At 41.6% G+C, this 144,179-nt stretch overlaps 4 long non-coding RNA genes across 5 annotated transcripts; 2 read left to right on the top strand and 2 right to left on the bottom strand.

The window, feature by feature from the left end:
- The first annotated feature begins 79,429 nt into the window (after positions 1 to 79,429).
- Positions 79,430 to 120,642, top strand: LOC138755711 (uncharacterized). The gene is made up of 2 exons (XR_011352482.1): positions 79,430 to 79,759; positions 120,384 to 120,642. It is a non-coding gene; the product is annotated as an uncharacterized lncRNA (long non-coding RNA).
- Positions 86,282 to 88,456, bottom strand: LOC138752785 (uncharacterized). Its single transcript, XR_011350929.1, has 2 exons — positions 88,282 to 88,456; positions 86,282 to 87,021 (listed from the first exon to the last, which is right to left on the bottom strand). It is a non-coding gene; the product is annotated as an uncharacterized lncRNA (long non-coding RNA).
- On the bottom strand, positions 105,003 to 121,924 carry LOC138755710 (uncharacterized). Of its 2 annotated transcripts, XR_011352481.1 has the most exons (3): positions 121,623 to 121,780; positions 120,292 to 120,545; positions 105,003 to 107,745 (listed from the first exon to the last, which is right to left on the bottom strand). It is a non-coding gene; the product is annotated as an uncharacterized lncRNA (long non-coding RNA). The 2 variants fall into 2 exon arrangements; XR_011352480.1 differs by lacking the exon at positions 105,003 to 107,745 and having other exon boundaries at positions 120,164 to 120,545; positions 121,623 to 121,924.
- Positions 121,925 to 129,360: 7,436 nt separating this feature from the next.
- On the top strand, positions 129,361 to 140,426 carry LOC138755712 (uncharacterized). Its single transcript, XR_011352483.1, has 4 exons — positions 129,361 to 130,788; positions 134,662 to 134,747; positions 136,760 to 136,866; positions 138,937 to 140,426. It is a non-coding gene; the product is annotated as an uncharacterized lncRNA (long non-coding RNA).
- Positions 140,427 to 144,179: the final 3,753 nt, after the last annotated feature.

The raw sequence follows: 144,179 nt of genomic DNA, 5'->3' as shown, positions 1-144,179 counted from the left end.
CAAATCTACTCTTATCTAAGGAAGGACCTGGACCCACTCTCCCCTGACAAGCACTGTATCAGTCCCCATACTGATTCCACTATCCTACTCTCCACCGACAGTGCTGTATCAGTCCCTGCAAACTTTCCGACTGAACTAAAATAAGTGATTGAACAAGGAGGCTACAAGGGATTCACCTTAGAGGAATTATCAATGTTTATTGGTAAAATCAATGATAGTTTCAATGACTTTAACGTATTACATGAAAGTAAGTAACAGTCATGCTATGGTACCATCATAACTTTGAAACCCGTGAGGACCAATTGGCTGGAGATTTTGCAGACAAGTTGGAACATCATAAGTAGGAGAGCACCTGCTAGGTGCTACTCATGACTGCGTAGCCACGTTTGACTCCACCGCAATCTACAAATTCACTGATGGCCATTGTTGGCCAAATAACTGGAAATGACAAGTCAGTATACAGGATGGAGATTGAGAATCTTGTTGAGTGGTACCAGGACAACAATTTTGCTCTCAACATAATCAAGAAGCTTATTGTTGATTTTAAAAAGGAGAGGCTGAAGTACCACACTCCTGTCTGCATAGATAGCAAAGATTAGTGCTTTCCGGTTCCTAGCAGTCTATATATCAAAAGGCATCTCCTGGGGCCGCACATTGAGACAACCGTAAAGAAGGCACACTGACATTTCAACTTTTTACCAAGTCTGAGGAGATGGTGAAGAAATTTAATGTAATGCTGGCATTCTTATCTAGAGGAATAGGATATATGATCAGGGATGTGATGTTTAGGCTTTATAAGGCACTGGTGAATCCTCACTGAGTACAGGGTACAGTTCTGGGCTTCTTATTTAAGAAAGGATGTGCTGGCATTGGAGAGGGTTCAGAGAAGGTTAACAAGAATGCTTCCTGGAATGAAGGGATTAGCATATAAGGAATTTTGGATGGCACTTGGATTGTACAGCTTGGAGTTCAGAAGAATGAAGAGGGACCTCATAGAAACATTTCAAAATCTGAAAGGCTTAAACAGAGTAGATGTGTTATGGTGAGGGAGATCAAGGAGCACAACTTCAGCATTGAAGGGCACTCATTCAAAATAGAGATGCAAAGGAATTTCTTTGGCCAGAAAGTGGTGAACCTCTGGAATTTCCTGCCAGGTCGTTAGGTGCATTTAAAGCAGAGATTCACATCTATCTGAATAGTCAGGTTATCAAAGGTTATGGAAAGAAGGTAGGAGAGTGGGGATGAATGGGAGAATGGATCATTTAATGATAAAACAGCAGAGCAGATTCGACGGGCTAAATAGTTTACTTCTTCTCCTATATTTTATGGACCTGTGGAGATTTGGCATAGCACTGAATATTTTATCAAACTTCTGCAGGCACACTGTAGAAAGTACACTGACTGGTTGCATCACAGTCTGATTTGATAAGTCGAATGCCCAGGGATGCAAAAGGCTGCATAAAGTAGAAAACTTATCCAGGTGCTTCAAAGGACCTGAACTCCCATCCATTGAAGACACCTATGTGAGGCTTTGCCTCAAGAAGACAGCTAACATCATAAATGAGCCCCACCACCCTGGTCACAATGTCTTCTCACTGCTACCTTAGATAAGGTACAAAAGCCTCAAGATCAGTGCCTCAAGTTTCAAGTACAGTTTCTCTCCAATGACTATCAGACTGTGGAGCCTCCCCTTGTTACACTAATTGTGGACTGCTCTAACAGCACAACAGGACTGTAAAACAATTTTTTTTCTTGTACTATCGTAACTGAAAATGTATTATATTTTTTAATTTAATCCATATTATTGTAATTTCCTCTTGTTCATCTGTAATAAGACAAACTTTTGGTGGGTGGGTGGGTGTGTGTGTGTGTGTGTGTGTGTGTGTGTGTGTGTGTGTGTGTGTGTGTGTGTGTGTGTGTGTGTGTGTGTGTGTGTGTGTGTGTGTGTGTTTGTGTGTGTGTGTGTGTGTGTGTGTTTGTGTGTGTGTGTGTGTGTGTGTGTGAGGGTACTACAGTAAACATGATAATAACTGCATTATCATTATCAACCTATCTTGTAACATTCTCATGTATAAAAATGAATAAAAACTGCATAACTGCTCTCTGAGCCGGGCTCATTGTGTTTGGAACTGAAATGCAGCACTTCTAAGGAATTGAATTACTAGTGGAAGGACGCTCCTGTGGAGTGCAGCGTAATCGTTTTAACATGGCTAGGTATGAGGGGAAGGAAGGACGGGATCATTTTACTCTTTGAATGAAAACAGGCAGAAAATGATGGCCCTACTCACCTATGGGAAAGTTCAGATTCCTAACCACCATAACTTGAACTTGTCTGAAGATGCTAAGCTAGCAGTCAATAACACTTAGGTCCTGACCATCCACAACTTTGATGGTGACATTTTGTACCCTTGAAGCTGCTTCCACTATAAGTGTCAAATGTCAAGGCTGATTTTCATGGTGAATGGGCCAGGCTCAAGACATTGAGCGCCGATAACTTCCTTTGATTGCGACGTGGCCTGCTGAATTTCTCCAGTACTTTTGTTTATTGCATGAAGCTGACACATGTTATCAGTTAAACAAAGAAGAGCTGGAGGGATGCAACAGGATGGCCAGCATCTTTGGAGAGAAATGGAGAGTCAAAGTTCTCTCAAAAGATGCTGTTTGATCTGGTACGTCCTTCCATCTCTTCATGTTTGCTTAAGAATTTAGCTCCTACTCGTCTTGTGTTTTGTCACATGATAATTGATTTCATGGGGAGCTCAAGAACAGATGAAGTTCTCAGATGGAATTTTGGTGGTTATTGGTGAAAGAGGTCCAATGGGAGGAGGGAACATCTTCCTCCCTTCACTCACCTATTCCACTTACCTGACGTTCTGCCCAACCAAATCCAGATGGTACCCTATGCAAGGTTTTCATGACTAAATAATCCCGTTTCCCCAGTAGATTTAATCTACCAAATTTCAGCTCCATAGCTTGCACACCATTCCATGATGGCATCTAAAACATACAGTCTGTGCACATAGAGAACATAGAACATATGTTACATCAAACACTGATCTGAGAGAGGAATGAATCATACCAATCAATGTGGGCTTGGTTCAATCCTAACATCGAAGAGAGCAGCACCTTTATACCCATGATGTCTGCCTTGAACACAAAGCCCAAATTAAACTAAAACTCAGCTACCTGAACATAATACACATCCCTCTTTTCCTTGCATATTCATATGTCTGTCTGAAAGCCTCTTAAATGCTACTATCATATCTGAAAGCCTTTTTTGATCAGGTCTTGAAAAAAGGCTTCCAACTCAAAATGCCGACCTTTCTTGTTCTTCCACTGATGCTACTTGATCCAGTGAATGCCTCCAGTAGAGTTTGGCTTTAAATTCCAGCATCTACAGGGTCCTGTGTGTCTCCAACATCCATGTATATGTACTATATATTCTGGACCCTTTCCAAAGCCTCCACATCCTTCCTGAAACTGAGCAACCAGAATTGCAGACAAAATCAAGCCTAACCAAAGTTTTGTGGAGCTGCAACATGACTTCCTACTTTTAATTCAATGCCCTACCAAATGAAGGCAAGCAAGCCATATGCCTTCTTTACCATCCTAGCTGCTGTATTTGTGAGGCCAATTTCAAGGAGCTAATAACCTGAACCATCAGATACCTCTTCACATCAATGCTTTAAGAATCCTATCATTAACTGTACATTCGACCTCCCAAATTGCCACACCTTAAAAATGTCTGGATTAAACTCCATCTGCCATTCCTCTACCTTTATCTATCACTGATCTATATCCTTTTGTATTCCTTGATGACCCGTTACACTGACCACAGCGCCACCAATCTTTGTGATATCTGAAAATGTACTAACCCACCAACCAACTTCCTGGGGTTAAGAATCAGAATGAAATCTAGCGTAATAGTTCTGGTGTCTTCCTATTTTGCATAATGCTTACAGGGAATAATGCATCAGGTGTTGAAAAATTTTTGACTTAACTTTGAGACTTTTGGACAAACTCCTAGTCCTACCAGACATGTGCATTCTAAGCATTCTCCTTGGACTGTTTCATGATAGAGAGAATAGGTGGAAGATACGTACGTCAGCGTGGGCTCATAGAAATGAAGAAAGAGCTCTCAGAAGGTGGCCAGATGATGCAAGGTTTGCAGTGAACAATGCTCAGCAAGGAACACGTGAGAAGCCTATAGTTCAATCAGGTTGTCCTCAATGAAATCTATTGATTGCTCCAGCCATAACAGCAACCTCAGAGCAAGATGAATCGCCAGTGTAAAAGATAGCACGAATATGAATGTTTATCCACCTGGATCTGCAATGATTAACTATAATTTTTGGCATCAATTATACTTAACACCTGAAAAATTTAAAAAGTATGGTTTTCATGAATCAGATTTGTGTTTTAGATGTGGTAATACAGTTGGAACTTTTTTTTATGCTGTTTGGTCATGTATACATATACAATTTTTTTGGAAGAAAATTCAATAGTTTTTAGAATACCTGTATAAGATTAAAATACTTTTAGATCCGACAGTATTTTTATTGGGTAGTTTGCAATCTCTGAAAGGCTTGGGATTAGATAAGTTTCAGCTTGCTTTTGTATATTTAGCTTTATCTGTAGCGAGAAAATGTATTGCTGTACGTGGAAAGATACAAATATGATTGATATTAATAGATGGCATAATGAGATGAGATATTGTTTGATAATGGAAAAAATTACATATATTTTGCATGATAATTATTTTTTTAAATTAATAAGTGGTTGTAATATTCAGAATATTTACATTTCAATTTACATTGATTAGATGAAGGAATTTGACCTGAAACATTGGCCATCCTTTTTCTCCCACTGATGCTTCTTGAATCATTGATTTCCTCTAGCCAGGTGGATCTCAACCTTTTTCTTTCCACTCACATACCACTTTAAATACTCCCTATGCCAAACTCTTCATGTCAAACTGCATGAGTTTTTCAAGCTTTGTTGGGACCAAGGAAAACTGCCTCAGGACCTTCGTGATGCCATCATCATCACCCTGTACAAAAACAAAGGAGAGAAATTAGACTGCTCAAACTACAGGGGAATCACGCTGCTCTCCATTGCAGGCAAAATCTTCGCTAGGGTTCTCCTAAATAGAATAATACCTAGTGTCGCCGAGAATATTTTCTTTAATATTTTTTCTTTTTTCTTTCTTTATGGCTCTCCTTAGGAGAGTTGGCTGAATGGGGGGGGGGTTCTTTTCTTTTCGTTTTTTTCCTATATATAAAAAATAACATTCATGTTTATGGTTAATTGTTGTATATGTCATATTCTATTTGTTTTTTAAACGAATAAATAAAGTTTAAAAAAAAACACCTGGATCTTTGTGAACTGAAGCTGAAGACACTAGCAACATCAAACAGTTAGGCATCACTGCTGCATGCGTGAAGTAACCAACATTACCCCACTCAAGAGTTTACTACATATCATTCTCCGTTGGGCCTATGTGGCTTTCTGAGGATTTCAGATGCCCCATGAGATAGATAACCACATCACCTCTAAGAGATATTCCATTTCCTTAAGATTGATTGTGCTCAGTGCAAGTTCCTGCTAGAAAACCTGTGGCAACCTCTGCTATCCGCAGGCATGATGGTAGCCACCACTACAGTAGACATTGACACAGCAGCCATCATTTGCTGCACTATTGTGCCCCAATGCAAATTTCTGTGACTTGATGAAGGGATTTGACCTGAAACATTGGCCATCCTTTTTCTCCCACTGATGCTTCTTGAATCATTGATTTCCTCTAGCCAGGTGGATCTCAACCTTTTTCTTTCCACTCACATACCACTTTAAATACTCCCTATGCCAAACTCTTCATGTCAAACTGCATGAGTTTTTCAAGCTTTGTTGGGACCAAGGAAAACTGCATCAGGACCTTCGTGATGCCATCATCATCACCCTGTACAAAAACAAAGGAGAGAAATTAGACTGCTCAAACTACAGGGGAATCACGCTGCTCTCCATTGCAGGCAAAATCTTCGCTAGGATTCTCCTAAATAGAATAATACCTAGTGTCGCCGAGAATATTTTCCCAGAATCACAGTGCGGCTTTCGCGCAAACAGAGGAACTACTGACATGGTCTTTGCCCTCAGACAGCTCCAAGAAAAGTGCAGAGAACAAAACAAAGGACTCTACATCACCTTTGTTGACCTCACCAAAGCCTTCGACACCGTGAGCAGGAAAGGGCTTTGGCAAATACTAGAGCGCATTGGATGCCCCCCAAAGTTCCTCAACATGGTTTTCCAACTGCACGAAAACCAACAAGGTTGGGTCAGATACACCAATGAGCTCTCTGAACCCTTCTCCATTAACAATGGCGTGAAGCAAGGCTGTGTTCTCGCACCAACCCTCTTTTCAATTTTCTTCAGCATGATGCTGAACCAAGCCATGAAAGACCTAAACAATGAAGACGCTGTTTACATCTGGTACCGCACGGATGGCAGTCTCTTCAATCTAAGGCACCTGCAAGCTCACACCAAGACACAAGAGAAACTTGTCCGTGAACTACTCTTTGCAGACGATGCCGCTTTAGTTGCCCAGTCAGAGCCAGCTCTTCAGCTGTTTTGCAGAAACTGCCAAAATGTTTGGCCTGGAAGTCAGCCTGAAGAAAACTGAGGTCCTCCATCAGCCAGCTCCCCACCATGACTACCAGCCCCCCCACATCTCCATCGGGCACACAAAACTCAAAACGGTCAACCAGTTTACCTATCTCGGCTGCACCATTTCATCAGATGCAAGGATCGACAACGAGATAGACAACAGACTCGCCAAGGCAAATAGCGCCTTTGGAAGACTACACAAAAGAGTCTGGAAAAACAACCAACTGAAAAACCTCACAAAGATAAGCGTATACAGAGCCGTTGTCGTACCCACACGCCTGTTCGACTCCGAATCATGGGTCCTCTACCGGCATCACCTACGGCTCCTAGAACGCTTCCACCAGCATTGTCTCCGCTCCATCCTCAACATTCATTGGAGCGACTTCATCCCTAACGTCGAAGTACTCGAGATGGCAGAGGCCGACAGCATCGAGTCCACGCTGCTGAAGATCCAGCTGCGCTGGGTGGGTCACGTCTCCAGAATGGAGGACCATCGCCTTCCCAAGATCATGTTATATGGCGAGCTCTCCACTGGCCACCATGACAGAGGTGCACCAAAGAAGAGGTACAAGGACTGCCTAAAGAAATCTCTTGGTGCCTGCCACATTGACCACCGCCAGTGGGCTGATATCACCTCAAACCGCGCCTCACAGTTCGGCAGGCAGCAACCTCCTTTGAAGAAGACCGCAGAGCCCACCTCACTGACAAAAGACAAAGGCGTAAAAACCCAACACCCAACCCCAACCAACCAATTTTCCCCTGCAACCGCTGCAACCGTGTCTGCCTGTCCCGCATCGGACTTGTCAGGCACAAACGAGCCTGCAGCTGTCGTGGACATTTACCCCCTCCATAAATCTTCGTCCGTGAAGCCAAGCCAAAGAAATGCCATTGGTGCTCTGTGATGAGTAAGGGATTGCTAAAGGTGGGAGGTGGGTGGAAAGAAAAACTTTGAAAACCACTGTTTTAATCATACCTCATTGACTCGCTATGTGCACGGTTGCATAACCCCAAAGGAAAAGAGCCAAAGGCAATTTTCTCATGCAAAATATTTCAGTAACAGTTGGGTCTAGAGCAGTGATTCTCAGCCTTCCCTTCCCACTCGCAATCCCTTACTCATCACAGATGGCATAGAGATTATTTTAAATGGTATGTGAATGGAAAGAAAAAATTTGAGAACAGATGCTCAACAGATAGTTTTATGCTTGGTTTTTCGGTCTCCTGCCCAGTATCTCAAAGCTTTGTCTAAACTAATCACCAATTCATGAGCTCTGGACGCACACCAAGAAATATTGCAGAGTATGACAGAGGTCTTGATTATCAGTGTCCCCTTGCTCTATCATCAAGCTTAATGATCCTAGGATACCAGGAGAAAGAGAAAGGCTGAAATGTGGGAAAGGGTGAATGGAAAATAAGAGGTACACGCTGTTCCTCCACTGTTTGATACTTTGTCAGGCATCTTTTTATACTTTGTCATTGACCATTCATGAACCACACAAGATTGTAGGGAGTGATAGAAAATTAGTACAGACGCACAATCCTTTATCCAGACCTCTAAAATCCGGAAAGCTCCAAAAACAGGCATTTTTTTTTTCCTGAGGGAGGGAGGGAGAGAGAGAGAGAGAGACAGCAGCGCTGTCAGTAGAGGTCTCCTTCAGTGCAATACCGAAGTATTAGTCCAAATTACCTACAAAAATGTCTGGAATAAGAACTGAACCAAGAGACTTGTGATTCAAAGGCACTGCCCATTGAGCTATGGCTGATAACTCAATAGACAAATTGGGTGGCAAAGCACCATATCCATTACAGACTCGTTCTCCTACTTCACCTTAATCTCACGAGTACTGATCATGGCAATAAACCAACTGAACTCTACTCCAAAGGAACTGCTCTGCTTCTGCTTCTGGCTCCTATTGCTGTGCAATTACAAGCAGGAAACTATTGTTTTCTGCAAAAGAAAAACAATGTGCGAGTTACTACCTTTCTTAGAGCTCTGAGGCTTCTATTGTTCTAAAGTAATCTCCCTTTTTTTCAACTTTTCCCTAGTTTCCTCTGTGAGGTTCCTGTTGGGAAGGAAAGGTAAGGCTGGTTAATTTATAACACATTACTCTTCAAATTACGCCAGGCAAAGGTTAACATGCAACTGCATATGGATTAAACCTGACTCTCATTAATTTGTTCATTTCATGATTCTACTGGAGTGGTGAGCAGAGAATTAATCTTTCCACAGATTTTCATGCATGTTTAATTTGTACTACCATGAGGAAGCAATGATTTGGATCATTTTTTGCAGAAATAAAGGTATTACTTGTATCATTATTTGAAAAGAGGCTGGAACTGGTTCCTTTCCAATTTACTCTGAAACCTATTCCTTTTCCTGGTCTATCATGGCAAGCCAACAAAAGGCAACTTTATGAGGTGAAGAAAGAACTGATCAAAGGTTGCTAAAGATGGTGGAGAAGCCGTAATGATGACAGATAATGGAACAACAGTGGGAAGTGAGTGCTCATGTCAGTAGTGTTGTTGTGAGACTTAGTGCTAAGCATAGAATTGGACAGATCCCAAAGCTGGGTGAATAATCAGAACGAGATGCAATCAGAAAAGGTCCTGGCAGAAACGAAACAAAGCAGCTCAAAACGAAACAAATAGTCTCACTATTTAAAGCTGAAGGTATCTCTCATGCCAACTAAATGCTTTAAGAAGATAGATGATAACTTCACCTTGCATATAAGTGGACCCAATGTTTTGCCAGGTCATGCCATCTAATTTAAAAAGTCAGATTCTGGCACAGAGCCAAAGGGAAAAGCTGGGCTGGTTAACTTCACACACTTGCTGCTTCACTTCATTATAAATCGGATCAATTCTGTCCAGGTTGAACAGCCCATATAGCTGAGCAGCAACAATAGAAACATATTCCATCACAATGCGTAATCTCACAGCAAGACATATTCCTCACTCCACATTTGCCATTAAGTTAGCAAACAAATCCTGGTTTAAGAAATAATGCAGAAGTGCAATATCAAACATAAATAAAACATGTTGGAAAAGTAGTCAAATTAAGTGTCCCTGCAGCTAAGTGATGAAATCAAATTCCTGCACTCACAAACAATGATGGACACCAAAGCAAGCAGTGAGCTGCTGGGGGAACTGAACAGGTCCATGGGTTGGAGTGGTCAGTTAATGTTTCATAAGAACTTAAGAAGTATGCCATCTGACCCTTCAAGCCTGTTCTATTCCATGGCAGATCTGATGATAGGTTCATCTCCACCTGCCTGCCTTTTCCCCATATCCTTTAATTTCCTTACTATGTAAAAATCTATCCAACATCTTAAATATATTTATTGAGGTAGCCTTCACTGCTTCAATGGGCAATGAATTTGACAGATTCACCACACTTTGTGAAAAACAGCTCGTCCTCATCTCTGTTCTAAAACTGCTACCTTGAACCTTGAGGCTACGTTCTGGTCTCCCCATCTATGTTTATCTTATCTATGTCTTCATCATTTCTTTATGTTTCTATAAGATCCCCTCTCATTCTTCTAAATTCCAGTGAGTATAGTCACAGACAACTCAATTTCTCCTCATAGGCTCACCCCTTCAACTCTGGAATCAACCTGGTGAACCTCCTCTGCATCGTCTCCAAAGACAGTACAGTACATTTCTGATCAACCGAAATATCTCGGTTAAGCGGATTTTTTTGATATTCGGGAATTTTCTCTAAAGCAGCCCAGTAGCATCAGGAGAATACTTGTATTGGCTGTCGCTGATCCCTGAAACCTCCTCATTTAGTCACTGATCCCCGACACCTCCCACCACCATCGTCAATCCTGCCTGGGAGTCAAAGGTCCCCACTCCTGCCCGGGAGCCTGAGGTCTCACCTCACCTGTAAGTGGTAAGAGATTGCACAGGGATTATCCTCCAGCAGAATTTCAGTGACCCCAGTGAAGGGGAATTTGATAGAGGGAGTGGCTTGGGTGAGCAGGGAGAGAGTGTGTCTCTGGTGGGAGAGTGGGAAGAGAATGTGGTATTCATTTCAAATTGAGTATGCCACAATGCAATTTATCACAAAATTGCTGCAACTCATCATTAAAAAAATGATAATCTATAAATAAATAATCTGTGCTATCCTTTCCTTCAATGTGTCACCTGTGGACAAATGTCTCCTTATAGTCCCATTTGAGCATGGTGAGTAATTTTTTTTTCAATTTTTTTTGGAGGTTTAGCTTCACCAAACTTTAGGTTTTATTATTATGTGGTCAATATATATGAAACCTTACTTTTTGGTTATATTATAATAACTGTGAAGACTGTCCAATGTGGATATCTCTAGAATCTATTTCTGTTACAAAACTTTCTCTCATTTCTCTTCTTGGATCCTCTCTTCCTATATCTCCAAGTAAATTAACTAATAATCCAGTGGTTGAACATACTTTGAGGATTTGGATACAAGTTAGAAACATTTTGGTTTCATGGGATTTTCTCTTTCTAGTCCTATTTTTCCTAATTATTTCTTTAAACCTTCCATGATGTAACTTTTAAAGAATGGTACAGATTGGGCATTAAATGTTTTAAAGATTTATTTTTGAGGGGAGTCCCATTTTCGTTGAACAATTTTCAGTTAAATACGGTCTACCAAATATTCATTTTATTTGTTATCTACAGATTAGAGATTTTTTTATGATCTCAATTACATACATTTCCTAAGAGGGCCGATAAGAATTTAATTGATGTAATTTTTAATTTATAACCTTTCTATAATGGGTCAATATCTAGCATTTATGATATATTGTTGGGAATAAGAGAGGCTCCCTCAGATAAATTTTTAAAAGCCTGGGAACAGAACTTACAGCTTTTAATTCCTGAAGGGACTCAGAATGTAATTTTCAAATTGGTTAATACCTCTTCTTTATGTACCCGTCACTCTCTCCTACAATTTAAATTAGTCCATAGAGCTCACATGTCCAGAGTCAAACTATGTCATTTTTATGTGGATGTATCTCCTCATTATGATAAATGCAACAATGGAGATGCTTCATTAATTCATTGTTCTGGACATGCCAGAATCTTGAGAAATATTGGATTGAAGTATTTCAAACTTTCTCTGCACTTTTACAGGTTTATTTTAAACCAACTCCTTTAGCTGTTTTATTTGGTATTGTTGGAGAGAGTGACATAATGTTAACAATCTCTGAGCTGCATGTATTAGCTTTTATTTCTCTTATGGCTAGGCGGATGGTGTTGCTCAGATGGAGGGACGATACCTCATCCAATCATATTCAATGGCTATGTGATGTCATGTCATGTTTAAACTTGGAGAAGATTAGATGCTCAATTTCCATTTTGAATGTAAATTTTCAAACATTGATAGGACCCTTTTTGAATTACTTTTACAATCTTTGATTTGTTATGAAGGCAGAAATGTTGACTAATAAGGTAATTTATCAATCTGACAAGAATTTTGTCTTCCTTTTTTTTGGCAAGTGGGTTTAGATTTTCCTATTTTATAATAAAATATTATAATATCAATATAGTACCTTGGATGAAATGATATGATTTAAGTGTAATGTATCTTTATGAATTTTAACATATCCATATGTACTCTGTATTTTTGGATGTGAAATTTCAATATTAATAAAAATATTGAAAAAAAAGAAAGAACTTTTTTTTTCAAATTGTGACATCATGTCTCACCTGGAAAAAAAACTTTTGTATATTCTGAATTTTGGTTGATCAGTTTCAATTTAATCAGAAATGTGCTGGGCATCATTCCTCAAGTCAGGAGCCCAGAAGGACTCAGGCCAGAAATATGCTGCATATTTACATCCTATGGACGCTGAAAGACCTGCTGAGTGCCTCCAGCATTTTTATGTTTTCCTATTGTGTAAGTCCTGCCCTGGTTTAACTTATCCAAATCCCATAACTCACACTCGTCTTAGTTAATTTCCTGGGGTCACTTTCTGAATTGATCTAGATCCTTAATATTTGTATTTTAAAATCAAGTCCATAATTATGGGGAAAAAAGTTCATGGTCTATTGTCTAGGTATCATATTTGCTTATGAGGCATGGACCACCTACAACAGGCATCAAAAGGCGCTGGAAATATATCATCAATGCTACCTCTGCAAAATCCTACAAGCTGTCCTTAAGGATTAGTGACCCTTTTGGCTAGGATCAGTGTTCTGACCTTGCCCAACATCCACAACCAATGAAGGCCTGAGAACAAATCAGTTAAATGGGTCATTGATGAACCCATCTCCCCAAGTCAATCAGCCAGTAACTTAACCACAAATCTAACAGGCGAGTGAGCAGGAACACATAGGCTTCACTTAATTAAGTGACAATTATGGTTCTAGAATTTATTTTGCTTGTCATAAGTTTGCCTGCAAAATGGTGACCTTTATCTGAAATCTAATTATTAAATGAATGTTTATGCAGTTGTGGTCTGCTCCCTTGATATGTTTAATCCTGGTACACATAGATGGAGGCCCATATATGCGGAATAGTTCCAAAAGACACTCAAAATTTCTGTGCCCATCTGAACCCCAGGAGAAGCACTATTAACTGCAGGAAAGGTAGCCTTAACTGGCTAGTTAATCCTTTCTCTTTAATTTAAAAAAACCTCGACGTTAGGGGTGTGAGCACTCCAATGGATGTTGAGGATGGAGCGGAGACAACGCTGGTGGAAGCGTTCTAGGAGCCGTAGGTGGTGCCGGTAGAGGACCCATGATTCGGAGCCGAACAGGAGTGTGGGTATGACAACGGCTCTGTATACGCTTATCTTTGTGAGGTTTTTCAGTTGGTTGTTTTTCCAGACTCTTTTGTGTAGTCTTCCAAAGGCGCTATTTGCCTTGGCGAGTCTGTTGTCTATCTCATTGTCGATCCTTGCATCTGATGAAATGGTGCAGCCGAGATAGGTAAACTGGTTGACCGTTTTGAGTTTTGTGTGCCCGATGGAGATGTGGGGGGGCTGGTAGTCATACTCGAGATGGCAGAGGTCGACAGCATCGAGTCCACGCTGCTGAAGATCCAGCTGCGCTGGATGGGTCACGTCTCCAGAATGGAGGACCATCGCCTTCCCAAGATCGTATTATATGGCGAGCTCTCCACTGGCCACCGTGACAGAGGTGCACCAAAGAAAAGGTACAAGGACTGCCTAAAGAAATCTCTTGGTGCCTGCCACATTGACCACCGCCAGTGGGCTGATAACGCCTCAAACCGTGCATCTTGGCGCCTCACAGTTTGGCGGGCAGCAGCCTCCTTTGAAGAAGACCGCAGAGCCCACCTCACTGACAAAAGGCAAAGGAGGAAAAACCCAACACCCAACCCCAACCAACCAATTTTCCCTTGCAACCGCTGCAATCGTGTCTGCCTGTCCCGCATCGGACTGGTCAGCCACAAACGAGCCTGCAGCTGACGTGGACTTTTTACCCCCTCCATAAATCTTCGTCCGCGAAGCCAAGCCAAAGAAGAAAGAATTTAAAAAAACATACTTGATTCATTATATAGATCAGTGGTTCTCAACCTTTTTCTTTCCACTCACACACCACTTTAAGTAATCCCTATGCTATCGGTGCTCTGTGATTAGTAAGGGATGGCTTAAGATGGTATGTGAGTGGGAAGGGAAGGTTGAGAACCACTGGTCATGACTCAATTGTTACTGAAATATTTTGCTTGAGAAAAAATTGCCATTGGCCCATTTCCTCTGGAGTTATGAAACCGTGCATATATCGAGTCAATAAAGTACAATTAAAACAGAGGTTTTCAACCTTTTTCTTTCCACCCACATACCACCTTAAGCAATCCCTTTCCAATCACAGACCACCCATGGCATGAGAGGAAAGTAAAAGGTTGAGAACCACTGATATAGATCTTATGAATGATAAATAGAAAAAATACATCTTTCTCCATGTTCATTTTGGCATTAATTCTGTATATTTTCTCACAACACATCATGCCACTCATGTTTCCTCCCTAAACAATGCAGCCATGAAGTATTTGAAAGACTGTTGCACAGGGTTCTCCCTGCTCTGTCTCCACATTCTGTGGTTACATGTCAGGAATTCTTCACACTTTGTTAGATGCTGCACTCTATCAAGGCAGTTTGGAGCACATTCTTGAACCTTTTTGTCTATCCTGGGTAATGTGTCTCTAGGACGATGCCGCTTTAGTTGCCCATTCAGAGCCAGATCTTCAGCGCTTGACGTCCTGCTTTGCGGAAACTGCCAAAGTGTTTGGCCTGGAAGTCAGCCTGAAGAAAACTGAGGTCCTCCATCAGCCAGCTCCCCACCATGACTACCAGCCCCACCACATCTCCATCGGGCACACAAAACTCAAAACGGTCAACCAGTTTACCTATCTCGGCTGCACCATATCATCAGATGCAAGGATCGACAATGAGATAGACAACAGACTCGCCAAGGCAAATAGCGCCTTTGGAAGACTACACAAAAGAGTCTGGAAAAACAACCAACTGAAAAACCTCAAAAAGATAAGCGTATACAGAGCCGTTGTCATACCCACACTCCTGTTCGGCTCCGAATCATGGGTCCTCTACCGGCATCACCTACGGCTCCTAGAACGCTTCCACCAGCGTTGTCTCCGCTCCATCCTCAACATCCATTGGAGCGCTTTCATCCGTAACGTCGAAGTACTCGAGATGGCAGAGGTCGACAGCATCGAGTCCACGCTGCTGAAGATCCAGCTGCGCTGGGTGGGTCATGTCTCCAGAATGGAGGACCATCGCCTTCCCAAGATCGTGTTATATGGCGAGCTCTCCACTGGCCACCGTGACAGAGGTGCACCAAAGAAAAGGTACAAGGACTGCCTAAAGAAATCTCTTGGTGCCTGCCACATTGACCACCGCCAGTGGGCTGATATCGGCTCAAACCGTGCATCTTGGCGCCTCACAGTTTGGCGGGCATCAACCTCCTTTGAAGAAGACCGCAGAGCCCACCTCACTGACAAAAGGCAAAGGAGGAAAAACCCAACACCCAACCCCAACCAACCATTTTTCCCCTGCAGCCGCTGCAACCGTGTCTGCCTGTCCCGCATCGGACTTGTCAGCCACAAACGAGCCTGCAGCTGACGTGGACTTTTACCCCCTCCATAAATCTTCGTCCGCGAAGCCAAGCCAAAGAAGAAGAGGACAGAATAAAAGAACTATTTTGAGAATCTAGGAATAATATTCCCTGCCTCAGGAAGCTGGCTGCAAATAATTAGGACCTCAATATTGGGATGTTGCCTGGGGAAGGCTGTTGATAATTGGTTTACCTTGCACTCCAGTGGATTTAGAAGATTTTGTGCCAAGACTGCCGGTGGAAATATTGCAGCCTGTACAAATTGACATGTTTTTAATGGCTTTTATCGCCAGAGGGCAGTAGCACAATTCCTCTGAAGGATATTGTACCTTTCACGCCTCTCACTGGTTCAATACATCGTACTCATGATGAATTCCTTGGAGCTGACACTGTTTGGGCAAACACAGGAGATCCAATTCAAGAGTAATCAATTTGAAAGCAGCACAAGAGCTGCATTGCAAGAACTTGCCTTAAAGACTCCATTGTTATTAACATTAAGAAAAATATTCTGAAAGTGGTTTGATGTGAATACACCATCATATTTTGCACTGCTCAAAATTAAACAACAACATTTAAAAAATCAAAAGCGTCCAGCCAAAGTCCAGCATTTTCTCATAGTGCAAATCCTCGGCATCAAATTATAAAAGTGAAAATTGTTGGAAAAATTCAGGAAGTCAGGTAACATTGGTGGGAGAGAGAAACGGATTTAGTATTCAGGCTGCTAGTTTGTCATCAGAACTAAGAGTTGTCAGAGATAAAGCAAGATGGAAAATCTAGGGAGGAGAAAGCAAACAAAAGGGAACACCTGGAATAAAATAGGAAGTGAAAGAGATTAGTGGCAAAGATTTTATAAGTGCAAGGTGACAGAAGTTGACAGGAGCCACTTTTAAGGAGCTCCTCCATCTCTCTGCTCCTTGAGACCCTGCCATTTTTACACTTACTCTCTTTTTACATTCAATCTCCAAAGTGCAAGACCTCACTCTTGTCCAGTGGGTTCCATCCTCTGATTGCGTAAACTTTGACACACTCACTGATGGAGAATGACAATAATGAATTTATTGTCATACACATCGTGCAGTGTGCATCTTGATTGAAATACTTATTTGCAGCTGAATAGGTACTTTGCAAAAAAGGCTACAATAGTAAACTAATTTAATTAAATTAAATGGGACAATAAACACATAATAGAGATTTGCAGTTATCCTCGTGCTCAAAAAGAGACTCGCAATGGTGCAGACAGTCCCTTTGAGCTATTGGGGTCGTCTGTGGTCAGTGTGCTAAGGAGAGGTCCAACGGCCTGACAACTGTTGGAAAGAAATGGTTCCTGAGCAGGGTTTTCAAGTTTCTGGACCTTCTTTGAAATAGTTCAGCAAAGTGTGTGTGTAAGCCCAGTGTAGGATCATATTCCCATGGACATTTGGGATCAGAAAGCGTTGGGAAGGTGAATGATAACACAACCCTTCACTGGAGCAGAGATAAAGAAATATTTTCTTATGGAATGTGCATTATTATCTTAAAATTAAAGCTTGGCTGAAATCATGCATTTTTCCATGCGAAGAATAGTGGTGACATGGAAATTATTATGTTGATTCAGTCAATGATAAAGGCCTCGTTTTAATGGTGTGTAAAAGGAGTTGAATTACAATTGGCTATATATTGTGAAGCAAATTTATTGGGCAGGTCAAACTCTGCTGGCACCATTAAATCTGAATAGATGGTGTGGATCAACTTCAACTTCAGAGAGTTGAACACAATGTTTCAGACAGAGCTGAGAGAGCATTCTACTGTCTGATGGACCATCATTTGAAAGTATTCTCAGGCTGTCCATGTTAACTGAAAAAATGACAAGTGAGTCCTCTCTAAATCCCAGCCAATACTTATTTCTCAACCAATGTCATGAAAAATAGATGGCTTGATTATCATTCGACTGTGAATTTATGAGATCTAGATGTACATTCGTTGATTTTTTTAGACATTCAGCATGGTAACAGGCCATTTCTGCCCAATTGACCCTAGTACATTTTAAATGGGAGGAAACCGGAGCCCCTGGAGAAAACCCACAGAGACAAAGGGAGAACATACAAACTCCTTGCAGACAGCGCAGGATTCGAACCCCCGTCCCAACCCCTGGCGCTGTAATGGTGTTGTGCTAACCGCTACACCAACCGTGCTACCCATGTGTCTACTACATTGCCTGACATTGCAATAATAATTACACTTCTGAAGTATTTCAAACCCATATTAATGCACCTGAGATTATGTGCTTCCCCAAAGGAAAGCAAGGCCTTTATTTCCTCTTTACTCATAGTTCTGTGTTTACTGTGGAACCCTGAGAAGAGGGTCTATCTTGCATAATGGTTATAAACTCTGAACATGCAAGCTAATGTTGCAATCTGTGGGCTGAATCAGTCAGGATATGGGCAGGTGGTGGGCGAGGAACCCATGTAGGCTGTGGGGTGTTAGTGACTGCGGTCAAAGGACTTGCATCAGGCTGTAGATTGCTGGAGACTGGCTAGAGACTGGTTAAAGGGGGAGGGTACCAGATATTAGAACCAGTTTGTGAGAGGGTGCTGAGGTCACTGAAGATTTCCTAATCATATTGGATGTTTGGATTTGGAGATTGGGTTGTCAATGGTTTGAGACCAATCAATTGACACTCAGTGATTCTGGGGGAACCCTTTATTTGCTTCTCTTTCTCTGACTGTAAGGGGCACTGAGCAATTTTTGTAATGGCAAATCTTTGGCTGCCTTACAGTAGATCAGTCAGTCCCAAAAAGGGCAATGCCACCCCCCGCCCCCCCCGGGGGGGCAGTGGAAAGATCCAAGTCGGTGGGAAAGAAAAAGGGGGCATGCCATGTCACAGCTCTTAGCCGCCAGCACCTTCTTGAGGGTGGCCAGCGAGAGGTCATGCCACCCCTTGGCGGCGGTCACCACCAACATGACATGCTTAGTCACCGTAGGGCCCTTTATACCCGGGATAATGACGGAAAGAAGAAATCCTTCCACCACCCCATCCTCATGCCATTTTGTGTTTCTCACCTCTGGTGAATCCCTGGATTTCCAGGAATCTTGCCCTTCCCTACTCACCAAGCCTGCTGCATGCTGACTCATCGACTGCAGAACATCAGAATCCCTTGGCATCTCCACCTGCATTTGCCCGAACTCGCCCCAATCTCCGTCCAGTTCCAAAAGCTCTTTGGGCGCCTTATAGTTTTACCCATTCCTCAGCAGAAATTGGGATTGCAGTTGACACTTGTGAAATACATACCTTTGTTCATAGTGTTAGATTAGTTATTGTTTTAAATTTGCAGTAGACCTAAAACCAGGAAAGCGGTGTGTGTGGTGGTTGTATATGTGTGAGGGGGGGAGGGGGGAGTGGTGCTAGAGTTGTGGCCTGGCAGCCTGAACCACTGATGGAGACTAAAGGAAATTTCATGTAAAGACACATTTTATGTTTTATTACATGGCAATAAAAGAATCTTGACTCTTAAATCTTGAAATTCTCTGTTGTTCTTGAAATGCTTTAAGACCTATCAGGTATCCCTCCCTCTCTACTCCACATAATTCACAGAACTGGTTTGGAATCATTAGTGATGGATGGCAGCATAAAGTTCAGTATGGGAATAGATTCTTCTTCCTGTGCGGAAAGTTGAGATGCTAGAGGGAGCGAGTACTTGAAGATATTTTCTAAATGTTGTGAATAGTTAAGTGGGATATTGTGGTCTCAACTAATCCTTTGAACCCCTGTATTGTTGCTTGACTATATTCCAGTTTGCTGGACAGACATGAGGAGTGGGGGTTGACAAAGGTTGGGATTGGGTGCTGGGAGTGTTGCTCTTCCATCACCAGTGCTTAATAAGCAGTGGGAGTTGGCTGTCCATAATAGAAACTACCAAGTTTTCACTTCCACTGAGGGGGAAGAAAATGGACAGAAAATGATGCGTGTGAATTATATGTTTCCAAATTCAAATTAAACACACTCCTTCCAAGTAACATTTCTCTCCTGGATCAGAACCCATCCTTTCAACAGATGTAGTGTGGCCAAGCTCTTATGCTTTCAAGTAAAATGAACTTATCTGCACAGTTGGTGGTACACTGGGGTGACTTCTTAGCTCGACTGAAAATTACATCATCGTTGGAATGTCTTTTAGCCAACTCACACAAAATATAAACTGAAATATGGTAGCTGGGAAACAGGACAATACTTCATGGGACAAAAACATGAAATAGGCTTTCATTGCTAACATGTGTGTTGAATGAGACAGCAGGGAGCTAGCTCTTCCAGCTGAGACAGCCCCCATTTCAATTTTCCAGTTTGTGCTTTCAACAGATCGAGACAGGGCAAAAGAGAACAAGAAACCCGAACCTGTGATCAAACGATGGAACATTCATACTCAAAGTCTGCAAGGAGGTGATTTGTCACTGAGGAGGATTGCCTACCCTCCATCAAAGACAGTTTTTATAGGTCATTGTTGCAGGCTGCAGTGTGCCCAGTGGGATGGAGAAAACTTAAGGCACCGCAGATCAGTACACCCACTGGTTATCTTGCTCTGTAGCCAGGTTTACAGGATTCTGTTCAACAGATCATTGAGCACTGTATCAGCGTACAAATTTAAAATGAATAAAGTAATTTATTGTTAATTTCAAAATGATCGCGTCTCCAACATTCTCGTTTTTTTTTCCTGTCCCTTCTCCATCTCCTTCCAGTTTCATCATTCAGCACTCCATCACAAAATCAGAATCATAGTGTTTTACAGAATGGAAACAGGGTGATCAACCTAACTTGGCCTTGCTGACCAAGTTGTTCTCTTAAGCTAGTCCTATTTGTCTCCATTTCCCTCTAAACCTTACCTATCTATGTTTGAGGGGGAGGACGTGGTCCCGTCCTCGGGCCTGCACAAAGGAGCTTTTAGGTGGAGTGCAGTGTGCGCAGTACTGGCCCCACCCTTTACACCCATGGTTCGTGTGCCGTGGCCAAGCAAGCTGGGACGTGGCAGCGAGGTCCTTGGGTCGTAGGTTTTATATCGGAGTGACCTTCTCCTATGCAGGTTGCTTAACCGGGCTGAAGCGGCCTGCCTCCCCTTTTAGGTCGAACCATATCTAGAGATCTACGACCGCTGTCCACAGTTATGGAGTGGTGCGCCCTGGAATCGGCCTGCGGGCGCTTACTCCTGCCGCGGCCGAGTAAAGGGGATGCAGCATTGGTTGAGGATCAGAAAGAAAAGTTCTAGTAGAAAATTTTTTTAGACTGGAGAGAACTCTGCAATGGAGTTCACAGTTGTTAGTGTTTAGACTAGAGTGGAAAGAGACTGGTCGTGTTATGTAGACGTAGTATTGTGCTTGTTCTCATTGATGGCTGTTGCTGCAGCCGCCGGAGGCCCGAGGTCCTGTTGCTGCCGCCGCCGGAGGCCAGGCAAACCCTGGCATCCCGCACAGCCCGACCGTTGGCAGCCAAGCCACGGGTCGGGAGCCATCAATGTACCCATCTATTAAATGCTACAACTGGCCCAGCCACTCTCACTTTCCATGTATATACCAACCTCTGCTTGAAAAAGGTACCCTTCAGGTTTCTTTTAAATCTTTCCCCTATCACCTTAACTCAATGTCCTCTATAAGACCATGAGACCATAAGATATAGAAACAGAATTGAACACATTGAGTCTGTTCCGCGATTCGTATCATGCATTGTATTTCTTTCCTCAACCCCGTTCTCCTGAGTTCTCCGATAACATTGGACACTCTTACTATTCATGAACCTATCAAACTCCACTTTAAATAGACCCAGTTAACTCTAGTTTTAGATTCTCCCACCCCTTGAAAAAGACTGACTAATTAGTCATATGTGGTTTACTTCATCACTGTATTGTTCAGCCTCTTCATCTTCTCTATCACTTAAAAGATGTCTAAATTTTTCTCATTCTGATTAAAGGTCATGGACATGAAACATTAACTTTCTTTTGACATTTGTATTTCCACAGATGCTGCTGTTTCTCCTGCTGAGCTTTACTTCATTTTCTGTCTTTATTTTAGATTTTTATCAGCTCAGGTTTTTGATTTAATATGTTTAGCAGTGCCTAGGGCCATACAAAATTAGGTTTGATTATTAAATAGAGTTACTATCAAAGTAACTTAGTGGGTTAATTATGGAGCATCTGCAAATCATGTTGAAGGCAGAATGGAATGGACGGAAATAAGTCTTGGACCAGGAACGGCAATCACATCTTTACCAATATAAATACAGGAGCAGTGCCAATAGAGTCTGAAAATCACAGGAGATGATGATTGACATTAGGAGAGGGGACAGAGTCCACATCCCTGCCCATATGAATGGTGCTGAAGTTGAAAGATGAGATAGCTTAGGAACAAATATATCCAATGACCTGACCCTGCAATGTAACTATTCAAAGCCATTTTATACAGTGGGCAGCATCCCCTACAAAGGTGGAAAATGGACTATAATTGCAGAGATGATACCTTTATACTGAGAAGCTCAAGAAAGATGCATCAATAGAATCTGGACGCTTATTTTGAAAGTCTTTTACTGGTTAATAAACACCCTTAGACATGCTTTACAGCTAGCTAAATACTGGTGATTCCTTTTTTAGTATAAGAAACATACATGTAAATTATATACAACATGATGCCAAAAATCAAAATGGAACAATGATGAAATGATAATGAAATAAACTATTTTACTGATATTGTTTGAGTTCAAGTTCAAGTTTATTTATCATCCGATTGCACAAGTACAATCTGATGAAACAGCGTTCTCCGGTCCTCAGAGCAAAACAAGCAAACACACAACTAGAAATATCACAAATTCAGACAATCAATACATATGTAGAACAAATATACTGTACATATATAAAAATAAATAAATATTGCTTAATAAATAGAAGAGTCTCAGCTGGTTAGTTGTTCAGCATTTTCACTGCTCGTGGGAGGAAGTTGTTTCTCAGCCTGGTGGTGCTGGCTCCAATACTCCTATTCCTTTTTCCCGATGGAAGTAGCTGAAAGTTATTGTGTGCAGCGTGGCAGGAGAACCATCACGGTGGGGTGAGGGGGGATGGAAATGAGACCTCAGTGATCCTCTCTGCCACTCTTATAGTCCTGTCCATTAAACTCTGGTCCAATGCTCTACAGCAACTGTACCACACTGTGAAACAGCCACCCAGGATGCTCTTGATAGAGCTCCAGTGGATGGTTGACATGATGGTGGTAGTAGCTTTGCTGCTTCAATGGTAAATGAATAGTAAATATCAGCCACGAATTCAAGCTTTGATCTCATCTGAACTTCTTAAAGTGCCATGGGAATTTTTTTTGCATCAACCTGAGTATAAAGTGGGGAATTTATCACCTTATCCAGAAGTTATGTTTTAGACAGTGTTGCAAATCTTCAGTTGTGCCATGAATTTTCAGCTACTTTTTGTCCTAAGTTGTAAGGGAGCCTTGTTCATTTGAGATCAAAGGGTAAAAATCCTGGTGCATAACTGGCAACTCTCTCAAATGTTTCATATTTTTCATCAATCGTATGTCTGTGTGAGCATCCCATGGCAATACTGCCTTTTATAAAATCTACCCTTTGAAATCTATTTTATGTTTGAGATCAACCCTTTTATAGATGGTCATTCTGGGTTTTATATCTGACAATAGCACGGCTGGATCATCAGGCTATCAGAAGAGACTGTTCAGTAAGACCAATTAAGACTACAGTGTTAGGCTAAGTTGTTTAAACTGGTTTGAGCTGCATATTCTAAATGTTTTGTAAAGCATGTCACATATTGTCATTTACCCATTTGGTGTAAAGTAGGCAGTGCAGATGATGCATCTGTTAAAGTGTCTGATTTTCATTTCAATCCACGAGCAATTAAATGAAATGTATCCATGAGTTTTAATTTGCTGCAGTCTGAAAAAACTAGTAGGAAAGAAAGGATACACTGGAATGAAAAAGGGGTGGAATGTTTTGCGTAGCAGTTAGGGCAACACAATTACAGTGCCAGCAGCCTGGGTTTGAATTCTGTGCTGTCTGTAAGAAGTTTGTTTATTCTCCCTGTGTCTGCATGGGTTTCCTCCAGGTGCTCCGGTTTTCTCCCACCCTCCAAAAGTGCATGGTGTTTAAAGGTTAATTGGTGCATTTGGTGGGCCAGAAGGGCCTGGGACAATGCTGTATCTCTAAACATAAAAAAAAGAATTAAAATTAAATGAATTGTTCCATTAAGTAAGATCTAACATCGAGATGATCTCCGGTTCATGGCCAACATCCTTCAGTCTTGCTAAATATCTCATTCCGATACACTTCCCCTTGTGTGAATGTGTTCCTTACAGGGCACCGTTTTAAACACTGGCACTCTGGATTTTTCAGTCTGGATTAGAGAAGGGATTGTTGAGCAATTTGTTGAAGGCCAGATGACATTGTAGGTGGAGAACCACTCCCAGATTGCATCAGTAGATGCAATGAACTTTCGTTCAATATCTCAATGCAAGCACACATACAGATGAGATCAAGTGGAAGAACCTGACTGAAAATCAAAATACGTTGTATTTTTATATTTTTGATTAAAATGTCAATTAGAAAGGTATAGCCTAGAAACAGGTTCTGTTGCCCACCTCATCAACACCAACCATGATGTCTCTATGTCCTAATTCCATTTTCCTGCATTAAGATAGTATCTGTCCACCTCTATGAAAGTGAAGCAAAAGAGCATTGAGGTTACAGGCCCTATACAGATTACAGAGGAGGAGGTGCTTGCTGTCTTGTGGCAAATAAGGCTGGATAAATCCTCAGGACCTGACACGATAGTCCCTCGGACTTTGAGGAAGGAAAGTACAAATATTGCCGGGGCCTTAGCCATGGGTGAGGAGCCAGAGGAATGAAGGATAGTTAACATTGGATGGTCTTTAAGGAAGCTCTAAGAATAACCCAGAAAATTAAAGGCTGGTGAGTATGACATCAGCAGTGGGTAAGTTTTTGGAAGGTATCTCATGAGACTAGATATAAGTTACTTGGATAGACAGATTCAGACTAGGGATAGTCAACATGGTTTAGTGCATGGAAAGTTATGTCAAACCAGTCTCAGAGAGATTTTCAAGGAGGTTACCAGGAAAGTTGATGAAGGTAAGGATGTTGGCTAAATGGACTTTAGTAAAACCTTTGACAAGGTCCCACATGCGAGATTGGTCAAGAAGGTTCAGTCACTTGGTATTCAGGGTGAGGCGGTAAATTGGATTAGACTGGCTTTATGAGAGAAACCTGGGAGTGGTCGTAGATGATTTCCTCCCTCACTGGAGGCCTATGACTACTCGTGTCCCTCAGGGATCAGTGCTGGGTTTAATGATGTTTTTCATCTATATCAGTGATCTGGATGATTATGTGGTAAATTGGATCAGCAAATTTGTAGATGACACAAAGATTGGAGATGTAGTGAACAGTGAAGAAGGCACTTAAAGCTTGCAGGAAGATTTGGATTAGCTGGAAAAATGGGCTGAAAAATAGCAGATGGAATGTAAGGCAGACAAATGAGAGGATGAGCCAGGGAAGGACATTGTAATAGATCTGCGTTAATATTAATATTTAGATTAATTTTATGCTATATTTCTTAAAAATATGTCTTAGGTTAGTTGAGGGTTGGTTATAGGATTACACACACAAGTCACGGTACATTTACAGAGAAACATTGTACTCAGAGAAAAGAGTTCATTCTTGGAGTCACAGCATCTAGAAAGACAGAGCTAATGGATCTGAAGTGGGTCTTAATTATTCAAGAACAATAGGGTGTTTCCTTTATTAAAAATTGAAGTACCTAAGTACTCAACAAGATCTACTAAAGGAAGCCATCTGCTTTTAAACCAAACCACTAAAGCCTCTTGAAAAGAGATGATGTCATAGGTTGTTATGGATATGGAATGGTTCTGAAAAAGGCAAGAAGTTAGTAGAAATAAAACTAATAGTCATGTGGTTTCCAAGAATTGGGACTGATCTTGTTGATGATATAATTGTAACATGATTTGGAGAAATATATTATCGAATTCAGATATTTTTGGATCAGCTTCAGAAGTCAAAGCTCGTGACACACAAAGGAGTTGGAATCTTGTGGAAGGCAGATAAGAAAAGGGGGACACAGAATAAGTAGATTTCAAAAGAGAATCTTACTTCTGACTGTCTCTTTAAGATAAAGAGCAGTTTTGTTTTGAAAACTGATTCCAAAGTCTTTATTCAAAAGAAGATTTGATCCTGGGAAGACAGGATTTGTATTCTTCTTTTCAGAGGAGATATATGTGTGCCAGAAGTTGGTCACCTGCTTAAAGAATATATCTCAAGACATCCTGGAAAGATAGGAAGTTTATCATCCTTTTCTCAGGGAGATACATTGGAGACTCAGAAGATGGTCACTTCTGAGTGAAGAGTATGTATCAAGGACAACTCACTGAAAGAAAAGATGCCTGAAGATATAATGTTTAAAACTGCTTTATAATTATTTTTGAACTGAAAATTTAAGACCTTCAAGCAAGACTAAAATTATGCTGAAGTTTTAAAAATTGACTTTTCAGAGTGGAACTTTATTGCACATGCATAGTGGGGTTAAATTTGGAGTTAAGTTTAGAGATAAGTAAGTAATGTTATGTTATTAATAGTTTAATAAAAACTATTATTTTGAATTTACCATTCTCTGGTGAATTTTTCATTGTTGTTCCTTTGTTAGAGCTAGCAAAGTCAATTTAGTCCCAAAGGAAATTAAAAGGGTTGTTAATTCATAACAATGTAGACAGTAAATGGAAAAAAAAACTCGGGGCTACAATACAACAGACAGATCTTGGAATACAGACACAATTCCTTGAAAGTGCCATCACAAGGAGATAGGGTCGTAAAGAAAGTTTTTGTCACAATGGCCTTCGTAAATCAAAGTATTTAGTGCAGGAGCTGGGATGTGATGTTGAAGTTTTATAAGACATTGCTGAGGCCAAATTTGGAGTATTGTGTGCAGCTTTGATCACCAAACTAAAGGGAAAATATCAATAAGATTGAAAGAGTCCAGATAAACTCTACAAGGTTGTTGTCAGCATTTGATGTGCTGGATTATAAGGAAAGGTTAAATAGGTTAGGGCATTATTCACTGGAAAATGTGGGGATATTTGCCAGAGGTGTACAAAGTTAGGAGGAGTATAGATAGGGTAAATACAAATAGTTTTTTTTTCCACTGAAGTTGGATGAGGCAAGGACTGGAGGATATGGATTTGGAGTGAAAGATGTTTTGGGAGAACATTCTAGGAAACCTTTTCACTCAGATGGTGGTGAAAGTCTAGAATGAGCTGCCAACAGAAGCGGTGGGTGCAGGTTGATTACAACATTTAAGAGAAATTTGGATAAATTTGGATGGGAGGATTATGGTCCAGATGAAGGTTGATGGAAATAGTTCAGCATGGACTATTGGCCCATTTCTGAGCTGTAATGTTCTCTGGTTCTACCAAATATCTGTAAAAATGCCTTTCAAAGATTTTAATAATATTTGCCTCTTAACACCTCCTCTGGCAGCTCACTTCAGATACCCAGCACCCACTGTGTGAAAAACATATCAGTCAGATCTTGAAATTTCTTCCCTCTTACATTAAACCTAAAAACAAATGTGCTAATCTGCTTTTTGATGCCATCATGATTTTATAAACCTCAATAAGGTCACACTTCACCCTCCTTCATCCCTGTCAGAAAAAACACTGTCAATCTCTCATTAAAACTACAAAACCTCCATTCCTGACAATAACCTTATGAGACTTTTCTGCACTCTCTCTATGGCTACTATATCCTTCCTATTCGATCTTTCTCTCTAAATTAATTTGATTCATCTTTTCTGGGATGCTTCAAGTAGAATGAGGATAATGCTAAATAAATATCAATAATCCTATTCAGACTGACACCAAGTAGGTTCCCAATTTTAGCTGTGGAAAAACTCGAATACTACTTGGAATGACCCATTCGGCAGCTCAGTCTGATTAGTGATTAGATTCTCGATTAGTTAAGCACAAATTATACCCATTCTTATATTAATTATACTATGCTTCAGGAAATTACATACTCATTCTAAAACTTAGTGTTTGATAAAACCAAAGATTTCGTACTTGCCATAAGCACTTTAACTTTTCTGACCCCAAAAAAGCTTGCTATTAATCATAGTCCTGCTGGTTATGCAGATGATCAGTTAACATGTCCACAAAATAAATAATAGCCAATTAATTAAGAGACTAAGTATTGCTATTAATAGATTGAGGATGCATTCTTGACAAGCTATTCATTCATCAAAGGAACATTCAGTGGATAAAGACCAGTACTTCTCTGGCAGACACAGGAGCTTTAAGCTTATCATTCGAAGCTCAATATGAGAAATGCCCTCTCTCTTAACCATTCTAAACCTTTTGTGATTATATCTTCAAGCTCACTGATAGTGTTCATATCAACCACTGTGAGTACTCATTTGATCTCAAGAGTTCTCTCTTCAGTAATTGAAGTAGAAAACATTTCCTGAATTGAATAGGGTTACTCAGAAGTCATTGATAACCACTCTCAGTGGAGCTAAACGTTTTCAGCTCAATTAGTTTGAGAACACCCTGTGGACTAAGGAATTACCTGAAGGGTTAAATGGAGCACGATATTAAGTGCCAATACTTGCAATAAGTTAAAGAAGTATTCCATTCATCTCAATTTTATTACAGGTGTTTTAAAAATGCACTATATTGTTGCTATGTTCCTTTTCTAATATTTTTCAATCAGAGGTGGGACAGTCAGTTTAACAGTTGGTGTAATACTATTACAACACCAACATCCTGGGTTGAATCCGATGCTGTCTATAAGGAGTTTGTACATTCTTCCCATGTCTGTGTAGGATTCCTCCATTCCCACTCTCCAAAAACATATGAGGTTTGTAGATTAATTGGTGTATTTGGGCAGCATGGACTAGTGGGCCGGAATGGCCTGTTATCATGCTATATTTTCAAATTTAAAACAAAATAAATTAAGAATTTCAGATTACAGATATCAAGTGGAAAATTAACTATATGGTTAAATAAGGCTGATTTTAAGTCCTTTGGGCCAAGTAAGGAAATGCTTTAACTTGCAAGTACCATTTAACTTTCCCCCAAATAAACAAATAATACAAGTGAGAAGTGTTTGTTAATTCTTCAGTCACGATCATTGTGTAGACCATGATTTCACCTAAAATCTAAAGAGCCTATTTTAATTTTTGTTATTAATGTACTTCCTCTTTCAAATTCACTTCTCTTCCCAAAATGCTTTATTTTGGAGACCGTTTTTTCACCCTTGACTTTCACTAGTAGATCTATTTACTTTGCAGCGATCCAGTCTAATTGTCAGTTTAAAGGATTAAGTTTCCACAGGGATTGAGAAAGGGAGCGCTCAGCACCTGACCTGGCTTGGCACCAGCAAGATTATGACGAAAAAAAACCTCACAGCGGTAAAGTGCTTCCTCCCACAAATGAAACCTTAAACCAGCCACCCTTTGCATCTCAGTGGGGTAAGTCGAAAAATGAACCCATGCTTCCTCCATCTGCTTTGTTTCTTCTGGAAAAGGATACAATGGATTCTAATAGGTAAGCACAATTCAGCAAGGAACTCGTGCACAAGGAAACAGCTTGGATGAAGCCAATTAAAATGGGCACTGTTGTGTGAGGCTGGCACAGGAAGAGACAGCTGTTGCAGGACACTGTAGTTGGCACAAATATTGGAAGAAAAGAGAGGGGAATAAATCAAAATGACTTTCAGGCTTGTGTATTTATCACCAATATATGAAATAGTAGCCATCTGGAAACAATAAATAAAAAGTATAAGGACATTCATTGTTAATCCACTAGTACTTGACGAGACAAGTCACTTATTCATTCACACAGGATGGATTTAACAAGTATTAAAACTACATCTACTGCTGCCTTCAATTTCATTTATCCCAGCTCCTGAATGATCGTTAACTCTTTAAAGATCCAAATTATATGTAAGAGCAAGATTTGACATTGTCTCTCTATACAAAAATGCAAAGATTTTCAGAAAAAAAAACCTTGCTTTATGGAGTGAAAGAAATTTACAGTACAGAAGGATCCCTTTATCATCAATTTCACATGCTTACCAATCTGAAGAAATATTTTTTCCTTAAATCCCTTTACCTACTACCTTAAGTCCACTCTTTCTTCTGCCTTCTCTGTTAAGATAAGCAGAGCTTTCTTATTCACCCTAGTTAGGTCTCTCATACATTTATAAACCTTGATTAGATTACTCATTGTCATCTCAGTTTTAATGAAAGCAACTTGGGGCAGCTGGCACAGCTATTGTCTCACAGCTCCAGCATCCTGTGGTCTATCCTGGGATCTGATGTTTTTCATGTGGAGTTTGCATGCATTGTCCCTGTGAAAGCAAAGGCTTCCCCTAGTTCTCTACTTTCCTCCCTCTTCTGAAAGAGACTAAGATTGGTAGATTAATTGGTTTCTGTAAATTGTCCTTGGGTGAGTGGCAAGGGATAGTACATGAGGAAAGAATACCTAGAAACCTAGAATCAGAATACAGGATAGAGATCAAGTATCAATTGTGCTGTGGCAGAATAACAATCTTGCTCTCAAAATTAGCAAGACCAAGGAATTTATTCTGCACTTTAGGAAGCGGCGGGCGGGGGGGGGGGGGGGGGTGGGGGGGGGGGGTAGAACAAGGACCACTTACCTGTCTTCATTAACAGAATAGTAGTGGAGAATTTAATACCTTCAAGTTCTTGGGAGCCCACATGTTGGAGGACACCACCTGCAGCCAGAATATTAAGGTAACCATTTTTACTGCCTAGTTGCTTCTTGGCCTTATTTGGAAATTTGAGTGCCTAGGAGCGTAGAAGCCTACAGAAATCTAGGCAGGTCCATCACAGGCACTGACAACCCATCTACTGAAAGCACCTATGTGAGGAGCTGCCTCAAGGGCTATTAACATCATCAAGGACCTCCATCACCCTGGCCACAACCTCTTCTCACTGTTCCTTTCAGACAGAAGTCCAGCACCTCCACTTCTAAGAATAGTTTTTATCCAAAAGCTATCAGGCTCTTGAACCTACTCTAATCCTAACCATAAACTATCCCACAACCATCAAAGGAACTGTCTGCATGACTAAAACACCACTCTTTCCTTGCACTAACCGCAATTATAAATATTTATATTTTATCCTTTGATATTTATCCTCTCTTTTTTGGTCTTGCATTTGTGGTAATTGAACATTTTTTGAAGCTGTTGTTGGTGTACTGTACCTTACACACCTTTTTGGCTAAAGCAAGTAGAAATATCGGTGGATCTGGACATTGGACTTGCGACTATGACATTGAACTTTTAATAAAATGGGAGTAGTGTAGAATTAATGTAAATAAGCTCTTAGTGGACTGAGTAGTTGAGTACCTGTCATGTATGACTCTGTGACTCCATATATCCCACACTTTAGGAAGGCACTCCAGAGCTTCAAGCTCTGGCAGCTGAAGACAAGCCAGCTAGGAGTGGTGAAATCATTCTCTGACGCTAAACACAATCCGCTGGAGGAACTGAGCGAGTGAAGCAATATCGGTGGGAGAAGAATGGCCAATGTTTTGAGCCCACTGACAAAAACTCTTTTTCTCCCACTGATGCTGCCTGACCTGCTGAGTTCTCCAGCAGATTGTGTTTGGCTTACAATTCCAGCTTCTGCAACCTCTGTTTGTCTCTAGGTATCTCTGAGGGTGGTATGAGATTACGAAATTTCATTGTGAAAAGTAAAGGAGAGATTTTAAAATAAGGATGGATATTTTAAAGTTAAGATGTTTCTTAACCTGCAGGTTTGCATCAAAGTTGTGTTTAAAGTTCTGAGAGATTATTATTCACTGTTACATACCTTGCTCTATAACAGAAGATGCCTGAAGTAAGATGGGTTCAATGAACCAAATTATCTTGGAGAGCATATGTAGAAAATAGGTATAAGAGCTCTGTTCTGACAAAACGGCATTTTTTTTTTTTTTTTTTTAAATTTTTTATTTTTCACACCATAAATCACAATAGCCATGATATACACTTTTTCATTTCCACACATTTACAGTGAATTTTTCTCCCTCCCCCCTCCCTCCTCCCAAGCCACCCCCCCATCCCCCCCCCCCTCTCATCCATTTTAGTTATACAATCTAGGTTGCATTAATTCAGTTAGACAATGTTGTCATTCAACAAAAATACACCAGAAATTCTACTGAGTCCATTCTTTTCTTCTCTTCTCCTTCCATCAACTTAGGTAATGTTTGTTCCCGGTAGGTTTTCGCTATTGTATTTAATGTAAGGCTCCCATACTTGTTCGAATATTTCAATATTATTTCTTAAACTATATGTTATTTTTTCTAATGGAATACATTTATTCATTTCTATATACCATTGTTGTATTTTCAAATTATCTTCCAATTTCCAGGTTGACATAATACATTTTTTTGCTACAGCTAGGGCTATCTTAACAAATCTTTTTTGTGCATCCTCCAAGTCAATTCCAAATTCTTTATTTTTTATGTTACTTAGGAGAAAGATCTCTGGATTCTTTGGTATATTGTTTTCTGTTATTTTATTTAATATCTGATTGAGATCATCCCAAAATTTTTCTACTCTCTCACATGTCCAGATTGCATGAATTGTTGTTCCCCTTTCTTTTTTACATCGAAAACATCTATCAGATACTGTTGGGTCCCATTTATTTAACTTTTGCGGTGTAATGTATAGTCTGTGTAACCAATTATATTGTATCATACGCAGCCTCGTATTTATTGTATTTCTCATCGTTCCAGAGCATAACTTCTCCCATGTTTCCTTTTTTATCTTTATATTTAAATCTTGTTCCCATTTTTGTTTAGTTTTACCATTTGTTTCCTCATTCTCCTTTTCTTGCAGTTTAATATACATATTTTTTATAAATCTTTTGATTAACATTGTATCTGTAATCACATATTCAAGGTTACTTCCCTCTGGTAAACTCAAGTTGCTTCCTAATTTATCTTTCAAGTAGGATCTCAGTTGGTAATATGCCAGCGCTGTATCTCCCGTTATATTGTACTTATCTCTCATTTGTTCAAAGGATAAGAATCTACTTCCTGAAAAACAATTTTCTATTCTTTTAATCCCTTTTTTTTCCCATTTTCTAAAGGCAAGGTTGTCTATTGTAAAAGGGAGTAGCTTATTTTGCGTCAATATTAGTTTTGGTATTTGGTAATTTATTTTATTTCTTTCTACATGAATCTTCTTCCATATATTGAGGAGATGGTGTAATACTGGAGAAGTTCTATGTTGTACCAATTTTTCGTCCCATTTATATAATATGTGTTCAGGTATCTTTTCCCCTATTTTATCTAATTCTAGTCTCGTCCAGTCTGGTTTTTCCCTTGTTTGATAAAAATCTGATAGGTACCTTAATTGTGCGGCTCTATAATAATTTTTGAAGTTTGGCAATTGTAAGCCTCCTTGTTTATACCATTCTGTTAATTTGTCTAGTGCTATCCTCGGTTTCCCCCCTCTCCATAAAAATCTCCTTATTATTTTCTTTAACTCTTTGAAGAATTTTTCTGTCAGTTGTATTGGCAATGCCTGAAATAAGTATAGTATCCTTGGAAAAATGTTCATTTTAATACAGTTTATCCTTCCTATCAGTGTTAGTGGTAGCTCTTTCCAATGCTCTAAATCGTCCTGTAATTTTTTCATTAGTGGATTGTAATTGAGTTTATATAATTGGCCTAGATTTTTGTTTATTTGCACACCTAGGTATCTTATTGCCTGCGTTTGCCATCTGAATGGGGATACCTCCTTAAATTTTGAGAAATCCGCGTTATTCATAGGCATTGCTTCACTTTTATTTACGTTTATCTTGTATCCCGACACTTCTCCATATTCCTTCAATTTCTTATATAGTTCTTTTATTGATAGTTCTGGTTCTGTTAAGTACACTATCACATCATCCGCAAACAGACTGATTTTATATTCCCTGTCTTTTATTTTTATTCCTTTTATATTATTATCTCTTCTTATCGATTCTGCTAGTGGTTCTATAGCTAGCGCAAACAATAATGGTGATAGTGGGCATCCCTGCCGCGTTGACCTGCTTAAGTTAAATTGCTTTGATACATGTCCATTTACTGTCACTTTCGCTAACGGTCCCTTATATAATGCTTTAATCCAATTAATATACTTCTCCGGTAAACTGAATTTTTGCAATACTTTGAACAAGTAGTTCCATTCTACTCTGTCGAAGGCCTTCTCTGCGTCTAAAGCAACTGCTACTGCCGGTGCTTTATTTCCTTCTACTGCATGAATTAAGTTAATAAATTTACAAATATTGTCTGTTGTGCGTCTTTTTTTGATAAATCCAGTTTGGTCTAAATTTACCATTTTCGGTACCTGTTCTGCTAATCTGTTCGCTAATAGTTTAGCTATTATCTTATAATCTGTGTTTAGCAAAGATATTGGTCTATATGACGCTGGTGAGAGTGGATCTTTCCCTTGTTTTAGTATCACTGTAATTATTGCTGTTTTACATGAATCTGGTAAGTTTTGTGTCTCATCAATCTGGTTGATTACATCCAGGAGGGGCGGTATTATTAGGTCTTTAAATGTTTTGTAGAATTCTATTGGGAGTCCATCCTCTCCTGGTGTCTTATTATTTGGTAAATTTTTTATTATCTCTTGTATTTCTACTGTTCCAAATGGTTCTGTTAATTTATTTTGTTCCTCTATTTGTAGTTTTGGTAGTTCAATTTTAGTCAAAAATTCATCTATTTTCCCTTCTTTCCCTTCGTTTTCGGTTCGGTATAATTGTTCATAGAATTCTCTGAAGTTTTCCTTAATTTCTTTTGGATTATATGTAATTTGTTTGTCTTTTTTCCTTGTTGCCAATACCATTTTCTTAGTTTGCTCTGTCTTAAGCTGCCACTGACAAAACGGCATTGATGTGAAACATTCTCTTTTCACAGATCTATGTTGAATCTATGTGCTGCCAACACTTTATTTCTTTATTAATTATGAGGTAACATTTTTTTTCAGAAAATTGATTCAATCAGGTAAACTTCTGGTTCAGGTAACAGGTGATGTTGAGACTATTCAAGGCTTTGGTGAGGCCAAGTTTGGAATATTGTGTGCAGTTCTGGTCTCCAAATTATAGGAAGGATATCAATAAGGTAGAGAGGGTGCAGAGAAGATTTACTAAAATGTTGCCTGGATTGCAGTTTCTAGAATATGGACAAAGATTGACTAGACTGGGTCTTTATTCATTGGTGCGTAGAAGGTTAAGGGGGGATTTGATAGAGGTATTTAAAATTTTGAGGGGAATAGATAGAGTAGATGTGAACAAGCTCTTCCCCTTGAGGGTAGGAGAGATTGGAATGAGGGGTCATAAGTTAAGGGGTGGGGGAAAAACTTCAGTTATAACTTAAGAGGAAGCTTTTTCACTCAGAGAATGATGGCTGAGTGGAATGATCTTCCAGAAGAGGTGGTTGGAGTAGGTTAATTTTGTCATTTGAGGTTAGATGAGTACATGGATGTGAACGGGTTGGAGGATTATGGGCAAGGAGCAGGGAGGTGGAACTAGTGGAGTTCACTTAAATTGGTGCGGACTAGAAGGGCCGATATGGCCTGTTTCCGTACTGGAGTTGTTATATATGGTTATAGGTAACAGAATAGCTGAGAATTATCTATTGATGTGGAAGCTGGTGGGATGGCCAGTAAGAATGAGGGGAATCCTGGTTATTAAGCATAAAGGTGAGTATCTCGCACTAAGTCAGGAGCTAGGCACATCTCCTGAACTGTCTCCGCTCAAAAACTACAGTTCTTTACAGGGTCAGCTTTATCTGGAAATAGTTCACATGCTTGTGCTTGTCATTAGTAGAAGTAAAATCTAGGATGAAAATGAAGAGGAATGCTAATTCAACAAATTTTAACAGCTCTCTAAAAGGAAATTGTTGTTGTGTCAGTAATAGATTAGCTCAGACCCAGTACACTACCTGATGCTGAGGCCTGGTATCAGTTACATTCCATATCTGACATCAGATAGGACTCGGGGTTCAACATTAGGAAGACTCAACTGGGAAGCAGGTACATTGTCCCATTATTGCAGGACCAGACTTAAGGATTCAGGTTCAACATTCCACAGGCCTAAAGGGCACTGGTCTAGCCTGCTGGGACTTGGCCTAGCCTTGGATGAGGCCAACGGTATAGTCTGGGAATATAATGGGATCCAGGGAGGGCCCTACAAACCACAGGAGACTTGGACATGTCATCGAAGGGGCTCTGAAAACTTTTGCCAAATGCTGGTTTAGATTCAGGAACTGAATGCAGAGGATTGAGTTAGGAACATAGGAAGTAGGAACAGGAGTAGGCCAAAAATGGCCCATCGAGCCTGCTCCGCCATTCAATATGATCATGGCTGTTAGGAATTAAAGTACCTTTAAAGAAATTGCTCGAGACAAAAATTGAGAACAAAGAACATTTATTACTACAACAATGCAAAGTTGGGTGCTTCCCCTTACCCTGGGAATACACACAGACACTGGGGCTCACCCAACTTTTATACAGTTGATTTCAGTGTAGGAATACCCTCCCCCTTACATTCTTCTGCCTCCTGCTGGAAAGGTTTGGCATTAGGCAATCCTGCCTGCCTACGTGCAATTTGAGTATACTTGGAGAACCAGGGGGGGTATCCTGTCGGTGTCCCTTCATGTCATTGTCCTTATTCACACCTTCCTGATTCTCAGGGCTACAGTCTCTTGATATGCAGAGTTGACTCATTCTATCTAGGGTTGGCTAATTTCATATGTATAAATCTGTGTATGGTTAGCTAATTAGAAATGTATGACTTGGTACTTCTGTCCAGGGCTAGGAGACCCTTATCTGATCCAGACTACCTCAACTTCCTACATTCTATTGTACCTTACCATTCCTTATCTTAGTCCTATGGTCTTGTCACAAAGACTAGAAGATTCTTATGTTAATCGTGCTGACTCTGCTTTCCTGCATCCTAAGCCCCAAGCTTATCCTGTTTGAACTGGTTACAGCCATTTTACTGATGAACTTTAGTTTCTTCCATGTTCATAATTTTAGGTCAATTTTCCCATCTCTCACATGGCTGATCTAATTTATGACCTAACTCCACCTACCTGCCTTCTCCCCATATTCCCTAATTCTACTATCATGTAAAAATTTATCTAACCGAATTTTAAATATGTTTAATGAAGCAGCCTCAACCACTTCCCTGGTTAGAAAGTTCCTCCCTGAATTTTCATAGATCACATTCGGTATTCCCAGTCATCAAGCAATGGGTGACAATATCATCAGTCACTTTTATTAAGATTTAAGGATGCCCTTAGGATTCCTAACTACACCACCATCAAGTCTGGGAGGAAATTGGCATCATGGATTAATACCATATAAGAAAGTCAATTTTCCTTGAAACTTTTAAAAGAAACAAGGAATGTATGTTTAGTGCAAGAAAATGGGACTGTGATTTAACAAATGTAAACCAAAATATTATCAAAAGGTAGAGCATGCATGTGGGCTAAATGACCTACTCCTGCCTCTGCCTCTTGTATTTTAAAAAGAGAAATCTTGTATGAAACAGAAGTATTGCCCATCTTAACCACCATGCACAGACAGCATTTGATGCAAGTTAGTGTCAGACATATCAGTTTTGGATGAGTATATAATTTGGGCAAAGATATATTAGGATGGGTGAGAAACATCAAGGTTCATACTCCCTCAAATAGATCTCAGAAGGGAAGAGTACATGTGCAGAAAAGATTGCCAGTGCGGTCAGGTGGGTCTCAATGCACAAATATGTGTAGACTATTTCTATCCTGAGGCCAGAAAATTCATCACTCAATAGTTGATTTTCTGTCCTTGGGGAATGACTGTGTTCCTCTGATTGATGTTCTTCCTTGGTTACAGCTTTTACCTGAAGTTAGTACTTCATTCAATCTTGTCAGTGAAACCTTAATCAGACATTCATCACCTGATCTATTGGTTTTGATCTCGGAATACAAGTTGAACTCTAGCTTTCCTGTTTATTGTATCATATTTCTGAAGTGGAAATCCCAGCAATACCATCATGTCACCTTAGCTCAGAAGACTAATCATACTTCTGAGTCCTAATGCCAGGTTCAATTCCAACTGCAGGCCTTGAACAACCCTTGCGTGAACCAACAGAAGTATCCCCAAACTGAGGTTCCACTCACAAATACATTTAAAGAAGAATCTTGTTGCTTTACTCAGGGGTCTCCCCAAAGTGATGATGTCAAACATCAGCATTAATTCAATTTTTAATTTTCAAATTTTAATTTAATTTAGATATACAGCACAGTAATAAACCATGAGTCACACTGCCCAAATATATCCATGTGATGAATTAACCATTTACGTCTTTGGAAACTGGATATCCAGAGGCTTATTGCCTATCGTAGCAACAGGTCTGTGATGGATGCCATCTCACTGGCTCTACACAAAGTCCTGGAACACTTGGACAGCAAAGATGCATTCATCAGGATACTCCTTATCGAACTACAGTCCGACATTTAACTCTATCATCCTCTGAAAATTAATCACCAAATTCCAAGACCTGGGACTCAACATCCCACTGTGTAATTGGATCCTGGATTTCCCCTCGCCTCCAGACCACAATCAGTGAGGATTGGTAAGAACGCCTCCTCCACAATCTCTATCAGTACCGGAGCACCACCACAGGGCTGTGTTCTTAGCCCCCTGCTCTTCTCATTTTATACCTACGACTGTGTAGCTCAGTACAACAATAACACCATCTACATATTTTTTGATGATACCACGGTAGTGAGTTATATAAAAAAGGTGATCAGTCAGCATACAGGAGGGAGATTGAAAAAGCTTGGCTGAATGGTGACCTTGTACTCAATGTCTCCAAAATTAAGGAGCTGATTGATGGCTTCAGGAAAGGAAAACCAGAAGTGTACAATCCAGGGATCATTGGGGGATCAGAGGAGGAGAGGATTAGCAAATTAAAGTTTTTGGGAGTCACTATCTCAAAGAATAGCTCCTGGACCCAACACATTCATAGCATCTTGAAGAAAGCTTCCTTCCTTCTTCCTCAGGAGTTAGCAGAGGTTTGGTATGACATTGTAAATCTTGGCAAATTTCTACAGATGTCTGGTGGAAAGCATGCTGAACGGGTGCATCCCAGTCTGGTATGGAGACACCAGTACCCCTGAGTTTAAAGTCTTGTTAAATGTAATGGACACAGCACATGACATCACTAGCATCAAGAACATCTACGGGGAATGCTGCTATCAGAGAGGAGCAGCTATCATCAAGAATCCACACCACCCAGCGCACGCTCTGCTGTCACTTCTACCATCAGGAAAGAGGTATAGGTTCCACAAGACTTGGACCACCAGGATCAGGAACAGCTCCTACCCCTCCACCATCAAACTCCTCAACAACAAACTCAATCAGGGGGATCATTCAAGGACTTAGTTTAGCACTTTTATTGGGTATTTTTTCCTCTCTGTCAGCACAGTCAGTTTCTTTATATTTCTTTGTTTACCTGTGTACATTATGTGCATTTTTTTAATGCACTACCAATAAGTGTTCATTCTGCTTCACCTGCAAGAAAAAGAATCTCAAGATTGTATGTGATGTCATGTATGTACTCTGACAATAAATCTGAAATCTGAATTCAATGCAGATACAGGGAGAATATACAAACTCCTTACAGAAGGCACCATATTCAAACCCAGGTCACTGGTGCTGTAATAGCAATGAGCTAAACACTATACTTAGCATATTGCCTTCGCTTGTCTTGCTTAACAGCAATGGCCACACTGACAAGTAATTCTTGTGTCACTTTCTTGAATAATTTTGAGAGGGGCCTGGGTATTGAATAAATGCAATGGATTGGGTCATGCTCACATTGGCCTGCATGTCACACTCAACCTGCACTACGAATCATGAATTTTGCCAACATAGTTAATGGCCCTGTTAATCGATTTGTGCAAGCATAAAGAGGAAACTAGACGAAAATGGTCCTGCTGGTCAAACGGTAACCTTTGGTAGACAATAGCATTTTTAATTGTTTTAAAATATTTCAGTGCTGAAACCAGTGAGGGAAAAGCAGGTCCAATTCTCCAGCATCTGACCTCCATCTCAATGGATTCCTCACTGGATAAGGTGCAAGGTCATTCACTCAGAAATCTGCATTATGATATACACTGTCAGATCTCTCAAAAGCTATTGACTGAAGAGAGCATGACCCCTGTCAATATTTCCTTCTTGGTTAAATAAAACATGCCTATAATTTTCACATTGCTTTCACTCACATTTTATTACAATAACACTGCCTTGCACTTCTGGAGTACCTCTAAGTTCGACATAATTCTCCATATCTTCAGAGATGTGCCATTAAACAAACAAAAACCAACCAAAGAGAAGATATCAGGAGAGCTTGACAAAAAAGAAATGATCAAGGAATACAAAGAGAGAGAAGCTTAGGAGTGGTGTTACATTTAATGGTGTCTAGATTTTGAAAGCAGGGGTAGTATTGATTGTTCTATTCAGAGAACTGGACATTCTTCAAGACTTTATCAAAACTTCATTTGATGGAATTGAATTAAAACATGCAAAATGTCTTTAAAGTAATGAAAGTCATAGTCAATTGTGAAAAGACAGAGGAGGAGAAATAGAGAAATTCCATAGGCATTGGCTAAGAGACAAAGATCCACATGGTTTTCCCTTAGGTGAAATTTTAGATTTCAAGTATATTTTCAGTTCTCTGCTTTTCTACTTTGATCTCCGTTTCAGGCAAATGCATTTCCCATGATATCCCTCCACATATCACTAATTGTGAGGAAATGCCTGAGGTAGGGGCTGAAATGGATGAAATTCGAGGTTAAAGATGGTATTTAGAAGGTGGATGGGATCTAAGATAAGAAACAAAGGCCAGTGTCACACAGGTGGAGCTGCAGCCTCACTGTTTCAGCAACCTGAGTTCTCCCAGTGCACGCGTTTCTTCCCACATCCGAAACACCAGCAGGTTACTCAGTTCTTTGACCACTGTAAATTGTCCCTAGTGCATCGGTTAATAGTAGAATCTAGGGGAGTGGGGAGGAATGAGTGCAAAATAAGATTTGTGTAAGTAGATGCTGGATGGTTGGTGTGAACCTGAAGGGCTGAAAGGGGTCTTTCCATGATGTATTGCTCAATGACTTGAGGACAATGTGCATCATTGGTGTACTGACAATAACCACACCAGCAGTGCGAGTATAAGACAGCTTTAATAAACTAATATGTACACTAAGAGGTCTTGTCTCTCTGCAAGACGAACCTGGAAGACTAGACTGTAGCTCTGGACTGCTTTATATACAAGGTCACCAGGATGACCCCTGGTGACCTAGTGGTGCAATTACATATCACCACAATTGGATCTTGGGTGAACGAAGCCCAGGCTTGGAAATAGAATCTTGAGGCTCGGTTTCTGAATGTGGATTTCAAGATCCTGGGTTGCAACAAAATTTTGTTTTGCTTGGTAACATGATATGGTACAAATTTCCTGATGGTTGAGTCCTTACAATGGAATTACAGGGTAGCGGTGAAGAGATAAAACACAATGTCAGCAACTCAGCATTACATGGCGGACGTGAAGAGAATCATTCCCCTCCAATGTTCCTTTGTTCAACCCTCACAAAGGACTCTTCCTGAGACATTTGTGTAACTTCCCCTTTCTCACACAGGCCTCTAAAACTATATTATTAGTTATTAAGGATTAAGTTTAAAAAACACACACACAAATGCTGGAGAAACTCAGCAGGTCAAACAGTGCCCTTATGTGGCAAAGGTCTGTTTGACCTGCTGAGTTTCTCCAGCATTTGTGTGTGTCTTTCACTTAACCCTGGTGTCGACAGAATCCTGTGTTTTACCAAGGATTAAGCAGTCTGACTCTTAATGTTCTGGCTTGGAACTGCGCAAAATCTGTTCATACTGACCCCACAGAACAGGCAAGGAAAAGAAGGTTTTGATTTCTCTCGATGCCAACTGGATTCAGTCTCCGCTTCCTGTCTGAACGATGATGAAAGTGTGAAAAACTCATTGTTATATACTTCTCTTCGTTTGGTCAATCATTAACGTGGTTTCCCGTCTGTTTCATTTATTTGCTTGGCTAAAGGACATCAAAAAAAGAATAAAATATCTGGGTTACCAGTCCTAAAATCATATAATTTTTCCTGTTCACAAGATGGGGCTGTAATATCTTTACTGCTGAAGGAAATTCCCCTTTCACACTGCCAACCTTCCTAGGAAACAGGAAAACTTACCGGGCATGCTGCACCTCTGGAGTTTTTCCAACTGCACCATGATTTACTGCTAAATCTGCAACCCAGCATTTTAATGGGGGGGGGGGGGTCTCGCCTCCAGTGGTGATGTTGCGAGTGACGCGTTACGTACTCAGAGGAAGTCTAATCACACAGTTAGTAATGGCGAACGGTAATGATTTTCGGATGCTGGCCCTGCAACTCTGTGGCTCTATTGTAAAGAGAAGTCTCATTAATATAGTTATCAATGGTATGTTGGAAACACTGGCTGAAGAAGACAGGCTCTTCAGGGAGTATACAAGGAGAATCAGGGAGGAGGAGGAAGAATATAGGCAGGCTGAGTTGTCTAGTCGTAGAAGTAAACGGATGCTAATTCTGAGTCATTTTGAATGCCAATTTAAAACTAGAGGAATGTGGAAGAGAGATAAATCACAGTGGCCCATGCTCTGGGAAAATATCAAATATAAGTATGATGATGAAGAATGGCGGGCACATTTTCAAATGTCTGAGCAGCTTTAACATTGTATGCGAGCTCCTTGAGCCAGAACAAACTTCAGAAGGCCTCTGGAACCTTGGGTCTGACTTGCTATTGCTTTGTGGTGGTATGCCACCCCATCTGAATATCAATCCATCAGTGTTCTCTTTGGTGTAGCTATTTCCACTGTGTGTACAGAGGTATCCCAATTTACTGTTATTTTGAGGTCGACCATTATGAAATGTTTCATCGACCTGCCATGTGGTGCACACATCCAGGACACAATCAATGAGTTTGCAGAGAAAAATTAATCCACTGTGTGCTGGTGCCATCAACGACACACATATTCCCATCATTATCCTACAGGAGGACACAAAATCCTACTACAACTATAAAGGGTGGCATTCCATTACTCTTCAAGCTGTTGTTGGCCATGAGGGCTGGTAAGGAGCATCTTGACCTGGTTAAAATTGTTGGTCTGTGCCAATGAGGGTCTTCTGTATAACAATTAATGCATTTTGCTTTTGTCGTTTCAGCTTCACTGATGTGTATGTGGGTGGCCTGGCCGCACCCATGATTCTCAGGATTTAGCTAACTCACTTATTTACAGGAAGGCTGAGGATGCAGATGGGTATCTGTTCCCACATGAAGTAAATAAATTTAACTCACAGGACAGTGATGTGTGCATAGCTCAAACAAATGTCATGTGTCCCCTTGCGACATGTGCAAGGAATCGACACCAATGTAACGTATGTATACACCTATGGAGGGGCTGTATGAGATACCCATACCTCTGCTTTGCTCTAGGTACGGATATCTGTGAACATTGACGAAGTAGAAATCCCTGCACATCTGGTCAGGGATCCTGCCTACCTCCTTAGGAATTGGCTGATGAAGGGGTTCACGCACCACCACAATCTCAATCCACAGAAGCGCAAAGTCTTTGGACATCTCAAAGTTTGCTGGAGGCGTTTGAGCAAACGACTGGACATCAGTACCAGTTTCGTGTCTGATGTTATTATTGCCTGTTGTATCCTGCATAATATATGCCAGAGTGGAGCATTAGTGAGGAACAGGTTTTCCCTCAGCTAGAGAGAGATCCTGCTTGGGGGTTCAACAGTGCGTGGTGCCAGGGCTATCCATGAGGCTATTATGTCCACTCTGCAAACATCAGGCAAACAATATAGCTTTTCAGTTCCACTTTATTGCAAATGTAACAAGGCAAGTAGTGCAAATCACAAAATGTAAAAGAATTAGCACTTCTGTCACTACAAAGATGTGTAGCTTCAATGTAAAATGTAAAAAGACAGCTAGTGCACATGATAAACACAGAAGAGGTACATCCGTTGGCAGATAAAGGGGGGGTTGACAAAAAAAGTCATCTCAAGGTTTAACACATAATAATAAACGTTGCTAGCCATTACCTTTGAAAGCTGTATGTAACAGTGCAACAATACTAAACAAACACTGTATAAAACCATGTACAAAAGGTTAAACACTTAAAATAATAAACATTGGTAACTGTCATCTTGGTAAAAATTGTTTAACAGTGTAGCAATTTTTAAAAATGTTCACCATACAAGAATATCTGGTGACCTGACTTAATCTTCATGCATGTTTTGTAGATAGGATGGAGTAAAAAAACTAACTCCCTTCCCAAGATTGAGGCCTGCTTCCTCCCACTCTCTGGATAGGAGTACTGTTGCACTGGGGTGGCACGCATGTGCCAGGGGTGTTGCCGGGGGTGCTGTCTAGAGTTTAATGGGGTGGATAGATATTGTAATGATAGTGATTGTGGTTACAAGGCAACTAGCAATGCCTTACTGTTTGATTAGACTTGGCTGCCAGCAGGGGGCTGACATACAGAGCAGGAGACACATACAGTATGCTGGATCTGTAATGGAGACTTGCAGCCTCATGGCCTGCCTCATGGTGCTGTTTACAACAACATTTAAGTAAAGAACCTTTTCCTTCATCCGTGTGCTGTCTTAAGAACTCACACATACAAGATGAAACATGGTGTCAGAAGTGAGATGAAGGAAATTAGAAAGAAATCCTTTAAAAGGTAAAATCTAAAGTCAGCAACTGATCAATGAAGAGAGGATAACAAAGTACGGGGGCTGGAGAGGCCAGTGGGGGAGGAGGCTGGAGCGGCCGCCGGGCAAGTATGGGGGCTGGAGCAGCTGGTGGGGGAGGAGGCTGGAGCACCGGCGGGGGAGACGGAGGTTGGACTGGCAGGTGTGTACAGTGGCTGGACCGGCTGGCGGGGGAGGAGGCTGTAGCACCGGTGGGGGAGGAAGCTGGAGTGGCCGGCGGGTGAGTACAGGGGCTGGAGCGGCCGGCATTGAAGGAGGCTAGAGCAGCCGGCAGGTGAGTACGGAGGCTGGAGTGGCCAGCGGAGGAGGAGGCTGGAGTGGTCGGCGGGTGAGTACACGGGCTGGAGTGACTGGTGGGGGAGAAGGAGGCACTTGAGTCGGGTACCAGCATTGTTTCACCCAGTCTCCTTTTCCCCCATCGGCTGCTCCAGCCCCTTTCTCTCCACTCCCGAAATCAGTCATGTCAACGTGGGGACTGGGAGAGTCAGGCACTGGCAAAGCGGCTGCATTCGGGTGGCTGGGGAGGCCACTGTGCTGCGGGGATTATCCCTCTCGGAGGAGGGTTACCAAACTCACCTTGTAGGCGCCTCCTGCACATTCACGTGGCCAAAACATGCAGCTTTACAAGCGGGCCAATTGGCCACCTAAAAGTGCCTCATATTAGAGAGCAGGACCAGAGGAGATGCCGGTGGGCTGACACCCCAAATCTGATAGGCCAAGTTGAAGGAAGGCCAATTGATTCTGCCTTTGCTGCTCCTGTGTTGTTGTCATTAACCTGCATGAACTTCTTTCGCAGGCTTTTCATTTTGCTGATTACCTGCGTCTATACTTCTGAAAGCCTGCGTCCTGCAGCCTGACACTATCTGCTCATACATCAGCCGATCTTTCACGGTCTGTGAAAAAGGTTTGGCCACATCAGGCTCCACCCTTATCATGACCATCTCCCTGACTTCGGCCTTCCCTGCCCACCAATTGCCAACCATGATGTGATCTGAAAATGCTGAATTCAGATCTTTACTGTACTTTTTTAAAATTCCTAAGATTTCTAGACTGTCAGAACACACTGTGCTCTGACAGATTAACTAAAATCCTTACTCTAGAAGTGAAAACTGCAGTAGAACTAGACTACACATTTCCAAACATGAGTTCGCTGACCTTTTCTTCCTCTGCATATTACACTGACCTCCTTCCCACCAATCCAATGCAGGCACACAGACAGGTGCTGACATCACTAATTGCACCTGGTAAGACTGGTAGTCCTTCCACACCGCCAGAGGATAAAGATACATAATCAATATTTTGGGATTAAGCCATTCATTGAGGTATAGAAACATTCATTGATGAAGGGCTCAAAGGTGGTCATGAATCTTTATCTTTCTACATAAAATACACTGTTTGACTTGTTGAGTTTCTATAGCATTGTATTTTTACTTCAATCACAGTGTCTGCAGACTTCTGTGTTTAACAACTGTACCACTGTAAGGCCATTACACGGTCGCCTTTCAGGTGGAGAGAACGGATGAATCTGGGTGCAGGGCCAGCTCCAGAGTCATGGGGAAAAGTATCAGTACAGGCGGTCAAAGGTCATCTCTGGGGCAAATGTTTGTTGGGTGTTGGATCAAGGTCTTGGTTAGAATTCATCAAATTGTGGCTCAGTTGAAGGGGTCAAGCTAGAGTGAAGGCCAGAACTAGGAAGTGAAGGGGATGGTCGTCATCCAAAAAAATGGTAGGAGCAGAGTCGAGGGTCCCTGGTGAAAAAAAAGGCTGCCAAGCAGGTTTCCTTCAATGTATGTGAAAGGAGACCTCATATATTATGAAGGCCAATGCAGGATATATTAAAAAAACTACCGAACAATAAAACGCCGAGAGAGGATGGAGTCCCAATAGAATTCTATAAAACATTTAAAGACTTATTAATTCCTCCTCTCCTGGAAGTAATGAATCAGAATGAAGAAACAGAAAACATGCCAGATTCATGCAAAACAGCAATAATTACAGTAATACCAAAGACGGGGAAAGATCCACTAACACCAGCATCGTATAGACCAATATCTCTACTCAACACAGATTATAAGATAATAGCTAAACTATTAGCAAACAGATTGGCTGACTGTGTACCAAAAATAGTAAAACTAGATCAAACTGGATTTATTAAGAAAAGACGAACAACGGACAATATCTATAAGTTCATTAACTTAATCCATGCAGTACAAGGAAACATGATGCCAACAGTGGCAGTTGCCTTAGATGCAGAGAAAGCCTTTGACAGAGTAGAATGGAATTATTTATTCAAAGTACTACAGAGGTTCAACCTAACAGAGAAATATATTAATTGGATTAAAGTATTATATAAGGGACCTTTGGCGAAGGTGACAGTAAATGGATATATATCAAACCAATTTAAATTAAGCAGGTCAACTAGGCAGGGATGTCCACTATCTCCCTCACTGTTCGTGTTAGCTATAGAACACTTGGCAGAACTGATAAGAACAGAAAATAAAATAAGAGGGATAAAAATAAAAGAGAAGGAATATAAAATCAGTCTATTTGAAGATGATGTCATAGTATACCTAACAGAAACAGAATTATCAATAAAAGAATTACATAAGAAATTGAAGGAATATGGAGAAATATTGGGGTACAAGATCAAAGCAAATAAAAGTGAAGCGATACCAATGAATAATGCAGATCTCACAAAGTTTAAGAAAGAATCACCATTTAAATGGCAAACACAAACAATCCGATACCTAGGTATTCAACTAGATAATAATCTAGGCCATTTATACAAATTAAATTTTCAGCCATTAATGAAGAAATTACAAGATGACTTAGAACATTGGAAAGATTTACCACTAACACTGATAGCAAGGGTAAATTGCATTAAGATGAATATCTTCCCAAGGATACAATACCTATTTCAATTATTACCAATTCACCTAAAAGAGAAATTCTTCAAGGAGCTAAAGAAAATAATAAGGAAATTCTTATGGAAAGGGGGGAAACTGAGGAGAGTGCTAGCTAAATTAACAGAATGGTACAAACAAGGGGCCTTACAGCTTCCAAACTTTAAGAATAATTATAGAGCAGCACAATTAAGAAATCTATCAGACTTTTATCAAACAAGGGAAAAACCAGATTGACCAGATTAGAGCTAGATAAAATAGGGGAGAAGGTACCTGAACATATACTATACAAGTGGGATGAAAAGCTGGTGCAACGTAGGAATTCACCAGTACTGCACCATCTGCTCAACATTTGGAAGAAGATTCACGTAAAAAGGAAAAAAACAAATTATCAACTACCAAAATTAATATTGACGCAAAATCAACTAATCCCTTTCACAACAGATAAACTTTCCTTCAGAGAATGGGAGAGAAAAGGGATCAAAAGAATAGAAAATTGTTTTTCAGGAATTAAATTATTATCTTTTGAACAAATAAAGTACAAATATGGTATAACTCATAGTACAATGTTTGCATACCACCAACTGAAAACCTACTTGAAGGACAAATTGGGAAGCAGGCTGAGGTTACCAGAAGGAAGCAGCTTTGAATATGTGATTACAGACAGAATGATAATTAAAAGATTTATGACAAACATGTACATCAAACTGCAAGAGAAAGAGAATGATGAAATAAGCTGTAAACCCAAACAAAAGTGGGAACAAGATCTAAACATAAAGATAAAGAATGAAACTTGGGAAAAGCTATGCTCCGGAACTATGAGAAATACAATAAACACGAGGTTACGTATGATACATTATAATTGGTTACACAGGCTATACACCACACCGCAAAAGTTAAATAAATGGGATCCAACAGTATTAGATAAATGTTTTCGCTGTAAGAAGGAAACAGGAACATCAGTACATGCAATTTGGGCATATAAAAAAGTGGAAAAATTTTGGGAAGATCTAAATCAGGTATTAAATAAAATCACAAAAAGCAACTTACCAAAAAATCCAGAGATCTTTCTTCTAAGTAATATAAGAAGTAAAGAACTTGGCCTCGATATGGATGGAGCACAAAAAAGATTTATTATGATAGCCTTAGCTGTAGCAAAAAAATGTATTATGTCAACCTGCAAATCAGAAGATAGCCTGAGAATACAGCAATGGTACATAGAAATGAATAAATGTATTCCATTGGAAAAAAATAACATATAATTTAAGAAATAACATCACAGTATTGGAACAAATTTGGGAACCGTACATGGAACACAACAGAGAAGTCCTACCACGGATCTCCACCACCTAAAATGACAGAATGAGAAGAAGACAAAATGAACTGACCCCATGTGTAAAAGTAGATGACACAATTTTCTTGTTTATTTTCATTGTGTGATGACATTGTTTCATGGGTTTAATGAATTGTATATGTTGAACGTTGAGTGAGTGGGGAGGGGGGTGGGAAGGAGGGAGGGAAGGGAGGGGGGAAAAGGGGAGAAAATGACACTGTGTATATTCAAGAGGGAAATGTTTGTGTGTATTTTGGTCAATATGGTTCATAGTATGAAATTTTTTTTTTAATTAATATATTATGAAGGCCTGCTTCTGCATCTCAATGTAATATGAATTTTATCATTTATGCTTATCCAGGTTAAACTTTTGACTCCTTAATTATCAAGAAGCTATACACCTCTGCTGTAAAAATATTTGAATGTGGCAGTGGCCGCGATTGAGCCGGCGTTCCAGGGAACGAGCGCAACCAAAGGTCGGCAACCTGAGCAGCGGCACTGGCCCCAACAAGCAAAACGGTGGGTGAACAGAAAGGGCATCTTAAAGGCCAGCGACCCCAAAACGGCACCAGCCTTGTTGCGCAGCCAACAGACAGGGACAGTGCACAGGGATAAAGGGCATTGTTATGCAGGAAAGTACCCGCATGCGGAAAACCCATTTTGTTATGCATGTTGTGGCATCAGCCAAGGGGTCCTCGGCAGGAAGAGTGCAAGTATAAAAGTCGGGCCTGAGCCCTAATAAAATTCAAAGCTTAACCTGACTACACTGTGTGTGAGTTTTCCTTCGAGTAGCGCTCAGATACAGGAAGATATTTAAATATTTAAAGACTCTACTTCAACCATTCTTTAAGAGAGACAACTCAAAAAGATTCAGAGTCCTCTGTGAAAATAAGATTCAACAATCATTGAATAAAATGGGGAGCCTTTTAATTCTAAAACTTGAATCCTTTTTTCTGGAATACATAGAAAATAAAACAGCACAGCACAGGAACAGGTCATTTTTAAATGTTCTGTCCGCCTGCAGCATTGTGTGGTATGGTAGCTGCAAAGTATCGGACCAGAAGTTAATACAGAAAATTGTCAAAAGGGCCAAATGCATTAATATTTCCTCTACTGATGGCATTTACTGGGTGTGTTCCCACAGTAGGGCTCCAAGAATTACTGAAGATCCTTTCTACCCAGCCCACAGTATCTTCGACTGACTGCTATTGGAAATATTGGAGCATCAAAATCAGGACGGCCAGGCTAGGAAATAGATTTTTCCTGCAGGCTGAAACAGTGAGGAATAGTGTCCTGTGACCGAGTAGATAATTCCAAAACATTCACATATATTTATTTTAAATTATATTTTATGTTTTTATGTGATTATTATATATTGTGTATTGTGTGTGTGTGTGTGTGTGTGTGTGTGTGTGTGTGTGTGTGTGTGTGTGTGTGTGTGTGTGTGTTTGTATGCACCCTAGTCTAGATAAATGCTATTTTGTTCATCAGATTCTATATGTATAGTCAGATATTAACAAACTTGAACTTGAAACTTCCTATGGATATTGTATGATCTATTGAGCTTCTCCAGCACTTCTGAGTATTGTAAGAGTGGGTTTATACTGCTTCATATAAACAGAACATATCTGGGCCAGATAGATTCCAGAGTTGTAACTGTGGTGGTGCAGATTAACTGGAGAAGCAGCCAGTTCTTATTTACTGTCAAAGTACATATCTACATCACAGCCAACCCTGAGATTCTTTTTCTGGCAGAAGAGACAAAATAACCATTTATGGTAAATGGAAAAAAAAACTGTGCGCCACGTACACATGTAAACAAATGAAGAAATGTAAACAGATAAAGAAATATAAACAAACTGACTATGCGATTCAGAGAGAATTTAAAAAATCAAAGTGCAAAAGTAAAAGTCTTTGATTGAGTTTGTTGTTGAGGAGTCTGGTGGTGGAGGGGTAGCAGCTATTCCTGAATTTGGTGGTGTGAGTCTTGTGGCACCTACATCTCTTCCCTGATGGCAGCAGTGAGAACAGAGCATCTGCTGGATGGTGTAGACCCTGATGATTGCTGCTGTCCTCTAATGGCAGCGTTCCCTGTAGGTGTTCTCCATGGTGGGGAGGGTTTTGCCTATGATGTCCTGAGCTATGTTCACTAACTTTTGTAGGGATTTACACTCAGGGGTATAGGTGTTCCCATACTAGACCATGATGCAGCCACTCAGCACACTTTCCACTGCAAATCTGTAGAAATTTTCCAGGGTTCCTGATGTCATATGAAACCTTCACAATCTAGAGGCGCTGACATGTTTTTTTCACAGTGCCATCGTGTGTTGGCTCCAGGAAATATCCTCTGAGATAGTGACTCCCAAGAACTTAAATTTGCTCACCTTTCCACCTCTGATTCCTCCAACAATCACTGGATTGTGAACCCCTGGTTTTCCCTTCCAGGACAACAATCAGCTCCTTGGTTTTGGTGACATTGGATGCAAGGTTGTTGTTGATGCACCATTCAGCCAAGTTTTCAATCTCCCTCCTGTATGCTGACTCATCGCCTTTTATTATAAAACCCACTACCGTGGTATCGTCGGCAAATTTGTAAATGGTGTTATTGTCATACCAACCCATACATTCAAAGGTGTTAAGTGAGTAGAGCAGAGGGCTAAGACTACAGTAATGATGGAGAATGTAGAGGAGATATTCTTACAAGTCCTCACAGATTGGGGTCTGGAGGTGAGGAAATCCAGGATCCAATTACACAGCGGGGTGTTGAGTCCTAGGTTTTATAACATATATAATATAACATATAACAATTACAGCACGGAAACAGGCCATTAGGCCCTTCTAGTCCGCACCGAACCAAACACCCCTTTCTAGTCCCACCTCCCTGCACAATGCCTATAACCCTCCATCTTCTTCTCATCCATATACCTGTCCAACCTTTTCTTAAATAATACAATTGACTCCGCCGCCACTATTTCTCCCGGAAGATCATTCCACATGGCTACCACTCTCTGAGTAAAGAAGTTCCCCCTCATGTTACCTCTAAACCTCTGCCCCTTAATTCTTAACTCATGTCCTCTTGTTTTAATCTTTCCTCCTCTTAACGGAAATAGTCTATCCACATCCATTCTGTCTATCCCTTTCATAATCTTAAATACTTCTATCAAATCCCCTCTCAACCTTCTACGCTCCAAAAAATAAAGACCCAATCTGTCCAATCTCTCCCCATACTCCAGATGCTTAAACCCAGGCAACATTCTGGTAAACCTTCTCTGCACTCTCTCCACTCTGTTTATATCCTTCCTATAATTAGGCGACCAGAACTGCACACAGAACTCCAAATTAGGCCGCACCAACGTCTTATGCAATCTCAACATTACCTCCCAACTCCTATATTCCATGCAATGATTGATAAAGGCCAGCATACTTGAAATTTGCTGATCAGTTTTGATGGGATGATGGTGGTAAATGCCGAACTGCAGATGATAAACAGCATACTGATGAATGCATTTTTGCTCTCCAGGTGTTCCAGGGCTTGTGTAGACCTGTTGCTATGATAGGCGAATTGGATTGGATCCATGTCTCTGCTCAGACAGGAGCTAATATGTTCCAACTCCAGCCTTTCAAAGCATTTCATCACTGTTGGTGTAAATGCTACTGGTCGATAGTCATTAATGCAGGTTCTTCTTGGACACCAGAATAATTGATGCCTGTTTGAAACAGGTGGGCACTGCACCCTTCCAGAGTGATATGCTGAAGATATCCTTGAATAAATTGATAAGTTGGTCAGTGAAGATTTTTAATATTTCATTTTTTAATGAAGTGCAAGTCTTCAGCATCTGTCTGGCCCCAAGGCCTTCATTCTATCCTTTGCTCTTTGAGATCAGAAAATACATTTTCTGGTTTTGTTTGAGTTTCCATGAGTTGCATTTTGTTAAAATGTCATTTCTTGTGATCATGTGGAATTGGTTGACGACAAGCTTCTCTGATACCTCATCACCATTAGCCATGTACCTATTGCTGCTCCCAGCTTGCCTCCTGTATTTCTCATTGAACCAGGGTAAGCAATGGTAGGGTGAAGAATTTGTCAGGCTTTGAGGTTGCAGGTCATGGTGGTGTACATTTTCTCTGCTGCTCATTGTCCATCGTGCCTCATGAATGCCCAATTTTGACCCGCTAGATCTGTTCTAGCACCTGGAGTGGAGACACAGCACTGTTCCGCAGGGTCCTACCACCTAGTCCTAATGCTGACTGCTCTGTACTGGCTTTAAATGGCCTGCTAAACAATCCAGTGATCGATGATATTTTTTTTAAAGTCCTACAACCATGGAGCAGTGGCCAGTTGACAGCACCCATGCTAGGCAGACTCCAGGATAGCAGCGAACTAGCGTAAGGCACTAGAAAAAGGGAGAAAATGCCCCATTTAGGAAAAGCATAGGAGAGGACCCTCCAGGAAGATGACCATGGCAGCGAACCAGTGAGAGGCTCAGTGGTTGAAGGACCATTGGCGTCATGCCGTCGAAAGACTTGCACAGGCTGTGGACTTCTGGAGACTGGCTCGTGGGAATCAGATACCAAAACTGGGATGTGAGAGGGTGCTGAGGGCAAGAAGGGCTCCTGAAGGGCGCTAAAGGCTTCCTGATATTGGAGGTTTAGATCCGGAGCTTGGGTTGACTATAGTTTGAAATGGAGTCAGTACTGCTGCAGAGTCTGTGAGAGCACTGCAGGCAACTCTACGAACATCAGTCTCTTTGAAGGGACTCTCTTTTGCTTCTCTTTCTCCTATTGTTAGGGGCACCAAGCAATGCTCAAGGGGACTCTGTTTGCCTAACGGCAGACAAAGGTTGAAGTATATCCCATCTATTACATTTTCAGTGTATTATTATGTGACAATAAACAGAACCTTTGAACCTTTGACCTGAGTCTATCCAATTTTAGCACGATTTGGTTTTAGCAAAAATCAGAAGCTGGAAAATGCTTTAACTACTGCATTTCTTGAAGGTGGAATCAAATCTGGCCTAGTCTTGGTTCACTCACTACCTGCTGCAGACCCAGTGTTCCATTTAAGACCTTTCGGATTTAATCAGATTAATTCAAATAAAAAAAGTTTTCAAGAGAACCCCATTTAAATGTAAACTACAATCAATTTGGAATTAAAAGGATGACTTTATAAGAAAACAGTACTCAACTGGCCACTGGCCACCTGCATGAGGCTAATCAAGAGATGTGGTTTGCAAACGATTTGACTGTGAGATGTTTTTGTATTCATCAGCCAAATGTAAGACAAAGGGCGTATATATCAAAACATGTAGCAGGTATTGTCAGCTAAGTTGTTCTCTGTCACTGTGATGGAGAACAAGGCAGGTTCCAGACCAGAAGTATTTGGTCAATGAGCACATCAAACGTGTCGGTCTATTAATTGGGCTATTTGTCAGCCCTCACCAACACTAATTATGAGTGCCTGGTTTCTCTATCCTCTGAGCCAATCTGTGAATTATTATGTCCCAGAAAAGGTGCTTGAACATTCAGATGTGGTGTTGAAGTTACAATATGCTCCCATTCATTGTAAATATGTAATTCTACATGTATGTATAGATATGGAGGAGGTCATGGGTTAAGGATGAAAGGTAAGATTTTTATGGGGACCATTAGTGGGAACTTCCTCATGCAGAGAGCGGTGTGAGTATGGAATGAGCTGCTAGATGAAGTGGTGATTGCGGACTCAATCTTGATGTTGAAAATAATTTTAGATAGGCGCATGGGTGGGAGGAGTATTGAGGGCTATAGTCCAGGTGCAGGTCATTGGGATTGGGCAGAATAAAAGTTCAGCACGGACAAGAAGGGTCAAAGGGCCTGGTGCTGTGTGTTGTGTTCTATGGTTCTAATGGAACTATTCATCAGCCTCAAAATATTGAAGTTAAGCAATGTCATTGTAGCCATTGAAATATTATTGAATTACTTGCTGGTATCTTTGTCCTTTTAGTTCAGGGAGATTTAACTAAGAGTGTCTCCAATGTTTGATTGTCATAATGAATAAAGACTTTTTTGCATCTACTAGTTTTAGTCTCTATGTGACTTAGTTACAGTGACCATAATAGGAAGCCACTCTGGGTGATGATGGCATTAGGTATTGAAGACTTCAACCTGAGCACAATCTGTGGTCTTATTTCACTCAGTGCTGACTTCAGCGTGGAGCAACAATGATCCATCAGCTGAATGAGAACAGGAAGCAGTAATGAGAAGAATGTTTCCTTGACCAGGTTTGATCTGATGCCTGTGAGATTTCATGGATTTGGAATCTCAAATGACTCCAAAAGCTATTTCCACCTGCCTGTATACCATCAGGGCACCACCTCTTATGTGCTTCCCTTTGCCCTTGACACATGGAATACCCCAAGTTTAAGATGGTGTCTGTCATATTTATCTGTCATTAATCTGGAATTGGAGGAAACAATATGATTGTACATTTGGAGGACATTATCAGGACATGCATTTATATTGTGTTTTTCATAAGATTTTCCAAAGCATTTTTTGGATAATCAATTGTAATTAATGTATTTTATAATGCACTGAACCACAACTCAAGATTCATAAACTGTACAATATTTGTCAAATATGCTTGACATAAAGGCACACAAAGAGCCACCACTACCCCGGAGCCCCAACCAATCAGAGAAAGAAAAACAAAAGAAAATCCGTTCAGTCATATCAAGTGCCTGTAGATTCGCTCCCCCCCCCCCCACCCACCCCACTCCATAATACCACAACCTCTGCAGTTGCATGGCCTCCTGTTTTTTCCAGCGGTGAACCCAAGTCCCACGTTTGGAGCCTCCGATACAATGCAGGCAGCTGATATCACTCAAGGCACTTTGGGAACCTGTGGTGATACAACACTGGCTACACTCCTACCAGACTACTGCGGGGGAAACCTTTGGGAGGCTGGCCCACCTGCCAACTGTCAATCGCCGGCCCATATAAAGACTCGAGTTGGCCCCTTCGGGGGACAGTCAAATGTGGAGCCAGCATAGAAACTAATCGGGTGTACAAAGTTTAAGCTAATTAAAGCCTGTTGTACAGTTTGTGGTCTTTGCGTCAGAATAATCTGCACAGCAGCACTCACAATTTAATTAGCTTAAAATTAAAAGGATGATGGAGAAGTTCCTCACCATCGAGAGGCTGGATATCGACCCTCAATACTTGGATGCTCAAGCATACTTCGAGATCTGAAAGATGCAATTGACGCGATCATCCACACACAGGCTGAGGTCATCAATACTAACCAGAAGAGACATGATACTTTGCACCAAGCTGGGTCCAAGCACTTTTCAGGGTAACCAAGATTTTGAACCAGTGATGGTCATCCTGGAAGGCTTGTACCGCCCCCCAACAAACAAACTCTATGCCTGGTACCTGCTCAGCATAAGGGTATTGCAGCCAGGTGAGATGGCAGATGGTTACCTGGGGGCACTGCAAGAACTATCACGCCCATGCACAATCGAAGCTGAGGTGAGTGATGGGAAAGTGGAGCGACTCGTCCGAGATGCCTGCGTGCGAGGGTTGTGGTCGAGGGCAACTCGACAGAGACTGTTGGAGGAGAATAATGCCTTCCTTACCAGGATGATGGAGGTGGTCTGCTCCCTAGAGCCTTCGATGCTCGCCTCCCTCAACCTCCCCAGCCTGGGTGACGTCAATGACAGCAGTCAATTAGGGGCCCCGCGTGGAAGAGACGATGGCCCCTGCCGATTCAGTCCGCCACTGAAAATACTGTGGGTCCCAGTGTGGGTTGGACAGGCACTCCTGAAAGAACTGCCCTGTGAGGAACTTGCATTGCTCCCAATGAGGCAAGAAAGGCCACTTCACTAAAGTGAGCCTCTCCAAACTCCCCAGGAGCGCAGCAGCCCTCCGCAACCAACCAGGAGACCCTTCCAACTCTCTGGATGCCCCCATGTGCAGATGTCAGGCAGCACCATTTTCACTACTGCCCACCACTTCTGCCCACACCAATGACATTACTTTCGGCCTGGCCATCCAAACAAGCTGCTGCCATGTACTCACCATGGGTGCCGCCATCTATCAGTGTCCAACTTCCGCCCGCATCGACAACGTCACTTCCGGTCGAGTTGCCAGATCCCACCAATGCCATGTGTATTTCCTGGGCGCCACCATCGTGGGCCAGCCGACCCCCCAACCACCCCTACTCACTCGACTCACTGACCGGACGACGTGATCAACACGTGCGAGTGCAAAACCACGCACCCACTGCACCCCATGCTCTGAAAGGCACCGACTGGTCACTACTCACCTCAACCGTCAGGGAGCAGCTACTCGGACCCCAGGTGATCCTAACATTCACCACACTATTGGAGGACATTCCCCATGGACTCAGGTGATCGATGATGGTCATTGCTATCAATGGGAAGGTAATAAAATGCCAATTTGAGAGTGATACCACTGAGAGTTTCGTGCACCCGGATGTGGTCCGTACGCTGAAACTCAAAATATACCCAGCAAACTTCGCTATCACTTTTGCGGCCCAGGACCACTTGACAGTGGTGGGGTGGGGGGGGTGGGGAAATCACATCAAGGATTCAGGGTCATACCCAAGCTCTGTGCTTCAGTTATCCTGGGACTAGACTTCTAGTATTGCCTCCACAGCCTCACCCTTACCTTCAGTGGCCCACTCCCTCCCACTCACCATCCACACCACAAAGTCCAATGACCACCCCCGGTCTACCTGCAGGCTCTCCACCCTACGGTACCCGCTCCATCACTCTTCAACTATCTAATGCCAGACTGTAAGCCTGTAAGCCTATTGTGCATCTGACAGGACCTTTATCAAGGCAGAGGTGAGATGGCTTCTGGCAGAAGGAGTTATGAAGTCCAGCACCAGCTCCTGGGGAGCCCAGAACCTTGTTGTAAAAGGGAACAGTAAAACGAGATGGTCATTGACTGTAGCCAGACCATCAACCAGTACACCCAGCTGGACGCCTACCCACTGCCCCGCATCTCTGACACGGTCAGCGAGATAGCTCACTACAGGGTTTTCTCCATGATTGACCTGAAGTCATCCTACCATCAGCTCTCCATCCATGCTCAGGATAAACTTTATACTGCCTTTGAGGCAGACAAGCACCTCTACCAGTTCCGCCGGTTCCTGTTTGGGGTCACAAATGGAGTCTCCATGTCATCAACATGGTTGGCTAGCAGTTAGCGCAATGCCTTTACAGTGCCAGCGATCGGGACTGGACCTGTGTTCGAAACCCCCACTGTCTGTAAGGAGTTTGTACGTTCTCCTCATGTCTGCATGGGTTTTCCCCAGGGGCTCCAGTTTCCTCCCACTGTTAAAATGTACTGGGGGTGTAGGTTAATGGGGTGTAAATTGGGCGGCACAAGCTCGTGGGCCAAAATTGCCTGTATCATTCTGTATATCTAAATTTTCTTTTAAAATTTTTGAATAGTGGAGCTCTGTCTTAATGTTGCCACAGGAAGACAAGTGGTAGCCTAAGCTACGTGTTCAGGTCTCTAGAGAAATGTTTAAATTCATAAAGTTCTGACTTAGAGGTAAAATTACAGAATGCTTTATTTGAAAGCAAAGATCTTGGTCCTTAATTTAAAATGATCTAATAAATAAATAGCAACTGATAATAGCATATATTTATGGGGGACATTTTACTGGCCATATGTCATGATTTTAAATATAAACCAGCCTTGTTCTACAACTGAGGATAAGACTCCACATTGGCTCTCTTAACAGATTGAAAACCACTAGGTTGCATAATATTCATGCTGCGGTTGAGATTGGCATTTGCCTGTAGCATTTATCAGGATCATGGCAACTCTGCTGCTTTGATGGAAAATAAACTTGGTGTGTTTAAATCTGGCTGATGGGAATGGTCGGTACATGTTCAGACTATTACTAGTAGATTTCCTCAAGAATCAGTTTTTCCTTCTTAGTAATATTCAATCAATATTAACAATTTGAATGAAGGAATAGAATGTAATGTATCCAGGTTTATTCATGATAAATAGCTGGATGGGAAATAAATTCCTAGCACAATGCAAAATGTTCCCCAGGAGCATTTCCTGGCATACCCTTGTAGGGTAAGCACATATGCTTGGGATCTCTGCATTAGCCCACACTATCATGGAAATCCCAAACTTCAGTTCAGCCGGTAGCCACATGGAACGTGTATATCTAGCAGAGGAGTGTGAACTTCCAGATTCTCTGTACTTATAAAGGGCAAATCTACTTGATATTTCAGTGGCAGATTAAAACTGATGAGTGAACAGGAAAAATCATTCATTTAAACGATAAATAGGCTCAGAAATGAATTCACCCTTCTTTTCTTATAAGTGAGCTAATCTGACTTACTTAACTAATCTTATACATTTTCTGGTGTTTTTTTCGATGTTGTAATATTTTTGTTACTTTTATATTCTGAACTGGTTCTCAAAGCGCATCAATAAGTTGAGCTAACGATACACAAAGTGTTGGAGGAACTCACCAGGTCGCACAGATTCCAAAAGGCAGTCAATGCTTCAGGCTTCAGCCCTAGATCAGGAATCCTATGTGCTTTCCCTAGATGCTACATGGCATGTTGAGTTCCTCCAGCCTTCTGCACACTGCTCGAGTTCTCCGGCATCCCCTTTACCTCCTGTGAGAAAAGGTACCGATTCATAATTTGAAGCCTCCTGCACTGCGCAATTCAGGTCAGAGGCAGCTTCCTGGAGACAGTTCAAGTTCAAGTTCGTTTCCAGTAGTCATGTACACAAAATACAAAAAAATTGATTTCCATTGCATGGTCCTGTAAAGGCACACATCCAATGGTCCAGTACCATTCTCAAGACGAGGAAGAGAAGCAAAAGAGAGTTCCTTTGGAGATATGGAGTGTCCGGGGATCCTGCTGTCAACTTCAATGCTGCTGTTCCCTGCAGTCCCATAATGACCATGACTAAACAGCTTCCAGTCCAAACCTGTGGAGTCTGAGCTCGGGGTCCCTTGCTTCCAACTCAAGTTCAAGTTCATTGTATTATTATCAAACAATTGTAAAGTACAACTGGACAAAATAGTGTTCTTCAGTCCTTGATGTAAAAAAAAAACATGCAAACACATATAGCACAAATATTTTCAAGTGATTCACAGTATACATAGCCCATATATAAAAATAAATAAATATTGTTAAATAATTGATTCATCTCGGAGGGATTGTAAGAGCAGTTCATTAGTCATTCACCAGACTCACTGCCCATGGGAAGAAGCTTTTTGTAAGCCTGGTGGTCCTGGGCCTGATACTTCTGTATCTTTTTCATGATGGGAATAGCTGGTAGATGCTGTTTGTGGGGTGGTAGGGGTCCTTAATGATTTTGCAAGCCCTCTTCAGACCATGATCCTAATAGATCACGTTGATAGAGGGGAGGGAGACCTTAGTGATCCTCTCTGCCACTCTTATGGTTTGGTGGAATGATCTCCGATCGAATGCTTTACAGAACCTGTACTACACTGTGATGCAACCAGCCAGGATACTCTCAATAGAGCTCCTGTAGAAAGTCAGGATGGTGGCCAGTAGCCTTGCCCACCTCAGTCTACTCAGGAAGTGTTGTTGCTGTTGCACTTTACTGATAAGTGGGGAGATGCTTTGTCTCCAGGAGAGGTCACTACTTAATTTACAAGGAAGTTGGTGCTCGCTACTCTCTCCACTACAGGGTTATTGATGTGCAGTGGAGGGTGGTCATCCCTAGTTCTCCTGAATCCTCAATCATCTCGTTTGTCTTATCCACATAGAGATTCAGGTTGTTTTTTTTACACACCATAACATGAGATTTTCCACCTCTTCTCTGTAGTGCAGTTCATCCATTGTTGCTGATGAGGCCGACTACTGTCTCGTCATCTTCAGTCTTGTTGATTCCATTGGAACTGAATATGGCGATGCAACTGAGGGTCAGTAGCATGAACAGGAATGGGTGAGTACTCAGCCCTGAGGAGCACCAGTGCTCAGTGTGATGGTAATCAACCCATGCAGACTGGTCTTTCTGTTACAAAATCCAAAATTCAGTTACAGAGGTGGGTGTTGAGTCCCAGCGAGGACGGCTTCTCCACCAGCTTCTGGGGAATGATCATATTAAACACCAAGCTGAAGTCAATGAACAGCAGCCTGGTGTATATAGCATCCTTCTCCAGGTGAGTCATGACAGAGTGGAGGCACAAGGCTATGGCATCATCAGTGGACATTTCTGTCTGTAGGCAAATAGAAAATTATTATTTCAATTTATATTAAATTATAATGATTAAAAAAGAAACAAATAATATTAAGAAGCAGTCAGTGCCTGAGGCCTTTTAGGAGCCCAGCTCACCATTGACACTCTCATGGATTCTGGTCCTGATACCTGGTCCCCAGAAGACAGCCACTGGCAATCCATGTTAATCCATGCACACAGGAAGACCTTCTCCAGGTAATATGCAGATTTAATATGCAGATGAATGGTGACCAGACAAGATAATTGAAGGTAAACAGATGATTATTTATTTTGGTTTGAAGAAAAAAAGAAGGAAATTAAATTTAAATTTTGACATACAGCACGGTAATAGGCCTTTCCAGGTCACGAGCCTGTGCCACCAATTAATCTACGACCCTGAAGGATGGAAGGAAACCGGAGCACCCAAAGGAAACTCGCAGACAAAGGATGTACAAAGTTCTACTGACCACTACGCTAACCATAATGCCCAAATAGATTGCTTAAAAAGTTTAAAGTTTTGCTATTCAAGTTAGGTTTAATTGTGCTTGTATCAAATCACAAAAGAGTCTGGAAAAACAACCAACTGAAAAACCTCACAAAGATTAGCGTATACAGAGCCATTGTCATACCCACACTCCTGTTCGGCTCTGAATCATGGGTCCTCTAGCGGCATCACCTACGGCTCCTAGAACGCTTCCACCAGCATTGTCTCCGCTCCATCCTCAACATTCATTGGAGCGACTTCATCCCTAACATCGAAGTACTCGAGATGGCAGAGGCCGACAGCATCGAATCCACGCTGCTGAAGACCCAACTGCGCTGGGTAGGTCACGTCTCCAGAATAGAGGACCATCGCCTTCCCAAGATCGTGTTACATGGCGAGCTCTCCACTGGCCACCGTGACAGAGGTGCACCAAAGAAGAGGTACAAGGACTGTCTAAAGAAATCTCTTGGTGCCTGCCACATTGATCACCGCCAGTGGGCTGATATCGCCTCCAACCGTGCACCTTGGCGCCTCACAGTTCGGCGGGCAGCAATCTCCTTTGAAGAAGACCGCAGAGCCCACCTCACTGTCAAAAGACAAAGGAGGAAAAACCCAACACCCAACCCGAACCCACCAATTTTCCCCTGCAACCGGTGCAACCATGCCTGCCTGTCCCGCATCGGACTTGTCAGCCACAAACGAGCCTGCAGCTGACGTGGACATTTACCCCTCCATAAATCTTTGTTCGCGAAGCCAAGCCAAAGAAGATATCAAATAACAAAAATGTAATGTGAAGGTAAAGCAAATAAGTAGAAAAGTAGTGTCTTTTGATAGTTCTGGGACAACTAAAAGTGTGAAAGAGTTGGTATACCTTGCTACAATTCCACGCGCCCTGTGGACTGCAAAGGAATGATTTATTCAACCTTTTGTTTTCTGTGTGACAGTTAGTTTTCAAACCATGCTAACATACTTCCTCCAAAACCTTTGGCTCTGATGTGGCAATTTTGTCAAAAGCTTTTGAAAATCTAAATACACTGTTCCCCTTTATCAACTCTCCCCATCATATCCTCAATTAATTCAAGCAAATTTGTCAAACATGATTTCTCTTTCATAAAAACCATATTGACTTGGATTGATTATATTCTGCTTTCCTGAACAATTATCTATTTCTTTTTTGAAGATTAACTCTACCTACCATCCTACCATTATGGGATGTTAAGCGTTCTAATTTTTTTGAGACCCTCATGAAATGTAGCAAATTTTGATTGATTTCAACCAATGGGTTCACTTTCTCGGTAGCCACTTCCAGGTTATCTGGTCCTGGTGAGCTATCTACATGTAGTCACATTACTATCCCTTATGTTTTAAGATTTTTAACCATTTCCTGCTATTTGAAATGAGCCCGTCGGTTATCTTCAGGATATTTGCAGTGACCTCCATGGTGATGCAAAAAAAAAAATCGATATAACATTTTTGATTTAACTATGGAAAATTAATCAGCCTAGTTTTCTAGAGTCAATTCATCTACCTTATTTGCCTTTTTCCCATTTATATATCCTTTTTTCCATTATGATTTGTTTTGATACTGCACACAAATGTTCTCTCAAAATCAATTTTGTCACATTTTCTGAGTTTTCTTTCACTGCTGTATGCTAAAACTTTCCAGTTCTCTGGCCTACCACAACCCCTCACTATTTGGTTTATCATATTTTACAATTTAACATTATCATTAACTTCTTTTGTTTACCACAGATTATGCCTTTTTTCTCATGGAGTCCCTCTTTCTAATTGCAAAGTTCCAACTGAGTGTTATGGACTGGCAGTTTGAACATCAGAATCAAGTAAATAGTTTTGCCAGCACTCACTTCAATTTGAAGATTATAAACATAATCTTAATGAATCACGATCACAGCAGCTGCAGTGCAAGCCAGTGGAATTGGAGGAGAAAAAGGGGAAAGATTATTTGCAACAAAAATATATCTTATATCTTCTCAGCATGAATTCTCCATGTTTTGTTCAAGGCAGGAGCAGAGGCAGTTTTTAGTGAGTGCTTTTTTTGCTTCAGTAGTCAGTAGATTGAGATTCATAGCTAAAAATAGCTGTGAAGCTGCATGCTCCAAGTCAGCAAAGCTGTATATTTTTAGACTGCACCTGCAGACAAAGCTGTATCAGTAAATGCAACTTATCTCATCTTCAGTCCAGAAATCAATGGCCCACAGTGTTATTCCCAGCAATTGCCAGCCCAGAATATCTTAGTGGTCACAACTTAAGCTGTGGATTTTTTTTTGTAGACTCAGCTCAGAGAAAAACCTGACATTTTCTTAAATATCCTCTGAAATGGAAGGCAGACACTGACTCATGGAAATGGCAAAATAAATTTCAATAACATTACTACTCAACATAATGTTTTGGAATCTGACTGCATTGACTTGTCATGGACTTTTTAGCATTCAATGAGTAGGTGGTTAAAGGGAATTTTCACTTAAAGGGAAAGAGACTTTTTAAAAATCAACTTTTGAGCTGAGTTTGTGCAATTGTAGAACGAGTTTTGATATGCTGAAATGTTGAATAAAATCAGGACTAAAAGTTATTATGATATGCAGTTCACATACCCATATTAAATCTACTATTATTAACTTAGTGGAATCAGGAACCCCATCAAGTATTCATATGGAAAGATTGGTGGTGTTGTGGACAGTGAGGAAGATTACTGTAGATTAAAAGGTGATTTAGGAAGGCTGGAGGTGTGGGCTGAGAAATGGCTGATGGAATTTAATACAGATAAATGTGAGGTGCTGCATTTTGGAAAGGCAAATTTAAATGGTAGACAATTGAGGAGTGCAGAGCAACAAAGGGATTTAGGAGTTATGGTAAATAGTACCCTCAAGGCTGATACTCAGGTAGATGGTGTGGTGAAGAAGGCATTTGGAATGTTGGTCTTCATAAATCAGAGTATTGAATTCAAGAGAAGGGAGGTTATGATGAAATTGTACAAGGCATTGGTGAGGCCAAATTTGGAGTACTGTATACAGTTTTGGTCACCAAATTATAGGAAAGATATAAACAAAATAGAGAGAGTGCAGAGAAGGTTCACAAGAATGTTGACAGAATTTCAAGGTTTGAGTTACGGGAAAGGCTTTTTTCTCTGGAGCGTAGAAGATTGAGGGGGGACTTGATAGAGGTGTTTAAGATTTTAAAAGGGACAGACAGAGTAAATGTGGATAGGCTTTTTCAATTAAGAGTGGGAGAGATTCAAACTAGAGGGCATGGTTTAAGATTGAAGGGGGAAAATTATAAGGGGAACATGAGGGGAAATTTCTTTACGCAAAGGGTGGTGGGGATGTGGAATGAGCTTCCGGCAGACGTGGTCAAGGTGGGATCATTGGTTACATTTAAGGAAAGACTGGATCGTTACATGGATAGGAGGGGACTAGAGAGGTATGGACCGGGTGCTGGTCAGTGGGACTAGGAGGGTGGGGATTTGCTACGGCATAGACCAGTAGGGCCGAACTGGCCTGTTCTGTGCTGTAAGTGGTTATATGGTTATATAATCATAGATTTAATCCAGTTATATTCTCTGAAAATTGGGAAACTTGCATATTGGAGAAATATATAATTTTACAAATTAGCATTTGCAGGTAAGCCATTTGTCTAATAGAAATAAATGCATAGAATTGAATATCAGGTTACTATTACAGATATTAGAGATGGGCAGCATGGATAATGTAGTAGTGAGCGGCCTGGATAGCATAGCATTGGGTGGCATGTTTAGTGTCGCTGTTGGCACAACACTGTTACAGCGCCAGTGACCAAGGTTGGAATCCGCCACTGTCTGTTAGGAGTTTATACATTCTCCCCATGTCTGCATGGGTTTCCTCTAGGTCCATGTCAAACATTATAATTTCCATTCTTTAAAATGTCCCGTGGGCTGTTGGTTAATTGGTAGATTTGGGTGGCAGGTGCTTGGAGGCAGGAAGGGCCTGTCTAAATTAAAATTAAAACTATTATCTGTTCTTTGTTCACTTTAATGTCTGGTAATTAAGGTGTAATTAGGTCCCATGATCCTCTAAAACCACACACCTGAAATATATTCTCATTTTAAATTTTGTTCCCCCATGATCACCTTTAGTCAAGGAATAGGAATAAGGGGGTAATTGTTAAGAACATTTAAGATGAATTAGGTCCAGGAGTAGGCCATAAATGATGACATTCAATGAACTCAAGGCCTACTGCTTAATTCCCATATAAATTGATTTTCTTAAAATTCAACAAAATCATTAAGCATCCACATACTCTAGGTAAACAATTCCAAAATTTCACAACTTTCAGAGCGGAAAAAAAAAGTTATCTCAGTCCTAAATTTTTCTTCTCCTTTTTTGATGACTTTACTGTGTCCCTTGCAAAAAAAATTTAAATGATTCATATTTAATCTACCATGTGGAGTTACTGCTATTACATTGGCATATGTAGCAAGCCATTTTGACCATGACTTTCTCTTAAAAATCACATTGAATTTAATGACCAAAGAATTTAATTTTACTGTTTGTATTGTGACAGCTACAAAATGTATCAGCTTTTGAGATTGTGTTCAATGAACCTCTCAATAATTCATTTATATCAGATATAAACAAAGTTTCACACAACATTGATCTGTGCAAAATCTCTGTTGCATATCTGTTTGAACTGGGAGTGTTCTTTGGGCCCACCCTTCAAAGCAACCAATGAATAAGGATGGGAATCATCTCTGAATAAAGCAAAGGCTCTGAGATTGAATTTCTGGGCCAAAAAGAAACTGAATTACAAATATCTGTAAACAATGAAATCCAAATATCTGTAAATGAAATAAAAAGAAATGCTATAATTTCATGGTTTCTGGAGAACTTACATTCTTTGAGCTACTTTTAATGTATAGTACTTGTCATTTAGAAAGCATATTAACATCCTCAAGGCAGTGGACTAGTGAGGGGCTCAGCTGCTGAAGGATGAACACAGACGGAGGGCTGTTGGCGACTTGCGGTCGAAGGACTCGCACCACACTGCAGGCTGCTGGAGTCTGGCTCATGGAACAAGGTATTGGAACTGGGATTCGAGAGAGTGCCGAGGGCAAGAAGGGCTCCCACAGGGCCTTGGTTGCTGAACTTTCCTGATTGTGTCAGAAGTTTGGATCTGGAGTTTGGGTTGCCGACGGATTGCACTAGAGTCTACGAGGCTGCAGGGGTGGTGGGGGCATTGGAGCTGAACCCACTGACACTGTGTGTCTCTGAAGGGACACTCTTTCTCGTATTGTTAGGGGTGCCAGGCAATGCTAATGGTCACTCTTTGTTTGCTCTACAGCAGGCATAAAAGTGTGAATTTTGTGTATTAAATTTTTTGTATTGTGATATGACAATAAAAGGAATCATGAATCTTCAAATTCTCCAGCTGTAAATATGATAGAGCTGAGAGATATTTCTGGCAAATATAGAGACATTTACTGTGCACAAGACTATGCTGTTCCTGACCAAGGCTTGGTAAATACTGATCATTAGTGTCACTGCTGTTGGTGGAATCTTGCCATGCATAGGACTGCCTAAAGAAATCTCTTGGTGCCTGCCACATTGACCACCGCCAGTGGGCTGATATCGCCTCAAACCGTGCATCTTGGCGCCTCACAGTTTGGCGGGCAGCAACCTCCTTTGAAGAAGACCGCAGAGCCCACCTCACTGACAAAAGGCAAAGGAGGAAAAACCCAGCCCCAACCCACCAATTTTCCCCTGCAACCGCTGCAACCGTGTCTGCCTGTCCCGCATCGGACTTGTCAGCCACAATCGAGCCTGCAGCTGACGTGGACTTTTACCCCCTCCATAAATCTTCGTCCGCGAAGCCAAGCCAAAGAAAAGAAGGTATGCTACAGTACTTTCTGAATCAACACAGTATCATAATTACCCTTCAAAACACCTCAACTTGGCTGTAAGGATGTCTCCATACAAATGCCATGGAAAAATCACCAGTTCAATTTTTCATCAATAGTTGGTTAGCAGTTGTTAAATGAACACATTGGCACAATCGAGACTGGCTGTGACAAACCTTCAGTGCATAGTTGATGAGCCCTGCTGGGGCTTATTATAAAAGTCGAACATGAATAGCAGTCACTAGGGGACAGAGCAGAAGTCTGTGTAACTGCACTGTGGTGTTAACACCAAGTGGGAAAATAAAATGTTGGAACAACAACATTATTGAGGTTCAAAGTCAAAAAGCTCTGCATAGATTCACCCAATATAATCTTCACTGTTGTCACATCTTATTAGCGAACATCTGAAATAAAAACCAAATATATTAAAGTTTTGTTTGAGGACTGTGCATGTTTTTGTCATGCAAATATCCATCAGAAATAATTCTAAGAGAAGGAATGACACTCAGCAGCTTCCAGGCATATAAAATAAATCCCTCAGCTGGTCCATATGACAATCTTAATACCACATCAGCTGACTGACACAATATGTTTCCTTTGATCAGATATGGAACCAAGGAACAATTTGCATATTATAAGCTTGAGAGGCAATTTTTTGTTGGCTGTGAGAGATTAGGAAAGGTCCGTGAAAGTGCCACGGTCCATAATGAAAAATGGTTATCCTGACTACTGCTGAGGCAGTGGCTCTGTGCCATGGCTGGTAGGCGTGCCTACCTCCCCAGAAGGGCAAAACAAATGCAGCCCTATCATATGAACTCACATCTGTGACTATTTTTGTTATGGTTTCAACTGCTCTCAGCTTGCCGATGACAAGGGAAAAGGCTTTCATCCTAATATTGTAGACTGGATAAAATGAGGGACCAAGAGGTTAGACCACGACTAATGCATATAAACATAGCTGCAGCTCTTTTCCTCTTACAAGCGTCATGTTCCCATATTTGATTTTAAACAAGCTCAACTCTCCATATTCTACTATAGAAGCTGATTCATGCTTGCATCTTTTAATGGTTAATGTTCAGTATATGCCTTGTTGATTTTGCTTATTTGTGCATTTAGTTGCTGAGGTTTGTCATAGGTGAGCCATGAGAAAGCCAAGCCTCTTCTCCTCAGAACAGTAGATTTGATGAACATGTTGAAACTTACAAATGTTTTTTATTTTGAAATTTGCAGCTTGTATTAATATTATGAATTAATAAAACATGCATTTTAAGGGAATTATCCAACACTAAGTGATTTTCAGTTGCTCCTATTTACTGAGGCCAATTCTATTAGGTCAACTTCAATGTATTTCTTTGAGAACATTGAACATCTTAATTCAGATAGTAAAGCAGATAATTAAGAGCTACATCAAGTCAAATTCAAGTTCATTTTTTATTATCATCTGATTGTAAAAGTACAATCTGATAAAATAAAGTTCTACAGTCCTCGGTCCAAAAGCATTCAAACACATAAGAAATACTAACACACATACAGACAAACAATACATACCCAGTATTAGAAAGACACTAATGTCTTCAAAAATTAAATGATAGGATGAAGGTATGGAGATTGCATGGGGAAAAGCAGGGCTTTGTCAGACTGGGGGACAATAAACCAGTGAACACAGGGGTAAGAGGGAATAGGACCCAATATGGGTTAATAAAAGATTTGCACCCTCAAGTTTATGGAAGGTGAAACCTGGGAGGCTAACAATAAGGACATTCAAGAACGGACATAACAAAGATTTCAGCAACAAATGAGTTGAGATGGTGGGGCTTTGGGGCATTGTAAAGAAGGTAGCATTAGCAAGTCTTAAAGATGGAATAGTTATCTCATGGAAGTTCCTCTTTGGATTAAATATAACACTAAAGTCATGTCGCTTGCTTCCATCTCACACACTCTGAGAAAGAGGAATTAAAGGAATGATTAATTTATTTTAAATAATAAAATTTTGATAGGTTGAATAGAAATAAATAATTTTGATTGAGTGAGCGAAGTAATGAAGTTATGACATTCAAGTTTTATTAGAGGTCAAAGTGTAAACTTGCCATTGAATGTTGTATGGACAAGGACTTGTGCATATGAAAAGTGACTCCTCAGATTGTTCAAGAAACTGTCTTTCAGATTAGATATTAACAATGCAGCCCCATCTGGCTGTTCAAATGCAAATGTTGCTCTTGAAAGGAAAAGGTCTATTCTATGGCTAGTTTCCAATTCTCATTCAAAGGTATAACAAAATGAATTAGTTGGTCGTCTTTGTTATTTACTATATGTATTAAATGTGAACTTGTTGACATATACATAAGCACAATGTACAAATGAAACAAAATTCTTGCTTGCTTCAACTAAATAGGTGCATAAGTCAAGTCAAGTTTATTATCATCTGATTGCACAAGTACAACCGGATGAATCAGCTTTTTCTGGTCCTTGGTGCAAAATATCCATACACACAACCAGACATAACACACATGCATACAAACAAACAATACAAATGCAGGACAATAATTTTATCTCTTCAAGTAAATAAATAAATATTGTTTCATGAATATAAGAGTCTCGGATGGTTACTGTGAGCAGTTCCATTGGTTGTTCAGCATTCTAATGCCTGTGGAAAGAAGCTGCTCTTCAGCCTGGTGGGGCTGGCACTGATATCCCATCTCTCTTTCCCAACAGGAGCAGCTGAAAAGTGCTGTGTGCAGGATGGAAGGGGTCCTCAATAATTGTGTGAACCCTCTTCAAACAACAATCCTGGTAAATCACTTCATTGGGGAGAAGGGAGACTTCAGTAATCCTGTGGATTGCACCAATTGCAATTTAAATGACTAAAAATGCAATATAAATAAAGAGATAATAAACATCAAAGGATATAAAAATAAATATTCACAGTTCCAGTTAATGCAATAATAAAAAACAGAGAAAATGGCAGAGTAGTTCATGGTTCAGCTTAGAGTAGTAGAGAGAAGTTCATCTCGGGGCATGTTTCAGGATGCAACTTTTAACCATATTAATAGAGACTCCATTTAAAAATTACTAATTTTAAAAGTTACCGAGAAATACCGTAAATATTCGTGTATAATGCAAAAAACTTTTCCCCCTTTTTTCCCTCAAAAATAGGGGGGGGGGTGGTCGCATTATACACTAGAGTAAAAAAAATTTTAAATTTTCTGCAGGCGAGCGGGCAAGAAGTAGTCGGCAGCATGACTCGGGCGGCCAACCAGGTGAGCAGGCGAGCAGTAGTTGGCAACACGACTATGGCGGCCGGCCGGGCAGGCGAGCGGAGAGATGTGAGTGCATCTCAGGAGGCCGGGCAGGTGGCCGAGCGGGCGAGCAGAGAGACACGAGCATGACTCAGGAGGCCGGGCGGGTGGATGAGCGGGCAAGCAGAGAGATGCAAGCGCGACTCAGGAGGCTGGGCGGGTGGGCGAAAGGGCGAGCAGAGAGACGCCAGTGTGACTCAGGCGGTTGAGGGGAGGGGGGTGTCAAATTATACACATGGGTAGAATTTTTCCCCCCCTTTTCCCTTCAAAAATGGGGGGTTGTATTATACTCGGGTCGCATTATACATGAATATTTATGGTAAATTTTATTCAAGCATCCATATCCAAAAATATTCCACCTGGAAAGCAAAAGATAGCATCTATTCTGTACAGCAGATTCCTTGCTTACAAAGTTATAGAAAGAAATAACCTGCACATATATGGAGAAGAATTTTTAAATTTTAACTTTTAAAGAATTTAGACATATAGGCCCCTCCGGCCCATTGGCCCATGCAGCCCAATTATACCCAATTAAGCTACAAACCCCGTACATTTTTAAAGGGTTGGAGGAAACTGGAGTACCCAGAGGAAACCCATGCAGACACAGGAAAAACGTACACACTCCTTAAAGACAGCAGTGGATTTGAACCTGGGTCACTAGCATTGTAGCAGCGTTGCGTTAACAACTACCCTAACTGTGCCACACAAAAGAGGACTTGCTTTTGTCTTTTATATGTTACAGCACTGATTTCGTCATGACACGGTCCTAGAAGACATCTCTTTCAGATTTATAAATAAAATTGATCTAATCAAAATGACAAGAAAAACAGGCATGATTGGAAAGCCACTGAGCCGTCAAGCAATTCAAGTGGCAATTATGTTAAGAATATGAAGAGTCAATGGATATATGGGATCATTTACATCTTACTGAATGATAGGATGAATCAATAGGGGAAAAGTGGAGTTGCTTTCTTTAGATTTCCTCATGTTAAAGATCTAAGATCACAGTTCATTTTATCAAATCATTTTATCATTTCATCAAATTGTTTCATAAATCATACTTGAGGGTCATTTTGTACATGTGCACTCTAGACTAAGTTCTTTATCCACTCAGACTGAATGCCCCAATGTCAATAATACAACACAATGAGCCTCATTTCAACCAATTCAGTAATATCGCAAATTAAAAATAGAACAAAGCTCCCACTATATTTTTCGATTCAGCATTCCCAAATAAATTGAAGATTAAGCCAGATGTGGAAAAACACTCCTTCAATGTTGCTCTGCCCAACCAAATTAAGTTTAAGTATTGCAAAATTTCTTTTACACTGCCTGTCAAGAATTCCTTTGATCAGCTTTACATATGTGGTTGAAATAACTGCATTTTGATAGCACCTTGCACATGTTTATGATGTACCATGGCACAATACAGTGAATGTATTATGAAATGATGGCACCAGGAAGTAAAATAGAGTGTGGCTCCCTTCATTCAGCACTATTAAGAATACTCTGGACTACAGTCTAAGGGGAATGAATAAAGTAAAGTTCCATTAATACAATCACTGTATTCTATCTAAATATTAAATTGAAAGGATTCTTTATTTCACCAATGTGACATTTTAATCTGATGGACAAACTGCTCTTTGAAGGAAAAAAACACATTAATACAACCTCCTTCATATCATCAGATTTAAATGTTTTCTAAACATAAATTAGGGAATCAATTTGGACAAGGCAAGATCACAGAAACAGCAAGTAAGATAAACCAGTTAATCTGGTTCAATGAATATTGGTTGAAGGGCACTATTAATGATGGTACCCACGGGAACAGGCATGCAAGAGGCTACCGTGACTGGTGACATCCACCAGTTGCGGTAAGGCATGCATACAATGTGAACCTGTCCAGAATCATAGGCAATAATGTATCCATCTCCGAGGACCACAGTGCATTTTCTATGCTTGCTTTAAACAGAAGGCCTTAATAATAAAATGTAGTAATAAAATCATAATAATTAAGACAAATGAAGGGGGTTTACCACCTCACTGTCAAAAGACAAAGGAGGAAAAACCCAACACCCAACCCCAACCAACCAATTTTCTCTTGGAACCGCTGCAACCGTGTCTGCCTGTCCCGCATCGGACTTGTCAGCCACAAACGAGCCTGCAGCTGACGTGGACATTTACCCCTCCATAAATCTTCGTCCGCGAAGCCAAGCCAAAGAGATCATATCACAGAACAATATGATCACATCAGAGAAGTGCAAAATATCTTGTATAAGGGAATTTTATGTGCATTATTTGTATAATTGTTGTATTCAATATTATTTATGGACAGATACGTGTTTTGATTTAATTGTTTAATTATTATAATTATAGAATTTGACATCCTGAATGAAATATGTTATGGAATAGTTATGGTTCTGTTTCTAATTTACAATTGATATGATATGTATATGACATGATGTACCTTGTGTAAAGGGTTTTTGTTAAATTCAATAAAAATATTTTAAAATGAAAAGAAATAGGTCAGTGAGCAGACACAACCAATCATGCATCAGAACCCATCACAGACATCTGATTAACCTTCCTGAGAGTGAACCCCCAGAAAGTGACTGGACTGGTCATGACCAGAGAACCTGTGTGGGCCCTCTGGAGGGTGAATTCACTCACATCTTTAACCTTCCTGGGCCACAATTTTAAGTTTCTATCTGCTTTACAAAGCCAATATCAACCTGGTGCCAAAGAAAATCCCTTAATGACTCCACCATCATGAAGAGACTTGTCACAGCTTACATCAGCTCTGGCCTCCCAGGCAACTTTGACTGACTTTAGTTCGCCTACCATTACAACAGGTCCAGAGCGGATACCATCTCCTGGCCCTACACTCAACCCTGGAACATATGGATAACACCTCTGAGATTTAATTTTACTAGACTCCAACTCCATCTTATGAGATTTCAGATTGCATGACTGCTGCAGGTTGAATCTCGAACAATGACAAGACAGAGTACAAGAAGGAGATAGGGATTGCAGAGTCATTGTTTCTGGTCAACAACCGCTCTCTCAACATCAGCAAAATGAAGAAGCAGAAACAGGCCATCGAATTCAAGAAGCAGACTGGAACACAAGCCCTTGCTTGCATCAGTAGTGCTGCAGTGGAGATGGTGGAGAGTTCCATTAACAACCTGTTCTAGTTCAACCATACTGAAGCACACCAACTCCTCTACTTTCTCAGAAGCATAAGGAAATTTACCATTTGTTACAGATGCACTATCTAAATTATCCACTTAGTATGGGAACTGCCCCACCCAAGAGTGCAAGAAATTGCAGAGTTGTAAACCCATCTCAGAATTCAAATTAAATCAGATTTCAGTTTATTGTTAGAGTATATCACATACAGCCTGAGATTCTTTTTCCTGCGGGAGAGACAGAATTAACACTTGTTTGCAGTGCAAAAAAAAACTGAACAAAACATACAAATGTAAACAAATAAAGAAATTTAAACAAACTGACTGTGCAATACAGAGAAAAAAATCAAAGTGCAAAAGTAAGAGTCCCTGATTGAGTTTGTTGTTGAGGAGTCTGATGGAGGAGGGGTAGCTGCTATTCCTGAACCTACCTCTTCCTTGATGGCAGCAGCGAGAACAGAGCATAAGCTAGGTGGACTGGATCCTTGATGATTGCTGCTGCTCTCCAACACCAGTGTTCCCTGTAGATGTTCTCTATAGATGGACAGGTACATGGATGAGAGGGGTATGGAGGGCTATAGACTGGGTGCAGGTCAGTGGGACTAGCCAAAAAATAGTTTGGTACAGACTAGAAGGTCCAAAGGGGCCTGTTTCTGTGCTATAATATTCTATGGTTATCCCATACTGCTCCACAGAAAATGCTATGCAGTGACTGACCTCTTCCATACATGGAAACAGTGGAAATCATTTCAGTCACTGGGAGATACATCCTGGTCAAATGTTCAAATTAGTGTGAAATGATTACAAAATCATTGTTAAAGTGTCATACTCAAGATCAAGTTCATTTTTTCTCAAAATCTATTAAACAACCGAATTTCAGGTAAATATTTTAATCAAGCTGTTGTGCCAAAAATTTACATATTAACTCCCAGATTGTGCAGATAGAGTTATCAGATTTAGCCTTGGTTCTACAAGGTAAAGAAAGGATGAGTGAAACATGAAAGTCTGCAAATGGTGTGATTGTAGTAAAAATGCACGGAAATACAGGATGAACTCAGCCAGTCTCACAGCATCCATAGGAGGTTGTAGCGTGTGTGTGCTGCTATGAAGTGTGGAAAGAATGATACACACCCAAGAAGTCAAAATCGAAGACTGATTTATTGCACTGGAAACTCGGTTTATATTCTCTCCCCCCCACTGACAACAGGAGTGATGTCACAGCAGCAATGGCCTCAGATTGGTCAGCATTGCCGCTGTTGCTCATTGTTTTCTGCAGTGCAGGTTATCTCCTGGAACGCAGGTCATTGCCCCCCGCAGGGTTGCGCGGTCACCGCGTTCGTCAGCCATGTTATGTACCGGGTCGTGTCCTGGTTAGCGGGCTGTTACACAAACCCCCCAGAACCAGCATCCATCCGCCGCTTTTGATAGTCTACCTTTGTGTTGTGAGGGCTGTTTCCAGATGTGCTGGCTTGAGGTGGTCAATGGTGAAGGTCTCTTCCATACCACCGATATCCAGCACACATGTTGAGCCATTGTCTCTGACTACTTTGTACATCCCCTCGTATGGCCATTGCAGAGGCGTCTGGTGTGGCCCTCGCCCCCACCCCTGAATGAAAACGTACTCACAGGTCTCTAAGTTTTTGGGGACATAGAACTTGGCCTGGCCATGTAGCAGAGGCTGCAGAGGGGCTAGAATACCCAGTCTTTCCCTCAGCTTTGTCAATGAGGTGGGAAAGATCTCCCCTGGTATCACCAAAGGCACACTGAACACCATCTTGGCTGCTGAGGAGTTGAAATCTTCTTCTGGCATGGGGCAGATCCCCAGAAGGACCCAATGTAGCTTGTCTGCCGAGTTCAGTCCCTTTAGGTGTCTGTGGAACCGCTCCACCAACCCGTTGGCCTAAGGGTGTTCACCATGTTGAGGTGGAGCTGGGTTCCCAGCAAGTTGGCCAGCCATGCCCAGAGTCCCGAACTGTGCTCCTCTATCAGAAGTAATATGCTCCGGGTCTCCAAATCTCAACACCCAGGTGCTAATCAGTGCCCTGGTGCAGGCCACCTCGTGGAGCAGTCAATCAGGGTGAGGAGAGGTTGATGTTAAAATGCCATCTGTTTGTAGGGTGCACAAATGGAAGTTTAATTCAGTTTGTGGGTAGCATCAGCCTGGCAGTGCATGAGACCATGGAGAGACATGCCAACAAGGGAATGGGACAGGGATTTGAAATGGGTGGCCACTGGGAGATCCACGCTATTGTGGCAGACAGAGTCAAGTTGCTCAACAAAGCGATCTCCCAGTCTACGCCCTGTAGAGGAGATGTAGATATACATAGAACATTACAGCAGAATACAAGCCATTCAGACCTTGAATTTGTGCTGACATATATTCCTACAAAAAAAGTACTAAACCCTACATGTAACCCTTTATTTTTCTTCCATCCATGTGCCTGTTCAAGAATCTCTTAAATGACCCTTATGTTTCACTCTCCACCATCACTTCTAGCAAGAAATTCCAGGCACCACAACTCTCTGTGGAAAAAAATCTTACCCCTGATGTCTGCCTAAACTCCCCTCCCTTCAGTTTGTAGAGTCATTCCCTGGTGTTTGCTATTCCTGCCCTGGGAAAAAGGCACTGGCTGTCCACCTTTTCTATGCCTCTTAGATTCTTGTAGACCTCCATTAAGTCTCCTCTCATCCTTCTTCGCTCCAAATAGAAAAGTTGCCCTCCCACTCTCTGAGCAAAAAGCCCTGCCAAAGGTAGTGATCATAGCCAAGAACATCACAAGCAAAACCTTCCCCACCATCGAGAACATCTACTGGGAATGCTGCCATCAGAGAGCAACATCAATCATCAAGAATCCACACACTCTGTTCCCACTGTTACCATCAGGAAAGAGGTGCAGGTGCCACAAGCCTCATACCACCAGGTTCAGAAACAGCTGCTGCTCAACAATAAACTCAATCGGGGGCTCTTACTTTTGCATTATTTTCCCCTCTGTATTGCACAGATAGTTGTTGACATTTCTTTATTTGTTTACATGTGTACATTGTATACAGTTTTATTGCACTAACAATAAGTGGTCATTCTGCTTCGCCCACAGGATAAAGAATCAGAGGGTTGTATGTAATGTCATGTAGGTACTCTGACAATAAATCTGAAAACTAAAATCAAAAGACCAGCTCATAAGACGTACTTTCCAATCCAGAAAATATCCTGGCCAATCTTCTCTGCACCCTCTCCATCGCTTTCACATCCTCCCTATAAGGAGATGAGTAGAGAAGAGGTAGAGGAGGAAAAAAATATGATAGATTGCTCCAAATTGACATCTAGGATCAAGTTTGATCTTTATGTGTCTAGCAGATGTGAAACATGAGGTGTGATTGCTCTCAGCTTTAATGTTTGAATATTTTTACATCTCTAATAGTTTGCGTTCGGCACAAGGCAGAGCAATTTTACAATAAGAGCAAGGCAATCATTTGAGGAACATAGACAAAATGTCTGCAGATGCTGGGGAATACTCCAATCCACAGGTGGAAAACAGCAGGTCCTGCAGCATCTATGGAAAGGAATAGACAATCTATGTTACAGGCCAGAGCCCCACTTCTAACCTGCTAATAATCAGAATCAGAATTTATTGTCATGAACAAGTCGTGAAATTCAATGTTTTGCAGGAGCGTCTTAGTGTAAATATTCATATTATAACCATCTTACAACATTATTCTATATTTTAAAAATAGTGCACGAAGAATAAGGCAGTGTCTTTGGGTCACTGATTATTCAGGAATCTGATGGCAGCGGGGAAGAACCTGTCCTTGTGTTATTGAGTGCTCGTCTTTAGGCTCCTGTACCTTTTTCCCAGAGTGAAGAGGGTGTGTCCTGGGTGGTGGGCTTCTTTGAGAATAGAGGCTGCTTTTTTAAGGCACCGCCTCATGTAGATGTTCTCGATGGAGTGAGGTCTGGTGCCTATGATGTTGCAGGCCAAGTTAACAGACCTCGGGTGCTTATTCTCATCCTGAGAATTGGTGCCTCCATACCAGGCAGTGATGCAACCAGCCAGAGTGCTTTCCACAGTACACCTGTAAATGTTTACGAGAGTCTTCCGTAACAAAACTGAATCTCCTCAGATACCTCACAAAGTATGGCTGCTGGTGAGCCTTCTTCGTGATTGCTTCGACACGGAGGTTTCAGGACAGATCCTCGCAAATGTTGACACCCAGGAATTTGAAGTTCTTAAACCTCTCCACAACTGAGCCCTTGATGAGGGACTGGGTCGTGTTTCACTGACTTCCTCCTGAAGTCCACAATCATTTCCTTGGTTTTTTTTCTGACGTTGAGCGTAAGGCTGTCGTCGTTACATTATTCAAAGAGCTGATCTATACGTTCCCTCATTGCCATTCGTAACAACAGTGATGTCATCAGCAAACTTGGAGATAGTATTGGAATGGTCACATAGTCAGGGGTGTATAACGAATAGAGCAATGGGCTAAGCACACATCCTTGGGGTGCACCTGTATTGATAATCAGTGAGGAGGAGATGTTGTTTCCAATTCATTCTGACTGTGGGCTTCTGATGAGAAAGTTAAGGATCCATTTTCAGAATGGGGTACAGAGGCCTGGAGGCCAATATCTCAAGAGGAAGGTGGTAGTGAAGGGAAGGGGAGGAGCCCAGGCGAGCAGGAGGAAACAGATGAAAGAGGGAAAAGAGGAAGAGGCTGATTTGATAGGGTGAGGGGGAAGGGGGCTGAGAAAGATGCTCTCTGATATGAGAAAGGAAGGGAAGTGAGAGTGGGGAGCTGGAGGGAGGAGGGAAAACAGTGAAGGAAGGAATTACCCCAAAATGAAGAAGTCCCTATGAATGCTTTCTGGTTGGAGATTGTGTGCTCCCCAATCTTGAATTCTTATCTGCCCTGTCAAGAAAATGTAAAAAAGATAAGCTAGCACTATTTTGAAAAAAGGAATACTTCTCCAGCCAATATTTAATATTAATCCCTCAGCCAATATTGCTTTGGTTATTATTTCACAGCTATTCTTTGGAATTCAGGCTGTGAGCAAATTTCCTGGTACATTCCTGACACTATAACAATGACTACATCTAAAGTAACTCTTTATTGGCTATAGTTTCTGAAGTCCTGAGGTCCTGAAATACACTAGGAATTAATATTCATTTTCTTTCATGGTGAAAATCCTGTCTGGGAAGATGGCTTACAGTAGCAGAGTAGAAATCATTTGTACACTTGTATGCCTGCATAAGCACACAGTATGAGTCGGGTTTCTTTAAAAAAAACTGAATCAGCAAAGAGCAACGCTGCACGCAGCATGTCGATGTGTGCTGAATTACTGATCATACAGATATTTGCCTGAATAACTTCAAATGTGCCAGATTCCCTAGTTACTTCCCTGCAGAGGTGTCATAGTTCCTCCACCAGAGAGTTACCATAGCAACGGTTACATCATTATGGACATAGTAATGCATGAAAATTCAAATGACTAGAGCTGGTTGCTAGGATGTTAACTCAGAGAAGTCACTGGGCGCTGTGTCAAGGGAATGGAATCTACTGAACACTCTGTACTTTCATTGTGGGTTTCGAACTGGGAGGCCTGTCTATCACGTGCTATTAGCTCTGCCAGCAGGCTCTGGTCCAAGCTCTACTTATTTCTTGAACGTCCCTGAGCTGTAACAGGAGTGGTAGTCAGCTATGTGGTAACAGAAGGTGCAACTCAAGTTTGTTTAAAACCAATATGCAAGGTCCCATTTAATTAGAAACAACTGCAGAGGAACAGACACTGAACAGTTAAAATCGGGTAAGAAGCAATATTCCCACTGGACACTCTATGAATGGGGGAGGGAGTTAAAAGAAAGGAACTTCAGAAATGAGCCTTTTCTGTCCCTTAAATTAGTTGCATGAGAGAGCATAGTTTTGACAATGCCTTTGGTAATAAGTTGAAGTTTAGTTAATTGGAATGGTTTAGCCTTGGAAATGAAACACATTTATCGTGTCTCCCCCACCCCCCCCCCCCCCCACCACTCGCTCTACCACCCCCCTCAGTCCTATCAGCTGCCTTTCAATTAGTTGCTATCAGACACAGTACTCCTGGTAAACAAATGTTCTTTTCCATGTTCACTGTTTCATTAAAAGTTTCAGCTTGGGATGGAATGGAAAGCCCAAATGCTTCTAAAAATAGCACTTTAGTGTCTAAACGCACTGGTACCTGAACATACATATGCAGAATCTTGTGAAAATACAGAGTCAATATTTTCAATGGTTACTGTTATCAAGATCACATTGAACAGCATATTGACAGAGCTGTGTTACTTTACTTACCAATTAGTGAAATGAGCAGACCCATTTCCCTCCTGAGTCCATGCAGATGGGATGCCAGCAGTGGTGGGCAGATACTGTTGAAGCAGCATTTCCATTGTTTCTTGCCATTCATTTCACATGGAGTGCCACTGGAAGATCATTGCAAAGCAGGAGATTGGGATGCAAGTTCCCTTTTCTACCCCCATGTACAAACCTAATTGGGAATGAAGAGGTGTGGTTCATATACAAAGTGAAGGGAAGAAAGTTTAGAGGAGATATCAGGGGTAAGTTTTTAACACAGAGAATTGGGCATGCCTGGAATGCTGAAGCATTAAGGGCATTTCAGAGACTCTTAGATAAGGCACATGGATGAAAGAAAAATAGAGTAATGAGGTAGAAAGGGCTTCTTTGTTGTTGGTAGGAATATATAGGTTGGCACAACATCAAGGACTAAAGGCCCTTTACTGTAGTGTTCTATGTTCCATGTGCAGGCAGAAGAGATTTAGTTTAATTTTGGCCTTGTGTTCAGTGCGGGCATCATGGGCCAAAGGGCCTGTTCCTGCGCTATACTATTCTATAGTACATTATATGTCCGATGTTCAGCCACAGGCTGGAACCAAGCACATTTGAAATCTTCTAAAGAAAATTCTGTGACCACTCCCACAAAAAAATTCTCCCACAAAGAATCGATGTGTTTCTGCCCATCAGATATAGCCAAGAGGAAATTTCAATTCACCGTCACATTCCCTTGCTGACATGTCTGTCCATGGTCTCAAGCATTGCCAGACTGAGACCACCCGCAAATTAGAGGAAAAATACCTCATCTTCTGTCTGGGTACCCTCCAACTGGATGGCATTAATATCAACTTCTCAAGTTTCCATTATAACTCTGCCCCACCCTACCCCTTATTCCCCTGTCACCTTGTCTCCCTCTCTGCCTCTGTCTTTTCCCTTTTCCCTCTGTCTCCTTTCACAGAGACAAATTCAATTCTCACCTCTCCTTATATCATATCCAATTAACACATTTTATTGATCTAGACTCCTCCCCCTGCCAGTCTTCAGTCTTTACTCTGACACCGTGCTATTCTTTGGTTATTCCGTGAAGAAGGGCTCAGGCCTAAAATGTCGGTAATATATCTGTGGTAAACCACTGTTTTGTCCTTGATTGGCTACCGCCAGATGGACATGCCTCCCGAGACTGATCCTACCCATTACCCCTTTTTCCATGCTCCCCAGCCTTCCTGCTATGATCAGTCAATGAGGTTAGTTGTTGCTCCAGTCAATAAAAGCCTATCAGTTCCACAACCTCAGTCTTTTGTGGTCATTAATGGTGCATCAGTATCTTTACTTTCTATCGATGCTGAAAGACTGGCTGAACTCCTCCAGCATTTATTTTTGTTTCCTGTTGTTGTCCATCCTTCATAATCAAAAATAACCATGGTTTCAAAGTCAAATTGGAGATTGGTGGCTGAGGGTCCAGTGGGTGAATGCTGTCGTGGCAGTGGATGCTGTTTGAGCCTTGAGCACAGCATGCTTTCGTTGTGCCTCAATTATGTGCCTGACTTCAGCTGCATGGGCTCCTGTGGTGATCTTGCTGCACCAAGCTGGATGGTCGAGGGCAAGGGTGTCCCACATGTTGATGTTGACACCCAGGCCTTTGAGTGACGCTTTGAGGCAGACCGTAAGGTTTCTTCTGCGCCCACCCCCCCCTCCCCGACACAGTTCTCCGACAGCAGCTGGTTAGGCAATTGGCTGTCTGGCATTCTGACCACATGTCCAGCCCATCTGGCTTAGGCTTTCAGCAGGAGGGTGTAGATGCTGCAGAGCCCAGCTCATTCCAGGATTTCCATGTCAGGGACTTTGTCCTGCCACCTGATGTGGAGGACTCTATGGAGACAGCTCAGGTGAAAATGGTTGAGCTGTTTGGCGTGTCTGCTGGAGACAGACATCTCCCATCTTTAATGTAGTTCAGGTAATGGAAGTTTACCCTTAGAGAATTCATAAATCATTACGGGATAAAAATTTGCTCAGACAAAAATTTTGTGAAAAAAGTAAAAACTGGATTGCTGTCAGTGCCACACGCTAGTGGGGGCAAAAATAGGAAGTTATGGCAGATGAATGCATGGCTGAGGAGTTGCTGCAGGGTGCAAGGGCTCATTGGGATCGCCTCTGGGGAAGGTGACCTGACTTGACTTTACTTGACTTTATCTGTACAAAAAGGATGGGTTGCACCTGCATTGAGATAGACAAATTCTTGCAGGCAGGCTTGATAGAGCTGTTTGGGGAGGGTTTAAAATAGCTGGGCAGAGGGATGGGAACAAAAGTGTTAGGTCTGATGATGGTACAGTTGGTGAAATGGTAGAAAGTGTATATAGGCAGACTTTGAGGAAGGACAGGCAGTGGATGGAACATAAAGGCAGTAAGTTGAATGGATTGAACTATGTGAACTTTAATGAAAGGGTAGCAGGAATAGAGCAGATGAACTCAAAATGTGGGTCAATACATTTAACAATGAATTTACAAAGACTTGGCTGCCTTGGGAGCAGAAATGGCTGCTGAATGCGGCGGCCAGGCTTTAGATGCTTCAGTAAGGATGGGGAGGGAAATAAAAGAGGTGGGGGAGCGGCATTGCTGATCTGGGCTGCAGTTAAGTGGGAAGTGGTGGAGGGATTCTCTACTGTGGATGGAAGTCAGGAACAGGAAAGTATTGAGTACAGGAGTTGGGATGTTATGGTAAAGTTGTGTAAGACCACATTTGGAGAACTGTGTACAGTTTTGGTCACCTTACTACAGGAAAGGTATCAATAAGATAGAAAGAGTGCAGAGCAAATTTACTAAGGTGTTTCGGCAACTTCAGGAATTCAGTTACAGGGAATGGTTAAACAGGTTAGGACTATATTCCCTGGAGCATAAAAGAATGAGGGGAGATCTAATAGAGGTATTTAAAATTATGAGGGGAATAGACAGTAAATGTAGATAGGCTTTTTCCACTGAGGGCATGGGTTAAGAGTGAAAGGGGGAAAGTTTAGGGGAACATGACAGGTAACTTCTTCACACAGAGTGGTGGGATTGTGGAATGAGCTTCCAACTGAAGTGGTGAGTCTAGGTTCAATTTATGAAGAATTTGGACAGATACATGGATGGGGGAGATATAGAGGGCTATGGACTGGGTGCAAGTCAATGGGACTAGGCTAAAACATGGTTTGGCACAGACTAGAAGGGCCGAAGGGGCCTGTTTCTGAGCTTTGATTGTTCCATGGTTCTGTGTAAGGCACTAATACCTCTACTGGGTGCATATTATACATTACTGCAATAATTGCAGAGACACAGGGAGTGGAATGGGAAGCAGATTCAGGGAAGATGCAAAAATAATAAGGTTGTAGTGGGTGGGTGATTTTCACTTTCCTAATATTGATTGGGATCATCTCAGAGTGAGGGGTTTGGTTAGAATGGGTTTGTTAGGTGTGTTCAGGAAGGATTCCTGACACAATATGTAGATAAACCACCTAGAGGAGAGACTATACTTGACCTGGTATTGGGAAATGAACCAGGTCAGGTGTCAGATCTCTCAGTGGGCAAACATTTCAGAGAAAGTGATTGCAGCTCCCGTTCCTTTACCACAGTCCTGGAGGACAGGAATAGACAATTTGCAAAAACGTTTAATTGGTGTTGGGGAAAAGATGATGCTTTTAGGCAGGAGCTTGGAAGCATAAATTGGGAGCAGATGTATTCAGGGAAAATACACAGAAACATGATGAATGTTCAGACTATTTGCGTGGCACACTGCTCAAGTATATTCCATTGAGACAGGGAAAGGATAGTAAGGTGAAAGAACCGTGCTGTACAAGGGATGTAGAAAATTAAGCTAAAGAAAAGCTTATGAGAGATTTAAGAAGATATGAATTGATAGAGCTCAAGAGAATTACAAGATTGCCAGAAAAGAGCTTAGATAGGAGAGCTCAAAGCTTCGAAGTTTCAAAGATTCCTTTTATTGTCAGGTAATAATATGTTACAAATATAATATGCATGATATACTTCAAATTTTGTCTATTGTAAGACAATCAGTGTCACCAAGAGCATTGCCCGGCACCCTAACAATGGAAGAAAGATAAGCAAGAGAGTCCTGTCGGACACAGAGTGTCCGTGGATTCGCCTCCGGTGCTCCCACAGCCTCTGCAGCCACACAGACTCCAGTTCAAACCATCAGCAACTCAAGCTCCAGATCCAAACCTCTGATACAATCAGGAATCTGAAATATTCAGCACTTGAGGCCCTTTGGGAGTCCTTCTTGCCCTTAGCACCTTCTCAAATCCCAGTTCCGAAACTTGGTTCCCAGGTGCTAGCCTCTTGCCGTCCTTAGGCTCTGTAGGTCCTTCCATTGCAAATTTCCAGCAGCCTCCAGCCGTAAGTCACCAGCAGCCCACACCCAATTTGGGTCCTTCAGCTGCTGAGCCCCTCGCTCATCCACTGCCATGGTCATGATCGTGTAGGGTCGTCTCCCAGGCTTCTCCTTCTGAACAGGGAGGGGTGGGGGTGTTCTCCTTGTTTCTAGTGTCCTGCACTGGTCTGCAACCCTTCCTGGTATGCTGCCCAGCAAAGACACTGACAACTTAGGCACAGACCTCCATGGTTGCAGGATTTTTAAAAAACGCCATTGGCTCCTTTAACGGGCCGTTTAAAGCCTGTACAGTGCAGTCAAACCCTGCAGAGCAGCATTGTGTCTCCGCTCCCCACTCTTTTGAGTCCACATTAGCAGCAGCAGCGTTACCGTTACAGCAGGACCGCCATTTTTTTAGAGCTAGAAGGGGCGATGAGAAGGCTTTGGCAAGCTGGATTAAGGAAAGCCCCATGGTAATTTACAAGTACGTGAAGAACAAGGGAATAAATCATGTGAGGATAGGACCCATTATGGGTGATAGTGAAAATATGTGCATGAAGTTGGAGGAGGAAGCTGAGATCCTTATGAATACGTTGCTTCAGTATTCACCAGAGAAAAGGACCTTGGCAAATGTGAGCATGACTGAAACACTCAAGCATGTTGATATTAAGAAAGAGGATGTCTAGAGCTTTTGAAAATCATGAAGTTAGATAATTCACAAGGCCCAGGTGAGATTACCCAAAGTTATTGTGCTATAGATTTCTATATTATATTAAATTAAATCAAAATTAACTTTTTTCAACTCTGATTTCTTGATGCATGCATGACTCCAAGCTATGGAAAATTGAAAAAGGAACCATTTTATAATAACAACCCCCCCCCCCCCCCCCACAACCTTTCCCTAATGTATGGATCACTCATTCCAGTCTTGATTGGCATAATGAGCCGTATCGTGGGACCCGAGCATGCAGGTTAGGAATGAACCAGCCCATGATCAATTTCTCTTAAGCTGACTTTAAACTGGAAGAAATGCTGATCCATCACTGCTGATCCAGGCACAAGGGAGAACCAGATGAACTTAAGAAAAAGGAGCAGGTGCAGGCCCGTCAAGCCTTCCCTGTCTTTTAATAAGATGACGGCTGGTCTATATTGGGCACGACTCCACCTTTCCCCCATCACCCTTAATTTTGCTAGTGTGAAAAAAACCTATCTACTGACGTCTTAAATATATTCAATGAGCCAGCCTATGATTGCTTCCCTGGGCCGAAGATTCAACCCAAGAATCACTCTCCAATGTCACCCCCCCCCCCCACCTTGGCAAATTAGCAGGGGATGTGATGCCCATCATGTTCAAATGGCCAGCCAGAATTTAATATTTAGGGGCTCCCGATGAACAGCCATGTGGCCAAAGTTGAGAAGAGGCTTGTTGGGAAAGAAATAACAAGGGGATGTTAAAGTGCAATACATAACAGTACTGGAGGAACAAAAGAGGTGTCGCAGCATCCATTGGAAATAAAAGGTAATCAATGTTAGCACTGTGAGCCCTTCATTGGGAATGTGGACTATTTTACAGTTGCTCCAAAACATGATAAAAATTGAGATTTCCATTAAATCAGAATTTCAGTTAGATAATAAGCAAATGCAGAGCTTTGAACTTTTTTTTTACTTTTCAAGTTATAATGATAATGAATTATCACATACATTGAACAATTTGTGTACTCACCAAAATTCTTGTTTCTGCAGCTGAACACAGACACTTGGTACACTTAATTAAATTAATAAATGCAATGAATATGTAAGAGAGGTAATAAATATTCACACTAATCCTCATGCCCCCAAAAAACCTGATGCAATAGTGCAGACTGTTATTTTGCAGTGTCAGAGCAGTCCAGGACTGAGCATACAACCTTTGGGTGCATCTGTGTTGATGGTCAGTGTGGAGGACATGATGATCCTGATCCGCACTGATTGGGATCAGCTGATGAGGAAGTTGCAGATTCAGTTGCAGAGACTTGAACAAAGTAGCGGGTTCTTTTGCTTGGGCAGATGTTTTACAGTTATGATGGGGTTGAAAACTGAGCTATATCAACAACCTAACAGAGTGGAGGGTCAGGGAAATGGCATCTGTTGTTGACCTGTTGTGATGAGAGGGAAATAGATGTGGGTTCAGGTCCTTTCTGAGATAGGAGTTCATTCATTCTATAACCGACTTCTGAAAACACTCATCACGGTGTCTCACTCTTCTTGGGCACTCAAATAATAAGTAGTCTTTGGAAGCAGCTAGGGATTTCACAGCATTGTAGTGAGAGGTTTAAAATGTCCATAAAAATCTTCAGCCCGCATGAGTTTTCAAATGTTTGTTGTGATCTTGAATGTTGAGGAATCTATTAAGTAAAAGTAATTCAGTGGTGCAGTATCACATTCAAGTTCAAGTTCAATTTGTATTATCATCTGACTATAAATATATGACGAGACAAGCAGCATTTGTCCAGATCACCCACACACACAAACACACACACATACACACACAAACACACACATACACACACCCCCCCACACACCCACACACACCCACACACACCCCCACATACACACACACCCCCACACACACACACACCCCCACACACACACACCCACACACACACACCCACACACACACACCCACCCACACCCCTCCACACACACACCCACACACGCACACACACCCACACGCACCCACCCACACACACCTACACACACACACACACCCACCCACACTCACCCACACACATACACCCACCCACACCCACCCACACACACACATACACACACACACCCCCACACACACCCATACACACACACCCACCCACACCCACCCACACACACACATACACACACACCCCCCACACACACACACCCACACACCCTCACACACCCACACACACCCCCACACACACACCCACACATGCACACACACCCACACGCACCCACCCACACACACCTACACACACCCACACACACACACACACACACACCACATAATCATCACATATAAACATAAAAAAGAACACAAAATAAATATGTATAAATATTCTTGAATAATTTATTCAGTCTTATGGAAAGAAGCTATTTCCCAGCCTGGCATTTCTGATTATGATGCTTCTTCTTGATGGTAGTAGGTCAAAGATACTGCATGATGGATGGTAGAGATCCTCATTAATTCTTAAATAAGACCTTTTTAAGAAATGCTCCTGGTGAATGTCATCAATAGATAAAAAGGAGACCCTAGTGATCTTATCTGCCGTTTTAATGATGCTCTGTTTTGATTTCAGGTATGATGCTTTTCAGCGAGCATACATCTCAATCATACTCCTGTGAAATATTGTCAAAATGGGGGCCAGGAGCTTTACTCTTCTGATCCTCCTTAAGAAGCAAGTGCATTTCTGTTGTGGGTTCAGGATAGGTCGTCGGCTACATGAACTTTGTGTTTTCCACTGTTGACGGTGTGGTGATATGTAATTACACCACTAGGTCACCAGGGGTCATCCCGGTGACCTTGTATATAAAGCAGCCCAGAGCTACAGTCTAGCCTTCCAGGTTCATCTTGCAGAGAGACAAGACCTCTTAGTGTACATATTAGTTTATTAAAGCTGTCTTATACTCACAGTGGTTAAATGTAGACAGACGGAACCATTGATATGTAATGGAGAGTGGTCGACCTCCATTCGCCAGAAGTCTACAATCATCTCCTTTGTCTTATCCATGTTGAGACTCAGTTGTTGCTCTCGCACCATTATATGAATCTCCCAACCTCCTCTCTGTAAGCTGACTCATCAGCGTTGCTGGTGAGGCCAACTACTGTTGTGTCATCCACAAACAAGATGATCCTGTTTGTTCTGAATCTGGCAGTGCAGTCCTGAGTCAGCAGTGTGAACAGCAGCGGGCTGAGCCCTGAGGTGCTCAACATGATGGGAATTGAGATTTTGCTGCCAACATGGACAGACTGTGGCCTTTTGGTCAAGTACAGAATCCTGTTGCAGAGAGTAGAGTCCCAGCAAGGAAAGTTTATCCACCAGCCCCTGAGGTATGATTGTGTTGAATGCTGAGCTGAAGTCAATGAATGTAATTGGAACTCGAGAGTGAAAATAAATTCCACTGGCTGTGTCATGGTAATTGTGTTTCTAAGTCTGGCTGTGATTATGAGAATTTGGTGATTGCAGCCGTTTGTCAAATCAACACACTTGATCAACGACATTTAAACTCAACTAATTGACAAGATTACTTTTTACAGTCCTGAGGGCTTTGGGAATATAAGATATAAGGAGTGAAACCAGAATGATGGCAGCATTCAGCCATTTGGGGTTTGTGATCAAGCCAACATTAGGTTCCAACTAATAGCAACTGTTATGGAGTTAAAGATAAGATTTGAATGGTGAGTACTTTGCAACTCCAAGTTATTTATCAGTGGTGATCATACAACAAGACTGTGTTTGGCTAGGCCCAAATAGTGTCATAGACTCATTCATATAATATGGAAACAGGTCCTTCCTCCTAATTTGCTCATGCCGACCAAACTGTTCCATCCACATTTGTCCACCTGCCTGCATTTGGGCCATATCCCTCAAACTCACCAAATTATGTATCCATCCAATGTTTTTTCTTAAACATTACCTGCCTCACCCACCTCTTTCAGCAGCCTATTCCATACATCCACTGTGTAATCTTTTCCCCATCACCTTAAGCCTATATCTTCTAGTTGCCATCCCCATACTCTAAGCAAAAGACTCTCTGCGTTCACCTGATCTATTCCTTTCATAATTTTGTCTATCTCTATAAGTTCTCCCCTCATCCTCCTGCACTCCAAGGAATAAAACACTAGGCCATTCAACCTCTCTCTCTATAGCTCAGGGTCCCAAGTCCTGGCCATATCCTCGTAACTCTTTTCTGCACCCTCTCCAGTTTGATTGCTTTTCTCACACAATTGATTCCAAATTTCGAACAGCTCTCAAGCTTTGTGAGTGTTGAGACTTGGGTGCAACACATCCAGGCAACTCAAGACTATTCCATCATGTCCCTGAGTTGAGCCGTGTCGACAGAGAACAGGCTTGGGAGTGTCAGCACAGGATTGCTAGCCTCTGACTTGCTCTGAGCTTAGGACAGCACATGCCAGAAACGAGCCCTTCAGCACCGAACACAATGCCTAAATTAAATGAAAATTTTGCTGCTTGCACATGGTACATCTCCCTCTGTTCCTTATTTATTTTCATGTGTCTATCTTAAAGCCTCTTAAATTCTACTCCCTCGCTGCCATCAGATTCCTGAATAATCAATGAACCAAAGACACTGCCTTACTTTTAGTGCACCATTATTTTTTTTAAAGTAATGTTGTAAGATAGCTCATAATATGAATGTTTGCTCTGTGACGCTGCTGCAAAACACCAAATTTCATGACAATAAATTCTGATTCTGATACCTACTTCCACCACTACCCCTGGCAACCTGATTCAGGTACCTATCACTCTCTTTGTAAAGACATATCTCCTTTAAACCCCCCCTCCCAACCTTAAATGTATGCCCTCTAGTATGTGTCAATTTACTCCAGAAAAAAAGATGCCTCTCATAATTTTATAAACTTCTATCATATCTTTCCTCCCCCTCTGATGTTCCAGAAAAAAAATAAACTCAAGTTTTTCCAAATGCTCTCCATATAACCATATATAACCATATAACAGATTATGGCATGGAAACAGGCCATCTTGGCCCTTAAAGTGCACGCCGGTTCACTCAAATAACTCCACTGGATCCCCCCCGCCTATTCTCCGCCCGTAACCCTCCAACCCCCTCTTATCCATGTATATATCCAGCCTCCTCTTAAATGAAAGAATTGACTCTGCCTCAACTATTTCCTCTGGAAGATTATTCCATTCAGCCACCACTCTCTGAGTGAAGAAGCATCCTCTAATGTTTCTCCTAAAATTTTGCCCCCTTACCCTCAACTTGTGTCCTCTTGTTTCAACCTCCCCTGCTCTCAGGGGGAAGAGTCTACTTGCATCTAGTCTATCTATTCCCTTCAAAATTTTAAACACCTCTATCAAATCCCCTCTCAACCGTCAACGTTCCAATGAATAAAGTCCTAACCTCTTCAATCTTTCTCTATACTCTAGGTATTTTAAGCCAGGCCACATCCTTGTAAATCTTCTCTGCACCCTCTCCACCTTAACTATATCCTTCCTCTAATTTGGAGACCAGAACTGAACACTATTCTCCAAACCTGGCCTTCCCAATGCCTTAAACAGTCACAGCATCATTTCCCAGCTCCTATACTCTATGCTATGATTTATGAAGGCTAGCATACCAAATGCTTTCTTAACCACCCTGTCAACATGGGAATCCACCTTCAAGGAATGCTGCACCATAACTCCAAGATCTCTTTGTTCTTGTGCATTCCCCAATGTCTTCCCCTTTACTACAAATGTCCTATTTTGATTATTTTTTCCAAAATGAAGCACCTCACACTTCTCTACATTAAATTCCATCTGCCATCTTTCAGCCCAATTTTCCAGACAAACCAAATCACTCTGTCATCCCTGAAAATCTTCCTCGCTATCCACCACTCCCCCTATTTTCATGTCATCTGTGTATTTACTTACCCAGTTAACCACCCCATCATCCAAATCATTAATATAAATTATGAACAACAGGGGACCTAGCACTGATCCTTGAGGCACGCCACTTGTCACAGGCTTCCATCCTGACAGACAGTTGTCCACTATGACTCTCTGCTGTCTCTTCTCCAGCCACCTCTGGAACCATCTTACTATTTCTCTATTAATCCCTAGTGACTGAACCTTCCTTATTAACCTTTCATGTGGAACCTTATCAAAAGCTTTGCTAAAATCCAGATAGACTACATCAACTGCCCTACCTTCATCGACCTTTCTTGTCACTTATTCGAAAAACTCAACAAAGTTTGTCAAACATGACTTCCCCTTCACAACCCCATGCTGGGTGCTCCTGATCAATCCCTGTCTATCCAGATATTTATACACACCATCTCTAAGAATACTCTCCATAACTTTCCCTACCATCGAAGTCAAAATTAGAGGCCTATAATTACTTGGCCAATACCTCATGCCTTTTTTAAACAATGGAACTACATTAGCAACCCTCCAATCCCACAGCACCACACCCTCCTCCAGTGATTGTTGAAAAATCACTGACAGTGCCTCAGCTATTTGCTCCCTATCCTCCCTTAACGTCCTGGGGAAAATCCCACCAGGACCAGCAGACTTATCCACTTTTAATGACCCTAGAAACTCCAAAACCCTCTCTTTACTAATCCTTATCTTTTCCATAACTAAGCCATTTGCTTCACTTATCTCACATAGTCCAATGTCCTTTTCCTTCGTGAACACAGATGAGGAAAAAAATTGTTTAATATCTCTCCCATCTGATACGGTTCCTCGCACAGTTCACTGCTCCCATTTTCCAGCCGTCCTATTCCATCCTTAACCCTCCTTTTACTGTTCACATATCTGTAAAAACCCTTAGGATTCACTTTTACCTTATCAGATATTGACACCTCATACCTTTTTGCCTCTCTAATCTCCTTCTTAAGGTTTTTTCTGCAATCTATGTAATAATCATACATCTTATCCATTTTTTGCTTCTTAAATTTAGTATATGCCCCTCTGTTATCTTGAACCAACTTGCTAATTTTTCCAGAAAACCACGGTTCCTTTGAACTTTTGGCCTTGCCTTTCGATCTGACTGGCACGTAAAGATCCTATACTCTCAATATCTCTTCTTTAAATACCCTCCAAATCTCCTCTACGTCCTTTCCAGAAAAAAGATCAGCCCATATAATTTTCTGCAAATCCCTTCTCAGTTCTTCAAATCTGGCCTTCCCCCACTCGAAGACCTTCAACCTCGGAACTGACCTATCCATTCCTCATACCCTCTCATTTAGGAAACATCCTAGTAAATCTCTTCTGCACCCTTTCCAAACACTCCACATTCTTTCTGAAATGTGGTGACCAGAATTGAGCATAATATTCCAAATGCAGCCTCACCAAAATTTTATATGGTTGTTGCATAATCTAATTTTATGCTCAATGCCTGCCTATCTATTTGCTTGGATACTATCCAAGAGTTATGAATCTGAGCCCCAGATCCTTCAGCACATCAATGTTTTTAAGTCCTGCCATTAACTGTGTATGTTCCCCTTATATTTGACCTCCAAAAGTGCCACACCTCACACTTGTTTAGATTAAATTCCATCTGTCCATTCTCTGCCCATATTTGTAATCGATTGATACTCTGATGTGCTTTTTAATTACCCTCTACACCATGGGTTTTTTTTAAAACTCACATTCCACCTTAAGCAATCTCTATGCCATAAGTGCTATGTCATTAGTAAAGGATTGCTTAAGGAGAGTGGAAAGAAAAAGTTTGAAAACCACTGTTTTAATCGTACCTAATTGACTCATGATGTGCATGGTTTCATAACTCCAAAGGAAATAGGCCAGTGACAATTTTTCTCAAGCAAAATATTTCAGTAACAATTGGGTCTAGAACAGTGGTTCTCAACCTCCCTTCCCACACCTTAAGCAATCTCTTACTAATTACAGGCCACATGGTATAGGGAATACTTAGGAAGAATGTGAGTTTTAGAAAAAAGGTTGCCCACCCCTGCAATGCACTATCCACAATTCCAAAAATCTTTGTGCCATTTGAAAACTTATTAACCCATCCAACTACTTTTTCATGCAAGTCATTGATACATATCACAAACAACAGGGGTCCCAACACTGATTCCTTTGAAACACAGTTGGTCTTGGACTTAAATCAGATTAACTCCCTTCCAGCCAAATCTGAATCCAAACTATCAACTACTGTAGTTCCCATGCATCTGTAGCTTTTTGATCAGTTTCTGGTCACTTGTAATGCCCGAACATTGACAGTGGGGGATTTAGATGCCATTGAATGTCAGGGGGTAGTACATGTACTTTCTCTTGTTGGATATTGTCATTTGTCTGGCATTTGAATGGCATGAGTATTATTCTCCATTTATGATCCCCAGCCTGCATTTGTGAAGGTCTTGCTGATTTGGTGTTACGAAGGGCTTTGTCCACTTCCATTTAAAGTTGTTTAATTTGAAGACAACGTTTATTTTAAAGACAATTTGAAAGTAAATTGGTGTATTTCTTTCAGAAAAGTGTACATGTTGTAATACACTTTGAGGCCACTAGGGGTCTGTAAAATACTATGTCAATAAGGGAAGTGACATCTTACAAGTGATTTATTAACACTCCAAGGCTAACATTTGGACTACTCTTAATTATTTTGTGCAAAATTTCAGTAGTTAAGTTCCAGATCAGTTGTATGCAGTGAGTTTAAAAACTCACAAAGCATTCCACTATTCCAAATTATTTTCCTTTTTTGATGCAGAGATATTTGATTCTAATTTCAGTCATGGAACTATACAGCATGTAAACTGGCACTTCAGCTCAATTTTCAGATTTATTGTCAAAGTACATACTTTATGTCACATCCCACCTTGAGATTCTTTTTCTGTGAGCAAGGCAAAATTACCACAGTCGTGCAAAAGAACTTTAAAAAAGCCCTCTTCACCTCAGATCCGCCAATGATCATTGGATTGTGATCAATTCATTCATGCCAACCAAGTTGCCCATCTGACTGAGTCCCATTGACCTCTGCTTAGCCTAAAAGGAAACCTTAATCTAAGCTGATGCTGGAAATCTAAAGTAAAAGCCGAAAATGCAAGAAATACTTAAGTAAAACATTACGGTCTGCAAACTCAGCAGATCAAACTGTGCACTTTATAGAACAAAGATAAAGATACATGATCACTAGTCACTTTTACACAGCCTCTGAACAGAAGAAAATTTCTCCTCTGGTCGGTGGCAGTGTAAAAATCTCAGGACAGAATTGTTGATGCAAATTCCATCCTGTAATTTTACCAGTCGGACCCCTACACATTTTTACAGAGTGGCTGCTGTGTAAATTGGCATCGGGACACACTGGAGGTAAGTATGCTAATTTTTTTCGGAATATTTCGGAAGTTTCTGTGTAAAAAAATGCCCAAATGTTTTGTGTTTGAACCATTCAACAAGGTATGGACAACATGTAGGCAGGCACCAGAACAAAATGGTGGGGAGGAGGAGCACAGCTGAAGAAATACTTGATAGGTCAGCTTGCAACTGTTGGAAGAGAAACAGTGTTAATGTTTCAGGTCCAAGACCTCTCACCAGAACTGGAAAAGAGCGTAAAGAAGTGTGTTAAGCACCACAGAATGCAGGGAAGGGACAGGGTAACACTGGGGCAAGCTTTACCCTTAAACTTGAACTCTCTTTCTCTTCCCACAAATAGGCCTGACCTGCTGAGTATTTCCAGCATTTTCTATTTTATTTCAAGTATAACTTATCCCATCTTTATTCTTGTTGAATGTGGGGTGTAATTTGAAAACCACACTGTTATTTTCTATACCACCTGATAAATCTCTCAACAATTTTTTTATATTCAAAACTATCTCAAGTAAGAAAAATGAAAGCAAATGAACCTTGCCTGAAAATATACTTTGTGAAAGAGCAACTCCCTGCATTTTCTTTTGCATTATTGCAGAACTTTCAGTGTGGCATATTATTAATCATTTTACTACTCAGATGTGCTACATTTTATCAGCAAAAGCTTGACAGTCAGCTAGAAACTCAATGAGCTTAGCCTGAGTATGTGTCTACAAGAAGTATTGTGGTCATCTGGAATCTATGATGTTTAAAGGCTGAATACAATTTGAATTGTCATATTGTAAAATTGGTCTGTTGCAGGCTAATATTTTTTCTCAGTTTACAAGCAGAAGTCATGATTTATACATCCTATGCCATTTCTCTGTGATGCATTTATTGCAAGCAACACAACAGGTCAAAACGACCTACTCAATAGTAATGGTCTTCACTTCAAATGTTGTTCGTGTTTCCATCCGGACACTAGGTATAGCTGCAGAGGTGGCAATCACAACCTGGTGTCCTTAAGGGTCACTTTGCCTATCTCAACTTTTTGGGAAGGGTTTTGCAACCCTGAAATGGTATTTGGATATGGCATTTGTGGTCATCTGCTGCATGTTGTATGTAAATATGGAATGCATTGACATCGCCTGAAGCAAGCAATGAAGCAGGAGGAAGAAGCAAAAGCAGGAGAATCAACTTGTCAAAGAGTGTGTAGAGGAGTATTAAACATCAGAGCATCCAGCCTTAGTTTCATCTACCCCTTCTCGCATATGGCAGTAGTTTGACAATCCTTTGCAACTATCATCCAATCACTTTGCTTCAGTCCCATCTATTTGCTTTTTCCATTACTTTACTGCTGGTTTTAATGCCAACAACAAATTAGGAGTAAGAATATCTATCCAGGAAACCAATTCCATTTGAGTTTAATAACTAACAGAGTTAATTATGAATCACCCATATGTGACCACTTAGTGTCTGTCTTCTGTACTCATTTCTTTTCTAAAGCTCCAACAGAGCATATTGCCGGAGATCACAAATTGGGGGAATGGAAGGCCACCGAGCAAACTTTGAGGAAATTTTGCATGTGGCCACATTTATCTGCCCCATGTAGAAGTTAATCTTGAGGGTCCTGCTCAAGAGAGCCGAGGTCTTGTCCAGTTGTAGGTGTAGCCTTAGCGGAATGACAGGAAAAGCAGCATAATGTCAACCTGAGGATCTCTCCCAGAGATTCAAAGTGACTCCCTCATAATTTTATGTCAAAAGTGATTCTATATCCACTATTCTCTGGGGCAGTGTATTCAACGAACTCTCCACTCCCTGGGTGGAAAACAAAATCACCATAGGATTCACTGATTGATGTTTAATTTTTAATTTAATTTTAATTTAGACATACAGGACGGTAATAGGCCCTTCCGGCCCACGAGCCCAAGCTGCCCAAATGCCCCAATTAACCTACAACCCCAGACATTTTTGGAGGATGGGAGGTAACTGGAGAGCGTGGAGGAAACCCACGCTGATACAGGGAGAAGGTACAAACTCTTTACAGACAGCACCAGATTCGAACCTGGGTCACTGCCATTGTAATAGTGTTGTGTTAATGGCTACACTAACCATTTAAAAATAATAGATCCACTTTATCCTTAAAGAAAGACAACCCATTTCAGACCTTATGCTACTCCAGCCCTATCCCAATGAGTTGATTCCTCTGACGCAGCTACATATGTGAACTGAAGTGGTCTAAGAAGACCAGGCCATAGAATTCTGCTTCACCAATGATTTGCAATGTCTTCCTTGGCTTGGCTTCGCGGACGAAGATTTATGGAGGGGTATGTCCGCGTCTGCTACAGGCTCGTTAGTGACTGACAAGTCCGATGCAGGACAGGCAGGCACGGTTGCAGCGGTTGCAAGGGAAAATTGGTTGGTTGGGGTTGGGTGTTGGGCTTTTCCTCCTTTGTCTTTTGTCAGTGAGGTGGGGTGTAGCAATGTAGCACACAACTATACAAGCACAAGATTAAGAGAGGCATAGATAGGTTGGACAGCCAACACTTTTTACTCAGGGCATCAATGGCCAATACGAGATTACATCTGTTTAAGGTGAAAGTGGGGGAAAGTTTCGGGAAGGTGTCAGAGGAAGGTTTTTTTTGACATTGAGAATGGCAGGTGCCTGGAATGCATTGCCAAGGGTAATGGTGGAGGCTGGTACAATAAGGACATATAAAAGACTCTTAGATAGGCACATGAATATCCGAAAAATGGAGGGTTATGGACAATGAGAGAGGGAAGGGTTAGAATGACCACAGAGGAGGTTTACATAGGTTGGCACAACATTGTTGACCAATACACTCATAATGTGCTGTACTTGTACTGTTCTATTCTACATTCCAAGTAGTATACAACTTGATTAAGCCAACTTCCTTAAAAAACCAGAAAGTCTTCACTTTCCCCTATCTGAAAACGAGGGATCTGAGGGGATCTGGGACATTCTTCATCTGCAATATTGCTGGAAGGGTTTGATTTGCAGCTCTCCATCTGAAAGGATTATTTCCCACCAAGTTATTTTTAAATGAGTCCTTTTAACCTAGGCATCAGAAGCATCCATGCACTGCACTGTTTGTGTTGGAACGATCAACTTAACATGAGATGAAAGGCTCTGTTTCCCCCTGTGTTGATATTGGAAGGGTCCATTTGTCACCAGCTTAAAACTGGAAGAGTTCATTTCCTCAGTGCTAGACAATCTAGATGTTGTTTAAGACCCTTAAATATGCACAAATCTTATGAAATCATAGCATTCTTTTCCCCAGTGCAAAAAAAAGTTTTCCACCCTTCCAATTAACGTTTTTGGAAACCAAATCAGAGATTTTTGAGAGCTAGAGAAGTGGAGAAACACAAAAACCTGCAGATGCTTAAATCTCAAGCAAACAATGAGAAGCTGGAGGCACTCAACAGGTCAGGCAGCATCCGTGGAGAGAAATGGACAGTAAACGTTTTGGGACAGAACCCTTTCACAGGACTCAAAAAGGACTCAAAAAAGTATGAAAAAGGAACCTGACCCAAAATGTTTGCTGTCCCTTTCTGTCCATGGATGCTGTCTGATGTCCTGAATCCCTTCAGCCTCTTGTCTGAGAATTGTCTGAGAACCCTCGAAGAAGGGCTCAGCCCGAAATGTCATTATGGGCATTACCTCCTATGGATGCTGGAAAACAGGCTGAGTTCCTCCAGCATTTTCTGTGTTATTTCTGAGAAACCCCAATATTACGCGCCCTTATTGAACGCAAATTCAGATATTCAGTCATTGGACTCGAGTTTCGGGCTCCTGGCAGGAGCAGGGACGTCAGGCTCCCGGAGTGACTTAAAATGTATACTTAATAACTGGGATGTTCCAAATAAAGGAGAAATGGAAATGATGTAGGTATGCAAATTAAACAGGGCAATGCAGTGAAACCCTGATTTAGTGTGACCCTGCTTTTTTCACAATTAGATTTTATGGACCCCAACGAGCGCATTATAATGGGGTTTCACTGTACTACAATCACAGTGTCTGCAGACTTCCATGTTTCACTCTTTGCTGAAAATGTTCTTTGATTTTATGGTAACTTAAATTTGCATGCTCTCAACGGAATAGATTTCAAATGTGCAGTTGTAAATCTTTCTCCATTTCTGTTATGAATGCGAGTGAAGTAATTCTCACTTAATTTATTGCTTATCCTCACTTGACCCGATAAGGCTGGAGTGTATTTTTTGAATAATCAAATCTCTTTCTTCATAGCAATTAATTGTATATTCTAGTGGAATGTACAATTCCAAGACAATCTGGGATCTCAGCTGAGACGCCGGGACCTGAGGCTTCCTCTACCTACCATCCTCCTGGCCAACGTACAATCCTTGGAGAACAAACTTGATGAACACCAAGCCAGACTCGACATCAGAGAGCGCTGCTTGATGTGCTTTACAGAAACATGGCTAAACGCGGGCATTCCAGACAGAGCGCTTCAGTCCAAGGGCTGCATGCTCCTTCGTGCTGACCGAACACTGGTTTCTAGAAAATCCAGGGGAGCCAGTGTTTGTTTATTATCATCAATTTATCATGGTGCATGGAAATTCAGTCATGTCACAGTCCTGCTCCTCCGACCTGGAACATCCGGCGGTCATGTGCCACCCATTCTACCTGCCAAGGGAGTTCATCGTCATCATCCTGGTCACAGTGTACATTCCACCCCAAACTAACGACAGGTTAGCACTGTGATAAACAGCCATGTGACAGCACATCCTGATGTCTTCCCGATCATCATGGGAGACTTCAATCAGGCCTACTTGAAGAAGTCTCTGACAAACTATCACCAACATGTCACATGAGAACAGGGGAACCAACACACTCGACCACTGCTACACCACCATGAAGAACACATACCAAGACATACAACGACTGCACTTTGGTAAGTCTGATCACCTTTAACATAAACATAACATAACAATTACAGCACGGAAACAGGCCATTAGGCCCTTCTAGTCCGCATCGAACCAAACACCCCTTTCTAGTCCCACCTCCCTGCACAATGCCCATAACCCTCCATCTTCTTCTCATCCATATACCTGTCCAACCTTTTCTTAAATAGTACAATTGACTCCACCACCACTATTTCTCCCGAAAGATCATTCCACACGGCTACCACTCTCTGAGTAAAGAAGTTCCCCCTCATGTTACCTCTAAACCTCTGCCCCTTAATTCTTAACTCATGTCCTCTTGTTTTAATCTTTCCTCCTCTTAATGGAAATAGTCTATCCACATCCACTCTGTCTATCCCTTTTATAATCTTAAATACTTCTATCAAATCCCCTCTCAACCTTCTACGCTCCAAAGAATATAAAGACCTAATCTGTCCAATCTCTCCCTATACTCTAGATGCTTAAACCCAGGTAACATTCTGGTAAACCTTCTCTGCACTCTCTCCACTCTGTTTATATCCTTCCTATAATTAGGCGACCAGAACTGCACACAGAACTCCAAATTAGGCCGCACCAACGTCTTATACAATCTCAACATCACCTCCCAACTCCTATATTCCATGCAATGATTGATAAAGGCCAGCATACTAAAAGCCTTCTTCACCACCCTATTCACGTGAGTTTCTACCTTCAGGGAACAATGTACCGTTACTCCTAAATCTTTCTGCTCTTCTGTATTCATCAATGCTCTCCCATTTACCACGTATGTCCTATTCTGACTGCACTTCTACTCCCGGTGTACAAGCAGAGACTGAAGACTGGTGAAGATGGTGAAAGTATGGTCGAGGGAGGCGGAGGAGTGTCTGCAGGATTGCTTTGAATTGGTGGACTGGAACGTGTTCAAGAACCCATCCATATACTTGAATGACTATGCAACAGGTTTTACCGACCTCATCAAGACCTGCGTGGATGAGTATGTTCACAATCCCAACCAGAAGCCCTGGATGAATCAGAGAATTTGAAACCTGCTGAGGACAAGAACAAAGGAGTTTAAGGCTGGGGATCAGGATCTTTACAAGAAGTCCAGGCACAACCTGCGGAGGTCATCTCTGAAGCAAAGTGGCAATTCCAGAGGAAGCTAGGGACAGAGACAGATACACACCAGCTATGGCAGGGAGTGCAGCCTACAAAGTGAGGGCAAACACTATAGCTGGCTGTGATGCTTCACTACCTGATGAGCTGAACACCTTCTATGCCCGTTTTGAGAAGAACCAAACAGTGCCTACTAGAATTCGACTGAAAAGGCTGAGGACCCTGTGATATCTGTCTCTGAGGGCAATGTCAGAACATTATTCAAGAGGGTGAACCCTCGCAAGGCATCAGGCCCTGATGGTGTACCTAGCAGGGTACTGAAAATCTGCCCCAACCATCTAGCTGGAGCGTTCACAAACATTTTCAACCTATCATTGCTACACTTAAAGGTTCCCATCTGCTTGAAAAGGGCATCAATCATCCCGGTACACAAGAAGAGTAGAGTGAGTTTCCTCAATAACTGCTGTGCAGTAACACTATTGTAATAAAATGCTTTTAAGAGGCTCGCCATGGCCAGAATTTAGATTTAGATTTATTGACCGAGTACATATGTAACAGCCTATACAACTCTGAAATTCCTTTCTCCTGTAGGTGCGACAGTATTACCACTAATTGGTAGTGCAAAATTTAACTGCACACAACTTGAACATGTGAACAATCAAAAGAACTGTAAACAGATAACAATTGCAAACAAACTGACTGTGCAATACAGGGAGAGCAAAGAAAATTAATAAAATGCACAAGTAAGAGTCCTTAAATGAGTCCCTGGTTGAGTTGGTTGTTGAGGAGTCTGATGGTAGAGAGGGAGCAATTGTTCCTGAAACTGGTGGTGCGAGTCCTGTGGCACCTATATCTCTTTCCTAATGGCAGCGGGAAATACAGAGCATGTGCTGGGTAATGAAGGTCTTTGATGATTGCTGCTTCTCTCCAACAGCCGCACTCCCTGTAGATGTACTCAGTAGTGGAGATGGTTTTACCTGTAATGTCCTGGGCTGTGTCCACTACCTTTTGAAGGGGTTTACGCTCAGGGGTGTTGGTGTTCCCATACCAGACTGTGATGCAGCCAGTCAGCACACTTTCCACCACACATCTGCAGAAATTTGTCAGGATTTCTGATGTCATACCAAACCTCCACAAACTCTTGAGGAAGTAGACGTGCTGATGTGCTTTCTTCATGATGCCATTGGTGTGTTGGGTCCAAGAAAGATCCTCTAAAATAGTGACTCTCAAGAACCAAATTTGCTCACCCTTTCCACCTCTGATCACCAAGTAATCACTGGATTGTTTACCTCTAACTTTTCCTTCCTGAAGTGAACCACCAGCTCTTTAGTTTTGGTGACATTGAGTGCAAGGTTGTTATTGGTGCACCATTCAGCCAAGTTTTCAATCTCCAACCTGTATGTAGACTCATCCTCATCCTTTGTACAATCCACTGCTGTGGTATCGTCAGCAAATTTCCAGATGGTGTTATTGTCATACTAAGCTACAGAGTCGTAGGTGTAAAGTGAGTAGAGCAGGGGGCTAAGAACAGAGCCCTGTGGTGCTCCAGTACTGATGGAGATAGTGGAGGAGAAGTTCTTACCAATCTTCATTGATTGTGGTCTGGAGGTGAGGAAATCCATGATCCAATTACACAGTGAGGTGTTAACTCCCAAGTCTTGGAGTTTGATGATCAGTTTTGAGGGAATGATGATGTTAAATGCCAAACTGTAGTCAATAAAGAGTATCCTGATGTATGCATTCTTGCTGTCCAGATGTTCCATGGCTTTGTGTAGGGCCAGTGAGATGGCATCTGCTGTAGACTTTTTTCTGCGATAGGTGAACTGGAATGGATCCATGTCACTGCTCAAACAGGAGCTGATCTGCTTCATCACCAGCCTTTCAAAACACTTCATCACTGTTGATGTAAGTGTAATTAACATGTACCTAAGCAAAGATCTGGACCCACTGCAATTCTCCTATCGTCACAATTACTCCACAGAAGATGCATTATCACTGACTCTCCATTCAGCACTGGATCACCTCGAAAATAGCAACTCATACGTACGGCTGCTCTTCATTGATTACAGCTCAGCCTTCAATACTATTATTTCCTCAGTGCTGGTCGAGAAGCAACAAACTCTAGGCCTCTATACCCATCACACACCCTCCCCACCCCACCCACCCCCACCCCCCGCAACAGTCAGTACGAATTGGAAACGTCTCCTCCTCACTAATTATCAACACAGGCACACCCCAAGGATGTGTGCTTAGCTCACTGCTCTACTCATTATACACTCATGACTGCGTGGTCAGACACAATTCTAATACCATTTACAAGTTTGCCAATGACACCACAGTTGTCAGCTGAATCACAGATGTGCACAGAAGGGAGATAAATCAGCTTTTTGAATGATGTAACGACCACAACCTTGCGCTCAAAGTCAGCAAAACCAAAGAGAGGATTGTGGACTTCAGGGGGAAGTCAGGAAAATATGACCCAATCCTCATTGAGGGCTCAATTGTGGAGAGGGTCAAGAACATTAAATTTCTGGGAGTCAACATCTCTGAGGATCTATCCTGGAACCTTCATGTTGATGCAATCACAAAGAAGGCTCACCAGCGGCTATACTTTATGAGGTGCCTGAAGAGGCACAACATCTGGCTGCTCAAAGATCAGATTTATTGTCTGAGAGCATACAAAACGTCTGAGATCTTTTCTCCTGCAAGCAAGACAGAATTACCACTTATTGGCCATGCAAAAAACATGTTCTCAAGGAGATATGTATATATTTAAACAAGAAAATGTAAACAAACTGACTGTGAAATACAGAGAGGAAAAAAGTCAGTAAGGTGCTCACCCTCATTCTGGAGAATGCCATGAACTCGATCTGAGATATTGTGGGCCCTGGCACCTGGGAGGTAACAGACCATCCAGGATTCTTAATCTCCTCCACAAAACGTCTCCCCTCACTATTGAATCCCACATCACTACAGCTCACCTCTTCTCCTCCCTCCCTTTCTTAGCCACAGAGCCAGACATTTTGCCAGAGACCTGATCACCGTGGCTTGTCCCTGGTAGGTCATCCTCCTCAATGGTATGCAAAATAGTATACATCTTATTGAGGGGAACAGCCTGTAAGGTCAGGGTTATCTTCACCTCACATCATCTCATCTCACTTTGCTTCTCCAGCAAAAGCCTCAAAATCCCACAGACCACTTCACTTAAGCTTCCCTTCTTATGGAGATATTTAAGCAAGCAATTATCCTCAAAGACCCCTACCACCCAGGCCATGCGCTCTTCACTCTGCTACCATTGGGGAAAAGGTACAGGAGCTTTTTAAATGCACCTCTACACATTCCAAGTCCCACTCTTGCAGTCTCCGATGAGAAACAAGCAAGCGTCTACCTCTCCCAATGCTTTTTAAAAGCACCATCATGCTCTTACAATTCCCAATGAGAAACCAACCTTTTGTTTGAAACTAGCATGAAAGGTCTTCGACTTGAAAGATTTACTTTTTTTTCTTTTCCACATGTTCTGCCTTATGTTTCCAGCCTTTTCTGGTTTTATTAAATTGGTGAAATTGCACATCAATGCCAACATAAATGAGTTATGCAACTTAACTGGGAATCAAATTGAAAGCTTACTACAGAAGCTGGGGTATTTAAATTTAATGAATAAGTGTTATCTTGAAAATTAGAATCTCATTTCAAAAAACATTGGCCTTAAGGGAAGGAAATCCAGAGTCCACACACACGTCAATGTGCCTGACTCTTAAATGTCCTCCGAAATGTTCCAGGATATTATTCAATTAAAATCAATCAGAAACAAACTTTGGCAGACTACGCAACAAAGGCACCAGATCTTCTGAAGGCATGCCAGGCCAAGTACCTCTCTAAATTCCTTCTTATCATCAGATGGAGCCTGAGCCATTAGAGAGGAATATGGTCTTTCAGCCAACATTCTAGGTTCCTCCATCAACATTGACGCCATTAAATTCTGTTCTTTTGCCAAAGATAGCAGAACAATGCTGTACATTCAGGAAAGATTAGCTCCAGGAGACCTCACCATTGGCCTATCAATATTCCTCCATTTGGTCTTTCTCTTTATATCAGCACAGTCACCTTCTCTACCTATCAGATATCAGCTCTGGCAGACTTTGTCCTCGAAGCACCCACTCCACCCTGCATGACTTATCCTCCTCTACTTGACCTGTTTGTTTTTCTTGCCTCCCTCTCCCTGTCTGGTATCTGCCAATCTATTTTGTCTATCATGTTTTACCTCTATGTGAAGTGCCAATTAATGAAGTAGACAAAGGCAACGTAGTCAAACAATAATCATGGCTTTTATTAGCAGAAACTAATGGTACAATAATGAAAGACAAGGCATACCCAAGGCGAGTGTCTTTAATGGTAGAGATAATACATGGCCAAAGTCAGTAAAGCAAGAGGAAGACTGACAGCTCAGCAGAGATTCACCACAATCTGGTTCACCAATCCTATATGCACTGGCTTCATTTTCTCAGTCTTGATAAAGCATTTCTACTCAAAGCATTGACTATCCTTTTATTTCCCATTGATGCTGATTTATGTGCTGAGTTCCTCCAGCAGATCATGTTCGGCCATCTTATCAACTTTGTCCAGTTGCTGGATTTGGTTTATAACTCTCTAGTGAAATTAATGGATCTACTTTACTGCAACATACAGAAAGGTCTGGTCACTCTGGGAAAGATGGATTGGCAATCAGTTTCAAAGTTTTGGATTGTACTGAGTAAAACAATTTCCTTTGACTCTCTTCATGGACTTATGGAACCATATCTTCATAATAGCAGTTTTTTATATGTAAGCATGTTTTTATGATATACCTTTGCATTTTAAAATCATCCCTCTGCTTGCCCAAGTTATTTTCTTTTACTAGCCCTTTTGCTGTAATTGTACTCATTCAGTTCTGATATCAACCTTCTCAGTTTTACATTCTTAGTTTTACCTCTGCTGTTTCCTTCTGTCCCCTGTAGTTCGCAAAGCCTTTGAGCTGCTCTATTCTGTATTCAGCAGAGAACTATGTGCGGAAAACAAAGGGTATCGGTGAACCTTTAGAGCAGCTACAGTGGTTCTCAATCTTTTTTCTTTCCACTCACATACCACTTTAAGTATTTCCATAGGTGCTCTGTGATTAGTAAGTGATTGCTTAAGGTGGTATGTGGGTGGAAAGAAAAAATGTGAAAACCACTGTTTGAATCATCCCTAATTGACTCGTTATGTGCATGGTTTCATATCTCCAAAAGAAATGAGCCAATTACTATTTTTCTCAAGCAAAATATTTCAGTAAAAATTGGGTCTATAGAGCAGTGATTCTCAACCTTCCAGTCCCACTAACATACCACCTTAAGCAATCCCTTACTTATCACAAAGCACCAATGGCAAACAGATTACTTAGAGTGGAAAGGAAAAGGTTAAAAACCACTGAGCTAGAAAGTTGGATTAAGAGGAAAGGAGATCATTAATAAAATAACAATGAATAATTTGCAATAATCTTTGTTCAGACACTGGATGTTGTTGTGGTCAGTGTGTATTTGGCATAAATATTTTATTGGCATTGATCTGCTATTTTTCAATTATCTGCTGTAGACTTTTATCTATCATGGAGGATAATGGAGATCCTGATATTAATGATTAAAATGTATGATTTTACTAAACACAAATTTCTGTAAGCCCTGCTAAGGAAGAAACTGCAAACTCTGCTTATAATTAAACTAGTCTAATTCTGAGTTGATAACAAAAAAAATCTTTCAAAGGAAAGCAATTAAGACATGACTTGATTCTGTCTTGATGGTGGGGTTCAACTCACATCCACTGAGTGTAAAGTACAAAACAACCAATTCCACTGTATTGGATTTTGCTGATGTCTGTGCTCCATGAGTCTTCTCACCATCTTTCTCCAGGCTTGAATTAAATTCTTTTCCCTCCTTATTCTCACATGTACTCATCTTATTTCTTTGCATTTAGTTTCACAACACACAATAGAATATATTTTCCACATTCTAATTATTCATGAAAGATATTTTGAAGGGTTAGATTATTAGAATAGTTTTTGTTTTATATACATTTAGTTTTTATTTGTCCCTTTCATAGGTTGTTTATAGCTATTTATGTTACTTTGTTGAACATATCTTACCTATGTGTGAGTGTGTACATATATAAAACAATAAAATTATTGGAAAGAGAATTTAAAATATTTTCCTTATTTACCATTTGGATTATGATTACCTTGTCCTTGTGGCCCTTAGTTTTGGATATAATAAGTGGAAATACTCAATCGACATTTACCCTGATAAACCCAGTTAAAATTTGAAATATCTTCATCAGGTCATCTCCAAGTTTTTCTGAAGAAAGACTGTAACTTTTCCATTGGCTCCATGGCTGTCATCACTCAATCATAGGGCTATCTCTATAAATTGTTCTTTCCAGTACTTTGATATTTACAGTTAACTTTCAGCATTGCTTGCATATATCTAAGTGTTCAGGCAGCCGGGTAGCTTCTAACCATCTCCTTATGATGGGGGGCATCAGACTTCAAACAAAGGAGACTATTCCACAATATCCGTAGTAACTTGCTTGGAATGTACACAGCCCAGATGTTTGAATGCCACAGTTTAAACTTGTATTTTTCTGCCTGTCAACATTATCTAATGACACCATGAGATCTGTTATCAGTTGAACGTTCCAGGACATTTTGTTGTACCAGCAATCAACGCCTTTCCTTGGTAGCTAGAAATGAGTTCTGTACCTGCTTCCTGAGTTCAATCAAAAATACATTGCCGTGTCAACTCCAATTTTCTAATGTTCCAGCTCAGAATGTAAATATCTTTCTTTATTCTTCTAAGTCTGTAAATCTCTTGCACTGTGGCAGTCTCGAGCACCATTACTTCAGTGATTGATCCCTGGTCAGTCCACTGACAACAATGTGAAAAACACATTTTTGGTGAATTGTGGTGGAGAGCTTGCTCAAGCTGCTTTCACACGTGGCGTTCATTGAGAAAGATGATTGTCCCAGTACCTGGTTAATATTTATCCTTCAATGAACAGTATCTGAAGAGTAAAAAGCAATTGTTTATCTCAAGGCTACTTATGAAATTATTTTTCTCTACATTATTCAGTTACTTCCCACATTATATTGTAAATGTGCTTTCTTGGAATTGAAATGCTCTTTATAAATGCCAGTTCAATCTTTCCTGGACTTTGGTCATCCAATCACGTACCAGATCTACCCCCACAACCACCCCCCCCCCCCCCCCCCCCCAGCCCCACACTCTTCAGACCAATGCTGGGTTCTCGGCCAGCCACTAAGAGTAAACTGCCGTGAGGCACCTGTTCCAAACACTCATCGACCACAGTCAAATTAAGCCTATGCCTTATCAGGCAGATGGCACAGTGAAGATTCACCCCTTACATTTGGAAAGCTATTGATCTTCTGTGAAAACCATGGCTGAAATTTACCCTAACAACACCCACACCAATTCCCAGCAATTTTCTAAAACAGGTTGCTGTATTTTTTTTTTGAGGGGGCAGAGGAGGAGGGGGGTGCTTACATCAGCTGATTATAACCAAAGCGAATTGTCATGTCATTTTATATTTAGTTAATTTCTCAATTCCAGTGACTAAAATTCTGTACAAAACACCTCAATTCCCTGCAAAGAAATTCAGTAACAATGAGCAGTAATATATCAGGGCTGATCTGTAACGCATGATTAAAAAAAATATGCAGAAATGTGCCTGAGATGTTCAAAGGGATTATAAGTTACAACTCAACCATCTGAAAGAGAGAGAGTTGCTGCTTCCTGTGTTGGTCTTATCTCTTCCACACAAGGCTACCCTGTGTTGGTTTGATCTGAAACTTCAATTCCTGCCCTCAAAACTCGTCCAAGAAGCACAAGCAAAACTGACAAGTCACATTCAAATTCTGAATCCAAGATATTCAAATGCATTTTCACTGCTCAGAATCTCCCTCTCCTTTGCAAACTCCAATGGGCACAAGGGTGATACAGACACACGCTCCCTTTCCTTCATCCTCCTTCTCCCTTTCAACACCTTCCCTTTCATTCAACTCTTCCCTCTCAGCACTTGCCCCTATCGTTCACCGCCCTGCCCATCCCTTAATTTACATCCTCTCCAGCATCACCCTTCCCTCTCTTATGGAATACAATCTTCGCAAGAGAGGACAATGATTTAAAGTGACAATGACTGTGGCACTAACTTTGATTAAATTCATTTAATAGCGACTCTAGTAGCCCATTCCCCTCACTCCTCCCACTGATCTCTTCCTCCATCTCCACCTCTTTCACCTTCTCTCCATTAGTGTAATACCAGGGATAGAGTGGTCAAGAAGGAATTTAGGACACTTGCCTTCATTGGGTGGGATATAAAGTAGTAAAATTGGAACTACAAGATTCAGCTGTACACAGAGTTGGAGAGACCACACTTAATTTTAACTGAGGAAAATTAATCCTACCTCAGATGAGATCAAAGGGTTTCATTTAGTTTCTGTCTTTAGGTAAGTGTTTCTCTCATGTAAAGTTGGCTGCATTTATCTAAGAATGGAGAATCACAGACTTTGTCCTCTGTCTGAGGGTCTAATCTTGTTGTTTGTGAAATATTCCATTTTGAAAATGGCTTCTACCACACACAGCAGCATTCACTGCAGATAAACACATCAATTTTATGAGGCCATAAATTGATATAAATACATGGGCTCAAAATGATGAGGAGCTGAGGAGGCATGTCAGTGATTATATTGGTCATTGGCTCATCAGATCAAAATTCAGCAGAAGAAAGGCCTGGGATGGCCGAGGGTACCCATGCACTTCCTTGAACATGTTGAGCTATTTTGGACTGCAAATACAAGATTCTCACATAAATTCAATCCCATACTGGATTGGGAGGTTGCAAGGTCTGCGCTGGTGAGCCATGGGGTCAGGTTAGGGCCTCGTTTATGACTTTTGCTTTAGATTGGGCTTTGGCATGGCAATCATGATCGAATGAGGTATGTAAGCAAACATAAATGACTGGAACTACTGATCAGAAGGCAGCAATGTCTAGGGAACAATGGTGAACCATCATTCCTATTGATTCTCTTTCCATGCCAAAGTGTATTCCAACTTTAGAAGGATCTCCTCATGACTTTGCATTTCTTATCTCTAGTAGCAGTTTAGTGGCTGGCTACACCATTTCAGACACAAATTAAGAACCAACAACATTGGTGTGGGAATTGTATGTAATCTACACCAGGTAACAATGATCAATTTCTCTCCTGATCTAATCCAACACCTCCATGTTCATAGTATGGTCCCATTAGAATTCAAAACAAAATTGACATTGCGAAGGTTCTTTAAAACAAAATTTCTTCTATTTGAGATAGAATGTGTACTATTCTATGGTTCATGGTCAAGACTTGCATGTCCTTTTCCACAGTGGGAAATGTGACAGCTAGAAGAAGGTATAGTGCTGGATTCCGTTGCCATCGTGTTTTGTTAGATTCTGATGCTGCTGTGTCTGGACCACTTTACTGTGTTGTTCAATGACCACAGTCTGTTGTCAGCGACTATGTCGTGAGGCAGCTGAAGGTTAAAATCCTGCAATGGCTTGTGAGCACCTGTCAGCTGCATTACAATAGCTGATGGTTTAAGGCACTCTGCCAATCTCTACCAGATGAAGTTCTTTCATGATGGTTCGTTCCCTGACTGGCAGGTCTTTACCACACAAGCAGTTTATCTCTTTCAAGCAAATACTTGTTATTACCTAATTTCAGGTGAACTGGATGACAATTGAGAATGAGAACCTGGCCAGTTTTCTCCTTCTATACCTCTTCTATCAATTCCAGCAGAGGGATAGTGACATTGGCCCTTTCATGCCAAGCCTCTGCCTGGAGGCCGGCTATAAGCACAGAGGGAAAAATATAAACTTACCTTTCATGTTGAGCAATGCCTCATAGCACCCTCAAGAGCCAATGGAGGTGGGGAAACTGTTGCCATGGCACCACCCCTCATAAATACGTGGCAGAGCAATGGCCATCTTCCTTACCCATAATCCTCCATTCAGCTGGAACCATTCTGGGAAATGCAGAATGGTTCCAGCTGCATGGGGTATTATGGGTAGGGAAGACGCTCATTACTCTGCCGCATTTTGAGCCACTGACAAGTGGCCCCGAAAGCCGAAGATGCCCACTGAGGTGCCAGTGTAGCCAGCGGGCTGTCACAGCCAGCAATGGCCACATCCTGATGGCCCCCGCCGGCCACCCCTGCCCTGAGGGGGTCATGGAGGGAGAGGGGTAAGTGGGTGGGAGAGGGAGGGGAGATGGGTCGCGGGGTGATGGCATCATCACAACATCATCAGCCCGCTTTCAGTGGCATTACATTCATGCGAGGCGACGGAGCGCAGTGCTCCACCAATGATCCTTTTCTGAGAGGAATTGTAGTCGGCACCCTGGGGCTAGCCGGGGCACATTCATAGAGTAAATCTCCTGACATAAGGGTGTGAAAAGGCCTACTGTTAATATATTGTAACCAGGATATTTGTGAATTATAGGGAGGACACAGACTGCACTTTTTAAGAAGAGGACATTTACAGTTTATGGCCAATGGGCAGAAACCTTCTTGTCTTTATGAAAAACAAGTCCTGAATCAAAACTCATTGGAGATTGTTTTAAGAATTTTGTCACTGAACTCGAAGTTTTCTTCATTATAAAGTTAAAATAAATTGTGTTGGGAAGTGTAATTTGGGAGAAACATAAGCATGCCATCTATATAAGGTTGTTTTCAGACCTGATGCGTCTTACCCTAAATTGTCGGTCTCAAAGTGAACTATATTTCATCAATACACAGAAGTACTGGAGAAACTTAGCAGGTCATGCAGCGTTCTTTATGTCGCAAAGATACGTAAGGTAAATAAATAACACTTTAGGCCTAGTTCCAAAACCACTGGTTATTTATGTTATATATCTTTACAGCATAAAGAATGCTGCGTGACCTACTGAATTTCTCCAGCATTTTAGTGTATTGAACTGCAATCACAGTCTCTGCAGATTTTCATGATATCTGGATCTGTATCATGCTCTTTTATCCATAAACGTGCCAAAGTATTCACTTTCGTTCCATACTTTGTCATTTTCAACATTTTAGTATTTTACAGATAACAGCATTCACAAGGTCAGGAAGAAAAATTATTGACTGGGCAACTCTCTAATGGGGAACTTGAACCTAGTGTTCGGCAAATTAGTATTAGTCCTTATCTCACCAAAGTAATTTGAGCAACAGAATTCTGTTTTAATAAAATTAGGAGAAAGTATTTACTCGGGGGGGGGGGAGGGGGGGAATAGGGACTAAAAATATAATATTTATCAATATACCAATTAAATTATTAGATCACTATAAAGTGTCACTAGAATCAGAATCAGAAAGAGGATTGGCACATGGCACCAGAACACAGGGAGAACACCACCCCACCCCCTCCCCCACCTCCCCGTTTGAGAAAGAGAACCAGAAGAGACAACCCTGGGACGATGACCATGAGAGATTCTGCAGCTGAAGGACATGAAGTCCACAATCATCTGTTGTGTCATCTGTAAACTTGATTACTCTGTTGGAGCTGGATCTGGCATTGTAGTTGTGTGTCAGGAGGGTGAACGGGAATGGGCCGAGCATGCAGCCCTGAGGTGCCCCAGTGCTCAGCGTGACGATGCTTGACATTCTGCCACCGAACCAAACAGACAGTAGGCTTTCCACTAGGAAGTCAAGAATCCAGTTACAGAGAGGTGTGTGTGTGAGGACAGCTTCTCCACCAGCCTCTTGGTAATGATCGTAATAAATGCTGAGCTGAAGTCAGTGAACGGCAGCCTGAGATGTATGAGGCATCATTCTCCAAGTGGGTCAGGACGGAGTGAAGGGACAGAACTATAGCTTTGCCTGTGAAACGGTTTTTTCTATAGGCGAATTGAAATGTATCCAGCATCTCTGGGAGGTGCACTTTGATGTGTTCCATCACCAGACAGCAACAGACTTGTACTCGAGTCCCTGGTGTTGTAATAGCATTGTGCTAACCACTACACTAAAGGACCCAAGAATACATGAGGAGAAACACCCTATTATAATCACACAGAGATACACCATGGTAACACATCTTTTGGGACACCAAATTCATCCTGCAAATGGTTGTGTTGGTTCTGGCAAAACAACCTCAGTGATATTTTAATGTTAAAATGATTGGTTCTAAGCAACAGAATCCTCCATTGTTCCAAGTATCACTCAAGCCAACAGAGAGATTTCCCTTGATCCTCAATGTCCAAGTTTTATTAAAGCTTCCTGCTATTGCTGGTTGAAAGGTGCCTTGAAGTAAAAGGCAGTCACTTCACTGTAACCATTAGATTTCACAATTTTTGCATTGGCTGAAACATGAATTACTGCTCACAGTCCTGATGGAACTCAGTGATACGCTCTTATCAATAATACCAAGGACTGAGTGAGGTGAACGAAAGGCTTTAGTACACATTACATTGTAGCTGGTCGGACTCCATGTGCTCGAATAGAGGATAGGGGAAGGGAGGTCGACCTCTATGGCCAGGTCACAAAGGGTGGATTCACTAGGGAGCGAGTCATCAGTGGGCGGACCAGCCACTCATACACAACACAGTATATACATATCACCACCTTCACCCCTCTTTTAAAACAAAACCCCGCTGGGTTAAAGTCCTAGAGGTTCAGCCGGTCGGATGGTTTCCTCTGCCTCTGTGACCTGCACAGCTCTGGCGGTGGTGAACTGGTCAGCTCTGTTGCTGGTCATGTGTCTTGAGGCTGGGGTGGTAGGGCTGCCTCTGTAGGGGGTGAGGTTTGGTTGTATGTGGGGCGGTCGTGCTGGTTGGAGCAGCTGGAAGGGGGTTGGGTGTGTGTGGTATGGGGGCCTGGGGGGGTGTCATTGATCTGCACCCAGTCCCTGAGGGGAGTGGTTTGGGTATAGGTCAGGGGGAGGGCAGAGGTCTCCAGCACGTGCCAGGTCCTGGACAGGGACAGTGTCCTCATGGCCATCGGGGTACTGGACGTAGGCATATTGCGGGTTTGCATGCAGGAGCTGCACCTCTGTGGCCAACGGGTCAGTCTTATGACCCCTCGCATGTTTTCTCAGCAGGACAGGTCTTGGAGATGCGAGCCAGGGTGGCAGAATGATTCCGGTCGCCAACCTCCTGGGAAAGGAAAACATTCATTCATGCGGGGTCATGTTAGTAGCGGTGCACAGGAGGGATGAAGTGCTTCCGGCAGGACTTTCTGCCAGTGGAACACTGCCAGGCCTTTTGACTTAAGGGCCAGGAGGACTGCTTTCCAAACAGTGGTGTTTTCGCTCTCCACCTGGCCGTTTCCCCGAGATTGTAGCTTGTGGTCCTACTGGTGGCTATGTCGCAGCTCGTCGCTCATGAAAAAAGACACTCTGTCACTATGGATATAGTTCGGTTACCCAAAAAGGTTGAATATGCTACGGAGTGCCCTGATGACAGGGGCTGAGGTCATGTCGGGACAGGTGACGGCAAAGGGGAATCTGGAGAACTCGTCGATAACGTTGAGGAAATAGACATTCCTGTTAGACGAGGGCAGGGGCGCCTTGAAATCGACACTGAGCCATTCAAAGGGGTGCGTGACTTGTGACTTGTCAGGTCGGAAGAATTGCAATTTAGATTCCGCACAGACCCAATAATGTCCGGTCAGAGTCCTGACATCCTTGATGGAGGGAGGTTTGAGCTTTTATGAATTGGAACAGTCTCGTGGCCCCTGGGTGGCAGAAGTCGTCATGGAGGGATTTGAGCCAGTCAAGATGCATGCTGGCACACGTCCCTTGGGCATCTAGGTGGGGGGAGGTCGTTGAGCTTGGCTGGCTGGTATACGATATTATAGTTGTAGGTGGAGAGCTCAATTTTCCACCTCAACATTTTATTGTTCTTAATTTTACCCCTCCCCCTTCCCCCCCCCCCCCACCCCCCCGTTTGGGGTTGAAATAAAGGCCACAGCTCGTTGGTCTGTGAGCAAGGTAAATCTTTTCTTGGCCAGGTAGTGACACCAATGGCATACTACCTCAACAATCACCTCTGCCTCCTTCTCGATGGAGGAGTGTCGTGCCTTAGGGCTGTGGAGGGTGCGTGAAAAAATGCCACTGGCCTGCCCACCTGGTTGAGGGTGGTGGCAGTGCGAATTTGGAGGGATCACTTTAATTCATCCACAGCATGTAGCGTGGCTTTCACGATGTCTTCTTTGATTTGGACAAATGCAGCCCAGACTTCTGCCGATAAGGGGAAGGTTGAGACTCGTACCAAAGGGTAAGCTTTATTGGCGTAATTAGGCACCTATTGGGAATAGTACGAAAGAGCGTCTTGAGGTTGTGTGGGACCAGGAGTTCCATGAGGGGATGTATGCAGTCAGGATCAGGAGCAATGACACCATGTGCCGAGAAAAAGGTGGAGGTGACATCTGGTAAGATGGCAACTCTCGGGTCGCGCACACAATCGTTCAGGGTTGGAAGTGACATTAGGATTAATGGCCCACCCCCGGGGGCGCATGCAGCATGGCTTGCACGGGAGGGTTTGGACTTGCAGATGCTCTGGTAGTATCCTTTCTTCCCATACCCCAAGCAGACGGCTTCTTTAGTGGGACAGAGTCGTCGGGGGTGCTTTAGCTGGCACTTTGGGAGTCCGATTGTGGAGGCGGTGACGGCATTGAGGTCGTAGTTGGCTTGTGTGGCAGCAGTCTGTGACACGGGCTCCCAAAATGGCAGTGGCCATAGTCCGCACGTGGAGTACCCGTTCTTATTGGTGATCACCTTGGCATTGCACTGGGCCGAATCGAGAGACCTGGCCAACTGAAATGCTCTTTTCATGGGCAATTTGGCCTCTTTGAGCAGTCGCTGACAAATGTAGGCAGACCTCACCCTGGATACAAAGGCATCCCGGACCAACTCTTCCACACACTGGGCTGCAGGCACAGGTGCCAACACAGCACTCCAGCAGTCTCTCCCCAGATTGTACAGGGCCCAAAGGAACTTGTCCATAGTTGAGGAAATTTGTTCACCCAGGGTCGGTAGAAGTTGTGGAGTTCAGCCATGGCCTCTGCGTAGGATATGCAGTTCCTGATCATCTTGTACGCTCGCTTATAGGACCTTAAGCCTCTTTTCATCTGAGTCCACCAGGCTTGCAGTGACCTCGAGGAAGTTGGAAAAGCAGGCGATCCACTGCTCATACTGTTCAGCAGCTCCTGGTGCCTGAGGAGTGATGTCTAGCCTGTTAGGTCTCAGCAGCTTGTCCATCTTGTGTGGCAGGAATAATGTGTATTAAATTGATATGCTCTATCAATAACACCAATGACTGAGTGAGGTGAACAATAGGCTTTAATAAACATTAAGCCTCTTTCAGGTGACCAGAATACCCCGATATAAAGTCGCATATTCTTCCCGAATGCAGCTGTCGGGAGGTCACATGAAAGAGCCTAATGCAGCTCGGAGGAGTACTCACCAACCCTCCTCCGGGAAGTATAATCACCGCATCTGAGCAATCCCCTGAGGCACCTGAATTCAGCCGCCTGAAGCAGCTGCTAGGGCTCAGTCTGATGACAATCAGCCAGCGACCCAAATCCCCACTGCCTGACAGCACCCCTCCACACACCTGACAGCCCCCCTCCCCGTTGCCCCTTCCCCAACGTCCCGCGCTGGCCGATGCTGCCCCGACATCCTGAACTAGCTGCCCCTGCGCCGATGTCCCACACTGACAGGAGCCGGAGTGCGCTCTGAGGTGCCTCTCCTGCAGCTGTCCCTTTCGGGTGGACAGCGGAGCGCTTTCAGGACTGCCACCTGAAAAACCATTCCACAGGGCTGTGTCCGCTTCTGCAGGCGTATTCTTGGCGGAGAATGCACCTGAAAGTGGTTTTAGATAGTAGCTGGCCCGACTCCATGTCCTCCATGATTGGAGGACATAGGAAGGGTGGTTGACCTTTATGGCCAGGTCACAAGGGGAGGAGTCAAGAGAGAGCGAGTCAATATTGGGTAGGCCAGCCACTCATACACAGCACAGTATATACATATCACCACACTCAGGAGCATGAACAAATTTGGGGCAGGAATAGGACATCCAACCCCTCAAGTCTACCTTGACATTCAACATGATCAGTGCTGATTAATCTGAATAGCGGTGAGCGCTCTAACAGTGAGGAAATGTTGCTTAATGGTTTTAAGCAGGAAAGTCTGCAGACAGTGGGATTGGAACTGATCCATTATTTTGCCGGTGATTTTGAGAGGGCTAATGTGGTGGTAATTTGCATGATTGGATTTATCCAGCACTTTAGACGCAAGACACATTGGGAAACTTTCGATGTTATTTGGTAGAATTACAAAATGAAGACAGCTTGTAAGGAAGAAAATCAAGTCTGTATGGATCCATGCAAAAGACATCCAGCTGGTTCCAATTCTCCACCCTCTCTCCATTATCCTGTAAATTCTTTCCTTTCAGATACTTAATTAGCTATGTTTTGGATGCTGCAATTTTATTCCATCTCCACTGCTATTCTTAGCATTTGATACTCTAAGTCTCTACTGTGGAAAAATATTTTTTCTCAAGTCACTTTTGGTGTAAAAGGCATTCTTTTTCCTCATGTCATTTTTGACAAACGTCCAACTCCGAGCTAAACCGAAAATTTTTTAGCTGAGGAAATGGGATGATTGCAGCAGTTAATTTCAGGATTTCAATCATGATGTTGTTTGGGCCTACAGGCCTGATTGATGGAGCACACAAGCATTTGTTGATTTTATGACGAGTGATAACGTTGGATAAAGACTGGCATCTGATCTTAGGAAAAGTCAAAATCATCATTCATTTCAATATCTGATTTCGATACCTGATTGAAGACAGTTTCAAAATCTTCCTTCTTTTAATTTAACCCATGAGATGGGATTCACCTACCTCCCTTCATTAATTAAATTTGGCATCATTTTATCTGAATGTATATGGTCCTGAGGTCAGTGCTGAAGACTCTGGCCACCCCTCCTTTTAAAGTGAAGCAGCTAGCTAATGCAAGAAGAAAGTATAATGAGTCATTTCTAGCCTCCAATCTTGCCCATGTGGGATTCACACATTCTCCCAATGACTGTGTGGAGTTTCTCTTGGTCCATCAGTTTCCCCTCACATCTAAAAGATGGGCAGGTTAATCTGATACCTAGGTATTAGATTAGATAATAATTTAAGCCACCTGTACAAATTAAATGATCAGCCATTAATGAAGAAATTACAGGAAGACTTAGAAGATTGGAAAGAATTACCACTAACATTGATAGCGAGGTTAAATTGCATTAAAATTAATGTCTTCCCAAGGATACAATACTTATTTCATTCATTACCAATTCCCTTAACAGAGAAATTCTTCAATGAACTAAAGAAAATAATAAGGAAATTCTTATGGAAAGGGGGTAAACCGAGGATAGCGTTAGATAAATTAACAAAATGGTACAAACAAGGTGGTTTGCAGTTACCAAACTTTAAAAATTATTATAGAGCAGCACAATTAAGGTAATTATCAGATTTTCATTAGACAAGGGAAAAACCAGATTGGACTAAGATAGAGCTAGATAAAATAGGGGAGAAGATACTGGAAGTGGGATGAAAAGCTGGTGCAATATAAAAGTTCACCAGTTCTGCATCATTTACTCAATATATGGAAGAAGATTCACTTAGAAAGGAAAAAAACAAATTACCAACTACCAAAATTATTGATGCAAAATCAGCTAATCCCTTTTACAATAGATAACCTTTCCTTTAGAGAATGGGAGAGAAAAGGAATTAAAAGAATAGAAGATTGTTTTTTGGGAAATATTTTATTAACATTTGAACAAATTAAGGTACAAATATGGAATAACTCATGGTACAATGTTTGCATACCACCAACTGAAAGCCTACTTAAAGGATAAATTGGGAAACAGACTGAGATTACCAGAAGGAACCAGCTTTGAATATGTGATTACAGAAACAATGATAATAAAAAGATTTATAACGAACATGCGGCAAGCGGCAAGAGAAGGAAAATGATGAAATAAGCTATAAACCCAAACAAAAATGGGAAAAATATTTAAACATAAAGATAAAAAAATGAAACATGGGAAAAGTTATGCTCTGGAACTATGAAGAATATAATAAACACAAGGTAACGCATGATACAGTATAATTGGTTACACAGGTTATATATCTCCTCCAAAAGTTTTTAAAATGGGATCCAACAGTGGGCCAAAGAATCTGTTGCCATGCTGTATCTCTCTGTGATTCTGATAGGGTAATTCTCCATATGCATTCATGGGAATTGAGTCCTTTAGCAGAGGAGTTAGTACACAATGCTATTATGGTGCCAACGACCCAGGCTCAATTCATTGCTGAGTGCAACACCTACTACGTGATCCCACCATTAGACGCATATTCCCCTCTCCTCCCTTTTCCCCCGTCAGCAGGGCCTGCTCCCTCTGTAATTCCTTGTCCACTCCTCCCTCCCCACTATTCATTCCCTTGGACCTACTCCCACACATGATGCTCCACTTGCACCCACACCTTTTTCTTCAGCTCCATTCGGGGTCCCAAACAGTCCTTCCAAGTGAAGCAATATTTCACTTGTGAATCTCCAGGGGTCATCTACTGCATCCCGTGCCCCCACTGTGGTCTACTCTACATCGGAGAGACTGGATGCCGACTGGGAGATCGCTTTGTTGACCACCTCAGTTTTGTCTGTTGCAATAGCCACCCATTTCAATTCTCCACCCCATTCCCTCGCCAACTTGTCTGTTCGTGGTGACATAAACTATAAATTGGAGGAACACCACCTCATCTTCCGACTGGGCACCATCCAACTGGAGGGCATTAGTATCGACTTCTTTGGGTTTCGTTAAACTCCCCCTCCCCCACTTCCTTCTTCCCCTGTTGTCTCTCCATTTTCTGTCTAAATTCACACAGACATGATAAATCTACCTAGTCCCTTATCATATCCAATTAATACATTTTGTTGATATTTTTTGTATTCTGAGACTTTCTGATATATCCTGCCTTTTCAGATTTTTCCTTGAAGAAGGGTTGAAACGTTGGCGATATATCTTTGTCCCCTATAGATACCGAAAAGAGCAGCTGAGTTCCTCAAACACTTCGGTGTGTTTACCCAAATTCATTGCAAGGAGCCTGTACATTCTCCTCATGTCTGCATGAGTTTCCTCTGGGTGCTCCGGATTCCTCGCATGCTCCAAAGACATACAGGGTTAGAAGGTTAATTGGTCACATGTGTGCAGTAGGTCGGGAGGGCCTTTTACCATGCTGTATCTCCAAATGGAATTAACATGTTTTGGTACATTTAGCTGAGGTACAAATGCCAGCTGGGACACCAGTAAGAATGCTCATTTGGGTTTGAACAGCAGCATGAGATTCTTTTCACAACCCATCTGTAATAAGCACTTTAAAGAAGACAGCATTTTCTCATTGTTTACTGAGTATCGGAATAGATCAAAGTTAACTTTTTCAGTGAAGTGTACCACCACTAAATTAAACCTGACATTTAAGAAATAAGATCAGAAACATTTATGGACAGTGCTAACCCATTAAATTCTTGTACAGAAGGGATGAGCATCATTCGTGACTGGTAAGTTTTTTATTCCCATCCTTCTTATTTTTTCTTTTTTTTGTGTAGATTTTCAAATTGCTGAGAAATGCCAAAAATGAACAAGTGATAACAAGCTGTCGAAGCAGCAGATTGCGTTGAGATATGTGCTGTAACTCTACTGTGGTACAGAGATGCTGTGGTTTCTACTTGCACTTCAGCTGGTCCTCGTTCCAGGTGGTCCAGGCTCATCTATAGAAAGAAGAACCATGCTTAATTTTAAATGTGTCTCTGAACCTTTGCTATCCTGAATGCAATAAACATTCCTGGCAGGAATCATTATATCAAATCATGGCCATGTAGGTTTCAAAATTAATTCAGAATCAGAATACTAAATAGACTTGATAGAAAAGTTAAAAGTCACCCAAATACCCCAATTAACCTACAATGCCCCCCCCACCTCCCTGTAGGTGGCAGGAAACCAGAGCACCCCTATGCTGACATGCATAGAACACGCAAACTCCTTACAGATGTCACTGGGTTTGAACCCTGTGTTGTAATAGCATTGCCCAAACTGCTAAGCCAACCGTGACTAAAAAGCAAGTTTAAAATAATTAGTGGAACTGTGACATTGAGAACCCAAAAGCATAAAAAACAGGAGCAGAAGGAGACATTTTAGTCCTTAAAACTGTTTGGTCATTCAACAAGTTCATGGTTGTTCTTTCCTCCTTTATTCCCATATCCCTTGATTAATCTAAAGACCTGACATCTGTTGATCTCTGGGGGTTCCTGATGAAGGGCTCAGGCCTGCAACATTGGTTACTCTTTACTTCCAATGGATGCTACATGGCCTGCTAAGTTTCTCCAGGACACTCAGTGGCCCATTTATTACCATTTTTACATTTTCAGTCTGTTAAGCAATTCTCAATCCGTCCTGCTATATTACCCCATATCTATGTTCCCTAATATTGTTTCTCATTCTCCTGTATGGGACATTTCAGAATGCTTACTGAAGATCTAACTGGTTTTTTAACCAGGTACATCCTCAGAGAACTGCTATGGACTAATTAAGCATGAATCTCCTTTCCTAAATACACGATCAGTCTGAACCATTGTAGCGGGCCAAGTGGCCACCTAACATAGCAGGCCAAATCGCTACCTGTGCTGCTGGCTGAGCGGCTGCACAATGCTTCAGGCCTAATTGCCGCTTGCGCAGCTGGCCGAGAGGTCACACAATGCCGTAGGCCTGATCGCTGCCGGTGCAGCTGGCCGAACGGTCACCCAACGCCGCGGGGCGAATTGCAGCACACAGGATGGTTAAGGGTTTACCCAAAAGATGGTGCAGGGTTTCCATGGTCTCAACTTAAAGCCCCGCACTCTTTGAATGCATCGCAGGGACCAGAAGTGACTTGAATAGAAGTTCATCCTGACTAATTACTGCACCTGGTGCATTGATTTAGTGACGCTGCTTCAGCAGAATCTACACCATCGTATTATTACATCACTTGTGTCCTGATGTCACATTTTTGCAATTATTACATTGCACCACCAAAGAAATAGTATACATTTATATAACTGTTTTCAATCACAGGATTCTCAATGTGTTTTATATCAATTAAGTGCTTTTGAAGAGAAGAATCTTAACAAATGGAGAGAATCTATAGAACCATAAAACCAGACAACCCTACAGCACAAAACAGGCCCTTTGCCCTATCTAGCCTGTTCTCAACAATTATTAGGCCACATCTCATAGATCTGCACCCAGATCACAGGCCTTCATACATCTCTCATCAGAATCAGAATCAGAATTTATTGTCATGAACAGGTCATGAAATACGTTGTTTTGCAGCAGAATCAGATGTAAATATTCATATTATAACCATCTTACAACATTACTATCAAAAAATTAGAGTGCACAAAAAGTAAGGCAGTCTTTGATTCGTTGGTTATTCGGGAATCTGATGGCAGCGGGGAAGAAGCTGTCCTTGTGCCGCTGAGTGCTCGTCTTTAGGCTCCTGTACCTTTTCCCCAATGGTAGCAGAGTGAAGACGGCCTGGCCTGGGTGGTGGGGGTCTTTGAGGATAGAGGCTGTTTTTTTTAAGACACCGCCTCATGTAGATGTCCTTGATGGAGTGAGGTCTGGTGCCTGTGATGTCACAGGCCGAGTTAACAACCCTCTGGAGTTTAATCTTATCCTGAGAGTTGGCGCCTCCATACCAGACAGTGATGCAACCAGCCAGAATGCTCTCCACAGTACACCTGTAGATGTTGATGAGAGTCTTCAGTGACATACCGAATCTCCTCAGGCACATCACAAAGTATAGCTACTAGTGAGCCTTCCTTATGATTGCATCGACATGGAGGCTTCAGGATAGATCCTCGGAGATGTTGACACCCAAGAATTCTAAGTCTTGACCCTCTCCGCAACTGAGCCCTCAATGAGGACTGGGTCATGTTCCCTTGACTTCCTCCTGAAGTTTACAATCATCTCCTTGGTTTTTCTGATGTTGAGTAAAAGGTTGTGGTTGTTACACCATTCAACAAGCTGATCTATCTCCCTCCAGTACATTTCCTCATTGCCGTTTGTGATTCTGCCAACAACTGTGGTGTCGTCGACAAACTTGTAGATATCAATGGAATTGTGCCTGGCCACACAGTCATGGGTATATAACGAGTAGGGATAAGCACGCATCCTTGGGATTTGCCTGCGTTGATGATCAGTGAGGAGGAGACATTGTTTCCAATTTGTACTGACTGTGGTCTTCCAATGAGAAAGTCAAGGATCCAGTTGCAGAGGGGGCTTCAGAGGCCCAATGTTTTTAGCTTCTTGACCACCAATGAGGAAATATTGATATGAAGTCAGATCTGTAGTATGTACCTCTCCAAATTTATAGATCCAATTCACACATTTAAACTTGCACCATCTTGTGATAATTTTTTAAAAAGCAGCAATATTTAAGAAATAGAAACAGGAGTAAACTTTTGGGTCCTCAAACCTGCTCCATTATTCAAAGGGATTATATCTGATATTTTTTCAGCTTGAAATTATTTTACTGACCTCTTATCACCATAAATATATTGATCTCAGTTTTGAAACAAAACAATTCAGACCCCTCTTAGTTACTCACCACCATCTAAGTGCAAAGATTTCTTCTCATTCTAGTCCTAAATGTTCAGCCTCTCATTTTGAGACACTGACTCCCGCCCTCTAATTCTAGACTCTTCAGCTAGGGAAAACTTTGTCTGTGTATCCATTCTGTCAAGCCTTCAAAATCTTTTCTACATTTTAATGAGGTCACCTTCTATTTTTCTAAACTCTTCTAGCATACTCAATCTCTCCTTGTTTAACAGTTCTGCCTTTCAGGAACCAATCTAGTGAATCCTTGCCATACACTGTTCACAACAACTATATCTTCCTTTCAGCAAGGGAACCAAAACGATTCATAGCACTCTAAGTGTGTGTTTTTTTTAAATTTAGACATACAGCATGGCAACAAGCCTATATGGCCCATGAGTCATGATGCCCAAATACTCCAATTAACCAACAACAATTGTACATTTTGAAAGGTGAAAGAAAACTGGAGCACTGGAGGAAAACCACACAAACACGGGGAGAATATACTCACCCCTTACAGACAGCGTTGGATTCAAACCCAGATCATTGCTACTGTAACAGCATGGTGCAAACCACTACACTAACTGTGCCGCCACAGTTTCACCAAGCCCTTAAGCAAAAGTAGTGAGATATCTCTTGTACTGAAATCGACCAGCTTTTGAAGGCCAACATATCATTTGCTTTTCAATCTGCTTCTGTATTGCATGTTAGCTTTCATTGACATGAATTCCCATGTCCCATTAAACATCGACACTTTCCAATCTCTCACCACTTGAAAAATAATTCAATACCTGTAGTGCGATTCGAAAGAACTAAAGACTTGTTTATCCAAACCAAGGCTTTTATTAACTAAAAGACGAGCATATCACAAGTAGGTCGACCAGTCCAGAATGTCCTGGTCTGGCTAGGAGCAATCCTTTAAGATCTGCCAGTAGGTGTGACTACGCTCTCAGCCAATCACAGTCATCCTACACTACCATCTGTACATATGTACATATACACATTGGTGATAGAATCTGTACTATCACATTCGCCCCTTCTTTGAGAACTGACTCCAGGGTGGATGGAGGTTAGGGACTGTACCGGTCAGGGGGTCTGACCATCTAGCGTGACCGCCGTGGCGCCGGGATTGGGGTTGCCGGAGTTGGGTCACCAGCAGGTCCGTAGGGTGCGGCCACTGTTTCGCTCAATTCCCCAACGGCATTGTTGACAGTCTGGCCTGAGCTGGTAGGGTGGTGCTGGTCCCTCTGTTCAAACACATGACCGGGGGAGAAGGAATAGGGGAGGTTGGGTTAAGGCACTGCTGCACCTGATCCGGCCTGGGCTAGGTCCCTTACCGAGACTGTGTCCTCCCGTCCGTCCGAGTACTCAATGTAGACATAATGCATGGAGCAGAGTCACTCGGTCAACCAAGGGGTCGTTCTTAGAGTACCAGACATGGTGTCATAAAAGGACTGGACTGGGAACCGTGAGCCATGGTATGGTCGTACCCGACTCAAATTTCCTTGGGAAAGAGAACGTCCTTTCATGGGGGGTGGCATTGATCACGGTGCATAGGAGGGAGTGGATGGAGTGTAGGGCACTAGTGAGCACATCCTGCCAGCGAGAGGTGGAGAGACCTTTAGACTGAAGGGCAAGTGTTACCGCTTTCCAGTTGGTGGAATTCTCTCTTTCGACTTGCCCATTACCGCATGGGTTATAGCTGGTGGTCCTGCTTGAAGCAATACCATGCTCCATAAGGTACTGCCGCAGCTCTGCACTCATAAATGAGGACCCCCTGTCACTATGGATGTAACTGGGGTACCCGAAGATGGCAAAGATCCTTTGCAGGGCCTCTATAACTGAGGAGGCAGTCATGTCTGAGCAGAGCACAGTGAACGGGAAGTGAGAGTACTTGTCAATGGCGTAAGGATGTAGGTGTTATGGTTGGTCGACGGAAGGGGCCCCTTGAAGTCTATGCTGAGATGCTCAAAGGAGCAGGTGGCTTTGATGACATGGTATTCTCCGGACAGAAGAAGTGGGCACATCGCACAGCGCACATCGGGCAGGCTCGAGTCATGGAACGAATCTCCTCGACCGTGTAGGGCAGGTTGCGAGCTTTGACAAAAAGTGCAAACCTAGTGACTCTTGGATGACAGAGCTCCTCGTGGAGTTTTTGCAGCCTGTCCAGTTGTATGTTGGCGCAAGTCCCCCTGGAGACCGCATCTGGTGGGTCATTGAGTTTACCTGTCCGATAAAGTATGTCATAATTAAAGGTGGAGAGCTTTATTCTCCACCTGGCGATTTTGTCATTCTTGATTTTACCTCGCTGGGTATTGCTAAACATGAAGGAGACCGCGCATTGGTCAGTCAGCAGCGTAAAGCGCCTGCCAGTGAGGTAGTGTCTCCAATGACATACTGCTTCGACTATGGCCTGGGCCTCCTTCTCTACAGAGGAGTGTCGGCTCTCAGGACCCTGGAGGGTTCTGGAGAAGAAGGCTACAGGCCGGTCAGCCTGGTTAAAGTGGCTGCCAGTGCAAAATCAGACGCATCACTTTTAACTTGGAACGGAATGGACTCGTCAATGGCGTGCAGCATTGCAGCGGCGATATTTATTTTTCCATCGTCTCTGCAATCCGGATCACGTCCTCTAGGTTTTTTCTCCCATGCTCTAGCAGGCACTGCCTCACCTTATTCAATCGAAACACGGCCACATAGGCATCCCGAATGAGATCGTCTGTGGTCTCCGCAGCAGTTCTATCTGTGCAGGCACAGTCCCTGCTCATTGCCCTTAGTGCCTGAATATAAACTTTACAGGACTCACCGGGCTGTTGCCTCCTTGTAAAAAGTTTGTACTGAGCATAGACCCTGTTCACCGGTCGCTCGTAGAGCCCTTTCAGCATCTTCATGGCTGCAGCGTAAGTAGTCGCGTCTTGGACACTCTGGTAGACTCTTGGGGACACCATAGTCATCAATATTAGTAGTCGATGGTTGTCCTCTATCACGGCAGGATCAGAGAGCTGTGAGTATGTTTTGAAGCATCTCACCCAGTGCTTAAAGTCATTCGAGGCTGTAACTGACAGTGGGTCGACGTCGAGGCATCCCAGCCGTAGCATACGCTCCATCCCTTCAAAAGTTTTAGTTAATAAAATTGTAGTGCCCGTCAAAAGAACCAAAGTCTTGTTGATCCAAACCAAGGCTTTTATTTACTAAAAGACTGGAGCATATCACAAGTAGGTCAACCAGTCCAGAATGTCCTGGTCTGGCTAGGAGCAATCCTTTAAGACCTGCCAGTAGGTGTGGCTACACTCTCAGCCAATCACAGTCATCCTACACTACCATCTGTACATATGTACATATACACATTGGTGATAGAATCTATACTATCACAATACCTCTGGTTTTTTTTTTGACTGAAGTGGATAGTGTTACAATGACTGGTTAAACGATTTTAACTGGTATCAAATGAGGAATAAATGTTGGAAAGGTCACCAACTAAAGAGAACACCATAAGATATTTTTATACTCAGCATGCACCTTTTCATTACCAAAATTTGGTGTATCATGGACAGTGAAGAAGATTATCTTAGATTGTAGAAGAATCAAGATGAGCTGGAAAGTGGGCTGAAAGAATGGAAATGAATGTGGACGAGACTGAGTTTGTGGTATTTTGGTAGATGAGGATTTACATGGTGAATTATAGAGCCCTGTAAAACAAAGAGAGATGGGGGTACATGAAACTGATGACACAGGTAGACAGAGAGGTGAAGAAAGCATTTGGCATTTTTGGCTTTATTGGTCAGGGCACTGAGTACTAATACAACTGTATATGATTTGGTGAGAACTTCTCTGGAATATCGGTTGCAGATTCTGTCACCCAACTACAGGAAAGATATTAATAAGGTCAATAGGATGAAGAAAATATTCATGAGAATGTTGCCAGGATTAGAAGGGCTGAGCACTTGTAATCTGCAGCCAGGAGACAGCACATCCTAATGCCTTCTCTATCATTAAAGGGGACTTCAACCAAGCCAACCTGATGAAACCTCTGACAACACGTTGTCTGCACAATGAGAGCCAACACCACCATCAAGAATGCCTAACTAGACTTAAAGAAAACTTTGGGTTATCGCCAAATTCTTAAAGGAAAATTATGGATGGGATTTGATATTACCTGGGCAAACTAAATATGAGATTTTAATAGGTGATAGTGGGAAAAAAGGTTTATTTCAGAAATGTATGCCTTGTTACAAGAGAGGATGATTAAATTAGATTTAAATAAAAGGAAGAATAAGTGGGAAAAGGATTTATCTATTTTACTATCTCAGGAGGAATGGATGACTATAGTACAGATCGCGTAACTAGATTAATTAATGTGAGATATAGTTTAGTTAATTATAACTTTTCGCATCAATTGTATTTAACTCCTGAAAAGTTAAAGAGATATGGTTTTAGTTCTTCAGATTGATGTTTTTGTTGTGGAATACAGACAGGCACTTTTTTACATTCAAAATGGATTTGTGAAAAAGTTAAACCCTTTTGGGAAAGAATTAAGAAGTTTTTGGAAGATTTGTTCAAGATCGAATTAACACTTGATCCATTACTTTTTTTAATGGGTTACATTGCAACATTAACAACGGGTTTAAGATTGGATAAATTTCAATCTGCATTTATTCGTCTGGTGTTAGCAGTAGCTAGGAAATGTATTGCTATTGCATGGAAGAATGATATTGAATTGAACATGCATTGATGGCATAATGAATTGAGATCATGTATTTTCTTAGAGAAACTAACATATAATTTACGGAATAATTATTCTTTTTTTTGTTAAAATGTGGACTCCATATTTGAAATGTATGGGTTTAGATATATTGTAAATGTTTTTTTAAAGATGTTAAGGGTTGGCACACTCCACAATAACGGATAATTAACCAATATATGTTTTCGGCTCTTATATAGGGGTAGTTTGGAGTGGGATGTAGGAGGAAAGGGGTTATTAGTAGGGGTATTGGTAATTAGCAAGGAATTAGTTTTATGTATGTACTTTAAATTCTATAAATAAAGTTTCCAAAAAGAAGAATGCCTAACGATCCATCTCATAGCTACACTTCAGAAGTCTGATCACATGGCTGTATTCCTGATGTAGACGCAGAGAATGAGGTGAAAGTATAGTCAAGGGAGGCGGAGGAGCACCTGCGGTACTGCTTTGAATTGAGGGACTGGACCACATTCAAGGACTCATCTTCAAGTGAATGAAGATGAGTCATTCACAACTATCACCGACTTTATCAAGACCTATGTGGATGACTGTGTGTACACATGGACATAACGTGAGAACCCCAACCAGAAACCATGGATGAACTAGAGCAATGGTTTTCAAAATGCCCCCTAAACTCACATTCCACCTTAAGCAATCTCTATGCCATATGTGCCCTGTGATTAGTAAGGGATTGCTTAAGGTGGTATGTGGGTGGAAAGAACCTAATTAATTAATTGTGTGCATGGTTTCCTAATTCCAAAAGAAATGGGCCAATGACAATTTTTCTCAAGCAAAATATTTCAGTAACAATTGGGTCTAGAGCAGTGATTCTCAACCTTTCCTTCCCACTCACATACCACCTTAAGCAATCCCTTAGTAATCATAGAACATTTATGGCAGAGGGATTGCTTAAGGTGGAATGTCAGTTTGGGGGGGGTAGTTTGAAAAACACTGAACTGGAAGATTCACAACTTGTTGAGGGCTAGGCCGATGGCATTTAAGACTCTACAGATGTTTACAGGAAGTCAAGGTACATTCTACAGAAGACTATCGTAGCACCAAAGCGGCAATTACAAAGGAAGCTAGAAACAGAATCATGTACTCACCACCTATGGCAGGGCTTGCATGGCATTACATCATACAGGGCCAAGCCTAACATCAAAATGATTGTGATGCTTGACTACCTGATGAGCTAAACACTTTTAATGCTCATTTTGAAACGGAAAATTCAACAGTACCATTGAGAAACCCTGCAGAAATTGACGGCCCTGTGATATCTGTCTCTGAGGCTAACGTCAGAACATCCTTCAAGAGGATGAACCCTTTCAAGGCTTCAGGCTCTAAAGGTGTATCTGGCAGGTTATTGAAAATCTGTGCCAAACAACTAGCTGGAGAGTTCATGGATATTTTCAATCTCTCAGTGCTGGAGTCAAAGGTTCCCACCTGCTTCAAAAGGGCATCAATCATTGTGGTACATAAGAAGAGCAGAGTGAGCCACCTCAATGACTATCGTGCAGTAGCACTCACATCTGCTGTGAAGAAATGCTTTGAGAGCTTAGTCATAAGATATAGAAGCAGAAATAGGTTATTCAGCCCATCAAGCCTGCCCTGCCATTTAATCATGAGCTGATCCATTTTCCCACTCAGCCCCACTGCCCAGCACTTCATGGCTAGAATTAACATGTAAAGATCTGGATTCATTGCAATTGACCGCCACCACAATCACTCCACAGCAGATGTAATCTCACTGGCACTCCACTCGGCCCTGGATCACCTAGACAACAGCCACACATAGATCAGGCTGTTTTTCATCGACTACAGCTCAGCTTTCAACACCATCATACCCTAAGTACTGGTCAGCAAACTACAAAACCTGCACCTCCCTCTGGATTCTTGACTTCCTCATTAGAAGGCCACAATTAGTACAAATCAGATACAATGTCTTCCTCACTGACAATCAATACTGCCACAACTCAAGGATGCATGCTTTGCCCACTGCTCTACCTGCTCTGCACCCATGACTATATGCTAGGCCATCTACAAATTTGCCGATGACGTCACTGTCATCGGTAAGAATCACAGACAGCAATGAAGAAGTGTACAGGAGTGAAATAGATCATCCAGTTGAGTGATATTGCAACAGCAACCTTGCACTCAACGTTATCAAAACTAAAGAACTGATTGTGACTTCAGAGGGGTAAGTGAGGAGAACACAAACCAGTCATCATCAAGGCATCATCAGTGGAGAGAGTTAAGAAATTAAAATTCCTGGGTGTCAAAATCTCTGAAGTTCTATCCTGGGACCTCCACGTGGAGGAAATCATGAAGAAGGCTCGCAAGTGGCTATACTTTGTCAGGAGCTTGAGGAGATTTGGCATATCACCAAAGACTTGCAAACTTCTACAGGTGAACCATGGAGAGCATTCTGACTGGTTGCATCATTCTCTAGTATGGAGGTGCCAATGCACAGGACAGGAAAAGACTACAGAGAGTTGAGAACTCTGCAAGTGCCATCATGGGTATTAGTCTTCACTCCATTAAGGATATTTGCAAGGCGGAGTGTCTCAAGAAAACAGCTTCTATCCTTAATGACCCTCACCACCCAGGCCAGGCCTTCTTTTTACTGCTACCAACTGGAATAGGTACAGGAGCCTGAAAATGAACACCCAAGGCCGGATTAACATAGTAGCGAGAGTAGCAAATGCTACGGACCCTGTAATTTCAAGGGCCCCCACGTTTATGTGCTATGAATTATGAGAAATATTTTTGTGCAGCGGTTCTCAGATTGCACTGATAGTCTGAGTTAATAATCCTGTTTCAAGGAAATAATTGGTTAAATTAATGAAAGGTTAATTATTTTAGCCAATTATCACCTTTAATTGGGGTTATTAATACAGTCTATGGGTGTATTGTAATTTGTGCAGCACCAGTGGCTATGAGAAACCACACTGATAGTCTGTGTTAAAGGTGATAATTGGCTAAAATCACTAATCTTAAATTTAATTGGCGTTATTGTTGGGCACTATCAGTTGCCCCAATAATTGCAATGACAAAGACTAAGGAGAACTATAGGCTTTATTGCACAGAAGACTTGAGATGGCCCGAATCCGAACTAGGGAAGTGCAGGGAAGGGGAAGGTGGCCCGACCTTTATGGCCTGGGTCCCAGGGGAGGAGTCAAGGTAGAAGTATCATCAGGGGGCAGGCCAGCCTAAGCCAATTAGCATAAATATCATCAGGGGGCGGGCCAGTCCAAATCAATTAGCATACACAATCCATACCATTACAATTATTAACACAAACTATCCGCAGCAGCCCTCATTACGGCTCAATGTGGGAGCAATGGTTGTCTTGGTTACCCATAATCCCTCATGCAGCTGGAATCACTTGCCATTATCAGCGCCAGGGAAATGCAGAGCGGTTCCAACTGTGTGGGGGATTTTTGGTCAGAAAGATGGCCATTGATCCCACATGACGCCACTCGCTGTATGTTTTGCTTTAACAAGGAGAGTTCCACCATCCCCATCCCTCATCCCACTGGGCAGGGAGAGATTGTGTCCCTTAGCCCCATCCCCTGTCCCGCTGGGCAGGGAGAGCTTGCATCTCCCGGCCCAATCCCCTGACCCGTTAGACAGGAAGAGGTCATGTTTCCCAGCCCTGTCCCCTGTCTTGCTGGGCAGGGAGAGGTCAGGTTCCCCAGCCCTGTCCCCTGTCCCGTTGGGTAGGGAGAGGTCACGTCCTTCAGCTCCATCCCCCATCCCACCAGGATGGGGATTGTGTCCCCCCGACCCCATCCCCTGTCCTGCTGGACAGGGAGAGGTTGCAACTCCCAGCCCCATCCCCTGTCCCGCTGGGCAGGGAAAGTCATATCCCCTAGCTCCATCCCCTGTCCTCTGGGCAGGGGGAGATCCCCTTCCCCATCAAGAAGAGGTGCATAATTTCAGTGTGAGTGGTTCCCCTTCACCACACATGTGCCAGGCAGCACTATTTAGGGCCTCTTTAAAATATTATCTACGGCTCCACAATACCTTAATCTGGCACTGTGAACACCACAGAGTGTAAAAACAGCTTCTTCTCTGCCATCAGTTTTCTGAATGAACACTGTGACAGATATTACCTCATTTTTCTGTTCTTTTGCTCTATTTATTTTAAATATATATATAATTTGTAGCAATAAATTTTGTGGAACATGTTCATGACAATAAATTATGATTCCGATTCTGAATATGGTAGCCTTGAATTATAAAGAGGAGGCTGGAAAGGTGGGATATCTGTCCTGTAGTTAGGTGACTCAAAACTCCAAACATGGCCTCACCATAATCTTTTACAACTTTACCATAACATCCCAACTTCCATACTCAATATTTTGATATATGAAGGCCAATGTGCCAAAAGCTCTCTTTACAGCCCTATCTACCTGTAATGCCACTCTCATAGATTTATGTGTCTGCATTCCAAGATTCCATTGTTCTGCTGCACTTCTCAGTGTCCTACCATTTACTAGGCATATCCTATCTCGGTTTGTCCTTCCAAAATACCACAACTCACACTTTCCTGCATTATATTCATAGACCCATACAACTTTAGAAGATTACTACACTTAAACAGGCCCTTCAGCCCTTCTAGCCTGAGCTGAACTAGTTTTCTGCCTAGTCTAACTGACCTGCACCAAATTCATACCCCTCCCATCCATGTACTTGTCCAAATTTTCCTTAAATGTTAAATTTCATCACTTCAGCTAGCAGGCTCATACCAAATTCTCACCACTCTCTGTGCGAAGTTCCCTCACAGGTTCCCCTTAAACTTTATCTCTTTCACCCTTAACCCATGTCCTCTGATTTGTCTCTCCCCTACTCTCAGTGGAAAAAGCCAACCTACATGTACTCTGTCTATACCCCTCATAATTTTAAATGCCTCAATCAAATCTCCCCTCATTCTTCTACCTTCCAAGGAATAAAGTTCCAATAGTGAAACTTTTGGAACGTAAGGGTTCAATCAGGCAGATGCAGCATGGTTTTAGAAAGGGAAGATCTTGTTTGACAAACTTGTTAGGATTCTTTGAGGATATAATGGGTGCGGTGGATAGAGGGGAACAGATTGATGTTGTATATTTGGATTTCCAGAAAGCGTTTGATAAGGTGCCGCACAAGAGACTTATCAGTAAGTTACAGGAAAGTGGAGTCCGGGGAAATATATTGGCCTGGATTGAAAATTGGTTGTCTGACAGGAGGCAGAGAGTCGGGATAAATGGGAGTTTTTCAGGTTGGCAGAGAGTGGTAAGTGGGGTGCCGCAGGGGTCAGTGTTAGGCCCACAACTGTTCATCATTTACATTGATGACTTGGAGGAGGGGACAAAATGTGGTGTAGCTAAGTTTGCGGATGACACCAAATTGAGTGGAAGAGCAAATTGTAATGAGGATGTGGAGAGTCTGCAGAGGGATATAGTTAGGCTGGATGAGTGGGCAAAGGTCTGGCAGATGGATTACAATGTTAGTAAGTGTGAGGTTATCCACTTTGGCAAGAAAAATTAAAGAGCTGAATATTATTTAAAGGGTGAAAAACTACAGCATGCTGTTGTGCAGAGGGACTTGGGAGTCCTTGTGCCTGAATCGCAAACAGTTTGGTTGCAGGTGCAGCAGGTTATTAAGAAGGCAAACGGTCCAGAGGAGGTTTACTAGGTTGATCCCTGGGATGAAGGGGTTGACTTATGATGAAAGATTAAATCATCTAGGATTGTATTCACTCGAGTTCAGAAGAAAGAGAGGAGATCTTATAGAAACATATAGGATTATGAAGGGTATGGATAGGATAGATGTAGGAAGGTTTTTTGAGCTGGCCGGGGAAACTAAAACGAGAGGACACAGTCTCAAGATTCAGGGGAGTAGATTTAGGACAGAGATGAGGAAAAATAGTTTTTCCCAGAGAGTGTGAATGTTTGGAATTCTCTAACAAGGAAGTGGTTGAGGCTGCCTCATTAAACATATTTAAAATTCGGTTAGATAAATTTTTACATGATAGAGGAATTAGGGAATATGGGGAGAAGGCAGGTAGGTGGAGTTAGGTCATAAATTAGATCAGCCATGATTGTATTGAATGGCGGAGCAGGCTCGATGGGCCTTTTTTGGCCTACTCCTGGTCCTACTTCCTATGTTCCTATGTTTCCTAAACTCATGGCAACATCCTAGTACCATAAATCTTCTCTGCACTTTTTCAAACTTATTGACATCTTTCCTGTAGTTAGGTGACCAAAACTGCACACTATACTCCAAATTTACCCTCACTAATGTCCTATATAACTTTACCATAATACACAAATTCCTAAACTCAATACATTGATTTATGAAGGCCAATATGCCAAAACTCTCTTTACAGCCCTATCTACCTGTGACAACTCTTTCAAGGAATTATAAGTGGAAATTCCTCCTTGCCCACTGGTAAAAGAATCTCAGGGTTGTATGTGATGTCATGTATGTACTCTGACAATATATCTGAATTTTATTCTTTTTCAATCTCACAGCCTGCAGGAAGAATCTATTTCCTGAGTTTGATGCTCCTGTACATTCTATCTGATGATAGTAAATCAAAGTCATTGCGTAATGGATGGTAAGGATTCTCAATTATTCTTTGAGCCCTGTTTCCAATGTAATTCCATGATAAATGCTCTCAGCCGTCTGGAAGTATGCAACTCTTAAAACACTCAATGCCATCCAGGGAAAAGCATGTTGCATCACATCCACCATCTGAAATATTAATTTGCTCCACCACTGGCATATAATAGGTGCAGTGTATACCATCTACAAAATGGTCACCAAGGAAACTACAACCGATTCATGCAAGCCTGCATCCTCTACCCACCAAGGACAATGCCCTACCATTTACTGTGTATGTCCTCTCTTGATTTGTCCTTTCAAAATATAACTGCTCACACTTGTGTGCATTAAACTCCATCTGCCATTTGTCAGCCAATTTTTTCCAGTGTGTTTAGATCCCTCTGCAAGCTTTGAAAGGTTTTCTTGCCATTCACAATGCCTCTAAACTTTGTTTCATCTGCAAACTTGCTGATTCAATTTACTCCATTATCATCCAGTTCACTGATATAGGTGACAAACAACAATGATCTTAGCACCAATCCCTAAGGCACACTACTAGACACAGGCCGCCAGTCTGACAAGCAAATCATCCACCTCTCTCTACCTTCTCCCGCATAACCACCCTCACCATGAATACAGAGCCTCTGAACCTTCCTGACTAACCTCCTATGTGAGACCTTGTCAAAGTCCATGTAGACAACATGCACAGCTTTTCCTTCTTCAACTTTCATGGTAACCTCCTAGAAAAACTCTATAAGATTGGTTAAACATGACCTACCATGCACAACCGTGCAGTCCCTAATCAGTCCCTGGAGGGAACACCCTCCAATACTTTACCTACAACTGATATCTTGCTCACCAGCCTTTAATTTCCAGGATAACTTTTGAACCCTTTTATAAACAATGCAACAACTTGGGCTATCCTCCAATCCTCTGGCACCACACGTGATTAAGGAAATTTTAAATATTTCTGATAGAGCCCCTACAATTTCTATGCTAGCCTCTCTCAATGTCCAAGGGAATACCTCATCAGGCCTTGGGGAATATCTACTTTTATTTTCTTTAAGATCCTCTTTAATCTTTATATAGTAGGTGTCCTTACTTCCCTAAACTCTCCGCCAGTTTCCTGAGTAAATCCAGATGCAAAGGACCTATTTAAGATCTCCCCATTTCCTCTGACTCTATACATAGCCAACCACTCTGATCTACAAGAGGACCAATTTTGTCCCTTACCCTTTTGGTCTTAGCATATTTGTAGAAGCCCTCATGATTTTCCTTCACATTGTCTTCTTTTAGCCTTCCTGAGTTCCTTACTTACTTTTTTCTTGCACTTTATTTATACTCCTCAAATATCTAATTTGTTCCATGTGGCCTCTCCTAGCTATACACCTCTCTTTTCATCTTAACCAGATCCCCAATATTCCTCAAAAAAACCTGTTAATTTAACCTTTTATCCTGACAGGAACATATAAACTTTTTTTTCCCTTCAAAATGTTGCCTTGGACTGCCTTCTCTATGCTGTGTGTACTTCTTTAAAGCTTCTCGGCTTGCTGACATGAATAGTCTTTGTTGTAGACATGACCCAAAAAAGTACTGAGGTCGAACAGAGGAGGTCTTCATTTTATGTTTGAACACAATGTACCAGTCATAGATGTTCACCCACTGTTGATTCATACTTTCCAAATTCACCTAAATATGTAAAGAACTGAAACTATAAATATCCATGAAGGCTCCCAAAAAAACAATCAAGATTGATCTGTTAAATTTCACTTCAGAAAATGGAGCAAAAATAGAACCGAAAGCACTATGTAAATAAAGGTGCCAGAGTCCAGAGTGTTTTTAAAACATAGTTTGATTTCTCCATTACTAAACATATTTGTTGAGGTACTGAATCAAATAACCTTACATTTGATTTCAAATTTACCAGAAAAAGTACTCATGGAGCCCTCCCGACTGTGCTGATCCCTTATAGTCTCCGAGATACTCCTGACTAGACAAACTGATCATCTTCTATGCATGGTTTAGTTGCAGGTCTCCAATCTGAGATACAATCATCCACCACCATTCTCTAGCTTCTCCTGTATAGCCAAGGACATCAGATGCTTGAGACCACTACCAGGATCCCTTATTTGGTATGCACGTAACTTACTTATGTCCATCACTAGATCTAAATCTGGAACTCCGCACCCAACAATATTGCAAAAATACCTTCACAAGAAGGAATATTGTGGTTCAAGAAGGCATCTCACCACTTCTTTCTCAGCTGCAATTAGGAATGGAAATAAATGCTAGTCCCCTTTTTGAAGGCTTGATTTCAAAATTTGGATAGGTTTTATAAAAATTGCATTGGGGAAGGATAGTGGGCCTATTAAAATAACATATTTAGCTCAGTGGCTTACGCAGCAACCCAACTCCGAAACTGTCTGTCAGAAGTTTTTACGTTCTCCCCATGACTGCATGGGTTTCCTCCCGGTGCTCTGGTTTCTACCCATGTTTCAAAGACAGAGGGAGTGGGTAGGTTAATTGGTCAGGGTCTAGTTGGGGAGCACAAGCTTGGGGGCCAGAGAAACCTGTTACTATGCTCTATCTCTAAATTTAAACATTTAACTGTCAACATATCAGGGAGAAGGAAAACAAATAAAATGGAGAACAAAAGGAATACTAGCTCCAGCAAATAGAAGTGAGTCCACTAATCTAGTAAAAATATACACAGCAGGCAGAAGGAAATCTTTTTTTCAGGTAGTTCTGCAGGCTTACTTGTTTCACAATGAAAGGTCTAAGACCATAATCAGCTATTTATAATGAACTTTACACTTCACAATTTTTTATAGGCAAGTACTACAGGTCAATTGGGAAAGCTAAAAAACTAAAGCAATCCATAGCTTGCACCTCTGATAGATCAATATTTTAACTGCAAGTGTGAAACTGTAAAGAATCAACTTGGGCAACTGCTTGCTTTGATCTGCAGTATGTGTGTTCTCAGCTAGAGTGAAATCTAAGCTCCAATTTCAATGGAGAATGTACCAGGATTATACGGAAAAGGTTCCATTATTGTCACATAATGCTACATTTACAATGTAGCATACATGAAATTCTTTAACACTGTCTACCGTCAGGCAGACAGAAAGTCACCACTTTGTCCAGCACCCCTCACAGAAACCTACAGCACTGGTGTTCATTGGCCATCTCCCTTCCAAGTACTGACCAGCCCTAAGCCTACTTCCGAGATTGTCTTGTTTGTTTCTTCTATCATGGCTTTGTCTACTGAGTACAGAAAAGTGAGTGCCAAATATGAAGGTGAATAGTTGGAAAGAGAAACCTTGAACTATGACTCAGGCCCAAAAAATTGTAATTTTCTGACTCGAGATAAAACATGGTGTTGACCATTTAGCCCTTCATATTGCTCTACCACTCAATAAGATATTTTATATCAGCATAACTCTCCATCTGAATTTCATTAATGATATCTATAAAAACCCAAGCACTAAGAATAAAACACATTCCTCACGAATGAAGAAGAGCTCAGGCCCGAAACGTCAGTAATGTATCGTTATCTCTGTAGATACTGTTGACCATTCTTGGACAATTGGGTACAGTTCTGTTTGTCAGACTTTGAGAAGTATGACGTTGTGCTGGGAGAGAGTGCAGAGGAAGTGGCCTGGATTGGTTAGTGGATACATGAGATGAGATGTAATCCTTGGAGAGGAGGGGGATGGGTGACCTGATGGAAGTATCGACGATCGTGACAGGCCGAGATCATCTTCCACGATTCTGAGTGTGGAATATGTTCTGATGCTTTAAGTGAAAGAGTGGAAACCAAGAGATAGTGTCTGAGGCCGGAAATTAAGGGCTCTGGTTTGTGCCTGTAATCTAAGGACTCTGTCCTTTGATTGTTCATGTTTTACAGGTACGTTTGATTTCTCCATAACCACAGGTTATAAACAAAGCTATTATACTAAGGGGTGGGAAATCAAATTATTGCAGCAACCATTTTTCAACTCTAATGCTGAACCTAAACCTTCCCTACAGTAAAGAATCCATCGGCCAGCATGAAAACAATGCCACTGTGTCAACTTACATCAGTGAGAACGAGATAACCTGAGTAATATAGAATATTGATCTTTGAGAGATTTTGCTGGATGCAGAATGGCTATGACATTCTTTCAATTATGAAAAATGTTTCTCTTTTCCTTTCTGTTTAGCTCATCTGCATTTTGTGCTTAAGGTCAAAAAGCACATGACACAGAATAGTTGGATGAGAATTGAAACTGATATTTAGAAACCATCTCAGGCTACAGGAAGAGACAACCTACTAGTCAAATATAAATAAAGGGAAATCAAGACCAAGAATCACAATCATAAAGATTATGACAGAAATAAGGTTTTACATTTAGATGTTGTCTTTAATGTGGTTAAATGTTTCAAAGACTTTCAAGATAAAAATTTCACAGAATCTCATAAAGAGATATTAATAAGGCAAATAAATGCTTGGTCATGGTTGTATGAATCACTGAGTAATGGAATTCCAAGCAAAAGACCTCAGTACTTCAAACTATGACCACCAAGTGCATCAAATAAATTGGCAATCAAGAGGCAAACATTGGAGGAATCCAAAGGTTTCAGTGAGTTTTCAATTAAGATAAAAAGGAGGAAGATTGTAGAGGCATTAATTCATTTGTAGACTTTGCTGAACCAGGTATTACTATAGTTCAGTGGGCGTAACCATAGTGGGTGAGCAGGGTTTTTTGTGATCTATTATATGATTGACAGAGTTTAATAAAAAATGGAAAGGTTAGTTCTAGCCAAGAGAACCTTTGAACAATCAAATCTAAACCTTGCAAAGAAGAATATCAACCGCAGCTGAGATGAAGCAGGAGTCAGACGATGGAAGTATACGGCCTTGGCGAAGGAAGCTTTCGAAATTCAGGCACAGAGAGGAACCCAAAATTGCATTGATGGTGAAATAACAATAATTTTTTTTTAAAGTAATATATAAAGGTAAATGTCATAAGAGAATACAAGAGAGTCAGCAGGGAAGTTTGGGTTTGTAGAGCACCTGGTTCGCATTCCAGAAAGCGGTATAAATTGCCCATTCATCAAGATGACCAGGAATCTGCCTTTTCTACATTCTTTTTCCATTTTTGACAGCTGAACCTAATTTCACTTTCTACTATATTGACAAAGTGATTGGATTTCTTTTCCTCTTCTGTGCTATAGAAGAGTTGAGAGGGATTTTATTTGTCATGGAATTGTCCGGCCTATTTACAGAATGCCTCTTTGATTCATATCAGAGGAAAATGCAGTACTAGATGAAGAGATCACCAATTACCATGCTGAGTTATAGAAACCAGTGACTCTGAGCTTAATCCTAGGTCTGTGCTGATCTTGATTAGAAAAGTTCAGGTGCAATAGTTGGCCTCAGCTCTCCTGTTAAACTCCAAATGGAATATGATCAAGTTTGTATGTAATACTCCCTAGTAGTTAAAGGCCTTTAATTGAAAAGTAAAACATATTTTAAACCAGTAAGAGTTTCAATCCCAGTCTTTTCCACTACTTAACAGAAGTGATTAACCTCCTTAAAACAGAAGATAACCAAATGATTAATGTCCTAATTAAAATAATGTGTAATTAAATATATGAACATGTTAAGTCAATTCAAGCCCGAAACGTTGGTTATGTATTTTTACATTTGCCATATAAAGGACACTGTTTGACATGCTGAGTTTCTCCAGCTTTATGTATTTACTTCAACCACAGTGTCTGCATAGTTTTGTGTTTTACTTCAAGTTTATTTTCATCTGATTGCACAACTAGAACCTGACAAAACTGTGTTCTCCAGACCTCAGTGCAAAGCATGTGAACACACAACCAGACACAACACACATACAAGCAAACAATACATATGCAGGACAAGTATTCATATATACAAAAAAATAAATATTGTTTTGTGAATAGAGAGTCTCAGATGGTTAGTGTGAGCAATTCCTTTGGTCATTCACCATTCTCACTGCCCTGTGTGAAGAAGCTGTTCCTCAGCCTGGTGGTGCTGGCACTGATACTCCATGGATCAAAGTATTCATTTCTCAGAAAGTTGTTTTGAGGCAATGATAAGTATTGGACAGCAGTCTAATTTCCTACACTTTAGCCATTTTATTTCAATTTCAAGCAAACAAGAACTGGAAGTCTTGATCTGAAAAAATGTCAGCTCATTCAGCGCAAAGTGTGAGTTCAAGGTATATGGCTCCCTTATAAGGTTTATCATCACTAAATGAAAAAATGTACTGGCTGCATATTTGCTCATTGGAATCCCAGAAAATGACTCAGTCTGCCATTGAGTCCAGGTTGTTCAAGTAATGTTAAAAATAATGAACAACATCAAAAGATTTAATTAGTTGTAAAGTGCTCTGCAATGTTTTGAAGTCAAGATAGAGGATACATAAATGGTTATTTTTATTTCTTTACATCCATGCCCTTTAAAATATGCTTCACATGAAATGATTCCTTATTTTGAATCAGATTTTCGATGAGATAATAGAAAGGGCAGTGTATTAGTAGGTATTAACAGAAGAGAAACAAAATTAATTCTACACAAGGTTTCTTCCTTGTTTCAAACATCCAACATATATGTGTGCCAAAGATTAATAACGCAGAGTTGGGTCACTTAACAGTGAGTACTTTTCTTTTTTTCCCACAAATGTTATCTTATCAACCAGCACATGTTATTCTGTGATTTGATAACTCTACATCTAAACATCCTTGCTGATTACAGAAGTGTGGGTTTCAACCCCATCTCATCAACCGTCGCACTACAAAAACAAACTGCATCTTCTAATCAAGTGCGGGTCTGGTAAAAAAAATTCTATGGTTATGCTGTTAGGACAGGAGTTGCTCAAGCAAAGTGTTTCACAATATTATTGGGGCAATCTATTATCACAGAACTTTCTGCATTTGAAATTGTTGTGCAAGCAGTAAAAATCATATTGAAACCAACATTTTACAGACCAGTCACCTGGGCGTTGCTCCTGGACCCATGCTCAAAAATTATTTGTGCTTCCCCTGTCTCTACCACATTGTGATAACGCACGTTTGTGGTGGCAAATCGGCCCCACTTGTCACATGTGGTCGGCGGGACAGCCACGGCAAGGATGGCATCACCGGATCATCTCTTCCGGTCCGGACAGGAAGGGTGCGTGCGCACTTGTGGTCATTGTGACGCAAGTGCTAGGACATTGGGGGCAGGACCTGAGACAGGTATAAAGGCTGCAGAGCGGAATTCAAATTAAAACAGTTGTGATATTTGAGCACTCAGCCTTCTGTGCTCTCTCTAAACATTTTCCATCTTGTAATTTTTAACCATGTCTCTTTTTCATACCTTGAACCCAATACTTTGGTTATGTATCTTTGCTCTATGAAGTCCCCTGCTGAATTTCTCCAGTATTGTGTTTTTACTTCAACCATGGTGTCTGCAGACGTTGTGTAACTTCTCTTAAAATCTGTTTGCGATTCTGTTTCTACTACTGTCTCGGGGGGAAATAAACTTTTACACATATGACATGTTCTCAGAAGGCCACAAACTACTTTATATCTGCTGATGAATGATTGGTTATAATCTAAGAAAAGATACCAGATTGTCTGCACCAAGATCAAACAGCAGTAAAATAAATGGCCAGATCATGAGTATTAGGTATTGGTTGAAGAAAAAATATTGCCCAGAATTTCCTTAAATTATACTACTGGATATTTTACAGCCATCTAAAATCTTGGTTGAATATCTCAAGCAGGAGGTAGCACTCTTTCTATTCTCTTACTACCCATCCTTATTTGGCTTTGATTTGGTTTGTTCAGCAATTTCAAGGGATGTTTTTAAGAATCATTCCCTTTGATGGCCCTGATAAACCAAACTAGGTACCAGGTCAAGAGGTCGCATTTCCTTTCCTGAAAGGCAGGAGAGAAGCAATTGTGCTTTTTTTGCAACAGTCCAGCAGTTTCAAGAACATCATTACTGATGACTTTTTTTGTTCATTCAAGTCATTAACCAGAATTTAAATTCCACAGCTGCCAGGATGGAGTGGAAGCTCAGGTTGCACGTGCCTGGATTAGTAATCCTGTAATTTCGCTGCTTCATCTCCATCGTACCTCCAAAAGCTCAAAACTCCTTGAGAATTGTACTGGAGTGTCAGCCTCGTTTCAGCTGATAGTAAAACAATCTGGCTGTAGAGGGGAGATTATTTCACATGCATTTTACTCTTGGTGTATATACAAACATTGAAGTATGTGAGACAGAGTTGGCACTTTATGTTTGACAAAGAAGCAATCAAACTGATGTTCTTTCAGCAGATAAGAATCGCTGCTTTGCATGTCCATGTGCAGCGAGTGGGAAACTTTCTGTTTTGTATTACAAGTGTTCCATTACAAGAGTTCCACACACAGTGCGGCTGAGATCTTTGTGGTTTCTTTTAGAACATAAACCATGCCAAAGTATTTCATTATTGCTTCATTTGTATAGAGTTTAAAGAGCTGTGCTCTGGGAGCATTTTTTGCCCAAAGTATGGTCCCAATATATATGTTTTTAGGAATGACTTTAACAAATGTAACAATGAACAGTAATAGAAATGTACGGCTATCAAGGATGAGAAGAGACCTTGAACAATTTTCCTTTTGTTAATAATTTATTGTGAATAAAGTCTATTTTTGGTTTTAAAAAATGCTGCAACTTATTTTAATTCTGATTTAATTTAATTTAGACATATAGCATGTAACAGGCTCTTTCAGGCCACAAGCCAATGCTCCCCAATTAAACCCAAATGACCCACACCCCTGGTACATTTTCTCCCAAGTAATTTCCCACCTCAAATAATTTGTGCAAATGAGATCCTGAGAGAGAGGAATTAGAACATCTGTACCTCTACCAGTTCATTGAATCAAATTTGGATGAAATGTAAATAAGTGGCTAAATGCCAATATCAAACAGTTGTTCTGACATTAAATTAATAAAAAAATATTTTATTGACTGCATCACATTTGAAATGTTATGGAATTACAGTATCTGGATAGAATATCACAAAAGTAATTCCCCTCCAAAGTTCAGTCTTATAACCCCTCTCACTCAACACCCCTCTCTGTATTTGGATTCTGGACTTCCAAACAGAAAGATGAGACTCTGTTGGGTCGGTGGCAGAATGTCGAACACCATCTTGCTGAGCACTGGTACACCTCATTACTGTGTGATCAGTCCACTCCTGATCATGTGACTGACCCACGACTACATCACCAGATCCAATTCCAACAGTGCCATCAAGTTTACAGATGACTCAAAATAGTAGTCGGCCTCATCAGCAACAATGATGAGTCACGTTAAGAGAGGAGGTGGAAAATCTTGTGATGTAATGCAAGAATAACAACCTGAGTCTCAAAATGGACAAGATGAAGGAGATGACCATGGACT

The sequence above is a fragment of the Narcine bancroftii genome, chromosome 2, assembly GCF_036971445.1.
Source record: "Narcine bancroftii isolate sNarBan1 chromosome 2, sNarBan1.hap1, whole genome shotgun sequence".
In the NCBI taxonomy this organism is placed as follows: Eukaryota; Metazoa; Chordata; class Chondrichthyes; order Torpediniformes; family Narcinidae; genus Narcine; species Narcine bancroftii.
This window is presented reverse-complemented; position numbering and strand designations above follow the sequence as displayed.